Genomic DNA, 143,258 nt, shown 5'->3' with positions numbered 1-143,258 from the left:
AATAACAAAACTAACTTTTAATGATTAAATGATACTATTTAAAAGAAATTCCATGCGAAAAGTACTACAAAAGAAAATAACCATGACTTCATTTTAGACGTTGTTTGACCTTATTCAAACATACAGGCCAGTCAAGGTTAGTCCTACATGTCTTCAAACATGCTCTTTGCCATCTAACTTGTTTTCCTCACACTCTCAGTTTGCAGAAACACACCGCGCAGCCAAGTGGGTCACTAACCTTCATCCTGCAAGAAAAATGGTGTTTTACTCGGAGTCGAGGGATAGAGCTGCCCATATTCACCAAGGAGGGCAAAAGTTGGGACTCTCTTTGAAACTCTGCGCTTCTGTCACTTTGTGCACATGCTTTGGGGTGGCTAAATCCCAATTAGGGTCGGCTGACACGCTGCTCTATTCATGCGCGGCCCTGGCTGCATACATTTGCCTAGGAATGAACTCCTCAAATGGATCCGCTGCTAAATGCGCTCCGCAGCAGAGAGAATTGGCCTGAGTGACACTTTCTTTCTGAGGCGCTCGAGTGAGAAAAGGTATGAATTTATAAGGTACACCGAAACATATCAATTCACGCAACTCGGCGCGCCTTTATCCGCGTCTGCTCAAGCGAGACAAAGTGACTTTAAGTCAGGGAAATGTGGCCTGAAGAAAGAAAATAAAAAAGCTAGGCGCAAAACTTCAGAGACTTTGAATACCGACATGGTGCAGCCCCTTTCTGAAGAGGGGAGGAGAGAGAGATAGAGAGAGGGGAGGCATTTTGAATGAAATCACGCATGAACAGCGTTGAATCAGGTGCCGTTTATTCGGCTCCTCACTAATGCGATTTTGAATATTAGTCTGGGTTAAAATCCCAATCATGTCATCTGGTGGGAGTCCCATACAAGCATCATTACTATTCAAACGCGTCGCAAATGTCCCACCCGCACAAAAGCAGCTGGTCTGGCTTAGACGCAGCCTGCGTCTTTCCCGAGGTTTCTCAGGCAGTATAAGACACCTCCGATATTGACCAGGCCGGGTTTAAATACAGAAAAGGAGATGAAGAAAATGAATATCAGCGCATCATTCTGAATATTTATTTCCTTTTGTTTCTCTCTCATATATCTTATAATAAAGTCAAGTTCTTTGGCCGGATAGAGTTCAGGCTGCCCAAACGAGGATTTAGCTCTTCTTCTTCTTTCACTCCTTCATTATGAATTGAAGGAAAGTGTGACCAAATGCGTGTGAGAGGCGAGGAAGGTGTGGGCTTACACATGTGGACAAATAGATGGATGCAGACAAACACACGGTCATTTCTGAGACGTGGGAATGTGTGAGAAATAGGCCACATTGCTAAGTGGGACAATGATTTCGCGGCTTCTCTTGAAAAGAGCCAAACAAAGTTTATGGGTCGACATAAAAAATGTGTTTTCTTCGGAGCTCGGAGGGGTCCTAAATGGAGGGGCCATTGAAACCAGTCCAGGAGAGGTGGTGGTGAACCCTTGGCACCCCTGAGGTATAGTCAGGGCGCATGAATGGTGATCCCTGGTGGGGCATTGCTCTCTGTATTTACCGCGTTGCTTTGCAGACAGGTTGTTCCTCTATATTCATGGCTCATTAATGGCCAACCAGTTAAATCAGAGCCCCACCGTTTAGACAGTTGAAATCCCCCCCTCCCCTAAAAAAAAGAAAAGGAAAGAAAATAAAAGGCTGGCAAGAGTCAGGCAGAGCCGCCCATAAAAACGTCTCCTCCTCTCTCCACATGCGATTCTTCTCAGGTCGTTATTTAAGTTCATTAAGAGACGCGGAGTTCATTTAAGAGAAGCGCACTTGCAGAAATCGTGTTGATTGACTCCGCAATATTGTCCAAGAGCAAAGATCCGACCATGTAATTAATGTCTTTTCTCTTTTTAGCAGGGAGGAGGGACAATACCGCCGGTCAAGCCATTTAATTTCATTTAATTTTCCATCCCATTTGCTTCCAACACTGCTTTCACTCTGACACCGTCTTTTGACTTTACGCACAGTGGATTGGGGAGGAGGCGGCGCAGGGGGAGAGATGGGACTCACCCCCAGCGACTCCTCCGCGAACAGAAAGAAAAACGTCTTCGCCTTCGACTCCGGAGAATAATGAATTTCACTGTGGAGAAGTGTTTCTTAAAGCAGCGCAGGGGTGGATGGGAACCAGCCGCAAATGCCGAGGCGTTAATAAATAACCGCTCCGCACAGCCGGGTGCAAACCTTGCGCCTATTGATGAGATTGTTCGCGTGTCGCTCCGGCTCTTTGACTGTGGAGGAGCGTGGGGAGCGGAGAGATTCATGGATCACCTGAACCGTTCAGATGCTCTTAGTTAACGCAGCTGTAGATTGTGATTTAGTGTCTTGTCTGTTTAATGCATTCTTGAAATAAATAAATCTGATCCGCATGCAGGTACAGCCTGTCCATATTTTCACGTGAGGACATTAGGTCAGAGGTTAACATGGTTTGAACTGATCGCCCACTTGTTCTTGTTCTTCCTCTCTGTTCAGACCCCAGCAACTTGCAATAACCTGCTGCACATATAAAGGCTGAAGGCTCCACTTCCCTTAAACCAGATACTCAATATTCTGAGCAGCCACCAAAAGTCAATCAGTCCGTGAAAGATTTATTATTATATTATATGCCATGACATATAATGCCTGATAGTCTGGATGTGAAAACGTATATCTATAGTATAATTTTAGTGCTTATGTATTTTATATAGTAATGTTTTCTTAGCACGTTGAAAACCTATCGACATATTCTCTGAATTTTTCAGATTAACTGAAGCAATAAAGTTTTCTTTAGAGAAACCTTCACAAAATTACAAACACACAAAAACTCTGTTCTAAAAATCTTAGGTGATACGATTTTTTTATACAGGACACAATGTATTTTATACGTTTTTGTTACAAAATCAATCAATCAATCAAGATTCTCAAGTCAGTCAATATTTATTCCTGATATTCCTGTATTTATGTCTCCTTGATGATATAACAGTTTAACATGTGTCGAACATCACCAATTTTTTAAACATTTACATTTTTTAATAATATATATGATATTCTCTACGATAAGGGAAAAAGCGTCCTATTTTTCTAGCGTTGCGAATTTTCTTGATCATTCATTTTAATGGGAAAACATCTTTAAAAAAAAATATTTTAAATTATCATATTAATTACATTTGCTACTAAAATGATCTACCACCATTATTAAAAAAATATCATAATGGATTTATGATTTGTATTAATATTTCCCCTTTTCCTTCAATGAAACAACAGAATGAACATGTGTTGAATAAGGAGGACGAGACACGAAAACCACAAGTGTGTGTGTGTGCGCGCGCGCGTTGAAAAGATGGTACTGGTTATTTCTAGTTGTTTTTTTCTCTCTTCCTTCTTCTTCCTACTGGTGGTTCTGCCTTTTCAGTACCTGCCTGATCGCAACCCGGCACACGCCGAGAGTCAATAGGAGTTAACAAGTCCTCTAAACTTTCCTGCGCCTTTTGTCAACCTAAGGACACAAAAAGAGGAGGGAGAATAAAGACGCTTTGAAGTATATAAAACCCCAAAGAATGCCAGCCAAGTAGATTTAAAGTAGCCACTCATTTCCAAAAACCTGCCTTGAAAGGAGGGAATGGGAAGGGGTGAGGATTTATGGATAAATTATACAGTGGATTTGTCAGTGAAAATATCGGAACTGTCTGCAGGACAAAGCCACATGCTGAGGATTAATGGTCGCTCTGGACCTTTGATTGTGCACCCTCTTTTCTCTGCCCTTGACAAATTGGATTTCGGGGATGGGAAGGTCGCCTGGCCCTTTGTGTCTCTTGACCGGTTTGGAGCAATTCATTATGCGGCGGGGTGAGGGAAAGTCTCCATGTGACCGGGCCGGCCCGTTTCCCCTCTCCTCACAGCTGCAGCGAGAGCCCAACTCTCTCACACTCACACACACGCACAGACATGCGCACACACTCCATCCAGTCAAACTCTGGACCACCTCCCCCTCAAACTACCTAACATAGCACAGCATCACCTCTCTTCCCCCCCTCCCCTTTGCATCCTGGAGCTGGAGAGGTTGGGGTGAGTGTGTGTGTGTGTGTGTGTGTGTGTGTGTGTGTGTGTGTGTGTGTGTGTGTGTGTGTTGGGGGGGGGGGGTGTTGGAGGGGGTACCTTGCTTGCACCATCACTAGAAAAGCCGGGCAGCATAACGCCACCGCGTCACTTTGAGGACGGATATCGACCGGTCCTCATCCTCCTCTCTGTCTCTCTCTCCTCCTCCTCTCCCTCTCTCCTTCCCTGCAGCGCTCTCCCACTCACACTCGGTCTCCATCAGTCTTCATGGTTCTGATCTCACCCCACGCCATGCAAGCCACCCGGGCGTCCACCACCGTCAGTGTGTTTGCGGACTGCAGCATCCCGGCCGGGCTCCGGATAGGACCGGTACCGGGCATCTTCAAACTGGGGAAGTACTTGTCGGATCGTAAAGAAGTTGGACCCAAGAAGAAGGTACGTTAAAATGATACACTGACACTTTCAAGAAGTCATTCAAGTTCCTCAATATTTGTGCTGCTTTTTTGTTTTTTACTCTGTGGCCCAGTTTATGTGTCTTGCTTTTAAATATTTTTAAAGCGGCATGGTGCACTGGGTAATTGAATAGGAGCTGCATTCTCATATATTAAAATGAAAATATTAAGTACAAATTTATGCATTTTCTTATTAATAGTTTATTTAATCCAAAACTCTATATCCGAAAAGAAAATTTAAACTATTGTTAAACCATTGCATGTTCTGTTATTTTTACCTTTTTATCTGCAAAAATATACTCCATCGATTACAAAAAATATAACCCCCTGTAGGCCTATTTACTCCCTGTTGAGTACTATTATTTAAACAATTTTGTATTTTTAAAGCTGCACTGTCAAACTCCATCGGGCCTTCGGGTATTAATTGCTTTGGCCTGTCATGTTGGAAATAATTGAGCTCCATTAGTGGCAGACTTGTCAGTCTGTGCTTCTAGTTAACCGGCCTAATGGGCGACCCGGGTCTGCCGCCTCACATTTCACTGCCTGGCGGGCCTGTTATTCCGATGAGCCGTTTACTGTTAATGTAATCCGGCCACAGAAAGATGCCACTGAGGCCCCGCTGCCTGCAGCTGGGGAAATAAAATACAGAAACAATAACAACAAGGATGAAAAGTCAAAATCTAATAAATTTGTTGTTCATGTTGCCGCAGTGGGATTTGGAGTTATTGTCTTTAAAATAATATTTAGAAAGTAAAAGTCTCCAGACCTGACATTTTTTAAATACAAGATAATAAAAAATAAGTCAAACTTTCTGACAAATTATCATAGTTATTATCATTATTTTACACATAAACAAACAATAAACACAAACAATTTGATGCCATGCGCGCAGCTATAACCGCGCCCTGTTATTGTTGAGGCTGTCAGCGCTTGTGATTGATGCGTCTAAATGCGTGGCCCCCGGGCTGCAGGCGATCATCAGGTGCAATCTCTGTGTCAAATGTCACGCTTCGATCTTTAATGTCCCTGAACAGTTTAGAAACGCTCTGACACTCCTCAAATTCGTTTCCCATATCAACTCAATTAGGCCCGTGTGTCATTCTCTTTAGTAAATTATCAGCAGAGCGGATAAAGAGGCGCGTTATGCGCCCTTTGGTCAGGCGTGGCCGCGCGGCACCTCCAGGTACCTCAGAGAGCCATATTATCCGAGGCAGCGATTTAAGAGATTTAATAAAGAGATGAATTGAAGTAATGCATTAGCGGAATAACAAATAAATGATTGAGGTAAAAACAGAACGAGTTGAAGTTCTCCTTTCATATTTCCCATCACCCCTGTTCTGCTGTGGTCAGTTGCAAACCTTGCCTCATCCGTTTCCTTTCCCGGCCTCGTTTCTAGGTCCGCTTGGTGCGAGGAGAGTTCGTGGATGAGTCGAGCTGTCCTGTGCCAGACTGGATCGGATTCATCCGCGCCGCCAGGAACAGTCAAGAGCAAAACCTGGAGGCTGTGTCGGATTTACCTGGTGGACAGGTGAACTTTTTACCCGTATCATACATAAATGTGCTGGAGTTTCTCAAAATGATTCTTATTATTTTTAAATTTATTTAGACACTTGAAATTAATCCTCTTCTATTTTGTTTTTTAAAGATTTTCTACCGTGTGCTGAGAGAAATCCCTGCAGGAGAGGAGCTCAGTGTTTGGTACTCCAACGCTCTGGCCCAGTGGTACGACATCCCCACCACCGCCACTCCCACGCACGACGAGAAAGGTAAATGACACTGTTCATGCCGGAGGACCAGTTTTACCAAGCGGCTTTTGCATTGTGTGAAATAAAATGAAAAGTTATGACAGTTATAGGGAACTCAGAATTTGAATACCTTAGCTAAGGTCGATTGTTTTATTTTATAATAATAATATATATTATAATTATTATATTTATTATTATTATAATAACTCAGAGAAACTAAATTCAATGGGTCTGTTTCCGTCATGTCTACAGGCTACAGGTCTGACCGTGTCATCGACATGTTGAGGCCCCATCACTGCACAATTAAATATCTGCCAATAACCACAATGGCCGTTCTTATCGTTCAGATATAAAAATCAATTGGATGTTTATTTTTCATCCTATTCCTCCAGCATAATTTTTCCTTTATTTTGGAAGAAACACATTCCGTTTACCAGAAGCAGGAAAGAAGATTAGTAATGCACAGTGCATTATTTTGAATGAATGAATGTTACTGGCAACATGGCCTACAATATAAAGTGCAAATATAAGGCCTAATCGCAGGAGCTCCTCTTTCTCCGAGTGATTTCTTGTTGGCTGAGTTTTGTCTTCAGCCTGTGTTTGGACTGTTAATCCGTTTGTTTGGGCTGTGAAGATGTTTGGGGGATTTGGTTTTTGCGCTTGGGGATTAGTGTCTAATCTTAGCAAAACACACCAGCTCAGCAGGATCTAATCCGTTAATAGAAATTATTATCAACCGATACTTTTAACTAATTCTGTCAAGACTGTTTCAGATTTCGAGCAGGAATGGAGTCTTTACTTGCTGAATGATTAAGAGCAAACAATTAAAGCATAAAGTAAACGAAAATGTGTTTAAAAAAAGAATGTGCTTGAAACAGGGTTTTTTGAAAAGCAATTAAAGGCAAAACTGGACGTGTCTGAGCGACCGTGGAGGAGGAAGAGGAGTCTGGCGATTCAGTCAAGAGACAGATAGGTTAACAAATGCCATCGCGTCATTAATATTCATGAAGTCAAAAGGCAAATAAATTCGAGAACAAGTGCTTCACGGTGAATTAGGTGGGTGCGTTAAGGTATTGTGGCCTAATGAATGCTAACTTTTATGTGGGGTGTATATTGGTCTGATTCTCCGGCCCGACGCACCGTGCGCTCATGGACATACGCTCGCTTCCCATTATTAGGCGTCAACAGATGGGCCGGCCCCATTGTTTTGGAGACTTGCGATTTCAAGCAACAGCTGCTGTCACTTCCACGGGAAAGAGCACATGTGAGGGGAAAGTCCCGCATTCAATGCATCGGTTTCTGAGCGCCAGATTGGGCAGGGCGTTTGCCCTTTTGATGGCGATCATAAACAATGGTCCGTATGAGGATTACAAAATCATTACATCTGTATTAACCTCTGAGTGATCGACCGGGGACCATTAAGATGGCTCCCCGCTATTACCATTTGGCACCAGATCTTAGGAGCCGCATCGTATCAGGCCTAGTGTTAAGGATCAGCTGAAGTGCAACAGTAACTGATGCGAATATAAAATAACTATTATATCAAATATTAAATATACCAAAGAAAAATGTCCCAAGGAAAATCGAACAAATGTGACAATGCATCACTCGATGCACTTCGCTGCAAAAGTAAATACAATATTTTCTATTATATTTCTCTCAATTTAATCATGTTGTGTACCACACACAACATGATTAAACAGATTAAATATGGTCGCGTCTCTACAGGTTGCCAAACCTGTTATTCTTTTTTTACCTACGGGTGTGGTGTTTTTACGCATGGAAATATATATGGAAATATTCTGATAACTGACAGGCTTATTCACTTTTTTCACGCTGTGTTGTGTCAGGTAATGATCTGCGTCCGTCTCACCATCAATGTCATGCTTGTTGTCTACAGGTGAGGAGCGCTACATCTGCTGGTACTGCTGGAGAATATTCAAATACCCGAACACACTCAAGGCCCACGTCCACTTCCACTGCGCGCTGAGCAACGGGCGGGGGTTTGTTAGCAGCGAACAGGCAAGAGGCACCGAGACGTTCAGCAGGTCACCAAAGTCTGGAGACATCCCCAACACCTCCATCTCTCCGAGGAGCAGTCACAACAACTCCTCCATGTCAGACTCGGGCCGGCGGGCAGTGTCCTCCTCGTCGTTTCTAATCAAATCGGGACTGTCCAAGAAAAGCAGCACCGAGGAGCAGGACCGGGCCCTCGACATGAGCGTCACCGCAGCCAGAAACCAGGGGCAGCTGCTCAGCCTGGGCACCACATCCTCCATGCTCAGCAGCATGGGCTTCCACCCGGGCGTGCGCTCTGCCTTCAAGCCGACCGGCGTCTCCAAGGTCCCGGGCGCTGACGCCTCCAGAGAGGACCCCAGCGGGAAGCTGAGTGGTGTGGGCTTCAGCAAACTTATTGGTAACATGAAACCACTTCGGAATGTGGGCGAGACTCTGAACGGAGGAGGCAGCCATCCTCCAAAATGTGCACCTGCAATTATGGACGCCACATCCCCAATGGTGCCATGCACAAACGCTCTGCGGGCTTTCCCGCTGCTGCCTCACATGGAGGAGACCTCGGCCTTTAAGCATGTGGAGAGCCGGATGCACTCGGGCCTGTCCCCCTCCCGTTACCCCCAGGTGCCCCCTGGACTCCACTTTGAACGGTTCTCCCTCCCTCACTTTGATGGCGTTAAGACTTATGGTGGAGACTGTAACATCCCATTGATGCCCTTCACTGTCTATAACGGGGAGCTTCTGTACAGTTCGCCTTACTATCCTCTGAAGTTCCACTTCGGAAACCTGCTCAAGTACCCGGAGTCCATGTCCTACTTTGGTGCGCCGTCGTTGAGTCAAGACCTGGGCTCCATCACCAACATCGACCGGGAGATCGCCATGCACACTCAACAGCTGTCCGAAATCGCGGCGGAGAAGAACCGGACGCGGCTGGACTCGATGCCGGCCGGAGCCTCCAGCAACACCGGCTCTGGCAAACCGAAAAAGGGACACCTGTGTCTGTACTGCGGCAAACTGTACTCGAGAAAATACGGGCTGAAAATCCACATGAGAACTCACACAGGTTACAAACCGCTCAAGTGCAAGGTGTGCTTCAGGCCCTTCGGAGACCCGAGCAACCTGAACAAGCACATCCGGCTGCACGCGGAGGGAAACACCCCGTACAGGTGCGACTTCTGCGGCAAGGTGCTGGTGCGGAGGCGGGACCTGGAGCGGCACGTCAAGTCCCGGCACCCCGGGCAGACGGTGAAGAAACTGGAGGACAAACCCGGCGGCCTGTTCGAGGACGCGGAGCAGAAGAGCGACAATGACAGTGATGTGGACGTGTGCTTCACTGACGACCAGAGCGACCAGGAGTCGAGCAAAAATAATGACTGAGAGGTTTTCAGAGACTGCCCGTTGTCTTGAAATGGTGTCATTTAGTCTTGTATCGAATCATTTTGACATTAGGCTACAACATCCTCCCAAAATCATCCACATCTAATTAAAGTGGACATGTGGCCTCCAAAAATATTTTTTTGTTTTTCATCTTGTCAAATTTACAAAAAAAAAACCATATAATTTCGACCTAGAACTTTACGCATTGCTTTGCGTATATTGCCTTGCGTAACTTTACACTTTGCATGCATTTAGTTATGAGTTACAGCAAAAGGTTAACATATTCGGTATCTTGCTCAAGGGCACATCAAAAATGCTTTAAAAACAAGTTAAAAAAAAGAATTCGGACAGTGGTGTTGCAGACATTTTCGTTTGCTTTGAATGCAAATCACCAATGGATCATTTTTATACACTTTTTTAAATCTGGCACTTCTAAAACGAAACAAGAACAATGATTCAGGTAAAAAAAAAAAAAAAAAAATCAAGGCTGAATATGGAAGGGACTTCCTATAAGTTTGATATATTTTTGGAGTGTAAAAATGTACCAGATGTGTTTTTGTATGTCTCCCCCTGAGGAAGGAACTATATGAGTTTGAAAAGCCACTTCTACCCCCTCCCCTCAAATAAACATAATGACAAATATCCCATACTCCCCTCTTAACTGTTAGTTGCACTTTAAAAACAGCAATGGGCACCTCATTCCAACAAATCAGTGACAAAAACAATGCTTATAATCGAACTGATTTCCTCACTTCTGTGCAGATCTCGTGGTCCCTGCGCCTCGCTGAATAACACACTGTACTTCAATTTGCACTTTCATGGCGCAGGCATGTTGTTCTTAAAGCAGCAGCAGCCAGTTTATTTAAGGAATTATTTCTAGAGAGAGAAAATGTATTGATTGCAGTAAAGGCTATAAGACGTGTAAATATGATATTTCACATCTGAGTGGAAAAGTGTTGTATACGTATGTTTATAAGTGATAATTGTCTGTAATGAGGAGAATATTTAACTCTTGTCCAATACTTCGTTGTTTTTTTAATAAATCTATTTAAAAAATAAGAAGAAAGTATGTGTTTTTTATTGAATCATGAGATGTTCAGAATGTTTTAACCCTCACTGCTCCCATGTGATGTTGTGGTGTAGGCCTGTACGAACAATTAATTTCGTTTTTTGGTCTTAATTAGTCATTATTCAATTATTTGTGTAATCTATATCAAAATAGTAGGCTAACCTATAATTGACTGAGTCGTTTGTTCAGGCTCTGTGATCTGGCCCTGATAACGCAGAGGATAAATTAATAAATTAATACATTTCGTCCGTTTGAGATTTTTTATATATATATAATATAACAATTATAGTAATAATATAAATACTACTACTACTACTAATAATAATAATAACAACAATAATGTGACGTCTTTAGTCACAATAAACCCACCAAACCAAGTGGGGATGTAAATTGTCAAATGTATAAATATATTGAATATAAATAAAATATCATAGAACAAATTCATTGACAGTGGAAGTATTATTGACAAACTGTAGCCTGCACATTAGAGTTCAGAGCAAAACATTTGCAAGAGTGTTGAATTATCTAGTCATTAATTCATGTGCATTAATGTGAAGCATTTGATTGTTCTTCTCAATGTGGAGTTAATTTGAATGATTCACAGTTCCAGCATATATTATGAATAATTCAAAAGCTTTCAAAGAAATGTGCTGGATTTTAAAGGTTCTCTCAGAAATGTGCTGGAGCGTTTTCTGCACCGTCCAATTTAACGGTAGATTTAGATAAAAAAATATGCACTGATCAGAGGTTGCTTTAAGAAATAGAAAACACCATATTTTGACAAAAATAGTGGAAAATGGCCCAAAAAAACTTTGAGAATGTTGTGTCAGAAACCAAACCAATCTATGGTTTGGCAAGTTATTATATAAGAACTTATCTTTAAACCCATGGAAAAAGAGTTAATTTCAGTTTTCTTCATTAGCGAGTTTTGTTTAATTATGAAGGCATGGACTTTGTAAATTGGTTGGTAGTGTGATCGTGTGTGTGTGCTGCCACCTTCTATCTGGATGAGGTGAAATGCAGCAGGCTTGCTATCCTGTCATTTCAGCGGATGCTATAGCCTCACAGCTGTACCTCACCGACCTGTCACTTCACACACACCAGAGGACAGAGGTGCAGCCATTTGTTAGGCATCTCAGTCACGTGGTCCTCACTATTATAATCTGAAAACATACATTTTAAAATACTATTAGACCTCACTCTAACTTTCAGTTGCTTCTATAGTTTGTGTCATATTTTCCGATTGAAAAAGTAAACACACTGGCAGTCGTTGCAGTTTCTTTAACCCTCACCTACACTGCATCCATGTGTTATTTTGCACACAATTCCCTTTGGCTGTGTGCAACTGACAATTAAAGAGCAGACAACGACCCCACAATGACAGTTGCCGGCAATTTAAACTGGCCGCTGGTGAATGACCTCCTAAGCTCTAGGAGCTGTAAAGGCGGTTGAAATAGGTGCGACCTTGATGTGGCAGCGTAAATACATTTGTATTAATCTTAAAGACGCTATAGTGTGCCACCATATTCAATCTCCTCTGTCCCTATTACTTCTGTTTAACGCATTGTCAAGGTGGTGACACTGAAAAAACATTTAAACTCAAAGACAGGTATAGCAGGAGGCACAGGCAAACACACATACAGACACAAACACACACAGATATATGTTTTCATAGTGTGTAGGCCTTCTGATTCATACATCAACAATCTTATAAATCTGACATTTCTACACATAAATTGTGTGTCAAATGCATGGTCAAATGTCACGAGTGCATTCAGAAGTGAACAAGTCAGAACTGCTGTTGATTTCTTACCACCAAACATACATCGATTTTCTAAGACATAGAAAGACTGAAAATGGAAAGTGAATAAGATATAAAGCAAATGCACACACTTATAGAAATCAGGCCATAAAATTTGGCCTTCGAAGTTTTCAATGGACATTCCTGAATTATAATCTAGGAAATAAGTCAAAATGAGGAATACTGCCATGTTGCACAATGCTAACAAAGGTGTAAAAATTCCCGGATCTGCCCTTTTATCCTGATAAATATATTAATATATTGTGGATTCTTCCTCGGCCTACATCTCATCCTTCTATTAAGTTTTGTGGTAATCCATTTGGTAGTTTCTGTATAATCTCGCTTACATACAAACAACCAACAGAGGGGTGAGAACATAAACTCTTTGGCGTAGATAAAGATGAGGGTAATTCATTTCAATCCGAGCTTTCAGGTATAGGATGCAAAGCTGCAACACATCTGCTATAAAAGTTCGGTCACAATATGTGCATGTCAGATTTCACTAACTCAGTTGTTCCTTTATTGTGATGGGAAAACAACTGATAGACAAGCGTTAAAAACAACCTGCAGGTCCTCTGTTGTAGATCATTTTTCTCCTACAGTGTGCAACACATTCTATTCAGATCTGAATAGCATGGAGTATCTGAAGTGCAAAAAGGATGCTATCACACCCTCATCCTAGTTTCCATTAGTCATTAACAAGTGTCAAAACACACATTATCTCAAGGCCATATTTCTATATCATGTTTCAGGCTATGATTGACTGACTAAGTGTCCTACTTAAAGAGCCAGTAATCTGTTACATTACTAATTTTATTACTTTTGTTCGTCAGCTGTCAGTTACGTCAAATGGACGCAGGGCACTCAGTTTATATAACCTCCGACTTTGAGTAAGATGATTGCTGAATTGTCCTTGTTTGAACACACAACCTTTAAATCAGTATTATAATAGTTTGGTGGATACAAACTATTATATATTCACTATACTTTAGCTGCTGCAACAAGCAAACAGAAAAGCCAACTATAATACTTAAAAGTAAGCATTTTTGAAATAGTAAGTAATAGTAATTCTTTCCTGTAACATGTTTCTAAATAACGCAGTAATGTGACATCTATGTATCAAATCTGCTGGACTCAGTCATCCGATAATAGATTTTGTTTTGAATCTACACATATTACACCTCACATAGCTATTGCCTTTTGTAGCTTATTTTAGAAATGGGCCCTTTTTGATTGAGAGAATAACAAAGACAACATGTAGGAAAACTCATACTGACAGACAAGTTGGACACACGTCTAACATACTGGCAACCGCAAGCGGTACCCCAGTTCAAGCACCATCTCAATACGCCTCAATAGACCTGAGTGGAAGCTCTGACTCTATTTCAGGAGCACGTGGCCTTTTCCACCTAGTGAACACGCAGACCGGGAGGAGCAGTGCAGATACCTTGAGGTTTTTCTATTAGCAGAGAAATGGATGGTGGGGTTGAGTGTGAGTCAGGCGGCCAAGGTGGTGAAGACAGAACCAAGCAACAAAGCAGAGCTTTTGATTTGCTGGTTGATCTTTGTTCCCCTGCTGGTCACAGGCATTGGATTGTGATGGAGAGAACGTGTTCGCAGATACAAGTGACGCTATTAGATTTTTCCAAGGGGATGTTGACCCCAGTCTTCCCAACACATGAGTTTAATGCTTGCATACCCAGGTTAGTCTGGCTGCAAAGAAACATCGAAAAAAAAAAGATGCAGTGCTCTGTAGTTGAATGTGATGTAATGGATTTGTGTTTTGGATTAAATTTATTCCCTCGCTTATAGTGAGTTTAAGACAACAAGAAGAATAGGCCAGTGTGATGCACATGAAATCTGTCACAAGGATTTATACTTTACATGCATCCTCGCTATAATTGACCACAAATGCACACCATGATTCAACCCACGGGAATTATTGTAATTAACCACAGAGTGTTTTCACTCTCGGCAGGGGAGCAGCTTCAGAGGGTCGGAGCTGACTGTCCCTTTATGTGGCTGCTCCCCTGCATTACATTGTCTCCTCTGTGTACAATACTCAGGGCTCTCCATTGTGGGCCCCTGCATCAGTCTGGACGGGTTCCAGACACTGTTTGTGTTCAAAATCCCTCTTCCTTCTCTCACACTATAACACCCTGCTTGCTCATCCCCTCCCACCAGCGTTTTCAATCAATTAGTGACGTTCATTAGTGGGAACATTGGGGAAAAAAGAGTTTGATTGAGAGAGTTTGACTCCCAGCCTAGAATTTGGTCCAAAACCAGACTTCACCGGCAGGCCAGCCACCACATCCAGAACGACTTGTTTCCAGGCTACAATATAGTTTCCCATAAAGCCGGGAGCGGGTATCCTTGATCATAGGAATTCTTTTCATCCACTTGTCCTAACTGACCGGCCAATGGATGAGTCACGATAAAGATAGCGGATACTTCAGCCTCATGTCAAGGTTTTAAACTAATGAATATTCCAAGCATGCTGCATCGTCGAGGCTACCATAAGGTCATCGGAACAATTTTTAAGAAATCAATTTGAAATGGTGTTTAATCACTTCAAAAGAAAGCCTTCTTTGGAAGCCACTGTGAAATTGTTATTTCAGTGCAAAAGGCTGAATATAAAACGACATTAAACTGAGGTCCAATCATAAAACATAACCCAATAAATAGTTCTTGGCATAAGCACAAGAAAAATAAAACAATTACATTAAGGACACAAAAGCTGATATCAAAAGAGAGAAAAAGGTGTGGTTGGACTGGATATTTTGTGTTCAGGAGAAACAGGGACGAAGAATTGCAGGTCAGCTGCGTCATGCCATTTATTCTGCCCCTTTTTAGGTAAAACTTAACAGTTGCATATTGAATGCAATCCATTGTTACATGTGGATTGTGAAGGCTGGATTCTGTGAAGCTGAAAAGGAAATGTGAATGTTTCAAAGCGGAAAGTGTTCAGAAAAAGTCATGTAGAGATTAAGTTTAGAATAAAACTTAAAACTTAAATACCCTTAAATACCCTTCAAATGACAATTCAATAAGAACATATGAACAATGTGGCTGTTTTTATTGCATTTTGTAAGGAGGTTATGTTTTCACCCCTGGCGTTTGTCTGTCTGCAAGATTTACACAAAGCCTTCCACAAAAGACAGAATTCATAAACTGTTTAGAAGATCAAGCCAAAGTTTTTAACACAAATTTTGACAATGCGAAATAGGTCAAGGGCACTTTTAAAAACATTTTCTCAAATTTCTCATTGAATAAATCATTGATTTCAATAAAAAAAAAACATTTAGACGACTAATATCAGTGTTTGTGGGAAATTTTGTGCAGCTTGAATGAATTTAAAGGGACTGTTGGGCCTTGGTAGAGGTATTGTCCAACAGTAGAGAAATTAACACTCCTCCAACAAGCCTTGGTTTCTCCTCTACAACACTTTGTACCGGTCTTTGCTCGTCGGCTGGTAGGAATTTTGTAATCTGATGAGTTCTTCCTTGATTAACCGAGTGCCAATTACACAAAATTTTATTAATTTCTCAAAATTAAAATAACTTGTAACACCACATGCTATTGGGTTTATTGACTGGTTGAACATGGAGACAGAATGATTACAGGAAATGGAGAGTGACATTTTTGCAGGGGTTAGGTTAGATTTAGGTTTAGGGTTAGTCAAATGTGTGTGTGTACTTGTACAGAGATCTTTGTGAAGACCATTTTGAGCATAGCGCCTACAGAGTGGGACATTTTTGGAAAGTGAGGACATTTTGGCTGGTCCTCACTCTCTGACCCACTTTTAACTGTTTCAGGGTTAAGACCTGGTTTTAGGATTAGGTTAGGGTTAGAAAACATTAATATCCACTGCTAATATGAATGCTAACCTGCTAACTTCCAACAGTAAACACAGTAAACTAAAATAATATAAAATCAGATAATCTACCAAAGACCATGCAGAGATTTTGGTTTCTATCTGACATTCGCCTCAAAGTGTCAGATTTAAGCACAACTACAAGACGTTCTCCTAGTTTCTTGTTGTCAGTAAATATAAATAAGACATATGAGGAAAAACACTTTGAAAAGTCAACAGGTTGATACAAATGCTCTGTCAGGGTTTTAATGCTATAATATGCCAAAATATATAGAGGGAGGTAAAAGAAAAGTGAATTAGCTATTGCCACATTTGTCCCAGTTAACATGTTGAAACCACCCAGAGGATGTTGAAGAGTGCTTAAACCTTTGTCCCAAAAGAATTGTAAGGCTTCCTCTTTTATTTCGAACAGTGAAGTCAGATGGAACTTTTTTCTTTTAGTCACAAGCATGTCCTTTACTTTCTGACACACAGACGCACTCAGCCTGAATATGTTTCAGGTCAGTTGGTCATTCTGTTTTGAAATGTTTGTTTATGGGATGTCTGCTATCACCCCATTACAATGGAGACATCGCAAAGAAAAATCGCAAACATCATTTGTAACGGCATAGCTTCATAGATTTAGTGTCCTTGCTAGTTTGGATGATTCACAGTCTTCGCTGTGATCGCTGAACTACTGGCCTCCTAACTGAAGAAATAGACCCTATGTTGAAGGCACCATAGAAACTCTCACTGGAAGGACAAACAGCTGATAATTTTGCAAAATGTTATCTTTCAGTGTTGTAAACATCAATGATTACATTTCCTTCACATCCATTTTATATGACTGGAGGCAGAAATCTGATAGATGTCTTAAAACCAAGGTGAAGGAAACCAATAACACAGGTGAACCTAGGATTCAAAAAAGAAAAAGACTGTTCAGGAACAAACTTGTTTTACACTGATCAAACCCTTTCTATAGGTAAATAATGCATGGCTGTGTGTGTCTCACAGTCCAAATGTTTGGACAAAACATGTTGCATACTCAGAATGAGTACGTTTTCAACAGGATAATTAAACACAACTCACACTCCAAAGCAGAAAGATTTATGTTAGTATTTTTTAGAGAAAAGAGGCTGCCCAGAGATGCACTGCATGAATGTATGTGTATGGTTGAACTGCACAGTAAAGCGCTTTGAGTGGTCATTCAGACTAGAAAAGGGCTATTTATATCGAAACAAAATCAGACCTCCTCTTCCACAAAACTATGCCATGTATGACATTCATATTCATGTGCTCGCTCTTCTTGTTTGATGAATACACATGTGCATGGCATTTAAACCAAGTGTGGGAATTTTTCACAAAAAATGAGACTCATATTATGAATAAAAAGACAAGGTTAATATGGCTGGAAATAGAATTAAATTGAAGATTTGACTGTTCCTTTTTTGGACATGAAGTTGTGGTGAGTTTCTCCTGTCAAGCTGCCGACAGTGTTATCAGCCAGTGTTTAGCCGTGTGTGTTCCTGAAATGGGCAAACACTTGACATTGGAGCTTAGAGTATAGGAGAGGCCAACAGAAATGGCTCTAACTCCATGATGATGTAATAGAAACTGTTTGCAACAAAACATTTGCAATGTGGGGAAAGTCCAAATTTGGCGGGCCGACTAGTGGAATTTCACTCAATTGCTCATTTAATCAGCCAGTCAAAGCACGTTGGTGTGTAGATCTAGCTCTACTGTTGGTGCAGTACCAATACAAATATTCAATAGTTACAGAAGAATAAATTCCAATCACAACTACTATCAACACTGGGTGTAATCAGATGAGTCTAGCTGCTACTCATTTTAGCCGTTTATGTGGTAATTTGAGCTGTGACACCAGATGCATGCTAGTAACAAGATGGTTGGTTTCCATGAGGACTGAGCCACTTCTTTCAGTAAGCAAACAGCACGGACAAAAGGGAAAGGATGAACCAGTAAACATAATACGATGTCCTTTCGCTGTAAATCCAAGGCCACAGTGCATGTTCTGTGTTCACCAACCTGTACAGGAAAAGACACTAAATCTCTTTTTTTAGCATGCGACAAGATCTGTTTTTGCTACATGGCTGAATATTTCAGTATTTTCGGATGATGTGTGGTTGGTAAAATAAACATGCTTCAGAGAGCGAGGCAACGAGTGCTTGTCTCAGTTTCTCAGCCTGTTCCAGACCTGACAGACCTGATGACAAGTGACTGCTCTGCTGCTGGCAGTCTGCTCTCCTGGAGCAGGTAGACCAGGATATGAACACAGGTAGAGTCAACACACACAACTGGTCAGATTGAGCTGAAAGAAATGGAACAAATGGCTCCACATGCAAATACATACTCACCATCGGCAATGGCTGTACACGCAGTGACCATAAATCATGAGGAAGACACGTTATCCTCCTGGCTATGACGTGGGTTTGACAGAGTGGATGTAAAGTGACGGGGCAGCGGCTTACAGCCTGCTCTCCTGGAGCAGGTAAACCAGGTAGAGTAAACACACACAACTGGTTTCAGAGGGCAGCAGAGAAGGATGAAATACACACAAACAAGAAATAAAGCCCAAAGGAGCATGAAAGGAAACTGATACATGTTGACATGCACACAAACAACTGAAGGGAGTTATATAAGGAGGTAAAGAAAGGGACACAAGGTGTAATCTGAAAGATAGACACTACCTTTTGCTGCTTGTGAAGGTCAAAGGATCTGGGAAAATTAAGGTGGACAAGCTGCATTATGCTGGGGTGCTCCATCTACTGGAACGTGTTGTAGTTCTCACTAATAGAAGCAAACATGTCAGCAAACAGGTTGACAGAGAAGACGGTGGCGGAAGAAACAAGTTGACAACAGAAAAACCAAGCAGACACGAAGACAGTGAGGTCAGAGCGTGGGTATTGAGTCCACAGCCTTAGCTTCACTCAGAGAGAGAACATTAGTCCCTGCATGGTCGTGGCCCAGCCTGTCAGTTGTGATAGCAGCAGGTTGAGGGCTGAGACTGTGGCACACCAGCTGTGGCCCACTGGTACCCCTTCCTCCTCCGTCCCACCACCACCGCTGCAACACAAACACATGCTAAACAGGCCACTGTCTCCTCTGCCTCCCACATTCAGCTGCAAATGAGGCTGCCCTGGGCCCCAGCCCCGTTTGATGTCATGAATAATGAGGATGAATTTTCATTTGCGCAGGTTTCTTAAAACTTAAATGCCCACTGTTTAGGGCCCTCACATCAAGCAGTCAGGCATGTGGTCTCAGGAGTCTATGCATGTCAGAGTAACAACATATATATGCAAACAACAGCTCTAATGTTGAAATATGTAAATATATCACCAAGCCCAGTAAACAGCTCTTGTTGAGCTTGCAATGTTAAAGAAAGTTTAAAAAAAATCCTGGATCTATTCCATTTACTGTATTCACTCCAGAAGTTATTGAGATCTTCCTTGGCAGATAACCCACCTTTCCACCAAGTTTCATGAAAATCACGTCAATATTCTGTTTGCATAATCCTGCTGACAGACAGACAAAGAAACAGACAAACAGCAATGAAAACATAACATCCACATAACAATGTGTATCTTTAGAGGTGCTGGCCATTCGATTTTTAACCTTGGATAACTAAGCAAAGTGTTTCTAAGCTAACTGTCTCTTGGATGCACCTTATATATCGATGATCTCATACCTTTTAACAACAAACAGAAGAGGCATTTAACCCAAAATGCTGGACTGTTTTATTCAGAGATCTATAACAGCAGTTTGACTAAATCAAAGTAAGAATAATTACACATAGCAATATTTTTTGGTCATAATCTTAAAAAAAAAAAAATAGTGTTTCAATTGGATGAATAGTGTCATTAAATATACTCAAATTCTTCAGTGTAAAGATTGTGTCTATTGTGGCAAGGGGAAGCAGAGTGGGTGAAACAAGTAAGACCAGGCATCACTTTGTTAACAAAAACTATGACTAAATAAACAACCTTTCCCCCCTTTTGCTATTGGTAATGTTGACCTTGACCTCCAAATTCGTAAATGTAAAGTAAATGTTTAAATCAAAGTGATAGTTTGTGCCAGACGTAATGAAATTCCCCATGGGTGTCCCTGATGTATCAGTTCAATCGTACCAAATTTGAAAATATTCCCTCAAGGTATTTCTTAGCATTCACAAGACAAAGCATTTGTACTGTTCGGTCATAGTGACCTTGACCTTTGACCACATAACTCTAAATCCAGCTGAACGTTTGTAACAAATATTAAGAAAAAAGAGAGAGGAAAGGGAGACCAGGGACACTTGTGCAGCATCAGGTATCAGCTATGACTAGTCATAATGAAAACAATAACTGTGTAAAGATGCTTCTGATTATTAATAGCAGCAACAGTTCATATAGTTATTAAGTACTAATAGCTATTCTTTTTAATAATAAAAACAATAATAATAATAGTAATAATAAGAGTTGTTATCCAGCAGCTCTGGAGTCGGAGAACCCTGCAAAGAGAGAGAAAGAGAGAGAAAGAGACTATGGGAGGAAAAAGACACATAGTAGTGACATGTTAATAAATGTGTGGACAGAGAGACAGGGAGAAGAGGAGAAGTGCTCAGTGGGTGATGGGAGTTGCCCCAGCAGTCTATACCTATAGCAGCATAACTAAGGGATGATTTAGTCCTAACTATATGCTTTATCAAAAAGGAACATTCTAAGTTTAACCATAAATGTAGAGATTGTGTCTGCCTGCCGAACCCAGAGTGGGAGCTGCTTCCACAGGAGAGGAGCCTGGTAGCTGAAGGCTCTACCTCCCATTCTACTCTTACAGATTCTTGAAACCACAAGGAGCCTTTGTTTTCGGAGCGAAGTGATCTATTTGGACACTACTGTGTTATGAGCTCTTTGAAATATGAAGGGGCTTGATTGTTAAGGGCTTTGTATGTGAGGAGCAGGATCTTGAATTCTATTTTCTCAAATTTACAGGGAGCCAATGCAGAGAAGCAAAGACAGGAGTAATATCATCTCTCCGTCTAGTTCCTGTCAGCACTCGACAGAGTTTCGTACCAACTGAAGGCTTTTCACAGACTAACTGTGACATCCTGATAATAAATTATTACAGTAATCCAGTCTACAGGTAACAAATGTGTGGACTAGTTTCTCAGCATCCTTCTGAGCCAGGATGTTCCTAATTTTCACAATATTGTTCAGGTTGAAGAAAGCTGTCCTATAGAGACTTGTTTTATATGTGGGTCAAATGACAAACATAACACCAAGGTACCTCGCAGTGGAGCTGGTGGCCAAACTAATACCATCTAAGGTGACTACCTGCTCACACAGTGTTTCTCTGAACTGTTTAGGGCCAAGTACAATGACATCAGTTCATCAGGATTCATAGGTATATACAGCTGGGTGTCATCTGCATAAAACAATGGAATTGAACGTGGTTCTTTCTGATGATGTTGCCTAAAGGCAGCATATATAAGGATTATCGAATACGGAGACTATCAGTCCAAGGACAGAACCTTGTGGAACTCCATGACTAACTTGTGTGTGCATGGAGGAGTCATTGTTAACATTAACAAATTTAAATCGATCTGATAAATATGATTTAAACCAGTCTAGTGCTGTTCCTTTAATCCCTACATGTTGTTGCAGTTCCTATAAGATAATCTTATGATCTATGGCAGTGGTCACCAACCTTTTTCGAGCCCAAGATCACCTTTTAATTCCAAAAGTAAGCCGAGATCCACCATCCCGATATCTTCCAATATACTTATTCATACTTATTATTTGGAAATTTCTGTTAACGGCTGAATGTACAAGAAGTTAATACACACAAAGAAGGACAGTTGTGAAACTTTTTGTATTCAATGCACAATAATTAAATTAATATCAATTCATATTTACAATGCACAATATATATATATAGCTTCTCAGTTCCACAACATGTTCCGTAGAGGAGTTGCTACTGCAGCACAATGTTTTTACATATAGGCTTTGATTTGAATATGGCCACAAATATGTTTATTGCCTTGTATGAAAGAAGTCCCTTGTACTCAAACAAATACCAGTACTACACAGTATGAAGCTGTGCATCTTCTGCTCCTGCAAATATTTCACAATAAAAAAAATCTTTTAAACAAGGGAATGGCTTCCATCAACAGAACGATGGAGTGCTTTTATTTTGAAAAGGCATACAGAAACTGTTGCAACCATTTTTTTGTGACATAAATTCATCAGATAAACATTAAAAGTCAGGTGAAAGATCATCTTTCTGTTTATTCTGCTGTGAACCACAACGTGTATCTGTCTATTACACAAATTTATTTACAACCCTTTCAGAACCCGTTTCAAAGTAAAAGCACTCCAGCGTTTCACCTTCTGAATCCACTCATTTGTTGAAAGATGCGCATCTTCATACTGTAGAGTCCTGGCCCGAGTCCCGTAAACCAACTTGTTCTTGAAGGAACTGCAGTAGATAAACCTGCAACTCACACAGCACGTGTGAAACAACGGACACACAGCTGATCTGCGGCACGACTTCAACCAGTGAGTACGGACAGTTTGGGGATCGACAGTGAAGACTGCGAGATCGACCGGTAGATTGCGATCAACGGGTTGGCGACCACTGATCTATGGTGTCAAATGCTGCACTAAGATCCAAAAGGACGAGTATAGCGACAAGTCCATTATCTGAGGCCATCTGAGGCCATTTGAGGTATGTATAAAGATCCTATTGCCTTCACAAACTTTTTTAATAAAGTTCATTGTCATTCAAGTATCATATCAAATGTGAGGCAAAGACAACAAGCAATCCTGTCAGCTACTTCTGCTTATTTTTCTTCTTCTATCCTTGAATACTGTTTCAACCTCTTGCAATTGGCCCAAAGGCCACACTATACAAAATAGTGTTTTCACACTGCAAACAAGAACCATGGTTTGTTTGATCCAGACCAAGACAACCTCTTGTAGTTAGACATTTGGTTCCTCTGTCTGCACTGTTGTCCGAGGCACCTTTCACACTTGTTATATTGGTTATGTTGGACTAAACTGTCAAGTCAGAGGGTTCAGACAGAACAAGGTATGTGTGAAAACACCTTACGATTAAATAAAAAGGTACTATCACTAGAAACAAGTGAGTGGGAATGAAAATTGCAGGTCTAGCTCTCATCGACTAACTGGCGGGTTAAACGTTGGATTTAATTGAAGCCCACAGGCTGCTACAAGCTCCTATCGACAGGCTGCTTATGCCAGCTTATAACAGAGTAACAGCCAATTGGTCAACTTATTGTCGTAAGCGTGAGACCTTTCTTACTCTGTCTTAGGTTTTTCTGCCTGCCTGCTCTAAAGATGATCATAGCAGTGAGAATGAATGAACACTGCTGTAGGAAAATCCCTGAATGCTTCTCTTGTGTGTTGCTAAAGATGTGTTGAATGTACTACATTGATTTCCTCATTACCCTCAGCCTACTTAACAACCAGGCAACTGCTAATGCACTAGTCATTAACATTCAACATGCTGGGCTAGGTCTCTGAAGCCATAACTTTCTCTATATTCCCCGAGGACATCCACTGCTGTGTTACTGTATACACTATGCGTGCTGAACATTCAAATTCAATCAAATTTTATTTGTATAGCCCATATTCACAAATCACAATTCCTCTCATAGGTCTTTAACACTATGTGACTTCCTCTGTCCTTAACCCTGACATTGAAGAAGTAAAATGTTTCATTTTTCAATTTAAAGCAGAAGTTACTTGAAACAGCCTTTACGTCTGAGTTGAACACTACTCTACTTCAAGGTAGTTTTGAAGGTAATGAAAAGGTTATTTCCACTTTTGTAAGGTCTAACCTCTGGGTCAAATGACGTATAGGGAAGGAAAAACAGTAGTAGCCAGTAAGCCCCTCATCTCTTTTGTCCTTCCACTGTTTGTATGAATCACCTGTGATGGATCATGATTGCTGTTTGCTAAAATGTGAATAAAACTTTAAGACCTTACCTCCTCCATGAACGTGTTTTCACAACGTCATACAACGTATCTTCTTAATGTAAAATATGGGATCTCTACCAATCAACCCAACTATTTATCTTCCCTACTAACTTCTTGGCAAGGGTGTGTGTGCGTGAAGGGACAAAATATTTTCCCCTCCAGCCTGCCTTTCACATCCTCTTGGGACAATCATTATCAAACATTACAAAGGCTAACTATTTAAACCCTTGCTTCTATTCAAAGCCAATCCACACTGACTGAGGAAGAGAACTTAAAAAAAAAACAAAAGCCGAGATAGACTCCAAGAGAACGTGGAGGAGAGAAAGAGGACGGTAAAGACAGAGAGAGGGAGAGATGGAAAGAGCGAGACACGTATAGAGAAAGAGATTGAGAAGAGGAGGCTCTTTTGGGGTGCAGTGGGCTGTGAGACAGGTCCATTCACACTGATCTAAACACCCTGTCCCACTGCGCATCAGCGCTCTCACCCAGGCAGCCAACACTGTGGCCACAGACTCAGAGTTAACCAGTCAACTCCATTACAGTGCAGGGGGCGTGTACAGACCTGCCACACCAAAGGGCTCACACCGGCCGGCCAAGAATATTAATTGCTTTTAAATGGAGTGGAAGTCTCTTTATTGGATGTCTGGTGTTGGTTTGTTATCTGCGGGGCTGAAAAGGCCGCACTGCTCTTTGGTCTTGCCGCCTTTGAAAGAGAAACTGACTCTGGATGAGGTCATTGATCAGCAGGGGCTGTATAGTCTCAGTGGTTTTTTGTGTGTCCTGCCCCTTTAACTACCCCCATTGTACCCTGCCCATTCAATTCTCAATGCACTGTGGTCAATAAACATATTTGTTAATGATGCCTTCTCCTCCAAGTGTAGATTGAGTCGCATGTTTACATGTAATGCACTAGTGTTTTTTGTAGTTAAGGATTTAAAGAAAAGTCACCAGCTAACATTGCAAATCCCAATAATGCCCAATTGCTTTGAAAGTTTGAGGATCATCTTTTTTGCTGTCTTACCGTTTGTTTGAAGACCTAGTTTGGTCTCTCTGTGTGTTCTGGTTCATATTGGTTTGGCACAGGGGCCGGGGGTGTCGTGACATGACCACTGAGAGACTCTTGACGGACCACGAGATGCAAGGTGATTGCTGTGACAACAGGCCTTCTGCTGGGTTGCATGCAACGACCAAGGCAAACATGAAACTTGCTCCAACCTTGTCAGTTGGAAAATAACTGTAGACCTCAAGCAGACTGCTGGCAAAAATCCTAATGTTCCATTTTTAAAAATGTTTTAAATACTAAAATTGTGTTTATGAGAATACTTTGTCACTAGTTGCTTTTAATAATGAGATATTACTAATGTAATAATTTGTTCATGAAGTAATTGTTATAAGTAACTGATTACATCCTCGACTTGAACAACATTGCTGATCATCAGTTTGTGCATCAAAGCAGATATCATAACAGATATAAGCGTCCTGTACTGAATTCAAGACTTTATCATTCCATCTCCTAGGTTATTCTTTGTTGCCCGGCTGTGACTTAATGCATTTCCACCTGTAAGTTCTGATGGGACGACAATGACTGCCGTGCCTCACATCATGTACAGTGTGTCCACCTCTCTGGTCCCTGCTGAGCTCTGTGTCTGAGGCCTAGCGGGCTAGCAGAGGGATAGGATGGAGGACATTATCTATAATTCCCCACGCCATCTCTCTCTCAAAAGGACCTGGGGCACCAAACAAAGCCCTGCTGCTAGACAGCTCTGGAGATGAAGACGAAGCAGAGGTTTCACAGAACCATGAATAAGGTTAGATATTAATCCAGCGAAGAGAAGAAAAACCATGCTACAGGTTGCTTTCTAGGCTTCCTTTGTGGGAGTATTTCTTTGTGTTGCTGTCTGTCTGGCTTGTGAATAGGGTCCCCCCCCTCCCTCTCACTATGTCCATTGAAAAAATTGGCTTCTAAATACAAGCTATTAGAATATTTGTGTAGATGAGTAATAAGTTATTAGTTGCAATTACTGGTCATCTATTAGTCTGGTATAATAGACTGATTAGGCAGTGGGCCTTTTAACTTCTGAAGAAGTAATTTGCGAGACAGCCTAGCTTTGACAAGGCAAAGAAAGGCTTCTTTTATTCAGACCATATCTGGCTATTGTACTAACACACATGTTATAATGGGATTACTAGCGACTACAGTGGACTGATGAAATCAATGGCGAATGCATCATTTTGTATAATTCACAGGTACTGGAGATGAGACGAGATCTTCACTAGTGAGAGGGCACTTCAAACAGGATGAATAGGGAGTGGTGCATGCATTAAACAGCCTATATTTAATGTAATTTTCGACATATGGGAGACGTTGGTGGGAAATTTTACTCCTTTAGTGTTTATTCAAGAGGGACTTCAACACAGTTTGACATCTGGAGTTTCTGGAGCCGTGGTCACAACAAAATGTTGGATTTTGGCTGGTTTGAGGTTGGCCTGTGTTTGACCTTAGAGAAATTGGAAGCGCGTCCTCTTCTGTACAGGTAGGACCCTACTGGTCCTTTGTCAAAGATTTGACAAAACCTCTTTTCATCATCTGTCAGATTTTTCCAAGGACACCTCATTATCATATAACACATTCTAGCCAGAGATCTTTCATTACAATGAACAATGGCTGCTCTTGTGGTCACAATGCTTGGACTACCCCTGTTTTCATTCGCCTTGCTCTTGCCTTCTCCATTATCTATCATATATATACTGGTAAAATGTTGGCACTGTATTGACAACACAGTTTGCACACATTTGTGTTTGGAAAAAAGTAAATCCAAAAGTAAGGTCAGATGTGTGATGACAAACGCTCGCTTACATAAGATGCTATAGGCTCGAGCCCTTGTCCCTAAACAAAGCGAGGGAACAGACTCATCTCTTAACGGCTGTGGTGCAGCACAGACAGGAACAGAGGAGGTTCTTCATGCCTCTCCACCCTTGGCTCAAATTGTGCTTCATGCCTCCTCATTCACCAGCGGCCACAGATGGGGTGCAGGATTGTATAAGTGTATTGCTGTCTTTCCTACCCACTTGTCTCTTTATACCTCTGCCTCTACCGTGCTGTTGTTTATTCTAATGCGCTCCGGAGGAAGCAGCTGGTGGTGACATGAGGTTGATTATGCTGTTCCCACAGTGACATATTCAATGGAAGCTGAGGAAGGCGCCATTGTTGCCTCTGATCTGTCGATGACAACCCTGCCTGTTGCACCAGCTCCACACTTGCGATCTCATGGTGAGAGGGGAGCAGGACGTGTGCGTGCAGGGACGTGTACAGTGCATGCTGAGTGTGACCGATATGAGGCTTTCAAAGTGAAATGACAACACCAGGATACTTGGAATGAGTCTACTCATTACCAGTGTTTTGTTCCTGTATGAAATATTGAAATGTAAGGGATTACCTGCTGAATTGTTTGTAGGGCAACGTCTTTGAAACAGCATCAGGGTTTTATCGAGCTCTCAACTGAAACCAAGGCTGAGCAAGTTATCTTCTTTTTGGGTTTGGTTTATTGGCGGATGGAAACCAACGTCAAGGTGCATTTACCGCCATCTACTGTGATGGTGCACCGTTCCTGGAGGTACTGCATACCAGGCCGATGTGTGGAGTGGAAGGAGAAAGCCCAAGCTAGCCCACTTATTAGTCTTCTTCTTTGTTCGTTTATTGATATGTGTCCTTGACCAAATTATTTTAAGCTGTACAGCTTTTTGAAGGTGCGATGACCTAATTTACCTTTTAATTAGTAGGAAAATGTAGCCCCCCCCCCGGAATTGTAGTAACAAGAATTGGTTTTCTGTCGCAGACGTACACACAAAATATACACACAGATACAAAGTGCATTCACATACACATGTTCCTAACCACTGGCTCTACTCTGTTAAAAAGAATGTGGGACAATTGCATGCACACAAGCAAAGAAGAAGAATAGTGCAGCTAGTCACTCAGTCAGTCCACTTACTACTTCATCACAAGGCCCAGTTTGGATCATTTGGTCGGTAATTGCTGCCCACAAGTGAGCCACTCCACATGAATGGAAGTGCAGTAAAGCGTCAGCGGCCATGATCAGTGTCTGCTCCCAGGTAATAGCCCCATCCCCTCCCCTCCCCCCCATGATCCATCCCTCTCCGGGGCTTGCTTCTCCTGTTGAATGAGAGGATAAAAGTAGTGAGGGCTTTTGCAGAGAAGGGGAGGGGGCGATATAGGCAGTCCATAATTACCTTTAATGAGACTTTTGTCTTGGAGCATTATAGGGATGTTCTTGAAGTCACCCCAAAGGTGGTTTTCAGATGGAGGGAGAGCTGCGAACGCCTCAAGTCCTCTCGTTGCCCATCTCATCCATATGTGCAGTAATAAGTAATTACTGAAGACTCATTGAAGTCCATGTAGAGCATTCTCCCTCTCTCTCCTCCAGGCAGATGAATACCCGCCGCTCACCTATTACACAAAGTGACACTCCTGGAGATCCGACGTGTCATCTCAATCTTCCTCTTCAGCTCTACTCGTTCCTCTCCTCCAATCCCCCCCCCCCCACACAGTTTCAGGAAACAGCTGGCACCCTTTGATGTCTGACTGGCCTTGTACTGGGTCACCTTCACTGCTGCATCTGACAGGGTATCTATTCCATATGGCACCATCCTGTTAATACCTGCCATGAGCTTCCTGTGCTGCTTTGTGACACCTACAAAAAATCATAGCTCACCAAAACTACAGAGAAGCTTTGACTGTTTGACACAATGAACTACTTCTTCAGTTTCTGCCTGAATAATCCACTGATCCTTTATCATCATTAAAAACAGCAATGTTTTCCATTGTTGTGGAAAAATGTATTGACAAAACCAGCAGGTCACCGACTGGTACTAACTTACTGGCAGCAAACATGCCAAGAGTAAACAGTTTGATTAGAAATATCCTGAGTAGTTATATTTCAATCTTTTTTTCAATCAGTCTGCTTTCACACATGCACTGAACTTCAGATAATCTCTTGAAATGATCCAGAGGGGCTGTATGCTAGAAGACACATGTCAATTCAGTTGCTCTGGACATTATCTGGAGTTTTTCTCACCAACTCCCTTCCACAAGAGAAAGACGTTGATGAAGTTCAATATGCAATGGAAGCAAAATTGAAAAACCTAAAAGAATGCAAATATAACCAGATGAAAAAAGGGGTGAAATATGTGGAGGACACAGACAAAGATGACAACATGGAGAGGGAACGTGATTCGAGAGCTTTTGGTGGAAGGGCTGGAAATAAAATCATGATATCCGCAACAGAATTTAGGTTACGTCTTCAATGCTGCGGCACTGGTCACCTAAATGTTACGGATATTTCTTTGTTGTTGTGAATGCACCTGTGCGAAGAATCTCATGCTGCGGAGAAACTCCAGAGAACGTCTGTATCACATTGTGCGGACATTTTCTGGAGTTCATGTCTGAAAGTGGCTTGTGTGTGTTACCGTTGCACACACAACCATCACATCTGTTATAAATCACAATAGTTTGAGACTTTAGAGAGAACAATAATGTAGGATAGTACCTGAAATGTCAGTAATCTCTCTAAAACTGTGCAAGTACAACTACAGAAAGTACAGAGGGTCAAAATGGAACTGGTTGGTCTGTACACTGTGATTAAAGTGTAGGATAATTTCACCACTTGCCTCTTCTTCCAAATAAGTTTTTCCAACAAGGGCTTATCATCTGACTGCCTCTGCTTCTTGTGCTGTCTTACTTACTAGAGGGGTTTTACTATGTTTCAGATCAGGTGAGTACAAGAAATAGCAGGAATAATTAGTTATACAAATCTGAATTATTGTTTAGAGCTGTATTTAGTTTTTTCAGGGCTTTGAGAGGTAATTTTTGGTAAACAGTCATGTTTCAGATCACCGGAATTTAAGTATACCATTCACTCTTACCCTAACCCTTTTTAAGAATTTTGGTCATCACCAACACAGGATGGAGATAAAAGGCAGTTTAGCTGATAAATGCCCCATTGGGTAAATTGATCCCTCCTTCTGCCATTTGGTGCCGGATCTGTAGTAGACTGTGTTTATCAGCCGCTGTTGCAAACAAGTGAACTGAACAGAGAAGTTACCAAACCAATGAGAAGCAACTGAGATTGCTAATTATTAATAAATAATATTCAAGTAGTGCAAGTGATATGAAGAACACTAACTTGCAGCTCACTGAATCTGAATAAAAAGACATTATATTTTCATAATGAGCCCTGAAGTGAACAACATCAACTTATGAAAATGTATTGTACATGTCACTAAAAGCTACTTTCACGTCAACATGAATCTACAGCATGTATTCTCTTTCAACCTCTTTGACTTCCTTTCAAGGCCCTGTGTTCATAACATAGACCTTGGACACCGTTATTAAATCAATGTGGAGTAAAAGACAAATTAGAATATTTTGAATGCTGTGTGAAGAAAGGCTTCATTTTACGTACCTGGAAAGAGCCACACTTCTGGGGCACCGTACAGCGGGGGAGAGCCAGGACGATTCTAATTAAGGGTTAGGTGGGCCCCGGACTAGGACAGTCAGGGGCCCACAGAGAACACTGTTATTGTTATTATTATTATTATTTGTTATTGTAATCAAAGAGAGATTTTTTTACTTGGTGTTTGTTTCTCTCTCTTCACTGCATCGTTCAGTCTTACCAGTATGGTGCTACAAGCGGAACAGAAGATGAACTGTCACTGGGAACACTGGCAGTGTGGGTCATGGAGCACTGGGTGTTTCCCAGTCTCCGCAATAAGTTTTGTGGCATCAATCCTTGATGAGTCTGTGAGACTGAGAGAAGATCACAGAGAGAGAGTCTCCTGCCCATCGCCTAAAGTTGTTTACATCAACATTTAATAGCCTATATTCTGGTGTGACTAATGTATTTCATTGAATAAAAATAGTCCTATATATTCAAATAAATACCAGTACTGTACAATATGAAGCTGTGCATCACATGCAAATATTTCATAATATATATTTTCTTAAACAAATGAGTGGATGCAGTCAACAGAGAGCTTTTCTTTTGAAACGGGTACAGGAAGTGTTGTAAACATTTATGTTTGGCTTTTGAAATTTAAGTCATTGGCACAACAGCTGGGAGAAAAAAGTTAAGAAGCTGAAAATATAAACAAAAAAGCTTAACTGATCTTTAAAAGATCTATTTAAATAAATGGACTCGAAATAAAGAAATTCAGATACCTTAAATAGCAGGAAACTACCCTTTACTAATCCAGTATAATGTTCTTCGAAAAGCGCCCAAAATTTCTAGCTGCGCCTCTGCCGATATTTATATGAACTGGAAAATCAAGTTGAAGGACTAAAGATGTATTGTTTGATGCAATCAAATATATCTATCTGCATCTTAGCAATAGTGTGATGAAGTCACCGGTAGGAACTCCCTACTTCACTCGCAGGATTAAAAATGAAGTGCTTTGGTTGTATTCCTGGATGTGTGTGTGTGTGTGTGTGTGTGTGTGTGTGTGTGTGTGTGTGTGTGTGTGTGTGTGTGTGTGTGTGTGTGGTTCTATAGACTTTTAGAAGAGTTTTTGTTTTCATAGTGAAAAAAGACACTTGGTGGCTGCACATGCTCAGATACACACGCGCACCCCCCGACCCCCCCTCCCCACACACACACACACACACAAAACAGCTGTGCGCGTTGTCCTTGTCATTAGTCCTGCTTGTTTTTCTTTTGATTGAGGTAAGTTGCATTGCAGTGCAACTCTCAATGTGCGTTTCAGAGTGAGGGTGTGTGCCATGTGGATCCGTTCTCAGTGTCCACTCGGCACTGGGACTAATTTGCATTCCTTTGTGTGTGAATAAAGGACACCTATTCTGAGGACAGAGTTTACCAGCTGCCATCCAGGACTAGTCCTTATTAGAGCCCTGCTGTTCCACTGAGAACCCCAGCACATGTTCAACATGCACTTTGCTACTCACACACGGCCACACAGTCCATACACACACACACACCCTCAAGGACACGTGCACCCCCACAGTCATAACCTATTCATACACAAATGAAAACACACTAACAAAGATGCACAAAAAGAATCAGACACTTTAGACAGAGACACTTGCAGAGGGTCCAGACTGCGATTACCCACACCAGCGATAAAATTCTGTAGTTATCAATGAAAGGGCAGAGGTTATGGCTCATGCACATGTTTTTTGGATCAGTCCCATTTAATATAATAGTTATTATAGATTACAGTTTGCTAACATATGAAATACAAGGATCAGCTTTACTAATACTGCAATCTGGATTCTAATTCTGGACTCTTATTTTTTGTCTTCACTGCCTGAGCAAACTGAAACTGAAGTCCCCTCCTGGACTTACCTCTTTGTGGGTGGTGAGGTGATTTTAATCCGGCCTGTATGAAAAATTAAAAGATCCCAGCGACAATGGCTGCCACAACTCCCTAATGTGTTTTAAACACCCATGATTTAAATCCGGTCCAGAATGACATCCATGTGCTGTAGTGGAGGTGTTTCTGTGAGCTGCTTGTCTTCCGACATAATATCAACGTCACATGACCTCGCAATACCTAAATAATTGTTGGAGGGAAACAAAAATATTTCTCTTTTAATTCTACTTTTCCGTATTTGTGCATGCAGTTTACCAAGGGACAAGAACAATTATTACATTTTCAAAATGCTAAAACTGTGAAAAACCATTGTTCTGTGCAATGCTGTTGTCATCTCTTAAGGCTCCTGGTAGACATTTCACGAGATGAACTTCGAAGGAGAATATCACTTCAATTCTGTGAAGCCCACAAATATGAATGTGACAGATTGTTATATTTGATTGTGAAGTGTGTATGCTGAATGTTTAACAATCATTTAATCGATATTAATCATTAATATATATATCATTTACAATTTTATTTTAAAATACATGCATGAAAAAAGGAAAAATATGCTTGGACACAGTTCCCCTCAATGTAAATTTTGAGTATATTGCAAATTTACGGTAGAAAAATGACAAGAACCTTCTTATGTAAACTGACACATACATATGAAATTATATTGCATATATATTCAATACATTGTATTATTTTAGAATGGTGTGAATGGATAATAAAATGCACCATATAAATATAGGGATGAGTCAGAGTTTGGAAAAGCAATGATGAAAAAAGTTAGAAAAGGAAGTTTCCAGATGGAAAAGTGGAAGTACAGCATTGAAGCAGACTATTATTTATATCCAGTGGTAAACACCTTCTTTCTTGTTCGTAAAATACATTGTATTAAGTATTTTAAATTAGTGCACAGTGTATACAGTACATAATAGTTTGAGGTCTAAGAGATGAATTGGCATAAAGCTGCAGTAAACCCAGAGTGTAATGTGTTTATGGTAAACTATAAAACACTGCTGCACGTAGATCTGCTGCTGATGATGTCAGTTACTCGGAACATTCATGTTGATGAGCTTGTGTCAAGAGGAGCTGCAGCGGGAGGTGAATCAGTGTCACTTGCTGACACTGCTCTGGATACAAATGACGGTTAGATGAGGGGATGGATCAGGTTTTAAAAGGAGAAACAAATTGTTCAATTTGGGCTAATTAGAAGAAAAGAAGTAGACAGTGACCAGAGTGGCCTTGGCTTGAATACCTCATTATAGAGTGAAAAATTATCTGGCCCTCGCTCCGAAATTACAGTCAGGCTTAACAAACAGACCCTCACCCTGCTCGTCTGAGTGGACGGACTATCAATTTATATATTTGATGCTGCTGATATAAAGACCACACTTCAGTCCTGTGCTCATAAATCTATGTGTGGGTGTGTGTGTGTGAAGTGGTTCCTGATATTCAGTTCCATATAATGTGTTTCTCAGCCAATATCATACCACTTTTGTCTGTTTCCTTTCTTTCTTTCTTTTCACCAGTTCTCCTTTATCTATTTTGCATTAATTGCATCTCTCTTAATTGTTCAGCTGTTAAATAGAGCGCTAGCATGGTGCACAACGAGCGAAGCCCAACAATGGCACTTCAGACACACCGCGCACAAGCTAACACTCTAGCACACTTCAGTGCGGTGACAAAGTGCAGTTTTTAAAGCTTAATCAAAAATCATTTTACAAAGAAAAGATATGCTAATTGTGTTTGTTATTGCAAACTAAACAATCGGTGCAGACATGCTGGTCAATGAAGAGAAAACAATAGAGCAGGCGAGCAAGAGCTAATGTGAAACAAAAGAAAAAATTATATTTAAATTCTCTGTGGGCAGCAGCAGTGACAACAGTTCGGGTCACTTCAGTTCTCTGGTTTTCATATTTCAGGAGACACTTTAGATCTAAGAGGGTGTGGTGAAGGATGCATGTGAGTGAGCCACTGGAGAAAGAAAATAAAATCCTTTTCCAAACTCCTCCTGAAACCTGCAGCACCTCACACCGCAGCGGCACATCTCTGCAGGTCAGGAGATCTGCAGCTGCAGAGATGCTACTGTGCAGGACAGAGTACGAGACAAAAATAAATACATTTTTGCAATTCGTTATGACACACATAATTTAAAGAAAAATAAAGGACTTATGGGAAAACTTTACGTATTGTATTACTGAAAGATTTTTTCTTGAACTGTCTTTTTTGAAAAGGACCTCGCAGGTCAACAGATACCAGTCATCTGAAGCACATGTCTGGCTGCTTGAACCTTTAATCCTTTCATCAGTAAATTTAAGCCATTAAATATAAGGGTCACAGGATGAGTCGAGAAAGAGATTATTATTTTGTGAAGACACCAGCGCTGCAAAGGATTAATGGGCTTCCCTCAATCCAGATACATTTCATATTTATTAAAAGATGCATCTTTGAACCACCACTGAAATGAATGCAAATGATAAAGTAGACAAACTAAACCTATTCTTCTATTCACAAGCTAAAGGTGGTATTGGACTGTGAGGTAAATAGGCTGCATCCTCTGCTCAGATTTTTTTTCACCATTACTCCGATTGTGGGATACATGTAGCCGAGAGAGGGGCAATGTGATGGAGGATGACCGCTGTCACAATACCGACAACAGAAAGGCTTGGTGAAAAATGTAATTTCCCCTCTTCTGTGGAGCTGCAGCAAAGAGGGGGTGGGGGTGTGGACCCGGCAGAATTATTTGCCTGCAACTACTAGAGCTTGTGGTAATTACTATAATGATGTCTCCAAGTCAAGGCAGAGCCAGTGCCGCGATCACACTGCTGATCAGAAAATAAAATTTTCAGGGGGCACACAAGGCAGCCACAGTCATCTCATTAACGCACGCTAAATCAGGAGAAATGACAGACAGGAAGATTCTTCTGGGCCCTTTACAAATATCCAGTGAGGTGGACAGCTGTATTCTTATTGTACTCTTATGAATTATATTGATGTTTGTAGGCTGTTGTGTACTGAAAATAACAGAAAATTTACCCAACAAATGGAATCACCACAGCAGGTCCATTGAAGACACCGATGCCTTGTTCTACAGTTATGCACATTTCAAGTCGGTCAAGGTATTGACATCAATATCTGATTAAAAGAACATTAATTAAGAGAGCTTTGATTTTACATATTAGGGACCAGGAAATGTGACACAGCTTACAATTTTTTCATATCAGAAAAAATAAAAAATGAATGAATAAATATACCGAGGACGTTTTTGTTTCATGACGTCAGTATTTTTGAAATTATTTCCTACCACTTGGCCGTATGGGGATGTGGTATACCTATTAAAGTTTTTTCACACTTAAAAATAATAAATGAATACATAAATAAATAAATATTAAAAAAAGAATAAGATGAAAGAATCACTATTAAGCCAAATAAATAATAAGCCTATATATTTTTTTTTACTATGTACCACTTTTGGAAAGTTTTGAATCAGCATTTTGCAGATGGTTTTTTTTTTTATAGAAAATATTAGCGAGGGATTGAAATAATGCAAGACAATATAAACAATATATCAGAATTGGATGAAGCCAGTAGCTACATTTCCTCCTCCAAAATAAGCTCATTGGTCTGAACCACTGTGGTCTAGCTAGCTTGCATGTGGAGTCTGGTGAGATGGATTGTTGTCTGCACCAAATCCAGCTGCCAAGCACACTAATAAATACAATTTAAATTAAGTAAATGCATCACAGAATAAGGTTTTATTGACCTACAGGAATGTCTCTCCTCTAAAATGTATTTAGCTCACATTAGCTATGAGCATGTGTAGCTGGATACCACAGTGGTCATACCTAATTTTATGAACTGTTAGCTTCACACAGTGTTCTTCTGTCACTAATTTCCTCAAACGTTCAACAGCAAAACCAGTATTTTCTTTCAAAAACACATCTGCACCAATAATACATTTCCATTATCATTCTGATCACCTGTATCTGTACACTTTTGTATCATTGTTCTTTACCAAAAACCTTTTTTTCCTTAGCTGACTTTTTTAAATGATCTGTATCACCTAAATATTAAAACAAAATAAATATGATTGGAGGAGCAATGGAGGATGTAACATGTGGGTACGAGGCTTAAGGAAGATGGTTCTTGTGAACAGCAGAATTTCTTTGTGACTGTGTGACTGGCCCGAGAGGACATGGTGGACATGCAGGGACGGTCGGCTGCTGATGTGCACAGATGTTCCCCCTCATATCCACAAGCGTGTGACCACAGGCACTGGTTCGCCCTCGCCTGGCGCCTGTTTTTGCCGCTTGACTCTTAGTCCTTCCCCAATAAACACAAAGCCCTGTTTGATTCTGATGGGGTCTGAAAGCCAGGAGACATACGTGGCTGTAACAACATCAATGCGCTTCGCCAGGTTTTCAAATCAGAACATGTCTTATTATAATTACTACCTATACTATTTATTTTGCTCCAGAGAGAAAATCGTCATGGTGCTCCTCGGACAGTTTCCTCTGCTCCCTCCTTCCTGTCGTCCTTTTCAGTCCTGGCAGAGAAGAGAAAGAGAAAGATAAACATTTTGGGAAAAGGGACAGGGTGAGTGCAGGGGGAGAATGGTGGAGGCAGCAGTGATCTGCAAATCATTTATTTACGTTTGGCATCTGCATAATGAGGCAGGGAGCCAATGGCGGTGCTGGCTGGCTGAAGACAGGGTGGCATGCCTTCAGTTTTAATGGGCACACTGAGGAAACTTCCAATTCTTCTTGACATTTCTCATAGCGAAATAAACGTGCTCTGGGTCAGAGTGTCTATTAGGAAGATAAGAGACGAACAAGTCAATTATACTTCAATGACTGCATAGCCAGGGGACCTCATTAACATGATCAGAGAGGTCCATGCTGCAGCAGCCCTCTCCTGTGTGTAGCTCCTGATTAAGATGTGGAAGAATGACATGGCCCTTTTTCCCCTGCCTCATATAGAAAAAGACAGAAAAAGCACAAAGACGTAAATATGTTCAAGCATACTGTAAATAAGCAAGTTCAAAAACATGTATACACATAGGCACACTGTGGTGCACACACTCAAACACAGAGCAGACATAGCCAGGACGTGGTGTCTGGCCAGCCAGCAAGAAATTGTTGACACATTCAAAAAAGTGAGAGGCGCACTCCATCAGGGGTTGTGGGGATGTTTTATGTGCTGATGGGGTCACGGAAGTGGATGCTTTGAGAAAACATTCGTGGCAGAGGATGTTGTGAGCTGTCATGCACAGCATGGACACATGGCCTTGGGTTGCAAGTGGAGGGTGGGTGGTGGTGGTGGGGTGGGGGGTAGAGCTGGGGCTGGGTGGTGGTGGTGCGGGGGGGCGGTTGGCGTATAGCAGGCAAGCAGGCGGGGCACAGGGCTGAGGCGTGGGTTAAAAAAAGCAGAGCCTCGGGTTTGGTGGGCGGAATGGGGTTTTTTCCTGCTCTTTTCCACTGTGCTGGCTTGTTTCTCTCAGTGAGGACGCTGCGATCTGTTGACGTTGATGGGATGAGTGCAGACAGGGTACAGGGAGCACGGCTTGTCTTTTCTAGTGCTTGCATAGTGTGCATCATGTCCAGCCACTGCTCCACTAAGGCTCTAATGAATTAATTTCAGTGCTTATGTGGACCATGTGGGAATTGATCAGCAGTCAACTCATCAGCAGCAAAAGTGTTAGCTGCTACTTTCCACGAGGAGGAAAACAGTCTTGAGCAAAACATAGTCTTCCATGTTCAGCTTTTGCATTCCTCCATGCTGTTTATGAAACAGATCAAAAGCAGCAATCATTTGATAAATGAGTTTTCTAAATGTATTTGAAAGAAGGAAATACACAAATTATATTAAAAGTTGCTTGATTTTCATTAATAATTTTGTATCAATACCCAAAAGGATGATTTAGAATTGCAAACAGTGAGAGTTTAATATTCATTTGGTGATAAAAGTAGTAAAGTGTATTGCGCACTAGATTTATATGTCAGACTTACCGACAGAACTTAACAATAAAAGACAAAAGCACAACATAAAAGCGGTAAATACCATGGAGATTAAAAGGAATAAATCCACCAGGGACTATTTCCTTTGTCTAATAGCAATGATATTTTCCATTTTTAAGACCCCCCCTTCACAGCAGGACAGCTAACTATCCTCTGATCAGCAGGACAGCTAACTATCCTCTGATCAGCTGCACTTAGAAATGGATCTCATATGGATCAAATGAATATCAGCTGGCCAATCCGCATCAGAATCAAGCATGTTTGCTGTAATTTTTCACATTCCTCTCTCCTTTGCATGCTTTTCGTGTGTGTGACCATGAAGAAGAGAGAAGAAGAGACAGTAACAAGCCTTTGTCCACAGGCACACCAAGCACACACAAAGGCGTCCCACTAGGAAAGATCCTAGACATATCTGCTCACATACCTCCGTTATTGCTCTCTGAAACATGAATGATTTGATTATTTGATGACAGCTTATTTCTTAAATCTGTTTCGGCACCATATGTGTCTAACATGCAGCTCGCCTGCCATATGAATGTCTTGCCCTGGGGTCTGTGAGAGGCCAGAGCAGTTTTCAAACCTGGAGGGAGGGATGGCTTGTGAACTCAGACAGGCATACTGTGCGTTGCAAAAGCGCATCAGACTGGATTCAAGTTCAAGAAAACATCTTCCTTACTGCTGTGCACACTGTGTTATCTCTCTCTCTCTCTCTCTCTCTCTCTCTCTCTCTCTCTCTCTCTCTCTCTCTCTTTTATTATGAATCAACAATGCTGCTTGAGGCTATAAGAGCTGTTTTTGAAAATCTTGGCCTCCAAACCAACCAAATCAAGCAGAATAAAGCCACAAGAAGCCTCTCTGTTGTTATTTCCATTGCCTTCCAGAGTAGGCATTCTTGTTATCATAATTGGGTCCCCAGTCTTTTCCCCCGGCAGGAATGGTAAAACACGCTTCGCGACTCAAACGAACTTTAACCAGCTTTGCAACCTGTGTGTCGTCGCTATAATTGGCTCTTTAGCTGATCTGATGGAATGACAGTGATGGACTGACAACAAAACATGGCAGACTGTCTGTAACAACGTCCACAGACGCAAAATTACATTTCATTCAATTCCTGTTTCTTGTAGAACATATAATGATCCCAGGTTTGAAAGTTTTCTAATAGTCCTGAAGCAGTTTCACAGAAAGAAAAGGCTTTGTGTTGTGTTTTGACCTCCACCAAACAGGTTATATATTAATCTTTCCATGTGTCTGTTAGTTAGTTTGTCTGTTAGTTAGCAGGATTACAGAAAAAATACTGGACAGATTACAATGAAACTTGCTGGAAGGATATGGTATGGACCAGGAAAGAACCCATACCATATGTGTGAATCTGGATGAGGCCATATCACTTTCTATAACATTGTGATAAAGGAGAGTAATAATTTATGGATCCTAAAGAAAAAATGAGGCATGACAAGGGGACTGATAGTTTTACAATTTGGTTCAGTTCCAAACAGAAATCTGAATCTCATGAATTTAAATGTGGTTTCATAAGGGACTGTTGGGCCTTGTGGAGGTACGTGTTCTGAGTGTCATTCTAGTTTATAATATTACATTACATTACATGACATTACATTTCATTTAGCTGACGCTTTTGTCCAAAGCGACTTACAATAAGTGTATTCAACCCCGGGGGTTCAAATCCCAGAACAACAAGAATCAAGAAAGTACAATTTCTTAAAAAATAAAGCAAAACTACAAAGTGCTATAAGTAAGTGCCATTTAAGTGCTACTAAATTGTTATTTTCAAAAATTGTTAGTATTTTTTTTATTCAAGGTATAGTTGGAAGAGGTGTGTTTTTAGTTTGCGGCGGAAGATGTGTAAACTTTCTGATGTCCGGATGTCGATGGACCATGAACCATTTAGGAGCCAGAACAGCAAACAGTCGTGATTTTGATGAGTGTTTAGCTCGCAGTGAAGGAGCAACGAGCCGATTGGCCGAAGCGGAGTGAACATACTGGGGTGTAACGTTAAACCATGTCCTGGATGTAGACTGGACCTGATCCGTTCACAGCACGGTACGCAAGTAATATGTTTTTGTGTGATATTTGCATTATTGCAATAAGGGTTTTTTGTATTTATATTAATGAAGGACCATCAAAAGTCAGCAAATCTCAACAAATACTAATTGACCGATTATAATTGTTTTACATGTATTTACTATATTTTTTACACATGTGCACCAAGGTTCTTGAAGTTGTTTTATTTAATTAATAAAGATTACCACCATCTTATTATCATTCACACTGATTTTATTTCCAAACAGCATCATAAAGTCAAGTTATATTAAAAGGTAATATTATTGAAAAATATAGCAATGTGTTTGTGTGGCTTGTTAACACTTCAAAGTGAGTACAGTTTTCTGTATTGCCTCAGGGCTGCATGCTGCAGTGCAGATGAGAGGTCGCGGAGGTCACGACACCCAGGCTACAGAGCGTTGTTCACTCTAATAAGGACCCTGTCTGTCACTTTGTCCCCACTCTCATTCACACCTCATATAAGGACGAACCTGGCGGCTCACCATCAGCATTCACTTGACTGCAGGGATATCAAATGACTTGTCCAAAGAAATATAGCATCTTCCTGAACTAAAAACTGAAAGGATTGGCTCCAAGTAATGCAAATGACCTCAGGAGCAGTCAGAATCATGTAAACACATCCGTCCCTATTGAAGTGGAGGGAATTGTACAGTGGTATAGACAAATTGCTGCCAGAATTAAGAAATTGTAAGGCAAATTATTTTTCTGCTCCCTCTCAAAGAACTTTTGCAACAATTGTAAGACACTGGCCTTGCCATTTCTCCACTACTGAATAAAAATCAATTCATGAGCTGAGAATGAGGTCACACTGTGGTCTTGGGATACAAGTCTTTCTTTATCTAACTGCAAATAAAGTGCACCACCGCTTCAAGGTTTGTGTTACAACAACATTTCTAGTGGAGAAATCTGCAACAAAGGCACATTCTGATAGTTTTGACCACAGCAAAAGATTTTAGCAGTTAACCTGACAGCACTTCCAACAAATTTAGTTTTGTTGGTGTCATAAAGGTAAACAATGCCTCAGGAGATGTCACGGTTCTCAGGAAAAAGACTCGTGAGCACAACTCAGTAGGCAGATGTAAAAAGAATAGAGCATTTTCTTGGAGGAAAAGCGAGGATATAAAAATCCAAATAGGGAAACCAAGGTAGGAGGATTTCAAAGGGAGTTTTAATCCAGAAACACACAGGCAGGATCCTAAACACAAACAGGTGAGTGGGGAGGAGGAGCAGGTCATGTGATTCTACTGGAGAGGAAGGCAGGCAGGTATAAGGCCTAGTACATAGTCTTTAAAATATTATATACAGGGAGCACACAACACCATGAGCAAGGACTTTGTGAGGAAAAGCTGAGTGATCGTTTGGTTGGGTCGAGAGAAGGCGAGAAGGTTAAAGGCTTAGCCTGGATGTCTGTAAGCAGATACAGAGATGTGAAGTTATATAATAGGAATACTAATAATAATTGTAGCTGTGAGGGTTGAGCAGGATTATCAGGGGGCAGTAGCCAAAGATCCCGCTTCCAGTTCTGGAAGGAGAAATACCTGCAAACAGGAAGAGAAAGCACTAAACTAGGAGACAGAGAAGATTCCAACTCAAGGTCTGTGTGCACCAGGTCAGCATTTTAAATAGTTTTAGTAAATGTCATCCAATAAAATCGTCATGTACATAAACCTTGCACACTGAATCAGATGAGTTTTGCTATTCGCTCCAAATATTTGCAGTACAGCAGTTTTTGATTTGTTGTCTCCTCACTTCTTAAAAAACAAACAGAAAATATAGGGTCCATCCAATCTTGAGAAGCTCAGTCAGGAAGTCCGGAACAAGGAAAATGTCCTCTTCTGATCGAGGAACTTTGATATATTATTACATTAATATTTCATATAAGCAGCTTCAATACACTTCTCAAACACCACCTGTTCACTAAGGCCTTTGGCCTCAGTTAATGCTCCACCCTGCCGTTAGTTCTCATTCTATTTCTGTCCTGTTTTGTTTTACACATGTAAATCAACCTTGGGTCTCTTGAAAGGCGCTATATCAACGTACAAAAGTTTCTGATTCACCAAAAGTTATTAACACAACGTGAGGTTGTTTATTTTTAAGATTGCAACAATTTTGGACTTAAAATAAGGACTAGGTGTGTTGAGACTTTTAGTAGCATAAATAATATATGAATGCAGATATAAAGAGAGGACAAAGATGAGCTTGGTGCTCTGTCAGAAGTCGTCCAGCAGTCTAACCATATAGCAGCCTGAGTAAGGGATGATCCAGGACAAGACAAGAACTGGACTGAATGAATGAGAGGATGAAAGAACAGAGTGCAACGAAAAACCATGACAGAACAAACCCTTTAACTGTACCACCCAAAAACCTTTGAATTTAAAGGAAACTGGTAAACTGTTGTAAGTAGATTTTCAGAAGAATCTGTTGCTGAGGAGTTAACACTGTCTTACAAAAACTGATGACTCCATCTCCTCTCAGGTCTCCTCACCAAGGCGTAAGAGGAAGAAGACATCTCTTCATCTAATGTGACAGGGAGACACAGCCTTTTATCAGTCTGGTTGTTCACTAGACATGTGAGAAATAAACATGCCGGCAACGAAATGGAGAATCACCAGCAGGAATTAATACTTTGTCTTTTTTGATGCCTATTTCCACTTGGATCATCGGCCTGTCTGCGAATACTTACCATAGCTTATTACTGTGGGGAACTGAGGCATGTAATATTCATTCCTTCAATAACCTCTGAGCCATGCGAAAGCTGTTATGTTTGGAACAGAGCGCAGCACGAGCGCCACTATGCCCTCTCATGGCAGGTTGTTCTACTCTGCCTCTCCAGCAGAATAAGAAACCATTTCATGTATAAGTGATCATGTAGAGTGGAGTTTTGGTCACTGTAATGATTATTTATGATTTAAAGGTCATTCCAGCTCACAATAAATGGTTTCAGAGGCATTTGACCGATGCACTAAATTAAGATTTTGACCTGATGAATGGCGGTGGAGGAGTCGCTAAAGTTAAGACAATTGATTCTTTTCATCCTCTGGTAACCTTGAACACTTTCCCACACTCCACCTTATAGGGATCAAGCAATTTTATGTTTAAGTAATAAATTTGACCTGCTGGCGATCAAAGTAGTTTGATCCCCCAGAGACTATGGATGTCTGCACATGATTTCATGAAATCCAGTCGTTGTCAAGAAAACTAGAAGGGCACTCAGAGAGCGCATACCACTGCCAAGGCTGATTGACCATATTGCATAGACAATGTTTTGATATCAGATACAAATATATCCAAGTCTCAAAATGTAAATGGTAAATGTTTTTGTATTTATATAGCGCTTTTCTAGTCTTGATGACCACTCCAAGCTCTTTACAGTACAGTTTTCCATTCACCCATTCACCCAAACATTCATACAGTGCATCTATTAGTAGCACTTTGTTATTCTATGGGGGGCCATTCAGGGTTCAGCATCTTGCCCAAGGACACTTCGGCATGCAGATGGGTCAGACTGGGGATCAAACTGCCGACCTTCAGGTTGGAGGACGACCACTGTACCCCTCAGCCACAGCCGCCCGACAAACAACTTACTTCAAAATCTAAAACTGTACCTGGAATACGGTGCAAATGTTTCTGAGGTTCCTAGGTGTATTTGTTATCGTTCAGGTACTGAATAAAGATCAACCCACCTAAATAATACCCCCAAATCATAATCCAGATCCACACCAAATTTGAACTGTTTACAGATATTAGCACACATGGCTGATCATAAATATCTTGCGAATTTGGCAAAAATGTAGAAAGTAAAAAGTGAATGGGTTCTTCCTTGGCCCTTATGTCGACCTTCCATCAAGTTTCAATAAAATTTGTTCCACAGTTTTTGTTTAATCCTGCAGACAGACATGAAACACACAGACACCACATTGAAAACATAACCTACCTGGTGGCACAGGAGGAGAGTAAGATTTATCATATGGGGAACATGAATGTCTGCATCAAATTCAAGGCCACTAATCAGATAGATTAAGCAGCAAAAGAGTTGGACAGATAGACTCAACATATCAACATATCAAATGTTACAATGGCAATACGTATGAGTAAGAGGGATGTGATGAGGGATGTATGATCTAGTACTAATAAGGTGATAGATTTGATTAAATAATTAAAATTTAATTGGATATTTATCATTTCATTAAATGTTGTAGGGAAATAAAAACTGTTCCTTTAATGCTCATGTCTACCTGCACTTCACATGGCATGGTTATTTTACCGTATGGCCGTTGTGGTCAGTTTGAAAATGCTTTGTGACTTTTCAATAAGATGTTGTTGTAAAGATCAGTGTAGTAAAATAAATGTGTGGTATGTTTGTGAGATGGTGTGAAATGTGTCCTCACAGCACACACTGCTCCTGAACATCTGTTTTGCCCCTGCAGGCTCAAACAGGTCACAGTGTCAAAATGCTCATTTGAAAATTAGTCCTGCTAAAATTTTCACACTTGCCCATGTGCTGGCTAATTAACCATCATCAACTGGTCAGTAATTTGATTTTAATTATTCAGGTTTTCCTCTTCTCCTCCCTCTTCCCTCCGTTGTTAGATGTAAAGACATGGCCTGTTTGGACTGTCATGTTAAATAAAGGCCTGGGATGGGACCCAATTAATATCATGAGCTGAAATCAGCAACAGAGAAGAAGATCTGAAAGGGGCATATCCCCAGGATATAATTGAATGTGATTAAATCAGCTTTCATTTAACCAATGATGCCCACAGGCTTAGAGTTTGTCTTGTATAAAAAAAAAAAATCCTAAATCTCTTTACAGCTCTGATCCTTCATTGCATATCTGTAAAGGTGGTGTTCATTAAACCAGGTCACCACTTGGAGATGCAGTTGAATGTAAAAATCAACCAATAAGCTTCTCTCTTACAAAGTACTCATCTAACCAATAAACATTCTGAAATGATTGAAGATGTGCTAATTTATACCTTTTAAGTTCAAAAGGTGTTTAAAATAATTGAGACATTCTGTAGAATTTTTAACATGCAATATTTTAATGCTGTGCTCACGAGCAACATTACAATAACCTACAGTGACTTGTTGTGGAGGCGGAAGTGTCATAATAAATATCCGAAAACCTGATTAATAATAATGAAACATGTGAATAGCTGGATACCAGCGGGTGCAGTTATTCTGCAGTCCGAGGACCCTTTTCTTTACTATACTATTGTTTTTACACATTATTATATATTGTTGTGCTGATATTGTTACTAAAACTCTTTCATTTCAACCTCAGGTGAAAATATGATTATTTATAGCTGACACAAGTGGTAATAAACTCCTGTATGCTCGCGATTATTCAGTGTCATGGGGTCATCCCATCGTGAATTGGATTAAATGTAGACAAACCCTGGTGCAGATCAAGAGAATACAATAGAACCAGGTTATGGTGGTGCAGGTGTGTTTGTCACTGGGTTCTGCTGAGTTTAAAGGTTTAAGATAAATATTTTTCAGCTGTTTCCAGGCCTGAAGACTCTTCTCTTTGTTCAGAAGTCTAACCCTTTAACCTCTCTCTCTCTGTGTGTGTGTGTCTGTCACTCTGATAGACTAATGGCTCTTCTCTTCTCTTATAGTCTTACAAGGACCTCTGCGCTGTGGACCTTCAGACTGCATTACCCAAGGCCAGTCCAGACTCTCAAAATTGTAACCTTATGATCCTCCAGGCTAAACTTAATGGGACACCAGAGTCCCAACCCGCCCCAACCAGCCCAGTGGATTAGTGCTACTCGGATCCGATCACATCCAGGCCCGTCACAGCGGCTTCTCAGACCGACCAACTGCAAATTTAAGGCGGCATCCCTGGGTTCGAGACCTGCCTGAGTTTACCCATAGCCCCGGGTCACACTTGCTCACTGACCAGCCTCGCTGGCCTCAGGCAACTGAACCAGCAGCAGCAATGAGGGAGTGGAAGGCCGACCGACCCAGAAAGACCAGCATGGTCGGACACATGATGGTCAATGATGACCCCTCCCTTGTTTTCTGTGGGCAAAGATCTGGACTAGAAAACATCTGGTGGTCCTCGCCACGAGCAGCACGAGGTGTGTCACTGGCTGAAGTGGGGCACGGTCAACAAGGAGATAGTAAGACACAGAGGACGAGTCAGGCAGAGACACAATGAGAGAGATATGTGGATCCTGTATATGTTACAATTCAGGGAATCGTTCATGTAAATATTTCTACACATACGGAAACCTTGGCCTATCAAGAAATCCTCAACATTTGCAAAATTTTGTCATTCTTATGGGTTAATTTATCAATCAACCATTTGCACACATTAATCCTCTGCAATTGCTGTTGGAACCTATACACAAAATATGCTACCACAGTTAGGCAGAGGACAACCGACTTTCACAGACTTTCCTGTTTTATTTATTTATATGTTCTGTATTGAAACTCTTTTCAATTCTTTTTAAATGGTTTCTTTTTTGTATCGCAGATGTTGCTTTTACAATTTGCATGGCTTGCCTTGTCTTTATGTTCTAGAACAGTGGCTGATTCAACACTCAAATCCTTAGTAATATTGAGTGGGTCCTTGATTTCAGATAAGAGCATCTTCTCAGTTCTCGATGACAGCTGTGGATTTTGCAGATGAATTGACAGCTGTTGCAAACATATTTTGTTGTAGCTTGCTGCCTATTGCGTTATGCTCAACCATATCTCTGAATGAATCTGAAAGGTATTGTATTCTCCCCAATCTCTCTCCAGAAAAAGATACATTTTATTATCCCACACACATGCACAGACACACTTATGCAAGGGGAAATTTCACCTCTGCTTTTAACCCATCTGGTGCAGGGCACACAGAGCAGTGGGCAGCCGTGTACGGTGCCCGGGGAGCAGATGTTGGGGGAGTAAGGTGCCTTGCTCAGGGGCACTAGACAGGGTAGGGAGAATCCTCTTGGATTTTTGGACTGATCAATCCAGGTTCGTCTTTTTGTTGTTTCTCCGTGGAGTCGAACCAGAGACGAACCAGAGACCTTTTCTGCCCATAGTCCAAGTTTCTGCCCCTAGTCCACCGCCTCTCCCTCAAAAAAAGAGATTCTTAATCTGATTTCCATTCAGTTAAATAGTGAAGAATACTTTTAATGTATCTACATTAAAATGATATTTAATAGATTTCACATTTTACTTCCATTCAGTTGTGAGACATATGGGGGGGGGAGCAAATTACCCTGTCTTATGTAAAAATGGTATTCACCAATTAAAATAAAATTAGTTTAGGGACAAGTAACAACAAATTTCACACAAATGAGCTTGGTGACCTCTCATCAGTGAGTTCTGTGTATTATAATAATTATAAGGCTACAAAGAGGTTATCTATCTCATGCATAAAATACATGTTCATTTGCCAGTGTGGGAAACCTTTTTTCTTTGTTACTTTACTAGTGGGGCCTGGTACTGGTTTGGGTACAGGCCAGTTTGACCAGAAGCTAATGTATCAGCTGTAGAGTTTCGAGGTCAGATGTCAGATGGACGACTCCTCTCACACCTTCCTCACTTTATCTACAAATGAAGGCAAAATATTGCACATTTGGAGCAAGAGTCTGTAGAGCAGCGATTGGGGGATGGAGCCACTGCAGCGAGGTCCTGCCGATACATGTGTCACTCTGAGCTGTCAAATTAGCACTTGAACATACATCAGTGCAATAATAATTACCTACAACTGAAAACCATCTCTGAAAAAAAAGTAGACCTGTACTTGGGCGGCTCTGGCTGAGGGGTAGAGTGGTCGTACTCCAACCTGAAGGTCGGCAGTTCGATCCCCAGTCTGACCCATCTGCATGCCAAAGTGTCCTTGGGCAAGATGCTGAACCCTGAATGGCCCCCCATAGAATAACAAAGTGCTGCGAATAGATGAACTGTATGAATGTGTGTATGAATGTGTGTGTGAATGGTTGAATATAAAACTGTACTGTAAAGCTCTTTGAGTGGTCATCAAGACTAAAAAAGCGCTATATAAATACATAAACATCTACCAAACCATTTACTTTGAATGTTTTGTTTAGTCCATGCATCCACTAGCATGGAGGCAGGATGCATGACCTATAGCCAGCCTACAGGTGGCAATCCAGATGTTTTGGCTTCATTTTTTGAGAGCAGTGGTATTGTTCATCTTTATACAACGTCTATGGTCAGGTGTCAGAGCACAGTGTCACTGCTCAGGTCAGGACAGGAAGTAGAAGTATTTCACTGGGACTCAGTCAGGTAATAAATTAATTTATCTATGAAGAGCTGAACAACCAGTCCCTGCCTTTGAAAACAGGTTCATTGTACAAACAATGACATATCAGTACATGAATAGGAGCCACTTGGGGACGGAGAATAAAGATATTGCATATTAATGGAGTTAGAGGCCGAGAGTGAGAGAGACAGACATGGCTGAGGCTCTTTATCGCACATAAGGGTAAACAAAGGCCGATATCTGAGTCTAATCACAAAACCCACTTAAAGAACAGCGTCAGAACAATTAGGGCCATGATATCAGAGCTCAGTGTAATGGAAGCCAACAAGTTGACAGGGAACTAGTGAATCTGTGGTGGGCGCGCAGCGGCTGAAATATCTGGCAGAACTTGAATGCGAGTCGTCTTACATCTGATTGGATTACTGTTACTTAGACGGCAGAGAGTCAAGCACAAGTAACACAAAGCTCTTTTCTAAGATTGACTCCCTCTCTCTGTTGATGTGTTTAAGATCCTGGGCTGTTGAGGTGATAGATGGATGTAGACTCAGTGACCTACATGAATGACATCTCCACGTACGTCATTTAATGCACATATTGGCCTCATTTAGAGCAAACAGGACTATTGTATCTCTAATTTCAGCGCCTGCAGGGTCGTATGAGGGGCACATTTGTACCGATCAACATGAACGCTAAATGCATGAGTGAGCTGATGCACAACATTTTAAAAGCTACTCCAGCAAATCGATGCTGTGCGTTATCTGACTGTGTATTTCAACATCTAATCATGAATGTACAGCTATCCAGAGTTAGTGGTGTTGATATTATTTACATTTAGGTGCAACCAAACAATGTTTATTTTGAAAAAGTTACGAGAGCACCAGTCAAAAACTTTTTACTTAACACTTTTCCCTGCTGCAGCCTTTTTTTAAGAACACACTCCCATCTTCAACCCCTAAAGCTCACCTGTTTAAGAGCCCACCTCCTTATTCATCAACGCTGTCAATGTGAGACAACAACAAGTCTGTGTTTTCAATTAGGTCGCCTGCTGTTTACAGGTTTTGTGCTGGATGGGGGGGCAGAGTCATTGTGCCTGTTGACAATAGATGATGAGCTATCGTCCCATATGCAGCCAGCAGAAAACGTACACACCTACACACCTACACACACACAAAAATGTTTATGAGCTTCCTACTTTCAGCATTTGCGTGGAGATTTCAGTTTGGCATTCAACCCAAGGTCAAGTGTAATCAGGTGATCTCTACAGGCCTGTGGAACCTTAACCAATGGTGATATGAGGATAAAAAAGCATATTTGTAGATTATACCTGAAGAAACTTAATGTAAAGACAATATGCAGCTACAATATGATATAGTTCCTGCCTCCATTATGGAGATTTTGAAGAACAGATAATTTTTTAAGGTCCTTGAATATATTACTGTATCTAATTTCACATCCAGCAGATGCAGAGCGACAGTAGTGACAATCATTCCAGTTTTGTTCCTGGTCACCTGATAAATAAGTCTCCTATTCACTCTCCATTTCTGCCTTCACCGACTCTCTGTCTAACTAAAAGACATATATGATCAGAGCTGCTCTCTTTCTACTGTACCTTGAAATACCCACTGGTGAGACTGGTGATAGAGAACTAAAACTATAAAGTCAATGCACAAAACCAAAACAATGAGCTAAAAGAAACCAAATTTCTGCAAAGAGCTGAAGGGTCCTGCCATAATTCTGTGGGTTTGTGACCACTAGCAGCTCCTTTAACATGATCCACTCATTTATTCTACTGTCAACATAAACATTGACAATAGCAGCAATCTCCAATGATTTTACACATTTAGTTGAATGTCGAAGCTTTACACTTACAACAAATAACCCTGAGGCTGTCGATACTTCACCATGACCTTTACGATGTCTAGCTGAAAGCCTGTGTAATAAACTGGACGCTTTGTTTATTCGCCTTCATCATGTAAGGTGGACACACAGCTTCCCAGAGTTCATTATCCAATAGTAATAGCACACAACACTGTGACATACTGATGAAAAAGACATGATACAGCCTTTGTAGGTTCTTTCTTCCTTAAATTATCCATCAGGTGGACAAACTCAGATGGACCCTTGAGCAGTTAAGGAGATAACACAGCAGGCAGATTTACATGCTGCAACTGATGCAGAAAAAAGAGGCCACCTTGCTCATCACGGCCCGTTCAAAGGGAACCTGGTTATTAATGGGCAAGGAGAGCACTGGAGGCTGGATTACCATCACATACGCTGCGCTGTCCTCATTTATAATCAGCAACACACACATTGAACATACATTCAGCGGGATGGACACGCACTTTAACCACACAAGCTAAGAGGACAAACTAATTTCTACACCCATAACAACCACAAGCCGTTGTTGCTTCTCACAATTAATTAGGCAACTTGTTGAGCTCAAGATTCAATATGCATGTTAATTTAATGGGTTGTGTCTGGTTTCAGAATAAAAGAGATCATGCTTTGATGTCCACAACATTTGGCAGTAAATCCCTGGCAGTGAACAATCACAGAATTAATGAAGGTCCAGAAAACAACAGCACAGGCTATTGTTGCAGATGCATGCATGTTAATATGTGAAGGCGCATGCATGTTAAATGTGATTTCAGCCAATAGTGTGCCTCAGGCTTATCATCAGTGCTCTCTTACAGGTCCTGAGTGCATCAAGTGTGTTGGTGGGCTTACCTCTCTTTGTCAATCAGTCAGTTTCATTTATTTTGGACCATGGCCCTCACTCATTAAAGACATGATTCAAAGTTTGAAAATGTCCACTCGTCACAAAGTATACAAAGAACAATACAATTAAACAATGCATTAGTTATACACCTATTACCCCTTTACATAGCACTTTTAAGATCACACACATACACAGGTTTGTTTAGCTATCCATATTAGGGCTTAACATTGACTTCCATGAACAGTAAAGACTCATCCTTAATTCAATTCAATTCAATTTGATTTGTATAGCACAAAACCATGATATGCCTCATCTCAAGGCACTTGACATAGAAGGTCAAGACCCTTTAAATTATAGAGAAACCCAACAGTTCCCACAATGAGCAGCACTTTGGCGACTGTGGAGAGAAACAACTCCCTCATTAACTTAAAGAAACCTCTAGAACCAGACTCTGCGTGGGACGACATCTGCCTCGGTCGGTCAGGGTGAGCAGAGAATAACCATGACCAAAACCCTAACCTTAACCTTACCACAATTCATATCTGACCCCTCAACTAAACCAGGAGTTCAGAAATTAAGTTTTGCCTCAATACTATGAGGCTTTGGTCCCTGTGAGGTCTAATAGTCCTGACTAGGTCAGTATTTATGCGTGAAAATAACAATAAAATGTGGCAAACAAATTTGGATCCAAGTCGGACAGTAGATCAGTTGATTTCACAGAGAATACTTCATGGATCTTGATAAAATAAACATGTGTTTAGTTGACTTTCTTTTGGGGAGTTTGTGCAATTTGGTGCAGATCCAAATAAAAATGTAGATCTAGTGAATTTTGAGTCATTCCTGGGCTGATTGTTTTAATTCCCACATATAACACACATTTGAACTAATCAGGCAAAATGAGCTGATTTTAATGTCTCCTAAATATGGGAAAATGAATTGTGCAGTACAAATGTTCCAATCCAGGATCATTAAATAATGTCCTTTGACTTGTCGCGTTTGCATGGTGAAGCAGAAGTGAGGGATTTAGGTCACATGCAAATGTCTTGCTTGTAATATTTTCAGCATGTGTTGATCCATCTGGAGCTTGCAGCAGAATAATAAGCACAAGCCTGGCTAGCATGTGCCGACATTCAAAAGGCGGGAAAGACATGCTGAACAGCTAAAGGCAACGGGCTGCGTAGCTTAACTAAATCAGGATAGCTTAACTGAATATCTTTATTTCTCCACTCCTGAATTATTGGTAGGTGAAAAGAGTGCTTTTCAAAAGCCTGCTCCAATCACTTGTTGAAAAAATACAGGGTTGAATTCTGAAAAGATAAATCTAATTTCTCACAAAACCAACCAAGTGGCCTATTTAGTAGAACATTGGTTGGTTTTGTGAGTGCAGAGAGCTCCAGGGAATGATGTCTGTGCTCCCTGTGTTGCAACACAAATTAATTAAACACGACTATGGGTCGTGATCACACATGTCATGTTAGATTTCAGTGCAAGAATCCCCACGCTAAGTGCAAGGCCTCATCTAATTATGGAAAAGTTGTCAAGGCGTTGGCGCTCCTGCTTGGTATCTGCGCGTGGTACCCGCCTGAGAAACAACAGGCTGTCGGAAACCTGTGCCCACCACTGCCTCTCAGGATAAAACCTGTGTGACGGCCAGGCCTCACAAAGACTCTGTATAACAGAGATGTCTCTATGAATCACTCCCAGAATCCTTCACAGGAACAGCAGAGTGGTATGAGGCTGCTGACCAGAGGTGGTCCCGTAGTCCTCATTCAGTCAGAGCTGGTGTGTGGCAAATATAAGGGAGGGCTGCTGTTCTGCTCCATCTTTAGTTAGAGCCCAGTAAAGTAATTTTTTTGAACGAGGTCTCCATCCACTTTTCTTATTTCCCAAATGACATGGGGGGAAACCGTGAGGCTGACCTCCTTTGAGTGATGTTACCATTTCCATTGGTATCTCGACAGAGCACCATACATGCAGTGGCAAAGGGGTGCTGTTTTCACCACCAAGACTCACATCAGGTTATTTTATATACAGTAGGTCCTGAACTACTGAAGAATATTAAATAAAGGACTAGAATAGCACTAAGCACTCTCAAGACATTATAAAATCTAATTTAAAATCCCTAGATCCAGATTTTTATTTGGTTCTGCACCAAATTGCACACACACATACACATAAGTCCACAAAGCATGCCTGATTTCAAGATCAGTGAATTAAATCTAAATTTAATGTGTTCTTCCCAGACTCAAAGGATCCCAAAGGATACCTTATATCCTAAAGTGCAGTTTTGTGGTAATTTGTATGGTATGTTTTGTGTAATCTTGCCAGTCATGCAATAAACAAACAAACAAACAATACAACAAATGGACAAATGAGGCATATAAAAACATTTTTCAGTGTTATCGATTCCTCAGGGAGGTCAGAGGTCAGGGTTGAAGCTGATAATGGGAACAAGTCAAACAATGTCCGCACCACCCTCACAGTCTTTACAATAACATTTTAGCCTAAATGGGAAAAACTCACCTTGAGAATGCAGTATTTCACATTACCCACGACCTGTAGATGTTCAATATACGCCTGATTGGATATTAATCGACAAATTATTTCATTAAAAAAAGTAATATACAAACACAGTATTAAAAATAAAAAAAAGAATTATTTGGATAGATGTTAAAATAGTAAAACAACTAAATAAAAGATAGATCCGAATTACTGCATTAATAACAATGACAACAATGACAACAACAACAACAATAATAACTAGGGCTACGTTGTAGCACTTGCGGGCCCGAGCACCTGCACGTTGAAGTCTGTTGCGGTCGGGGGAGAGAGCGATCGATGACAAAGCGCACGTCTCCGCTTTGGATGCGTTTTCCTCTCTGTGGCAAGGATAAACGCTTCACTTCCTGTAGCCACCAGGGGGCGCTGTGATTTAAAGTCATGATTTCTGTGTAGATGTCATCAGGCCGGGACTCTAGTCTTACATGTCTAGTTTGGACTCAATTGGACAATAAACGCTTCACTTCCTGTAGCCACCAGGGGGCGCTGTGATTTAAAGTCATGATTTCTGTGTAGATGTCATCAGGCTGGGACTCTAGTCTTACATATCTAGTTTGGACTCAATTGGTCAATAAACGCTTCACTTCCTGTAGCCACCAGGGGGCGCTGTGATTTAAAGTCATGATTTCTGTGTAGATGTCATCAGGCCGGGACTCTAGTCTTACATGTCTAGTTTGGACTCAATTGGACAATAAACGCTTCACTTCCTGTAGCCACCAGGGGGCGCTGTGATTTAAAGTCATGATTTCTGTGTAGATGTCATCAGGCTGGGACTCTAGTCTTACATGTCTAGTTTGGACTTGATTGGACAATATATGTCAGAGATACAGAACCTCGTGTTTTGATGGCGTTTAATCAAACTTCAACGCCACGGTCACACGGCCTTGAAACCATATGAATATCTTCGGGGGGGGCTGTTGATACACACATGTAGTTTGAGTGAGTTAGAACCATGAACACTGAAGTAACAACATTTCGTGTTTCACGGCGAGTTGATGAACTTTGACGCCACGCCACGGTCACACGGTGTGACGAAAAAACAATCCCTAAATCATTTTTTATCTCCATCTTGTTGTGATGACTCATCTGAATTTAAAGTTTAACTGATGAAAGCCCTGGGACAAGTATGTCAAAGTAAAAATGTGGAATATGGTCAAAATGGCCACTGAATCCAAAATGGCGGGCTTCCTGTTTGGTCTAACATATCGATCCAAGAGACTTATTTGTTTGTTATGAAAAGACACATGCCATACTCAATTTTTGTACATGTCGGCCAATCGTAGTGCCGGGGCCGACCTTTAGGGGGCGCTAGTCAGTTTTTTGCCACGCCCATTTCTTAAAACCATATGAATATCTTCAGGGGGGGGATGTTAACACACACATGTAGTTTGAGTGAGATGGAACCATGAACACGGAAGTTACAGCAATTTCGTGTTTCACGGCGAGCTGATGAACTTTGATGCCACGCCATTAATACTGTGTTTGACGAAAAGTCACAGTAATCTTATATCTTCATTATCAATGTCTTGAGACCCATTTGATAGAGTTTGACATGGTTGAGGTCAGTGGATGAGGAGAAATACATCCAAGTGTAAGACATGCAAAAAAAAAGACATTTCCTGTTGCCACCAGGGGGCGCTGTGATATTAAGTCATGATTTCAGTGCAGATGTCATCAGGCCGGGACCCTTGTCTTATGTGTGTAGTTTGGAATCGATTGGTCCAAATATGTCTGAGATACAGAACCTCGTGTTTTGATGGCGTTTAATCAAACTTTGACGCCACGCCACGGTCACACGGTGTGACGAAAAGTCGATTTTTTTTTTTAAGTCAACTTTTTTCTCCATCTTGTTGTGATGACACTGATCTGAATTTGAAGTTGATCTGATGAAAGCCCTGGGACAAGTACATTAGAGTAAAAAATCGCCAAAATGGCCAAAATGGACACTAAATCCAAAATGGCGGGCTTCCTGTTGCGTTTTTCATAATGCCCCTTGAGACTTTTTTTCAGGAATAGTCACGATACACCTCTTGCCCGATTTTGGTGAAAATCAGTTATGTGGAAACCTAGGGGCTGGGTGGAAACCTAGGGGCTGGGTTCCAGGGGGCGCTGTTCAGCCATTTTGCCACGCCCATTTCAAATTACTCCAGAATACTAAAATATCCGCAGACCTTGAACTTCCTGCCAAATTTCATAACTTTTTGAGCATGTCTAGACCCTCAAAAAGCCCCCGAAAGGGAAATAAAAATAATAATAATAAAAATCCTTACAATTTCAATAGGGCCTCTCACCATTCGGTGCTCGGGCCCTAATTATTGTTAAAACAATAATTATAATCATAATAATTATAACTATAATAATAATATCAACACACTATATGCATACAGCACAATTCATGCACAGAGTGCAAAACAAAGTTCTCTACATCATACTACCAGTAACATTCATGATAAAACAACAATAAGACAAATAAAATTGAATATTAATAGTAGGTCAAACTAAAACTGGACAGCAAAGTGATTGAAAATTGTCATATATGCTGACAGTCAGACATTGAGCTTATCCTCTAATCTACTTTTTGAGCTGATGTACTGTCACTCGTGGTTTCACAAGGAGGAGCAGAACCTTCTATGTTCCATTTGACAACCTTTATTTAGATCCATATGACTGCGTCAGCTCATCACAGAGCCAACATAAACACACGGCCACTGATCACAGGTCTCTGCTGACTCCGTACAGAACCAGTAAGATGAAGAGGAATAATGGGAAGTCCAGCGCTTCTGTTCAGCTAACACCGAGCTTTAATGACAAGGTGGCTGCTGTGAAACTTCGATTTTTGCTGACAAAGGTGTGCTCTGCATCTGTTCAGTAGACAAAATCAAATGTAAAAAATTATTGAAATCTTGATGAGAAGAAGAGGCAAAGGATACAGTTTTTTATTCTTTCAGGGAGATTTTGTTTAGTGATCTTCCATTCTAACATACAGCCCGCCCTCATGAATACATTTATTTCAAAAGGGCATAGTCGCATTATATTCATATTTACAGCCTGTACTCAACACATATCAACTCCTCATGCACCCATCTTCAGTGCATGTAATATATTGCTCTTTGTGAGTGACAATGAAGAGCAGTGTAATGAAATCCTTGAAGTGTAAACTGTTGTCCAGCAGACGACCACACTGATTCATTTACAATACAAGGAGCAGATGTTAAACTGCTGGAACAAGCACTTCGTCCAAATTCTTAAGAATCTCCTCACTTGTCACAGGATCTTTTTATTTGGACTGAGAGACGAGGGCAATAGAAAAAAACAAAATGACACAGCTAGTTTGGAAAATCTGTCCTTTCTTTTTTGCAAAAGGGTACCTGCTGATTTCAGAAATATTATTAATTTACTGATGTCTATTTTTTCCTGTCGCTGCTGTAATTGCGCAAATTTCTCCGCTTATCTTATCTTATCCTATGGTTTAAGCAAACCAAATTTGTGATCGTGTTTTATTTAAGGTTGCCTTGTAAAAACTGGCTATAGGGACAGCAGATGAAAATGAGCTTATGAAGCTAACTGTCTCCTTTACAGTATTTTGTCTGTTGATTCATGATCAAATCAATAAACAAATGAAATAAAACCTATAAGAAACCTGTTATAAAATACACCAGACAACTAGGATCCCGATCAGCTGACTGAGATGAAGTGATAGACTTTGACAAATATAGCTATTCTAAAGTATTAAATATAATTTAAAATCTCTGAGAGTTTACCCTTCATTCAATTACCTCTTTTATTCAGTCTTAAGCCTGAATTTCTTTATGTGTAAAATTGCAGCTTATACTTATTGTAATTGGCCTTTTTACTAGTGAACAGACAAGCAATAGGTAATATGTGAACGTAATGTAATTTATTCTATATCCCATTTTATAGACAGAGTATAGAACAGGATATAATGCCAACCACTAGCACTGTCATACAAGAGCAGGAACAAAACATATACACTTATATGAAAATATTGCTGGTGAACTGAGCTTTGAGTTAATGAGAGGATTTATAGTTTGGGGTAATAGTGCATATATATTAGTCATTACCTTGTGTCATTATATTGATTCAGTAGAAACCAAAGCTGCATTAGACTTATATGAAAAGATGATTATATAAAATGTGCTGGAGAGGAGAGATGATAAGTGCGCACTGGAATTATTATTGTTACTCATGTTGCATTATAATGATTTTAAGCCCTTTTGTTGACATCTTCTCAGACAGTATGTTAGAGCGCCATCTGCTGGTCTTGTATTATAATGTCTTCACAAAGCTGCAAATTTCAGTCTATATCCACTGTGGCTTCAGAACAGATCATACACCAGTATATATGTGCAAAATTGACGATAGGAACATGCACGTTAAACATAGTAAAATAAATTGTGAAGCAAATAATGGCAAAAAGGACAAACTTTGGGTCCTGAGAGAAAATGAAGTGATAGTATACAAGCTGTGTGTGTGCATTGGTGGCCGACTGGCCGGGCAGATGGGTGAGGGTTTTGGGGCTTACTGTCACACAGGCGACTGGAGGATGGGTAGACAGACTCACACAGGCGACATTCCCTCGGGGGCTTTCACTGATAGACACCGATCACAAGGTCTTAACAAGGTTCCATTTAATGTGAGATTGTAAACAAGGTCAAAGGGATGTCGGGTTACAGCTGCCAGTCGCTGGCCAGTTTGTGAACCAGCAAGGTACATCAGAGGATATTAGAAAGAGTCAGAGATGAGAAAGAGATATCAACACTATTTTACACACTTTACACACATTTGCAGAGGAGCAAACTTTAAAACACTGATTTGAGACAGGGGTACTGTTACTGCAGGTTACACATCTGCAGCTGCTATACGGTAGGCAGAGAACCGTGAATCATGATTTGATTTCTATTTGAGAAAAAGCAACAAGGTAAGTCTAGACAGCTATAACTTAAAGTTATACATACATGGAGATAAGAGTTATCTATATGAGATGGACAAAAAACTGAAGTATCCAAAATTTTGTAAGTGGACAGTACAAAAATTCAAAGAATTATCAAAAGAGAGAGAACTTTGAATTAGTTGATCATTTATGTTAAAAGTTGGTACTTCTGTCCATGCGACACCTGTTTATGTTTGACTAAAAAACCCTATTTGAATATTGATGGAGCATTCACAGTCTAGACAGCTAACTGACTACTGGATGGTGTTGACATTGAGACACATTGTCATGTCAGAGTGTCGGTTGCCCTGGGCTGATTAGAGATTCAAAGTGAGGGTGGGGCAAAGAAGTGAGGAAAACAAATGTTTGTCTGAGTGTGGCCCCGGGACAGACGCTCAGTACTGCACACTGACTGGTCTGGTTGCCTTTCTATTGATTACAGACTGGGATGGGCAGTGGCCCAGCCAAGGCCTCTGGTACTGATGTCTGGCCTGTGATCGATTAATTAACATTATATCATCTGCACTTTAATTCAGACAGGACCAGACACACACAAACAACACTGTTGGTCCATAAGCCAATTACATTTTTTGATTCACCTGCTGTTGTGCTTTGCCTGAATATACCACAGACATATGTGTGTGTAATATGTTGGTTAAAGGGAAAATAATATAAATAATGGTGGAGCTCAGGGAATAAATCTGATTCTTTTGTTCACTGATCAGATCAGCAACATTACAATAAAATAGTTTTTAAGGTGCCTCATGTTCTGACGCAGACACCCGACCCTTTGCTGCACGTCTCTCTCACACTTTCTGTCATATAAAGGCCAAAGTGCCCAAAAAAACTTTGCATTTTCTATTGAATAATAATAATTTATTTATTAACATATATATATAGACAGATAGTATGTCTCTTTGTTACTGTCAGTCAAATCTTGTCAAACCCCATTGAAAAAGACAACAAAGAGTTTTCTCTAAATAAATAATGCAAACATGTGCTTAATAACTGTTGTTTCAAATGTTACACAAATGCAACGTATGTTTATATTAGGTATATATAGTCAACCATTACTTCTATCAAAATATGTCAACAATCAATAAAAATAACTCTAAATTTGCTAATTCTGTTGCAATGATAATCATTGGCCTCTGGAGGGGGCCATAATACCATATTTGCTCAATGCTGTAAATAAGAGATTCAGTTGTAAGGATTATGAACTATAAAGTGAGTGCTGCCACTGCGACCAAATAAAAATACACCAAAGATGTCAGAGAGAGGAAGTTAGGAACAGGACTTCCTGTGAGACCAACTTAATGATGGCTGCTCACATTCTATTATAAATCTTCTTTGTACTGTACACAGGCACATACTTACAGTTTAGTGCATCTTTTTCATTTGTCGGCACAGATGTAATAATCAAACATGGAAAACATTATTTCAAACCATTTTTATTTGACAAAGAGTTTGGGGGTTATATCTTACACAGTCAAAAAGTAACTGCCTGATAAAATACAATAAAAAGTTTCCTTTGAAAGATTTTCTCTAAATATATTATTGTAAAATTATTCCAATCTTTCCTCAATTTAATAAAACAGCATCTGTTTCACATTTCATCAGCTTCCATTTCATCTGTACTTAATAAATGATGGACTATTTATTACAAACCTGTGTAAACTACTATTCTACTATTGTAGGGAAGGTGCTAATAACAAGAAATAAAGCTCAATACCTCCTAAAGTAGACCCACCAGAAGTATGAAGCGTTCCAGTATTGGCTCTTGTATTGCCACCATACATTTCACAGTAATATATGAATCAGAAAATTCTGCACACATCCTCTCTCAAACGACTTGTGATGGTATTGCCCATCAGTAGTTAGATTGTCCCTGCAGGGCTCATTCTGTCTCTCTGTCCAGTGTATTAAAGTTTGCATGACTGCACGGTCATGCTGTCGGCCGGCCAGCGGTAAGAGTCCACCACGAACTCGTCATAGTCGGTGCTGTAAGTCAGCGAGCGCACGTACGCTTCTTTGTCGGAAGGCTCCGGGCGAAGTGAGGCCAAGTTGTGTTCGTAGGCATATTCCATGATCTGTAATGAACAGGAAGTTGAAGTTAAACGTAGTCATACAGATGTGGTGGGCTACATGTGCTGCTTTATATAAACTGAGCCCTCACCTTCACAGCCAGTTTGGCAGAGACGTCCCTGATGGAGCAGAGAGGCGGATACAGCCGTCCCTCTGACAGATCCTTCTCTGTCACCAGGTGAGCGAGAGTCTGTTAAACAGCAAACATAACGTTGCTGTTATCACAGAGAGAAACTATATAACATGCTACATGAGTCCCAGTTTGCGCTGCCACTTTCCATTCATATTCAGTGAACACAGTTGTGGTTAAATAAATAAACAATATGGAAAAAAAAAAAATAACTAGGATCAAATATAACATCAATTATAAGAATAACGTTTTAAATGTGATGTTATAGATCAGCCTGAGCTTTGGGATGATCTGTATCCTTCATAACCTTGAGTCAATCAAGTACTTGTTTTATTATTATTGATTTATTCATTAGTAGTTTTATACTTTCACACTTTTTTTCAGATCTCAAAAACGATATAATGAGAACAAGGGATGTTTGACAACATGGTTAATTATTAATATATTAAAATATAAAGCATTGTCATGGATTCAATTTTTACAGAAATTGGCAAACAACTTTAAAATGCTACTTACCCTTCAATAATAATGATGCAGGGATACAATATACAATATATGCTCTGAATACTTGAACTTGAGTTTCCTGTGTACTTTTACTAGATTTTAGTGTATGACTTCTAGTTGTTTTTTTCAGTCTCATTATGAAAATGATAAGTTGGGAAATTCTTTCTCCATTGTTGTATCTAAAGTTAAATGAAATTCTCAAAACATTCAGTCGATTCTCAAGATGTGGCCTGAATGAGACTTAAGGAGGTTAAGTGGAGGTTCAGTAAAGACAATTTACAAAGTTACAAAGCTGTACAATTCCAAACATTAATTTTCTGTGTGTTACCTCCGCTGCAGTAAGGAAGATTTCCTCTGTAATTTGACGGATGGCACATGCTGTGACGCCCAGGCCCACACCGGGGAAGATGTAGGCGTTGTTTCCCTGACCAGGATAGAATGTCCTCCCATCAGGCAGCGTGACAGGGTCAAAGGGACTGCCACTGGCAAAGATGGCCTGCCCCTGCAATACAGAGGAGTACGTATTCAGCCATTGTTTTATTAGAGATAAGAGACAGAAATAATTCATAGCTATATAGAGTGTGTAGAGTGAGTACCTGTGTCAGTGTGTAACACTGCTCAGCAGTGCACTCAGCTTTGCTGGTAGGGTTGCTGAGGGCAAAGATGATAGGGCGTTCATTGAAAGACGCCATGTCCATGATGATCTGTTCGGTGAACGCTCCGGGAATAGCGGCAACACCTGACACACAAAGCCATCAATGTACAACATTACATTTAGAACAGGTTTGATCAAATATGAATCATTATCAATCATAATCATCGATTTTTAAAACATAAAAAAAAACAAAAGAAATGACTTAATGATTTTTTACACCATGTTTTTTGCCTAAATATCCTCTACCGGAAGAAGCGATGCTAGCAGATGTAGCAATGCGACCGCGCACCCTGCGCATGCTCTGGGGGGGGGCTGATGTGCAGTGTGTGCATGTGAATGTGAAGGCAGCTCCAGAGGAGGAGGTCAGATGATGTTAAGGCTAAAAACATGATGTAAATGATGCCGTTTCTATTCAAATCTGAATGTTGTGGCTTAAGGACACTTGGATGACACCACAGGAACAGTATGGAGGCATTTAACGTCTTTATGTTTTTGTTTTTTTTGTTTGAAGAAAGGGTAGCCATATTCTGATTCTATATTGGATTTGACTGCAGCACTGTTTACACCTAAAACTCCACAAAAGAGTCCACAAAAGTGTTTTGTGGACTCAAGCACTTCATCCACCCCTCCATCGGCATAGTAGTTAGTAGATAATGAGTGAATTTACAACCATTCCTTTCCGGTTCACTTGAAGTCAGGGTTAGGGTTATTATTTTTATTACAATAACTGTGTTTATCGTTGGACAAGGAAGTTCTTTTGTATCTATCATGATGGTAGAGACTAGGGATGAGCGAGTACAGCATTATCTGTATCTGTATCTGTTAACCATATGAATTATCCGTATCCGTATCCGTACTCGGAGTGGGCGGGGCCTAACCCGGAAGTGGGTGTGATTTAACCCGGAAGTGGGCTGGTTCAACATAACCTCTTTTTTATCTTTGACATTTTTTTATGATTTTTTTATTTTATTTTTTTTTAAATTTATTTTCACACCAGGTGTGTGTGTGGGTGTGTGTGTGTGTGTGTGTGTGAGTGAGATGCGAGGGACGTTCACTGTCTCCCGGAGAAATGAACACTCTGTGTTTTTAGTATATAAAGACGTGAATTATATTCGTTCACAAGTCATACAGACTGGTTTTGTTATTTTCACTTTACATTAACACTTAAAGTTTAGTGCAGTGTAATTGTTTGCCGTGATAATTAAATGCCAGTGTGATAATAAATGACAATTTCAAACCATACATACTGTCATGTTGTACTGTATTTAATAGAGGTTTACTTTACTGTAAAGTAAGTGTAAATGTAAAGTGAAAATAACAAAACCAGTCATTATGACTTGTGAACAAATATAATTCACGTGTTTCTATACTAAAAACACAGAGTGTTCATTTCTCCGGGAGACAGTGAACGTCCCTCGCATCTCACTCACACACACACACACACACACACACACAGTCCGGATGCGCAATGAACCTGAGTGACTGAGAGACAGAGAGCTGTTCTGTGAGTGAGTGAGCAGAGCCGTGTGTGAAGGGGAGCGCTGTGACGCTGTGTGAGGATTTTCATTCAGTCCGAGCACAGATAATGACTCCGATTACTCGTATAATAATCGTACTCGGCAAAAGTGCTTTATCCGTACCGGATACTCGTTTCAGCCGAGTATCCGGCTCATCTCTAGTAGAGACAAACAACATGCACGTTGCTTTACCAATAATTGCTGTGGGTTTGAGTTTCCGGACTACATCCTCCAGTTTCCTCATCTGTGGGTGCTCATGAGCAAACCTCTCCTTCTCATGAGTCAGGTTGTCCCGACCCTGAGGTGAAGAGGGGGGCGTTAAAAACATAAAACCATCTGTGGAAACACTAAACACTTACAAAAAAACAAAAAAACATGGCTGAATTCAACATATTCAGCCAACAGATTTAGGTTTAATGCTCACAAAATGATGGATTTTTTGTAAATATCACAACTTTGGATCAAGAGAGTGACAGGGGAGATATAAGAAGATGCACATGAGAATGGCAGAAGGTGGAATGAAAGGCAGAGGGATGAGAAAAAACAGAGAAGAGGAGGTGAAGGTATGGGGGAGGAATAATAAATAACATGGATATTGTGGAGAAAACAGATGTATAACCCCGTGGAGAGCTCTTTTGCAGTGATTCCAAGGAAAGACCTCTGTCATAGAAATCAACAAACCAGAGGAAATGTGTTTTTCTGGATAGTGGAGGAGGCAGTGATGACAACTGCTCAGGAAGATCCACCCTCACATATTCTCAACCTGTCGTTTGATGTCAGTCTCTCATGTTTCTATTGATTTCAGAAATAATTTAAGTAAATCTTTCCATATTTCTATCTTTCATACTTCCTGGCATAGTTTTTTTTTTAAGCATCTATATACATTGAAGCAAATAGATTAATACTGGACCATTAATTCAGGTCAGCTACGGCGCTTAGATGCCTGTGTAGGTTGCATGTGTTTATATTTGTATGCTTGCTGGACAAGTCACCTTGACAATGAGACCCTTGGAATCAACCATCCAGATCTTTTTCAAGCTCTCTTCCTGTTTGAGTCCCTCCTTCTCCATGGCCATGGTGATGAGCTCAGCAATCCCCATGGCTGCCTGGTAGCAAGACACAAGGGAGAAATGATAATGAATCATAACTTTAATTAATTGTTCCACACTCAACTCAAAATGGAACACCAACATCATTACCTCTAATGAGGTTATGTTTACAACCCTGTCTGATTACTTGTTGGTTTGTTTGCATGCAAGTAAGATAACACAAAAACAACGCAACATATTTGTATTGAAACTTAATGGAAGGATGCAGAATGGGTCATGGAAGAACCCATTAAATGTTGATGTGCATCCAGATCAGAAGGTGGATCCAGGATTTTCTTTCCATTTAATTGAACATTATGAGATTTCACATGTAGAGTAAAAAAATGAATGTCCCTTTTTTTAATATGTGATATTTGGTGAAGATTGATTGAATTTTGATTCTTGGGCGTTGGCGGGGGTATGAGCTCTACTGAGTGCCATATAGTTTTGAGTATTTTTCTCTCAATAGAATAGGAGTAAAATTCCCCATATTTCACTGGGAGACATGGTTGTGTTTTTTCATTCTTAAAGTAATCATTTTGCCTTAACAGATACAGTAAAGAGCTGACAGAAAATAACACAACAGAGGGGTGAGGACATGTAGACGTTCCCTGGCAGTTCCATAGCAGACAAATACACATAGTCAGCCTAACTTAAAGCACCTACCTCCCCTGCACCTTGGAAAACAATGGTGTGGTCACCCATTTTGGTCTTGGTGATGCGGAGGGCGGCCAGGAGTCCAGCTACTGCCACAGCAGCAGTACCTGAAGGTTACACATGAGCATCACTGAAGAGTTCAACCTACAATTAATGATATTCTTCATGAGATGAGCAACATGAGGCTATTGTTTTTGACTTTTTAAACTCAAGAAAAATATGTGTATCAGTCAATAAATATGTTTTTATCAACTCTCCTAAAGATGTTTTTCGAGTGAGTCCCTGAGCCTGTGATCACACTGGCTCTTCACAGTATCGTGATCAACACTAATGGGCCAAGAAAAAGAACAAACTGCAATCAACCAAATGTTGATGTTTGAAACAATGTATTTAAAATGAGTTTGAGAATTGTTTTATGGGGAAGGAATTGCAAGAATCATGTGTGTTAGTACTGATGGATAAACACATGTGTTTTGGTGAATAACAAACGATAAAAACATGTTTATAAATACATCTTCACTGGGCACTTTGAACTATCATTTGGAAAAAGTGTAAGACTGTACTGCCCAGTTTCACCATCCAGGTTCCCAGAAAGCTAATAAAGACAATGACATTTTAACTCTCTGTAACATTCACAACACAAGCGTGTGTAAGTGTTAAAGACGAGTGTGTTTTTACAAAAAGGGGAAACTGTGGAGTCATCACTTGGATAAGCCCAGAGAGTTATACTGAGGCTTTCTCCTCAGATGTTTGTGTGGGGAGGGTTTTCGTGCTATTCTGTGAGATGAAGCTTTATAAAAGAATGTGGGTTCTATTCTAAATTGCAGTGTTACGGGATGAGACATAATTACACTCTGCAACTTTTATCTTAGCATTCATTGCATGGACTTCAGGGGAGAGGTGTCAGTGTATATCTGAAGTGAACAGTGTCATTTAAGAAAACAATTTTGGATAAATGCGAAGAATCAACAACACAGTTTTGTTGAATTATTCACATCAGGGTACAGTTAGATTAACACGACAAGCTTATATGAGTGAGGTACAGCTGTGGCATTTCTTTCCCTCTTTTTCTTTCATTGTTCCAGTGAAAAATGTGACTTAATCTAACTTGAAAAACAAAGAATATATATGCCAATAGTATTAATATTTTTTACACTGATCATGTGGTTACCTTGGATGTCGTCGTTGAATGTGCAGTACTTGTTGCGGTACTTGCTCAGTAGACGGAAAGCGTTGACATTTGCAAAGTCCTCAAACTGGATCAGACAGTCGATCCCATACCTGTGAAAAGAGAGCAGCTTTACTTTGAGTGAACCAAAAGAAGACCTACCGAAATTAACTAAAGCAAGTAATGTGAGAGGTAATTTTCTGGGAGAGGAGCCTCTGCTTTCAAGCACTATTTCAGTCCAGAGGGGGGCGCTCTTCCACTATATGACGTGGCACAGGGTGATAAATGAAGAGGGGGGATGTCGACTCCTCAATGCCACCATGTTCAAATTGTAATCACAATATTCTGAGTGACAGCTATATGAGCATGTTTCAAATGACAACAAGTGGGAATCTCTTTTGTTAGTTATGTCTAAAGTGGTGACTTTAAAGCCACAGAACTTTGTGCTGCGTTTTGTTTAATGGACATTTAACAGGCTGACACCTGCTTCCCCAGCTGTTTGACAGAACCTCACAATGAGTTTTCAGGAGAGAAGGTCAAACCCCCACAAAAGGAGCTGGATCCTATTAACATCAAATTTGAAAGAAAAGAGCAGAGCCCACCCAGTCCCCAGTAAAACAGCAGTGTTCAATTTAACACCATGCTGCTCAGACCACCTATCAAATGTAGTCAACACACACACACACACAGGAGCCTGCGTCAATAAGCCCCTACAATAACATATAACAAAATAAGCCGTAAAACCAGTGTTATGAGTCTGTAAATTAGATTTAGCAACAGCAAGATCCCAAGCCTTTCAACAGATGAAACTGAAATGTATCAAATAATTGCAGGGAGCTTGCTGCTGCTCAGGCTCAACGATTATAAACAGTTAAACATGTACCAAAAGAAAGAATAAAAAGTAGAAAAATGAACACTGATAAAAGTGCAGAAGAAAATAATGTATACATCAAAAATATGTTTAATCTGGCTCCAAATGCAATAGTCTTTTTTCCTCATTTTGTCATACTCTGTATTGATAGATGGTTTTCCTGCTTAGCTTCCAACCATTCTGCTGCTATAGCATCTCAACCGTCCTGTTCCTGCAGGATAAATATAACGCTGTCACCAGAAAACTTCGATACATTTTGCTCTCACAACTCTTGGTAATTTGACAGGTCCTTGATTTTAAGTGATAGCAAGAAAATTCATTTTTTATTTAAGTTTTTGGGGCTGGCAACTGCTCGCTTAAAAGTTAGATAACAAGCCTATAAGGCTTACTTTGCCTATATGATTTTGTCCTGTTCAAAAGGTCTGGATGCCTTTGTTAAATATCATATAAAAGTGATTATGTACTCCATCCTGATAATGCAAGCTGAAAAAATATAAATAAACAGTGTTGTTGATGAATTGTAAGGTGGCACTAGATAATCCTTGTAGTATTCAAAGGTCAGAAGTCTTTGAATCTAGCATTAACACTGTTTGGCGGTTTGGTTAATGTACTCATTTGAACAGGCTGCACAGACATGAATGTTATTCTTGTACTTTTTTCCAGTGCAGAGAAATGGCTTTAAGTATGAGGACCAACTGTTACTCATTTAGATTCAAATGGGGTCGTTTTAATGAATGGAGTCCATATGACCAGCCCCTTCTTGCGGTAGCTATTCATGACCCTGGACCTCAGGGTTTTCTGAAGACCTCAGAGTTCACAAGTCAAGATGAGCTTGCAGATGTTTTCAGAAATGGCTGAGGCCATGGAAGTCGTTAAATAAGAGTTGTAAGATAATACATTGTATTTCTTTTCTTTAACTGTATAGTAAATTTAAGGCAAAATGTGATTAGAGCTTTGCATTTCCTGCATTACATTTCCTGCCTGCTAGCTTACTACATTATGAGTCTATGTGGCAGAGTCCATGTTTTGTTCTCCAAACTTGTCCACTCAAACACAAATCATTCTGTGTACACGACATCCCATCTCACAACAATGAGCTCAAAAGTTAAATTTGAATGGAGCTATAATGCCACATCAATGGTGCCCTAGGCTCATAGTATTCAGACCTGCCCACCATGCAAAATGACAGACAGAGCATGATTTCCCGGACAGAAGTTAAAATTGTTACAAATGTGGAACATATATTAAACAAAGCTACAGGAGCATTACATTAACCAGGAGAGATGTGTTTCTGAGTTTAGAGAATATGGTTTATAAAATGTTTTTAACGAGAAGACACTTCAAACACTTCAAGAACAGGGTCCACTCCCACTTCACAACTGTACTGGCAGGAGAAGACAATTACTAGTGTTCTGTTCGAGGAAAATTCTTACACAAGCTATAATTGCAGCTCAGACTTTGCAGTACACCAAACAACTGACTATTTTTCAATACACATTTCAAAAGCAGGAAATATGGGATAACTATGTGTTGTGACTCAAATTAAAGATGAGCAGTGTAATGCTTGAGTCAATTCCACAGATAGAAACAATGGTTAGGTTGTCTTAAACCTGTTTTATAAACAACAGCACTCATGTTTCAGTCAGTGAGTGAGAGAGGAAATTAAGAACAGGCTGAGCAAACAGAGGAAACCATCTGAAACACCTGCAGCCCACTGAGCTAACTGAACAACAGGAGAGGTGACAGGGGGATGAATGTTTTTATTCTCTCCTCACACAGTCGCCTTCTGCAGTTAAGGTTTCTCACTCTGTTTTCTCTTTTCCTTCACTATCTTCTCACTTTCTCTTTCTTTCTGCTCTATTCCAGCTTCTTTATGAAACCCCACCTAACACCTACTCTGGAAAAAGTCATGTAAATCTCAAAAAAGCCGTTTCCTACTTGTTACAGTGGCTGCTAAACTGCTTATTTTCAGCTGGGGGAGGATGTTGAGCGGAAGCACACAGAGAAAGAAATGCAGCATGAGAAGCAACCTGAGTTCAGCTATAATAAAACTTAATGTCCTGATCAGAGAGTGCTATTGGAGGGTCAGTGTATGTCCTTCCCTCTGCCACACTGCAAGACACTGACGCCTAATACAGATTCTGACAGCTCTGCTGACTTACTGCCAACACGGCAGTAGCGTCAAAGAGAGAAATGTGTTTTCTATCAAGCTGAGAGCAGCACTAAAGCACAGAGAACCTGTGTGAAGAGGAGGAATAATGAGGCCAAGAAGGGAGCTATAAATGTTTTTATTGTGTTTGGGCTTAAGGAGACAGAGACAGGCAACAAGCGACAGGATAGATGTGGCCTATCCCAAATGCCAGCACAGCTCCCTCTAGGATAGCACGGTGCATGTCGCTACGTGAGAGGTCAGGTTAGTTCACATAGACCCAAGCTGCTCATGAAGTGGAGTCTAAAGAAGAGGACTTGGGGATGTATTTTATGCAGAAGTCAAACTACATGTTGAACTTCCTGTAACTATTCTCATCACACGATAAAGCCAGAGGATTATGCTGCCTGCCAAACACTGAACTCATAGATTTTTGTTCTTGTTTTATCGAGTGAAAAAAGAAACATTTGACATGGATCTGAAAATGACTGAGCTGTGAACATGTGCACTTTTATGGGCTTTCACTGACCATACAACACACAGTAGGACACAGTGTGGTTTTAGGACTTCAGAAAGAAAGAAACATCTTCCCAATGCAAAAAGAGTCATCTTTGGTTCATGGTCTGAGCCAATAAAGATAGAGGGGTTGTTTATGCTACTGTGTGTGTGTGTGTGTGTTTGTGTGTGTGCATGTGTGTGTGTTCGTGTGTGTGTGTGTGTGTGTATTTTTTTTCAGATCCTGGTGAGGATTTAAACTGAATGCTGACAAACTGATGAGGATAAAATTGAGGTCCCCATGGGTCCAGACTACATGTTGACTTACTGATTGACTGTGTAATGATCGATGGATCAACCATGTCCTGCAGACTGCAGGACAGGGTTGATCCATCGTTGATCCATCGTTGCAGTTATCAGATGTGTAATTATATTACATGTCATTTTATCCAAAGCTACTTTCAATTAGTTAGGGGTTGAGTATCTTGCCAAGGACACTTCGGCATGAAGATGGGGAACACTGAGGATTGAATCCCCAACCTTTTGGTTGGAGGACAACCACTCTACCCCTAAGCCACAATCGCAGTGTCACTATTATAATGTTGGTTGAAATGGTTGTTAATGTCATAATATTAGTTGATAGTGTTTGTCACTGTATTAACGTTGGTTGGCTGCTGATGACGTAGCAAGTGGTGTCCCAATTCCTAGGGGAAGACTTTTCAGACCTCTCCCTTGTGGCCTTACTACCAGCGAAGGGCACTTCATATCTAGGGGTGGGACCAAAGGAGAGGAATTGGTACAGGGCCTTTGTTGGGATGTTATGAGGTATGGGTAAAGGTGTAGGGAATGCAGTAAGTCAGTTAGTTTTTCCTGTGGAGATAGTGAAACAAACATGTGTGTGTGTGTGTGTGTGTAGGAGGCCATTTGTGTCCATTGCTCAATATGCTCTTTGGAAGTCTTTCCTTGACAACCCTCTGAATAACAAAAGTTCTCTGGACAAAGAAGCAGATTATGCTCTGTGTTTAAGTCTCAAGGGCAGTACCCAAGCCAGGGCACACCCAAAAAGATGAAAAACACACGCCATATTCCCGCCAGTGCTGGATCCATTAAATCAATCTATTAATCTATCAGCAGCGGAGGAGAAAGATGGAAGGCGTGGGAAAGAGATTGTATATAGAATGTACCAAAACTGCCAAAACCTGGGAAGTTCTTCGAAGGATTGTCTGCCTCACAGATGGTAAATAGAAAATTAAATTTGAATAGACTTGACCAAGGTTTACATATGGATTGGCTGAATAAGGCAAAAAACACAAGAAAAGTCAATGTTAAGTACTTATAATATAATTAACTTGTTATGCAAATGACATTTGGATGACTAATTATCACAATAACAACAAACAATTAAACTCCTGTTTGGTACAAATTATTAACAGCAATATTATTGGTATACATAATTACTGTTACCAAATCGTAACAAATTTCGACACTGCACTTACTCTGTCCCTGAACATTACACATGCCGAGACGAAAGCCAATAAAATTAACAGACAGACAGACAGAGATATGTGGAATCAATGGATAAAATACATATCTAAACATAGTGCATGCTTTTAGAATGATGGTAAACTACTTCTAAATCTATTCATATATCTGTATTACAGTTAATTTAAAGTTTGAGAAATTCCATTATATTTGCCAACTAGGACATGGTCAGTTTAATGGAGATGCTTGAACATTTCATGGCTGTTAGAAAGACTGATCACTTTACATGTCTTTCCAGTGCTTTGTCAACACCAGTCTGCTCAGTGAGCTTGGAGATTAAAAAGGAGCTTGTGGGAAAGTTCTCATATCTGTCACTGGGATGAGAGAACGGGCAAGAAAATGCCTCTCCACCCCTGCTGTGCAAGAATTTAAATTGTGACAGCAAAAACCCTTGGTTCTTAAAATGCTACTCAGGTTTCATTGGGTAGCTGATCTGGGTGCTGTTTAGGTTAGTGCATGCGAGTCTCCCTGTGAAAGCATTGGCCCACCCCAAGGTCCCATCGCCAATGATGTAAACAGAACACCTGGGAGGTCATGCTCACGGTTTCTTTTACTGCCCCTACATTCTACTCTACCCCTATAGATATTACTCAACATACTACCCTACCAATTACTTCACATACCACCCCTTATCAAGACAAAAGGTAGAGTTCAAGGGAAATCTGAGGATGAGGATGAATGTTGAGGTTGAGATCAACAGATCCTACCAATATATCCAGTGGAGGACGGATGAAAACCCTGGCCAGGGGGGCTGAAGGATGATGAGCATGTACCATGGCCTGGAGCAGGTCAATGACCCCATGCCCTCAGGATGAAGCGGGCCCTTGAGAGCGCACAGGTTCCTCTCAAGGTTGCCTCATCTCACAGGGAGTTTATTTTGCCCCAGTTGCAAATTGCATCTCTTGTGAGCAGTCAGGTCAATAGATGGAGCATCTAAACAACATGAGACTAACATGAGACTTGAGAGCGAACCCTTCCGTTGGCTGCATTGTTATATTCACCGTCTCAGTTAAAGGCAGGATTTGAGAGCTTGCTAGTCTTTGTGGCTGTGAATAAGCCATAGTATAATCTTTTAGTAACAAATAATAGTTTGGATTTTTGGATTTTAATTTTAATTGAGAGGTAGTCTCCCATACCCCGACTCCATGCCCTTTCTGGAAGGTCAGAGGCTTTACCCAAAAAGTTTACTGTTAGTATTTCTATATAAGAAATAGATGCTATCAAATTCTGTTATACAAACTATTCACATTGTTAAAATAAATCAAATAAATTAAAGGTAGAGCAGAAACAAAAAAAACAATTACTGGTGTTTAATTTTACATTCAGATTATGTATCCTAAAATTTTTTTATTGCGGTAACTGTTTGTTTAATATCTGTGAGCTACAATCAAGATTTATTTAGTCTAGTTTGACGTTCTCTGATACTTTTATTGATCAATTAAGACAATGCAAACTTCCATAAAATAAAAGAACGGCAGAAGATCCAGAAGTCCAACCTTTCCTGTCATGGGGCTGTTTAAACTATCTGAACCACACTTACAGAATAACACAGAGCTCTTTTGTTCTCAGAACCTTTGACTGTGACTTAAAACTTCCTCACAATAGTTTTGGGATTTGAGTAAAAGAAAAAAACATTTTGTCATTGTTTGTTGGAGCAGTACTTCTACGGTTTCTAGGTACTGACAATACACTCCAATATATTGAGCGTAAATGCTTGTGGCATTATTATAATGATTGATAATGTGAAAAAGAGCATGAAGCATGAGACACCCGGCGCTTGCATGTGGCAAATCATTCAGTCTTTTGGTGTTGTGTCTGGGCCAATCTGGAGGATGAGCGATTCAACAAAAGACCCAGCTCCTTTAGGAAACACAATCTGGCTTCATCCGAATCTCTTGTGAACAGGAAGTATGTGACCTACAATGTACTTCCATATACTGAGGGGGAGACTAGACGCAGAGGTAAAGGTATGAACTGATACTTTCAGTTGGAGCGCATTTATGACCAACGTAGAGGACTCTGCAAAGAGGGGCAAAGACAAGGCAGCTCTGTACAAACACAGCTGTCGAACCTGTGTGCATACATGTGTGTTCGTGTACACACACAGGCTGTCTGTTACCTTCGTCCCTCAGGGGGTTTGTGGCTGCGGTCTTAATAAATCCCTTACCCCCCCCCCCCCCGACCCCCACCTTACTCTCCAGAGAGCTAGCATCTCTCAGCACACATTATTTCTCAAATCCCCGAGCCGTCATTAATGACAAAGACGCATTCTGCATTCTTTCTCCTCTCCTCTGTTGCTCCTTTCATCCATCCATCCATCCATCCCTCCTTTGGTCTGTCTTTTCCTTATTCCCTCAGTGCCAAGAGTTTAAAATAGTTTGTGGCATTCCTGTAGTCTTTGCAGTCTACTAAGATTTGTGTGTAAAACACATATAGAGTCTATAAAACATGTGTGACAGTTTAGATATCATGGCACAAAATATTCCTGACTGAACTGCGTCTCTGCCAGTAAATTCATATCATGCTCCCTAATATATACATGTAATCATCTTATCTTGTGTCTACAAATGCACCAATTATACTTGTTCAAGCAATGTTTGCTGAAAATGATTTTGCCCTGATGTTTTAGAAAATTACTGGGTACATTTAGGAAATAATGGGCTTGGACCTTGACTGCAACAGAAAGTTTAAGAGAGAGACGAGAGTGACAGGTAGACAAAGACATTGTTGGCTTTTGGATGATTAAATAAGTAAATATAGATTACCAACCTTGCCTTTTATTGGAATAGTTTGTCATTTTAGTGAATGTGAGTCAGATAGGAAGATTGATTGTAATTTTTTGACACGTCGATACACCTTGGAAGAAGAAGGTGTGAAGATGTTCTGTCTGAATGTCTATACAAAATAGAGTCAAAGTGTTACTGCTGTGTGACTTAAGCCACTGTTTTGTTAATTACTGTGTAAAGTTTTCATTCTGAGCACATCCCTCAGCACTTTTAAACAGAAAAAGCACACACCATCAAAATCTGAGGTGTGATGAAATGTGACAAAATGGTGAGTGGTTGCCCTGGGAGAAAATACAGAGTTCATAGTTTCAAAACCACGGCTGAGCCCCTTTCATCCTCTGTAAAGTGTTTTGGGTGTGTCATGGAGCAATGAGACTATGAGATAATTTATTTCTGCCTGTAGACAAAACGAGTCAACACATAGGTGATTGTTCAACAGGAGCAGATTTCTGGAGAAGAGGTCTGTTCTGAAATCAATCACTCCTGGTTGCATCAACTGCTCACTGTGTTAAGCATTTTTTAAATCGTAGATCAAAAAAATCTATCCAGACTTTGGCTTACTGATGATGAGTCAATCTGAAGTATTTTAGTTCATGTTTAGTTTCTAAGAAGACTAAACCTGAATATTACTTAAAAGACTGCAGAGCTGTAATCATTCATTCAATGTCTGAGCCCATAATTATTCATTTTCCGCCAATCTGGCTCCTATGGGGAAAAAAAGCATCGCTGTTCCCTGTAGTTGAGAAGCCACCCGGTTATTAGTGTCATGGCTTCCTGTTGCCAGCTGGAGGGGGCCCAGACCCAAGCTTCTCCCTCTGGACTCTGGTCTCTCTGGGTTAGTACAAAGCTTATCCAGGCCCATGTGTGTGTTTGTGTGTGGCTACTGTGGCACCAAGATACAAAGCAATCGGCTACAGGAGTCTTGTTAAGGACAGGAATGCAGTAAACATATTGGGGAGAAGTTCTGAAGAGAATCACAGATACAAATGTCAGTTTAATCAATTCATATATTGGTACATGCAAACTAAATGAGTAACAATATGGAACAGCAAACACACCCCAGTCAAAGAAGTAAGAATGAACCCCTCTATGACCCACTGCTGAATGTAAACATGACTGAAAAACGTTCACATCATGTGTGGTAAGGGACGATATAACCAGATATTTTTCCCTGGACAGGATAAATGGAGTCACCATAGACAAATCAGATTGTTCCACAGACCAGATGTCAACCACTATTCATCTAAGCATCTCTGAACACATGCTCCATCATGTCCCCTAAGCATTCAGAATGATAACGATCACAAACTTGTAGACCTGGACTTTGCTGACGACCTAGCTGCTCTCTCCTAAATAACACTAAACCTGCAGGAGGAAACTGATAAGCTGAACACCTTCGCCAAACTTAAAAAATCTAAGTGATGTCCATAAATGCCAACCCAGATGCAGCCATCACAGTCAACAGTGAACCCATTGACTATGTCGAGGTCTCCACCTACCTTGGCAGCCTTGTCAACAAAGGAATTGCAGCACAAAATCATATCAGATCAAGGCTTGGAAAGCATGCAGAGCATTAGCAAGACTCCAGGGCATCTGGAAGTCAAAAAAGTAGGCTATAGTCTAGGAACAGTCTATTTTCCTTTATGGTTCAGAATGCTGGCGTGTCGTATAAGGTGACATCAACAATATAAATTAAAAACTTTAAAAGGTCACACAGAGCCAAAGTGTGGTACAAGAGATCAGATGTTGGCAGATACAATGACTACAGCATGTCCGGGCCAGCATACCAAAGACTGACACCACATAGAATACACAAAAAAGGTCTGACTTGGGGAGAAGCCCAACATGTAGTCCAAGACAGGCCTAGATGGAGGCATTTCACTGATGCCTCATAGCCCTCAAGGGATGAAGAGGATTAAGATAAGATAAGATTCAGAAGTACTGCATTTCCAAATACTACATTTTGATCAGATTATTGTGTATAATTTTTAAATGGATGTTGCCTGGTGATAGTTCAGTTGTTGTCCACAAAGCTGGTTAGCTATTCTGCATCTTGACTGGGGCAAATCATTCCAATAAAATAAATAGCTCCAACTTCTCTGATCACTTTTCAATTGGCTAATGCCATTCAGAGAGTGAGTAGACTTTTGACTGATATTGCCTAGCAACTACGACTTCAAAAGAAGCTACAGCTGAATCACTGGTGACGGAGATTCCAGACCCTTGAATCCCAAAAGGTTTGGCAGCATCTGCACACACTGACCATGCTAAACTGCTCAACATATTTCTTTTAAGAGCACCGTGCCCTGTCTGTCTTATGATGACAATTGCAGACCCGTGAGAGAAGCGGAGCAAATGAAAGGATGGTTGATATTATCATACCTGTTGGACACAGCCTTCATAAATTCATCCAGCAGGTCATCGTAGGCCTGGCCTCGAACTCTCTTATGCCTCAGCCCGATGTAGAGAGGGTCCTTCAGCAGTTCCTGCAAAAACACATGGAGGCAGAAATCGGAGCAACAGATGAGGGAATGATGAAGGTGAAGGACAGAGAAAGGACCAAATCACATACTTTACCAGAGAAACTGTTTCAAACATTGTGATATGATGCCAATAAAATACAAAATACGCTCACAAAAATAAATATATCTGTATTTGATATTTTAATTTAAGGTTATTCACAAGACTTTAAACATTACTTAAGCCACAAGCAGGGATGTTGGGACCTCACTGTCCTTGTGCCTCGTTGCTGGAGGTTGGTTGACACGGCTCGGTATTTCTTTTGCATTTGCACAGTCAATGAAGGCGTTAAATGGGATGAAATGAAATTCCTGGGTTTTATTAAAACACTAACATTTGGAACAGTAAATAAAGGAACATTAAAGAACATGTTGGACTTGACTTCAGATGAAGCTACTAAATAACCAATATGAAATGGTGTGTGTGTGTGTGTGTGTGTGTGTGTGTGTCCCACAGTCTTAATGTCCAGAGTTCAATCCATATATATACAAAGTCCATGTCAGTCTCCCCCACAAGTCCAACACAGCTCAGTTCAATCCAGTCCAAACAATGAAGAGCAGAAAAAAATCAATTATTTTCATTCATGCCTGTCTTTCACTACCCAACCTGCCTGCCTGTGCGCACCGTGCTTGAGCTCGAACAACACATGACTAGAGTCTTCACGAATTGACATTCAGTGCTGAAATGGAGGCGATAGTCAGAATTTAGCGAGCAAGTGACTGAAAAGTTGGCTTGTAGCTGTTTTCTGTCAGTGCACTTTCATGTTTTTTTGGGGGCGTAGATTTGACAAGAGGCTTCGGATGGGATGTATCGGTTCACTATATTTACTTTTGCTAGCTTTTCCAGAAATACCAACCATAGCTTTAACTGGTTACTCTTTACTGTACAGCAAAATTGAATTACGTGACAATTACATCTGGTGAATAACAAATGTATAGGTAGGTTGGCTTTTATATTTAGATGCCTTAATGTATGAAATTGAGGAGGCAGTTTGTGTGATTTTTATTATGTCTTGAAATTTGGTGGATGTGAAATTCAGAGAGAGAAGAGAGATATATCCTGCATATAATGTGAGCACATCCGCACACATGTACACACACCGGTTTCTCTGTAGACTAAGGTCTCGGCTATAACGTGAACCATGTGTGTGATCCTACATAGCACAAGCAACAGCTCCTGTCATGTTGATTCACACACAATCTGCAAATCCATCCCCAGCAAATCAAAACCTTGCAATTTTCTTCATTTGTACTGTGATATTACTCAGTCAGTGTCTGGTTGTACTATGATGAAATTACAACTCTCGTAGGGCAGGATTAAGAATGACAAGGCAGAAGTTATACAGGTGTATGAATGAAAATAATAGATGTCACTGTAGTCTCTTGACTGTAGGAAACAGGTCTGCGGGAACTATTCATTAAATTCCATTCAACTAAACAGTCCCTTGAACTAACCATTACAGCTGAAGGGGTGACCTTTGACCTTTGCACATGGTACTTCAAGGAGAGGGATGCATGACGTGTACATATTAAGAGCAGAGGTGAATATGAAGGTGTGTGTTACAGAGGGAAGAATGTAGAGAGAAAGTGATGGGGATGAATGAGGTGGATGCCACTTAGCCGTGTTAGATTGTTAACAGACTTTAAAGTATCGGCCTGTATTTCATCAGATCTCGAACATGCTGCACCTGCCTGAAATACTGTAACTTGACTTTGTGTGTCAGTGTCCAACAGGCAGATTCCCACAGAATCAGATTTTAGAGGATAGACTCATATATTTAAATGTGCCACACAACCTCAAAGAGTGGAGAAGTGATCCGGAGAGTTGTCATGCCACATTGGGACAGGCGACCTTTACTTGTGGAGATGGATAATGAGAGGCTGCCACTCGATGAGCGAGTCTTGGACAACGCAGCGGCCACCTTTCCATGGCAGGGTCATGTTTGAGAGCAGCTCAGAAAGTTTATTTTGGGCAATATTTATTTGAAGTTGACAACTCATTTCCTGGCAAGGTTTTAATGGGCTGTAATGGGCAGGGGGTTGCCAAGTTCAACTGTTACCAAAACAAGCAAAAACATTTTCATGTGATCCCACAGAGACGTGGACTGATATCAGAGCGAGATCTTGCTGGTAATTTCACAAGATGATGCAACAGCATGCAAGAAGAGGGGTTTTATGAAGAGTTGTTCCGCTCTGCAGCTTCACTTGCAGATAGAAGTGACACAGGTAGTGGGTTTCAAGAGGGCTGACCCCGTTGACAATGTGTTGAACTGCTGACACAAGTCGTCTTCGTTCTTTGTGTTATACTCCTCCTTTTCTGTCAAGAGGGATTAATCCTCATGTTTGGTTTTACAGTCTCTGCTTGTTAAAGTCATAGGAGCCCCTTATTCTCACTTTCCTAACTGTTGACTGTCAGATTTCAGTAAAGTAAAACGAGGCCAGTTTCCACATGCCTTAAAGAGAAAACAGGACTCTTGATGAGGGAGTTTAAGTTAAGCTTTCATAAAATTGTATTTTAAAGAAGAAAGCCAGACATCAAGAATAGCCTGGACCTGTGGAAGATAAAAGGACCCCCTGAATTTGGACCCTTAAAGCCCCTCCCCACATGACAACAAACAGCAGATTTACCAGGATGACATCACTGACTCTCATTTTAGACTGAGTAAGTTTGTGTTGAAGTTACTCCAGGTGACATCAGACCGGGATACGCACAGACAGTCAAGGGAGATATGGGAATGAAACTGTAAAATCTGGGCTACCAGAAAACATACACTCCTCCATGCTGTGTGTTGTGCATGCATGTGTGTGTTTCTGTGTGTCTTCACCTGCAGCTATTGCTGTAGATTTTGTATGGGTTTTTTTCTGTGAAAACAGAGATAAGAGCTGTGCAGATAGTGAGATTATGTTACTGGTTCTCACACAGCTACCTTTCCTGGACAGAAGAAAAATAACAACTCATCAGTAGCTCCCTTTCTGAATCTCTTAAGCAAAACAGACATTTACAGACACTGAGGCCCTGTCCACACTACTGGAGAAAGATGGGATATTTTCTACTCCTTGAGGAAAATTATCTTTGTCCATATAACCTTTGATTTTGAAATTTGTCCAGACGAGAGCATAAATATGACTACAAGCACTAGTTTTTTTGTTGTTATTCGAACTAGCCCTGTTAACCAATATAGAAATACTAGTATATAGGCATGTTGTTTTTTCTGATGCAGGCTCATTCACCAGCAACAGTGGGAATGCAAAGTAAGCTGGTGTTTTATTGTGGTGAGCAGGAGGACCCAAATGTAGCAGGAACATTTAGGTGGAAAAACTAAAATGTCTTTTTTCAAGCAAAGGCTCTTGCAGATGAAAAGCACAGTCCAAAAATCTAAACCCAAACAATCAATATGCCGAGAAACATCAGGAAAGGTTTAAGCACACACAACCCACATGGAACAAGGGGAACGCGAGAAGCAAGACGAACTGACAAAGATAAAGGGAAGCACAGAGACTTATAGACATAGGGGAGGCAGGGATGATGCATTGAACACAGGTTAAACACATTACAAACAGGTGAAGATGATCACAAGAGCAGGAAAACAGGACAAAGGCATGAAATCAAGTTGTAGACACACAAGGAGCATCATTTCAAAATAAAACATAACTCAGAATGAACACAAATCTAAACACAAGGAGAACCCAGGTAAATGTCCACAAACTAAGGCATCCTAAACCAGAACCAAAACAGTCTTTACGGTTTTTTTCAAAAGTTAATCGCCATAACGGCAGAATCATGACAGCTGGGACATCATTGTTTCCATAACACTCTGTTTTACATGTACACACAGGTACACAGAAACTGATTTTCCAAAGCTCCATTTAAGTACACTGGTTAAAGCACTGGTTGTGTAGACAAGAGGCCCATACGCAAAGGAAAAAGTTTGTTTTGCAAAATATCAGCATTTGATTAGAAAAGGCATAAATCTCTTCATGATCTGATAAGAGATCAATGTAATAGTGGTATTAAAATTGTCATCTAATTCATAAATCAAAACAATAAACCTGTAAAGTTCACAAATGTTGACTTCAATTTACCGAAAAAATAATAGTACAAAGACAATCTTGGTCAGGGGATTTGCCTGTATGATTGTTTGGATGTCTGCCTGCTTGCCTCTATATCTACTCCCATATCCCCTCAAGGACAAATTTAATCCCATAATAGCAGTCATTTTTATAATTAGCTGGAGCTACTGTTGCCTCATAGCCTTTCCCACCCTCATCTGCTTCCGTTGGGCATTTACAGTCTGGGCTGCAGCGTGAGGCGGAGCATCCAGGAGCAACAGGCAAGCGCAATACATGTGTACAATACAGCCGACCCATTTATCCCATTACATCTCATTTAGCTTGTCATCTCTTCAGAGTAATAGAAAAAGAGACTAAAGTAAGCAGCAAAACCATGTGTGTGTATGTGTGCTATGGCAGGCAAGTGTGCGTCTGTGTATATAGTATACAGTACCTGTTAAAGAAATATGAGGAAAATTATCTTATGTCTTTCTTTCCAAGAGTTAGGAAGATTTGGTTGTAGTAAATCTCATGTTCAGCATAATAAGTCAAAATTTCTATGATGTAATGACTTATTTAATGCATTTTTCTCATAAGGTAAAGAAAATGTGGTTAGTTGCATTCATTTGTTTTTATCATTTTTGTTACTCCAGCTCCATCACAGATGCCTTTCAACAACCACCAACCTTCCAAAACTCACATATCACATATTTAAAGCATGTTGAATAGAAAACAGTATTTTAAAGGTATTTACTGACCACCAACCTTATCATTTGCTTTGACCACACACAGCAGCACTCCTAAGTAAAGCCAGGAATTGTATACACTCTCCAGCTTTAAACATAACTAGGTGCCTAATTTTAGCAAGCCTTTCAAAAAGAGTTCAAATAAGACAATTTTGGTTTGGAAGATGTTGTAAAAACCACAATTGCTGTACATACATATGGTGCAGGTTGCCATATTTGTCAAGCAAAAACAGCAGCACATAACTTATCCTCAAACCAGAACATGATGTACATACTTGTCTGATTTTGTGCAGATTAAAGAAATTAAATACCATGTCTTCATCAATGTGTTTCCGAGGTCTTGGCAACCATTTTCGTTAACTTTGGAGTGAACCCGGCTAGCTGTGTACCCCTGCTTTCAGTCTTACCCTAGGCTAAGCTAATTTTCAAGTGGCTCCATTTCAATATATAGACATTAGAGTGGTATCAATCTTATTTACTTTCTTTCCAAAATGCTACATTATAAGTTTATGGGCTAAAATGTTTAAATATTCTGTGAAAATGTCATTGTCAAAGGCTATTTGAAGTTCCTACGGTTAAAGTCCAACAGTGCCACCTCAAGTGCAACAGATTCGTCAATAGGCAAGTGTGTCTCTTCTTCCTGCTTTGGCAGATGGTGTAAGGCAAATTGAGGACACAGGAAATTGGGGATCAAATGGCTAAAAACTTTAACCTGCAGATCGTATTATCACCCTAAATCAAATCCATTTGGAATAGTAAAGTGTCAATGTTAGAAGAGGTGCTAAAGGAACTTGGTGATCAAAAGGTAGGGCCATAACAAGTAGGCCATAAAGTTGAAGCTGTGAGGTGGATGACTTGGCAGAATGAAAATATTTAGCTCTAAATCCAGTTCCAGAGGCAAAAAACGAGTAATGTAGCTATATGTTTTATGGGTTTTCTGTTTTTTCTGTTGTCCTTAGTAGTTCAAGGGCTTTATCTTAAAGTCCTTAGAGAGATAGAGAGATCTCAGGCCATTATAGAAGCCATCACTTGCATGAGCTCAAGGTTTTTCTTTGTCTTTGTCTCTGACCAGCTCTGACTACTCCTCTATTGTGCTACTTATGTTTCTTCTTGTTTAATTTTATTCTCAAAGTCATGTACCCTGAGTCATGTCTCTCATCCCAAATCCATACGAGACATTTGCTTGAAATGAAAATGAACTCCACAGTCTTAGTCATCTGGAAACTATCAGAAAATGAAGGAAAGCTCCTGACAGGTAGAGCTCAGTTGTGCTGGGAACACAAGCAACTGAGGTGGCCGCACCCTTGGCCAAGACAGATAATTGTGTTTAGAAGTGCACACAGACTATTCTTAGTCTGTTTAAGGCTACACACACTCATGCTGCCCTGCCCAGAGCTTGAATCATCTCTCGGAGCTGCCATAGAGAACAAGGAACACTGTACAGGTGGATAACAACTACTCTGTTGGCTGCTACTCTCACAGGCTTCACAGGGGTGAGGTGCTTTCCCAGCTGGCATCCGTCAATGGAGCTGCTTACCTCACTTATGTAAAGGGTGTTTCCTGGTTGTAAAGTATTAGAATTGTTTTCTTTTTCTTGGCTATTTCTGAGGTGAGACCTAACTGGCTACGGATTCTTAAGAGCATTTCCCAGCGCTGGCATGTTATACTGTGGTATTTAAACATTTTCTTGGAGCAATATTTGGAATTTAAGGGTCTTGGGCAGTAGAGTTGAGAGTTCAGCAGGAACGGCACATGCTTATTAGGTAACTAGGTTATATAGCAAGGTGGACAAGATAGAATAGAAGAATAGCTATTTTACCTCAGTATTCAACTTAACTCTGGTTTTCATTGTTAATTAAGTGGAGGTTTAAACTGCTCTTATGATGTAAATGTTTTCAAAATCCAGATACTTCACTAGAGAAGAACAATGTTAACACATTCCATACACTTAACAGTGTACACTGTGAAAGGAAAATAGGCCTTTTGGTTTCTTGTTGATGTTCAGTTGAGGTGAACCAGTATAGCTGGTGGGAGGACACCCAGGGTAGACCCAGAACATGCTGTGTGAACTACATATCCCATCTGGACTGGTAATATCTTAAAATCCCCCAGGAGGAGCTGTAGAGGGTGGGTGAGGGGTGCCTTGAACATCCTGCTTAGCTTACTGCCTCTGCACCTCATGTTCGGATAAGCAGCCGAAAATGGATAGATTGATGGCTTCTTCTAAATAATTACAAAGCCCTACAGTGAGTATGAAGCTACATATCTGAGGTGTAAAGGTCTCCTACCATAAACTTAAAAATTTGGGGAAACATAATGATATCAACTCATTATATCCTGTATATTTAATTTGTATTTAATTTGTGTTCAGTCAAGCTAATTTGATAAATTTCATATATATTGTTGCGTTATTCATTCTGTAACAAATATTTGTTTTCTTTCCATCACTGATGGTTGTATAAGTTGTATGTATAGGCAGGCAGATTGTAGTTTTGTAAACAGTCATTTTTGAACACAATTCTTACCTCATTGTCTGTGCCCACGTCCAGCATGACGGGCAGGCACTGCTCTGGAGGCATACCCCCACAGGCTGTGTAGAGAGCCAGCTTGCCAACTGGGATGCCCATACCATGGCAGCCCAGGTCTCCCAATCCCAGAATCCTCTCTCCATCAGTCACACACACCGCCTGTCAATCAAGATAACTGTCAGCTATATTGTGCACCTTCCACACCAACTATACCATCAGCATCAAAATCTGTCAGTGAGGCTGTACAAGGTGAACTAATATTTAAAATCATACAAAGCTTAAAGAGAAGCAGCAGTTCCACTCCACTGTCTTCTAAACCTACCCAGAACCATGAGTATTTTCCTCAGTGTGAGCCAGGTCCTGCTTCACTCTCCTGGCTTTCCACTCCCTTTACCGATTAAGCAATAAATAAGTTCCTCTGGGTAGATTCCACGGTATGAAACAAATCAATTGTGTAACACTTTATATCACCAGCAGAAGTGTTTAATTTGAAATGTTCCTAACGTTCTGAGTCTTTTATTTTTCCACCATCAGTGTGACGTACAAATCTTTGGCACAAAGGACTAACAGCCGTGTTCCTCCCACATTCTGACCACTTTAAAGAGTGTCATTGCTTTTCCCTTACAAATGCTAAAAAGGAGCGAGGACCACACCCATTGTGACCTTAAATATCACGTCTTAATATCTAACTGAAGGACCTTGCCTCGGAATTAGCGTCTCTCTGTTGAAATGTTTAACGTAAGGCATATTAGATGAGTTAACGATAAGACCACCCTGACAATGAGAGGCGGCATGTCAGCCCTGAAGTAAATGTCCTGCTGTTGACAGCTGTGAACAGGTGTCTGAGGCTGCAGGAATATTTGACATGCCAGAAATGCCTGCAGGTTTCGTCATTCTAAATATGACTAAATCATGACTTGCACAATGTTGATCCATACACATTAACTGTTATTGATAACAACCTAATGCAAGTGTCTGACACTGTAGTATTTAAAAAAAAACACTATATTTTATAGTGAGAAAAAGCACAAACACCATGTTTTATTATATACTGTGAAATGTCACCATAATTATCAAATACAATTAATTAAGAGATTTTTTCTCTTGCCTCACTTTTCTTATTTAATCATAATCAGATATAACATTTTTAACCCTGTTGAATGTTGTTATGCTTTAAACATTGTTTGTTAAATTTCATGGAAAACACATTTTAAAATGGGCATGTATATACCTGCACAGTGACGTAGAGTGTCCTTTCAACCTCGATCAGTTCACAATCACATAGAGCAAATTGTATTTTCAGTATTTTCAGATAACAATATAAAAGTATTTTCTGATTATATTTTGACTGTAATACTACTTGTATATCAATAAGGACCACATTAGAGTAAGTCCATCATTCAGCATTGTTTGTCTTTAATGTTTTGTTGACAACAATTTAACAATTTGTTGACTACAACTATACTCGTAGTTATCCTTTAAGCCATTAAATATTGTATTTTACATAACCCAATAATGACAATTTTACATTTCTTATGGACTTTTTAAGATTAAGACCAGTACAGTACTATGTATTCGTCTATTTATCAAAGCCACTGTTTGAGCAGATGTCATTTACCTTGATGTCTTTTTCTGGCCAGTTCTGGAGCAGTGAAGCAATGTGTCCAGCGTCGTGAATGGTGATGAACAGCCCCCTGCAACACAGAAAAAAAAGAAGATAAAGATTCAAGACTAATATCCAAAAGGAGCCACAGGGTTATTGGCTGTTTCTCACACCGAAGGCTCCTGTCATGCTATACTCTGCCACTAACATAACCTTGTTTAAAACAATGGCAACACAAGAACTCAAATAGCTCATGAACATTTACAAACTTCTTATGAAAGATTTCATGGAAAAACAGCTTTAAGCGGTTTTAGTTCAGATACTGTTTGAACTAGAGCGGTTAAATATTTTCTGCCATTCTTATTCTAACCAAGAACTTTATTGAATACTGATGGTACCTGGGATTTTAATGCTTAGCCCTGATCCTCAGGCCTCTGTAGTTAGTTTGTTTTGGACACTTTAGGCTCTCAGCTTAGTACCCCACCCCTCTTCCAACCCTCACTCCTTCCTGTCCTTGCTCCCTGGCATCAATTTCCTTCTCTCTGTGACAATCCCAGGATAAAGAGATCATCTCGGTGCGTGGGGTCCAGGTGCAGCGTCTTTCTTACCCTGACCAATCCATCTGGTTATAGGGAGGAAACCCCTCGGTCATGTGCCAGCGACAGTTAAAACATCACTATTTGCTCATAAATGTAAAAACCCATCCCAGGTCAACACTGTTGGACGGAAAGGTTGAAGATATGTGGAAACAGTTTGAGACGTTGTTAAAAGAAAAAGAGACATCTGAAGGGACATGAAAATGTCACATAGAAATGATTTGATAAACCGGGCATGAGGTACAATAAACCCTCCGCATTGTTTCCACTTCCAGACCCAAAAAAAGAGAAAGATTCCCAAGTGGAAATCTTTCCCCTAACCTCAAACACTAAGACAATATGTGGCTTTAAAAATGTTACAACAATCTATTTTACCCGCACTGAGCTTTTTGGTATGATAGCTAATCTGTTATTGAGCAAATGACTATAGTTAAATGTTAGAGGAGCTCATGCATGGCAACAGACATCAGTGGTCCCAGGTCGGGGCATGTTTCCTCTACATTGGTAAACAAACAGTGTTCCCTGTCTATTCTGTAATCAGTAAGGCTGAGCTCACACACTGAACTGTAGGTCCTTTCACACTGACCGGTTGTTTTCAGTCATGTTTGCATTTAATATCATTCATTTTTTTGATTTATTTTTCAAGACAAAAGACAACAAGAGATAGACAATAAATAAAGTGAGTCTGTCCAGGAATCAAGAACAAAGTGATATTTGTTATCAGATGTGGTGTTTATGTGATGTATACATATGTTTTTGTGTTCTTGAACATGCATGTGTTTGTGCATACACTCGTTTGTCTGTGTCACACATTTTAAATCAGAAGAAAGCTTTTAAAGACACTCAAAACATTTTTGGTGAGCATTTTTCACTATTCGCTGACATTTTGCTGCATAGTCAATTCAATAATCGAACAGTTAGTTGCAGCTCTACGGCATTTGAAGAGAAACTTACTGCAAAGCTTTTACAAGGGACACAATCCTCTTACTGCAAAAAACTCTGCAGGTCATACAAAGGTCATAGACACAGACTTCTGGCAATGTAATTTCACACATCTGCATATCAGCACATCTACACATGAAAATGAATGTGTGCTGTTTGAATTGCACCATGGGTAGATCATCTAAAGGGTCATGTCTGTGCAGCTGTAAAGAGCTGTGGGAAGCTGGATGAGGTTTGACTTTATACAATGTATTTGAGTGAGAGAGGAATGGGAGCGGAGAAAAGGAGTGGCCTGCTGAGTGTGTGAGCCACTGCCAGCAACAGCATTATGAGGAATTCTGGGAGAAAGAGCAGCAGTGGGGCTGAAAGGTTGACCCCACAATACGACTGTTGGAAAACAACTTCACAAGATGGATCAGAGCAGACAGGCCGGCTCGACATAAATCCTAATCTGTCAACCTTAATGTCACCAAAAACATTTTGGGTTCAGCAAGCCATTATTCCTCTGCTCCTGAAATTTTCATTCTCTGCTTCTCTGTACTTTCATAGAGGTGGTGACCTAATGACCTTTTGCCCCTGATGAGTATGTTAAAGTCGAGCGGCAGGAGCATCTGCGACAGCATCCCGCAGAGCGAACAAGACATATAAACATGAACCACTTCCTTACAGAGGTGCTGCCGTGTATCAAGAGTATCAAGAGCAGATCACCAGTGCCTCATGATGTCAGAAGTCCTGCTGTTTTAAATCCGTTATCACTGCCTGTTCAGATAATGATGATCTTTTCAGGCCGAGAATTTTAAACTGGTGTCAAGTGGATGTGTTTGATAAGACAGATTTTTATCCCTAAAACCACAGGCTCTGTATGTGTCTCCGGGTAGACCGTGGGAGAGAGAAATTAAATTGGAAAAAAAAATTGTTTTATAAACTTGTGTGAGAACATAGTTGCAAAGTGAAGTCATTTTGCCTGCTAATTTAGGGTTAGAATTTCAGTTGAGAGTTCAGGGGAAATTCCACCCTCTGATATTTGTAGGGTTGTTAAGTTAACATGAAAACAAAACCAGATCATGTCCAGCATCATTTCTAGTCTACTAAAAAATCTAGTAATCTGGTAACCATCTACAACAGTGGTTACCAACCTCTTTTGATCAATGACTGCCTGCAGGCATATCAACAAACTCAACAGTCCCTGTGTTCCAACTGTCACCATCATGAATTACTTTTAGTTATCTTATCTAGTGATGTGAGAGCAGATATTAAGTATGTATAGTAGTATGTTACTTACCTTGTAAAAATCAAACAGATGCCACAAGAGGCCACGCATTCATGTCTAACAGGAAAGGATACAGCACATATGCTTTGAGAGTGCATGGTCAGCACACCACAAGTAAAGCATAGCTGCCTAAAAATGCATGACTTAAGTCAAAATGAGGCAAATTACAGACACCACCAGCCTCATAATATATGTTGTTAGATGTTATTTAATCTAATTGGTTTTTAAAAGGATGGATGTTGCTCAAAACACCATCATCTACAAACTATGTTTGTTAATGACAGATCGACGACTAACCACCATTGGCAAACTAACTGCCACACAGAATGTTGAGTTTTAAAAGCTTTGGATGTCAGCTGCCAACGACATGCAGGCCTGAACCATATCCCAGCAACAAAAACACACTGTGGAAACTTTATCAGAGTCTATCTGCAGAAATAGAGTTAAGAAAAGCAACAGATGGCAGGACGTACAAACCCTATGTAGCTCTGATGCAACTAGCACGTATTATTCTATTAACAAGAGCAAGAAAGGACAATATCATTTTATGAACAAATATTTGGAGAATCTTAAGTGTCAGCTGCTTATCGTTATCGGACACCTGTAATTTCAATTGATCTCTGTTAAATGAAAGTGCCTTGATTGTGAATTATTTCTAAACAACATATTTCTTTTTATATAGATGCTCAGAGAGTTGAATGCACTTGTGTTTGTATTGGTCCATGTATGTCAGCAGGTTGCTCCTAAAACAACCACAATGAACAGCATTCGGCTCATTTTCTAGATGAGAGGAGTGCCACAAAGCGCGGAGCTGCTATGTCTGGCTCCTCCTGTAAGAGAGTGTGGCGAGAACAGAGAGGCTAAAGAAAACAACCTGATGGCCTAAAACAGCAGCACTACTGACCTGTGGCCCAACACAAAACACACCCCGGGGACTGTGGAAAAGCTGCAGGGGGCCAGCAAGAGGAAAAGCTGCTTTCTGTGTGAGGATACCAGCCTCCAATCGTTGACCCGTGTCCACACAAAACACCACCAACCGCCAATCTTCACCCCAACGGCATGGCCTTAATCTCCCATGTGCTCGGCGGCCTCAGTTAGCGAGCCACATAATGTTCAACTGACACAATGGACACAAATCACTGAGTAAAGACTGTGAAAACATTGTCAAAGGTCACAGTCACACAGTATGAGATTTTTCAATACAATTAAGCCCAAAATCTGCCACAGCAGACACATATAGTCGGTCGGTGTTCACTGGGAAAAAATGACAGGGAATTTTTGTATTTGTTTGAAAGGGCCCTAATTGGAAGTGAACAGAGCCAACATCTTAGATTGGGACTCTGCTCAGTGGGAGGATGTAAATGTCAACTAAGTGCGGACAATTCCTGTATTGTTTCTGTGTGTAACTTGAACTTTGTCACTTTAGAAAAGCAAATGCTTGACATTTTGTAAAAGCCTATGAAATGTCAATTTGACAGAGAGCAAATGTAATTGTTGAGAGGCAAAGCCACAGTTTGAAAACAATGGGTCACATAAAACTTATATATGTCTTCAAATACCAGAATTTATGGTATCTTTCCAGGATTCAAGAAAAGAAAGAAGTCTAGCAAAGGCTTTATTTTTCTCTGAAAATCACTTGCAAAGAGTCTATACTATCACAGTGAATGAAATAACGTATTGCACAGCCATGGTCTCTATACTCTATTCGGGAATGATACAAGGGAATCGGTTACCTGGATAGAACTTTAGTAGATGCATAGCCCACTAGTGTCCTGTATCACAAAGCTGATAAAGGAATATAACCATGGTTACTGTTGGAATATGACAAAAGTATGATTTCTGTTGAGCCCCACAGTGGAGCCATCAGTATGTGGAACCTGAACCTGAGCCATAAATCCAAACCCAGTTCCAGAGTGGAAAATTTGTTCCAACTAGAAAATTGGAAAATGGAGTAGGGAAAAATGCATAAAGTTTAGTGTAGTAGAAATGTATTTTGGCTTTGAATCTGTGTGATTAACTTGTACACCTAAAAATGTAAGGGATCCTGACCCCGGCGTTGCAACCACTGCCTAGAAAAATATGCAGCAGACAAACAACGCTGACAATAGAGATACTATTTAATAATCATGACTACAAAACACATATTACGATTTCTGTGAGCAGAGTAAATAGTTGATCATGACCACATGGAATTACTCAATAAAAATATTTGAACACTTAATATAGTAAATTAAATGTCTGTTTACGGTTGATTTCCAACCCATTATAACTGACACCATGCACTGCTCCTTTTTAAAGGGAAATCAAATAAACTTTAGTGAGTCCTAGAGTTTTGTTTATCCACCTCTGTACCTGTTCCATATGTCAGCCAGCTGGAGCTGCCATTGGACCCGCAAAACTGTTACTGTTAGACCTATTACTCTCTCATTTACACCAAGCTGTTTGACATAGCTGACTTACTTTGTCTAAATGGCTATGTAACATGAAGAGTTATGCAAGTCACGCAAAGCAGCATAGAAAGTGAGAGATAATTAGACACATTTAGCGCACTGTGTGATATAAGCCTGTATATCAACTCCCGGAATGTAGTGGTGCTGCACAGAAATCCCTTGCACCCGGGATAGGGAAACTTTGTTCTCATTAAGGGCCATTTCAATTTTTATAAAATCCTTTGCTAAATTATTGATACATATATCAGATATAGCGTTTCTTATGGTTGAAACTGATTCACTTTCATGATGTATCTGATGTGTCAGATGGCAGTGATGATGATGCTACTCTGAGCTGCTTTGAGCCAAAACAACTTTGATCACACAAATTTCAAGCAAACTTTGTCTCAAACTCAGGAGTAATCCTACAAAAAAAGTCTAGTTGGTTGGTAATTGTTCTGTCTGTTGTTTCATTGCAAGCCAGAGAGAAAAACTGATGACTTCCTCAAGACAAACTGACACAGTGGAAACATTTTACTTTATCAGCATATTATTATATTCTTTTTCAGCGCCTTAGCTATTACTCAATAAACACAAAAATTGTCTGTAGAACATTGTCTCGTGAGAATGTGGTCTTGTGAAAGCTGCTTGTTGAATGCCCAAACTCTGCTGAAGATTGTTAACTTTGTCCAATCATATTTATCCTTGCAACTCATACAGTTAAGCTGAGTGTTTCCAGCAGTAATGATGCAGCCTTTTGATTCCCTTTGCTTTGACCCAAAAATTATTGTTAGTCCATTTCTCTGAGAAAATGCAACGTTGTGCATCTACTTTTTTTCATTGATAGTTGTCATGATTTGTGTCAACGATGAAACACTACACATACAGCCAGAGGAGGGGACCACCTTTTTTGCATTTATGAATTGTCTTGCAGGCCAGGTCAACCTGTCTTGCAAGCTGTATACGGTAGCAAGATTCCCCACCCCTGCTCTACATTGAGCTGTGTCCATACAAAATGGGTCTCTCCAGTGAACATGTAGTGTAGTAATCATTGAAGTGTGACCACTAGCACAGTATGACACTTGTGGTAAATAAAGGCTGAGAAATAGCCAAGGAACTGTATGCCTTTCACTGAGAAAGAAACACATTTACTACTTGGAGAACTCCCTGGTGGAGATCCATGGCTTTTCAAAACAGGTTCAAACAGGAGCGTCACTCCAAAATTAACACACTGGATCCTTCTGCCAGACCAGCTGCTGGGAAATTTGAGATATCGTTTTATTAAAGTTGGGAAGTTAAACAGGTCTCCACAGAAACAAAAACATTCCATTGCCAACGACAACAGTTTAATATGTAAATGTTCATAATAGATTCATAATAGATTCATCAACACAGCTTGGTGAGGGTTAAAATGGTCAAAAGAGTTAAATATGATAAACCACAGATTTTGATGTGCCAGCATTTATTACCAGCAATGTGTTGGGTCTATCTTTTAATAACTGGATAAAACAACAACCTAAAAGGGGACAATGACTCACTTAAAGAAACAGTAATCCTGTTTCAGTCATTGCCAGGTGATGACTTCAATTTGTCAAATTAGATCAACAATTAGACAAACTCTAATGAATAGATTGCAATACTCTGGTGGGGAGTTGTCTTTGATTGAAAAACTGGAAAATTAATAACTGTATTATATTCCATGGCAATCTGATAAATATAAATGCAGATTACCACTATAGGATTCATTCTTTGTGGACTATGAATTTATGCACAAAACATCATGGCAGGCAATCCCATAGTTCCTGAGACATTTCAGTTTGGACCAAAGATGCAGACCCACAGAGACCTACACAATGACCTTGCCCTCCATACGGATATTCCAAGCATGGATATAAAAAAATTCTAATCAAAATAAAGCTTTTATTACACCCTAGTTACAGCAGCTAAAGCAGGCACAAACAATGACACGAAAGGATTTGGCTGATTATTGGCTACAGCAGGGTCTTGGTTATGTCTCTGTCAAGGTAAACCAAACATTTCAGCCGTGGACATGATATTAGGATCAACAGTGCTGTTGATTTTGCTCCATGCTTTAATTCGCACTGAAGATCCATTTTATCCAGTCGTTATACTCACCGTGGGTTTGCCATCCATAGTTATTAGCTGAGCACAGCATCCTCTAAAGCCCAGCACACAGACATGCAGTACACTCACAAGGAGACAGGGACATTTATATGACTGGATGTGGTATCTGACCACAAGCTGCAGAATGAACTGACGGCACACTATTTAAGCAATGAGACCACCGGTTTCAACTTTCTTGCGTCCTTTCTTGAGTGGTATTTAATAAGTCAATGGTTTTCCATGGAAAGAGAAGAAGATATTTTTAAGACGGAGATTGGATCATATCTTGTGACAAATATAATTTTATTTTAGTTTTAATATTGTAGCTTCACAACTTGTTGCGTTTTTCATACTGGTAAATTCCAAAGCAACTATGGTAGTGAAGCTGTCAGCATTAAAAATAACACACTCACCCTGCAGCACATATGAAGCAGCCAAGCAACTGACTGAACCAGTAGAGGAGAAGAAGAAACTCAAAAGGGGGTCTGGCAGTGCCAAATCAATGACCACGATCATGCCGCAGCCTGGGCTGATTTAACTCTGCCCAGTTCAAAAATAACTAATTGCAATGGAAAGGATGATCGTTAAAGAAACTAAACATACAACAGGGTTATGGAAGGAGGAAAAAGTGCTCTGTAAACACAAAAAGAAGAAGACTTATATATAAAACGACAAAGGGATTCGGATAGTGGGTGAATAATTTAGGATCAGCACAACAAACACAATTAACCCGCCCATAATCCATGTCTCCATTTCTGTCTAAACACATGTTCTGTTCTCTGTGATTGTTCAATCAGTAAAATACACTGTAGGAGATCTGAAGGGAATGTTTTTATGTGTGTTCTTTCTAGGAATTTATCTAAGGAGCAAGAAAACCGTACCCAGTAATTATTGTTCAACACAGAGCTCTTATCCCTCGGAAATGAGACATGACAGGCAGGAATTCTCTTTCCAGTCTCCTCTTTTTCCTCTCCCTTCACACCTTCCTCTCTCCATACAGTAAGACTCTCCACAGACAATGCATTCTTTTTCTTCCACCTCCCACCCTCGATGGCACGCTCAGACTTTGACAGGATTCCATCACATTACAAATACTCAACGTGTTGCCTGAATCACGCTCTCTCTTTACACAAATGAGGACCAGTTCCAGTCCCTGGCCTCAGAAAACCCAAACCCACCCCCACCTCATTCCACTGCAGCCCACTAAAATCAGCCAGAGTCTCCACACAACAGCTCATCTTCCCCTATGAAGCTTTTCCAAACTAAGAGAGAAGGGGAAACTGGAGAATTTCAAGCCAAAATGAACACAGTTTAGCGAATCTGATCAGCCTTTCATCACCTTGGGTAACATGCTGAGGCCAAACAGAAAATGACTGAATCTCTGGAACGGGTCAAACTGCAGGTGATGAAAATAGCAACCAGACAGTGTGGGGTTCCGGGGTTTCAAAGGCTGTCATCTGCTATAGATATCTGGGTGAAGGAGCAGCAATCAAGTGTCCAGACAACTGCTGTGGAAGTTCAGTTTATTTTTCAGCCAACCTTACATAACTCATGGGGTAAGAAATAGCAGGAAAAGGCCCATTCCAGAACAAAGGCCCTGCTAAAGGAATTAGAGGCACAGACCTGATGAACCCAGCTGGCTATTAGATGACTTTCAACCATCTGAAACCAGGTTTTCCATTCACTCGCCTTCTCACACATGAGATTTGGGGCATGCCAATTATGTTTCGTGTGGGATGCAAAGTCACTTTCAAAAGCCATTGGTTTTGCCTCAGTCAGTAACTATCCAAGGAACAGTTGAAGCATGTTTATTTGCAAATGCTGCTTTGTGTTAGCAACAGTGGTCGAGACCAGATCACATGGTGCATATATGGGAACACCTAAATCATCCAAAATTCAAGTAGGTCATATTTTCATGGAAAACAGACACACAGTTCACTGGTGATGGGAGACAGAATACTGTTAAATCACGGAGCATGGTTGAATATGATTTATGGTCCAATGTATTCCCTTTGACATTTACAGGAAACTATGCAATCGATTTCAGGGATTGTCCACTATAAAGCAGATGGAGAAGTGCTTTAAGAGTTTCTTAATCTTCATGACTTATAGGTGAGGATATACAATGTGTAGTATATGACACTAAAAAGGAAGTTCAAATTATTTTGTTTTACAATATAGGTAGTTTGTAAATATCATTATTGACAGCTGGATTTGCAGGATCACGCTACTACCCATTCGCTGGCTGCAAATGTCTTTGGAATATAAAGCTAAATAAATAAAACATAGCCTATAGCTTGCATGATCCCCTGCCATGCTAACTGTCCAAGCAATGCTAGAGGAAAGCACATGGGAAATTAACTTCAGATGAAACAAGTACCATGTCCAGCATTTGTCTCTGCCTCCTCTTACTCATTTTCACCTCTGATGTCAGACAGGACCTGCATTTAAATTAATGCCATCTGATTGACTGAAGTGTTTGTTTAAACCCAATTTGATTGGCTGGTGCTTGCAATGAGTTACCACACACAAAGCAGGCAAGGCAAAGCAAAACAAAGGAGAGCAAAGCACTGTACCTGTAAGCAGGTTGCAAGGCAAATCATTCAAATGGGTTGTAAAATTTTGTAATTATCTGGAATCAAGTGAGTGTTGCAACAAGGGGCTAATCTGGTGTTTGCCTCTCAGACTATCTTGTCTTATAAAGGAGAGTTGTGGGGCTATATGGAGTGTGAGAGGACTACCTGCAGACACTACCGTGGGCTGAATAAAAGGTATTGCCACTATTTTTTTTAATAAATACATTTTAGAATGAATTTTTTCCTAAAAACATGCTCATCTGTCAACTATAAGATGGCACGCAGGTGAGTGCTCCCCTCATCACTTGGGTCGATGACTATCTGACGGGCAGACCGCAGTTTGTTAGATTACAGAACTGTGTGTCTGATCGTCTGATCAGTAACATCGGGGCCCCCCAGGGAACTGTACTGTCCCCCTTCCTCTTCACCACATACACTGCTGACTTTCAGCACTGCACTGAGTCGTGTCATCTACAGAAGTTCTCTGATGACACGGCCATTGTGGGGTGTGTTGAGGGCGGGGGGGAGGCTGAGTACAGGGACCTGGTTGACCGCTTCGTGAAGTGGTGTGGGGAGAACTGCATGCAGCTCAACGTGGCGAAGACGAGGGAGATGGTGGTGGACTTCAGGAGGAACAAGCCCCTGCCCTCTCCTGTCTGCATCGGTGGGACGGATGTGGAGGTGGTGTTGGCATACAAGTACCTGGGTGTCACACTGGACAATAAACTGGACTGGTCCACCAACACACAGGCCGTCTACAAGAGGGGCCTGAGCCGGCTTTACTTCCTGAGGAGGCTCAGGTTCCACGTCTGCAACAAGATGCTGCAGATGTACTATCAGTCTGTTGTGGCGAGCACCATCTTCTTTGCTGTAGTGTCCTGGGGTGCGGGCATCAAGGCAAAGGACGCCAACAGACTGAGAAAACTCATCAGGAAGGCAGAGTCTGTGGTTGGCTCTAAGCTTGTCACCCTGGAGGAGGTGGTGGAGGACAGGATGCTGGCAAAACTGCTGGAAATCATGGACAATCCCTCTCACCCCATCCCTATCATCTACCTCTGTCAGAGCCACCATCACAGAACTGCACTAAACCTGTCTCCTGCACTGTGGACCTGTACAACACTCCGCTCCATATACACTTACTTCACATCATATGTGATATGTGTTCATATACACCATATTGATATTATATATCATTTTATACAATAATATTGTCTTTTGCACACTCTGTCTACATATTCTTAGACTCATAGTATATTATATTACCTATTGTATAGTCAAATACTTATATTCATATTCATACTTCTACTATATATCATATCATACTCTCTGTATATTCTTGTTTACATAAGTCTATATACACATATTTATTTATGTGTACATGTTATAATTACTATTATTATATCACCATTACTATTATTATTATATATACTGTTGCTGCCATTATTACCATATACTGCTTTTATATTGGTATAATTACTATCATATATAAATATATATTATGTTATATTATATACTATATATACTGTACTATTCTTATATACTGTCTAACAATACCATTACCATCATATCATCAGTACTTTTACCATCATCTTGCCAATGCACCTTATCTGATTATTTTATTTTATTTTATCTTGTGCTTCTGTTTTTTATTCTTTCTACCTCAATATTTTTAATTCTATTGTATTATATTGTATTGTATTTTATTGTATTCAAATATACCGGCTGCTATGACAACTTAATTTCCCTTCGGGGATGAATAAAGTACTCTATCTATCTATCTATCTATCTTAAGCACAGTGCTCTTTGAAGTAAATTCGAAGTTATTGCTATGTAATGAGGTAACCATGATGGGACAGACATACAGACAACTCAAAAACATTGCTACAGACAGAGTTAAGCCACTTTGTAGGAATATGGAATAATAGGAATGTTGACCTACAAATGGAAACAGACAGAATTCTCCTATTTTTTTTAATAATGTCAAAATGTATTTAAGATACATGGCTGTAGTACCCATGTGTCAAATGGGGGGTCAACAATTTTGATGTAATATGATAATTTTACATAATAATTGATTCAATGCCATTAAAAGTTCAAAATTACTAATCAATGAACATCATTTGTGATCTATCTTTTGAGCAGTTTGTCACACAAGAGGAATGTGTGGTCTGTTAGCATGTAGCCCCCTGTGGGCCCTGAAGGGGATTTTTCAACACTATAACAAGAAAGCTCTGACTGATCTAATGCTCAGACCTAAATCAGATCAATTGTGCAGGGTGTCAGGGGAGAGGTCAAGTCTCATGTAATGAAAACATATCAAAGAAAGTGGAAAAGAAAAGTCACCTGGGGTCAAATCCCAGGGGTCGAACTAAGTGCTGGGGAGGTAGTCCCACAGAAAATAATCATCACACAGTGAGATCATCTGTGATCAACAGGTCAGAGTGTCAATTTTCTCACTTTCATTGAGACACTGAAACCCTTCAGTCAAATACACGTCCAGGATCAACAGTCTTCAGTAACATCTATTCTACATAACATAAACATTTTATATAAATGTGAAAGCACAACATTTGACCACAGACAGGACCACATACAAGGGAAATATGAATGGAATGAAACTGCAGGAAGCTTTTGGAGATCTGCAATTTCATTAGTTGTTCTTCGTACAGTGGGAATGCCATACAGTGTCCGGACAAAATTGATAAAAGGAGTGCTTGATTACTATATCCTTATTCTATAGCTTCTATATGATAGTCCCAGAACTTGAGGGAAAGGATAAAGGCGACATCACATTGGAGCTATTGGCAGAAATTTAATATACTAAAATAAATAAATAAATAAATTTTATTTGTAAGGCACTCTTCATCCGAGAATCTCAGAGTGCCACAAATACATAGTTAAAATCAAAGTCCTAAAACTCAACTCAAAGTAAATAGCCTTCTTGAATAAAAAGGTTTTTAGGCCAGTCTTAAAAAAAAAAAATACTAATAATCTAATAATAACCCGTGTGATGTTTTCAGTGCATAATCATCTAAATCGTTCAAATTGTTGTTTTCTTTACTTTACAATGGCCCCTTTATATTGAAATTATATTCACATCGGGAGCGGGCCCTCTCCATGGACACCTCCATGTTTTTAACAGTAGTCCAGTTCAATCTGGACAAAATAAACACCTTTTGAGTTTGGAAGGGGAGGGTGAGGTGAGGGGTATTCATCTGCAACATGCAACTTCACACTAGATATCACTAAATTCTACACACTGAAACTTAAAACGTCGATCTGTCTGGAATGACGCCACAATATCAACACTGATCTGTCTGGAATGACGCCACAATATCAACACTGATCACCACTGATCGATAGTTTTCTTAAATGATTTAAATCTTTCTTCATAGCTGCACATTCCTTCATTAATTCATTTTGTCAGACCTAAATCTATTACCACTCTACTATCAAATGTCTTATTTACTGTATGCTATAGCTGTGGAAAGTGTTTAAAGTTTGGAAGCGTTCTGATAGATGTTCAAGTTTTCAGTTTCTATCCTTGGGCCAAGCCAATGACAGGACTTCACGGGTTTGCAGCCAAAGCTCAGCATAGAGCTCATGGAGCTGTCAAAACAAAGTGAGATTAGCTTTTAGTGCCTTCTCACCACATCCATTAACAAAGCTGAGGGAATTTTTAAAAGAAAAAAATAGTTAATGTAGGTCTCATACTATAGACAAATCTATGGCCAAATCTATAGAAGCGTTGTCCTTGAATGATTAATGTGGGGTTTGTTGACTTACATTTTATCAGCAAGAGAGTGTTCCATGTCAACATGAGGCTGACCCAGTTTGATCTTCTCAGCATAAAATATGTTTCCTTGTTGTGGTTCCAGCTAAACATCTTTACACACAGACATAATACTGGCAATCCATTTTCTCATGTTTGGTAAGAAAACAAATTATATCCAGAAATTTTAAACTATTCCATTAAGTAGTTCTCTTAACCATGACGATGAGAGTGATGGGGGTGAAACGCAAATAAATCTGTGGAATACTGCTTCACTCCAGACATGAGGAAAATTGTCATTTCGCTTGGTAAATGAATCTCAAACATGTAATTCTCTGCTTGGCTCCCACACACCCATGGTAATTCTTGGTAACACAGGAACAAAAAACAAAGTTGCATGTGGAGCTGAGGCTTAAACTGCCACACCTGGAAAAACAGGCATCAGACGGGCAGCTCTGCTCATCGACCACAAACTGTCAAGCTCCATCGTCTTCACCGATCCACATGGTCCAAACACTTCCATCAGGTCATTACTGGAGTCAAAGCATCCCATTAAGACCATAATGTGAGTTTTACACCTGACTTAAAAAGGGAAAGAAAACGGAAAAGATTTCAGGTGACAAAGTGCCAATAAAGTGTTATTGTGAAATGGGGAAATTTTGTCTTACAGATTTCCTGCAATCCCTGGAGAGACCAAGCTGGTTTCAACAAACTAGTAAGGTTCTTCTCCATGCTCAGTGGCAGTGGTTTGTAAGTACAAACTTTTTAAATTTGTTGCACATTTGGGGAGGTAGGGACTGGAAAAAACTGCTTTGCAACAGTTCCAAAGTTACAGTTATAGTCGTAATAAGATCATGCCTTCAGTAACTTCTGCACCACTTCCAGCCTTTCTGTGTTGTGCTGTAAGCTTTAACATTTGCTAATCCCCATGTTCTTTTCAATGCCATTCTGGTCGGTATTTCCAGTCTAACTCTGACCATGTCTCTTTTGAGGGCCGCCTCCTAAGTTGCAGGAGCAGACTTTCAAACTTTAAAAAATAAAAAGCCGATCTCACAATTGACTGACCCTAAATATAGGATGCTCACATGCAAACACAAAGTCTCCATCTGCACATGGTAAATGAATTTGTATTTATATAGCGCTTTTCTAGTCTGATGATGACCACTCATAGCGCTTTACAGTACAGTTTCACATTCACCCATTCACACACACATTCATACAGTGCATCTACTTGCAGCACTTTGTTATTCTATGGGGGGCCATTCAGGATTCAGCATCTTGCCGAAGGACACTTCGACATGCAGATTGTTCAGACTGGGGATCGAACCGCCGACCTTCAGGTTGGAGGAAGGTCGGCGGTTCTCTACCCCCTCAGCCACAGCCGCACATGCAGTACTCTCTCTCATAGGGGATGGGGGTTAGTTGAGAGGGGTCATATTGAGTTGGCGGCATGATAACCTCACAGCAAGTGTGTTCTTGGTTCAGATCCTGGTTTGGCTGAGGTCTTTTTGTGTGGAGTTGGCATGTTCTTGACGTGTTTGCATGTTCTCATGTGGGTTTTCCCTAGGTACTCCAGCTTCCTCCAACAGTCCTAAGATATGCAGATTGGAGACTCTACATTGCCCATAGTGTAGTTGTGAATGAGGGTGTAAATGGTTGTTCGTTTCTACATGTTGGCCCAGCGATATGTTTATGACCTTTTCCAGAGTGCACCCTGCATGTTGACCAATGACAGATGGGATTGGCTCCAGCCCCGCCCCTCATCAATAATGAATTAATTGATGGATGGTTGATATATTACATGTGGCACCCATTGAACTTCTGTCGATCATGATAATAATGGCGGATCTTTATTCGTGTCGGAATCTGATAGTGCTGGTGGACCACGATCAAGGTGGCAGCTGATGGTGGATCCTGAGGCGGCAGTTGACCATGACTGTGGTGGCATCCAATCGTGATGGTGGATCCAGATCAAGGTGATTGCTGATCGGGACTTTAATTACCAAAAGACTACTTGATATGCAATATGTCTTCTCAGACACTTCCTCAATTCCTTTACCTTCCATTATTCTGCTGATGTTCTCCTTTACACTTGACATATATTGCACTTCTGTCCGTGGCATATGTGAGGGATCCCTCACATGTGGCTCTCTCTGAGGATTCTACGTTCGTTTTATCCTGTTAAAAGGCTTTTTTTGTGTACTTTTTCCTTACTCTTGTTGAGAGTTAAGGGCAGAGGATGTCACACCTTGTTAAAGCCAGACAAATTGTGATTTGTGAATATTGGCTATACACACATATCCATTAAATACACTGCATTACATCATATATATGCGACTGGCTCCTACAACTCACACAGGAACAAGGCCACAGCATGTTGGTGGTATGAAACATCTCTGCTGAGGTACGGGCAACCCTTCTTTTATAGATCCATTTCCAACAACTGCTTGGTCACCCGAATGATACACACACTCTTCAGCCTTGAAAGTGTAATAAAGAATTTGTATAGTTTTATTTGAATGTGTGTCTCACAGGGCCACAGGCAGTGACTGTGAAGAAATAAGGAAAGATAACATCATTAAAAATATACAGAGCCCATAAGTATGAAGCAGTGGAAGTGGCCAACATTTGCAAACATGAGGTTATTCCATAAGGCCTCGTATTTAACTCAACAACCTCTCCTACTGCATGTTTTATAGTTCTACCACAGAGTAGGGAAACCAAATACATACTATTTCAGATTATTACTGTAGAAGTAGCTTTTGGCAGTTGTTTCCTTTTTTCATGTTAAAGCTGAATATCCTAATGTATCAAACATAAAACACTGTCATCAAATGTCATTCCATAAATGTTGCTCTTATTTCTAATGTTCTGTGAAATTCATGTTAAATCTATTAGAGAGAAACTACCCCTGTTGTCAATCTGTTAGAAATATATATGTATATATATGAAATTTATGAAAAAGAAATTTCTACCAGCATGAAGTTTAGACACCTCAGGGTTTTCTCAGAAACAACAAACCACTCTGATAGTCCCTGATGTCTTGTTTCCGTTACCGCTGATTAGATCGGATCAGAGCAGATAAAAACCTGTGTTTACTGGAGAGTGATTTGACCCAGGTGTGAATGCAAATTGTATCCATTCCCATTGCAGACATAAGCCAATTGTTAGTGGATGTTAGTGGGGTTTTCGACCAGTGACAGGAGCTTGAGATACCCAGAGTATCAAATAAGCTTGATGACATGTTCAACAAGTCGTAACTACCAGTTTAGATTTGTAAAATATCATTACAAATTACCGAAATTTGAACAGCGTTTTTTCAGAAATTGCGTAGATAGGATCCAATGATAATGGTGGTGATGATGGAGAAGCATTTATGGATGCCTCATTCAACAGCTTGCGTAAAGTCAAACTGAAACCACATAATTAAAAAAAAGAGAAATTGACAAAGACAAATTCCTTTTTGAGTCATTCTGAAGGGTTGTGTCAGTGTGACTATTTGATTGGCTCTGAGCTAACAGGCTTAGTTCTGGCAAAAGACATTTGACAGAGCTCCCTGACCTGCAAGGCAAGGGTCACCTAACCAATGGAAATGTCTGAAGGCATCCATCGCCTAATTTTCAGTGGCCTTGCAACCTGCTCTGCTTGTACTGTTGAAGAAGGTAAACAGTGTCAGTCTGTTCTTCATTGTTCCACATCTGCCATTCCTTGGGTTTATGTAGAGGTTTGTAGAAGAGCAGATGCCTGAATTCAAAATCCAAACAAGTGACAGAAGGTCAGTTGAAGCCTGCATGGACCATGACTGGATCTAAACCAAATGGGAGATTGACCAAAAGCCGAGCATGTCTGAGGTAAAGGGAGAGATAATCACAATGACTGCCAGGCAGGCTTTTAGGCTGACAGCCTTTAGCCCAACTAAAACCCTAAATTAATATATTTGTAATGATTTTATGGCTGTTTCTTAGAGACACTGGATTTTCACCCAAAGAGCCAAATCCAAGCAACTTGCTCTCTGGGCATGCCGCTCCACTTTCAGTCATGGAAAGTTATGACTATTTGAATGAGCAGTGACCTCTGGTTCTGCAGGTCACAGATAAATCATCCGGTTCGTCTTATTTGATTAGACAGATAGTGAAAACATATTTAGTTTGATTACTTCCCATGTTTACACAGCAAACCGTAACTCTGCTGTGGATTTAAATTGGGTATTACTGATACAATAATGTATAATACTATGGGATGGGGCAAAAAAGCGGGGGTTCCAGTCTAATGTACAAGTTTCATTGTTTTCTCTGTCTTGAAAACCTCCGACACGAGCTGTGTATTATTATACAAGGTATTCAAAATCCAGGGTGGAATTAATCCCAAATGTTTGCCACGTTCCTCATGAGATCACCGTTATCTCCTCCCCACTTCTCCATTACTTCTCTCATTCTAACAATAACTACTCTGAGCTTCTCTCCTAATCTACAAATGCAGTAAACATGTACATCAGCATAAATCAGGCAATCAGTCATAATCAGGAACAAATTCTTTCTGGACACCGGTTATATGGAATGAGCAGCTATTTCTTATTCATGGTTTAAAGCGGCTCATCATGGTTCAATTATCATACGTTGTTATAATGCTCCAAAAGGGGAGGCTTGTATTGATGCTAATCAATCCAAATGAAGTAGTTTCTCTCACACAGATGCAGTGTAGCACTGTGTGTGGGCCTGAAGGGTGTGAGATTACAGCTCAAAAGCCCCTAATCTGCAAGGTTGGAACACTTCATCATCCAGCACGTGCCACTTCAGAAGTGGCCGAGGCAACTTCAGAGGATGACCTTGAAAACCCACTGATTTAACCAAGTACCAGGACCTCAAGACTCTTGACGTTTTAAACTGATATTGTGGTGTTTTACTGGATCATCATTTAATAATTATAATCTGTAAAAATCTGTCTCCCGCAGTGGGTCCATATATTGGTGAACACACTTTGTAGTCTATAACTTTTTTGTTGCCTCTTTTAACCTAGGAGGACCAGTTATGCTCTACACACCATCCCAAATCCAAATCCAGTTACGCTCCAGAAACCCAAAACCCAGCTGCTTTTCCCAGACAATACCTCTAGCCCCCATCATCACAGATTACTTTCATTATGATGAATGACCAGCTAAACTCAGTATATAGCCACTTTCAGATATCAACTCCAGAAACAATTGGGTCAAGACTTTGCCTTTCACATATGAAAATTGCAAGCGGGAGTTGTTCAGATCAGACACACATCACTGCACAGTTCATTCTCCAGACAATACAGTGCTGTATTCTCACATTGGCTCACTCAGACATTCTCCTCAGTATTTACCAGGGGGGCTGCCAGAAAAAACTCCAGAGAATGTCCGTGGCCACATACTCAGACATTTGCTGTTCTAACATATAGCCTGTGTGGATCATTTCAGATTGCTACCTGCTTTCCTCTGAGCAAGGACTGTGTTGCTCACCTAACTTTCTTCTTTGCTCCAGGCATAATTACTACGTTGCTGAAGATTGCCTAACAATAAAATGGAACACAGATGATGTTTAGGCAAATTTTTTATAGGAAAGTCTCAAATTACTTCAGGACAAGTACCTAATGTTTTGTAGCAAATCTGGTGTGTGAGTAAGTACTTACAGCATTAGGATGATATAAATGCGACTGACAAACAAACTTCATCATAATAACTTAACATGTGTCCTGGTGCGACAATGATGAATTTTTACCAATGCTACCGATCTTTTTTTTGCATGGGGGGGCTTGGCAGAGGGGTTGTTCTACAACCAGAGGTTCGGCGGTTCGATCCTCAGTCTTCCCCATCTGCATGCCGAAGTCTCCCTGGGCAAGAAACGGAACCCCTCAATTGCAACCTCATAGATGTCGAATGTACTAATTGTAAGTCGCTTTGGATAAAAGCGTCCGCCAAATGACATGTAATGTAACATGTAATGATAATCCGGAATTTTCACATTAATTCATCGTCACATTTCATATGTGAAATAATGCAGAGAATCCAAGCATTTTCAATTTCAAATGTCATTGATTCACCTGCATTAGCATTGCTGTTATTTGGATATTGTAGGTTTGTCACTTTAATAACTGCAAACAACAACATTGGTATATTTAAGATCTCAACAGTGTTATTACAGTGACATGCCCTAGGGGTAGGGCCAAGGGGTGAAATCGGATTGGGCCTTAAGGCCAATTTATGCCTCTCCGTTGTTTCTATTACGGACAGATAAGACCGCCCTATCCGTCGTGAAACGCCCTCTCCGAGGGCTTCGGACAGCTTTTCGTACACGTCTGATTTTTCTAACTATCCGTCTTCATGTTGGAGACCCGACGGACCGCTCTTGGCTGTGATTGGTCCGCGAACGACATCATTTCCGTATGACGTCATTTCCGTATTTCCGGACCTCAAACTTCCTGGTTACTTGTAGCAAAAAACACGAACACAACTATGATTCTACGATTAATGTGACGTGTGTGTTAAGCCAGCGGAGTTGTCCGGCTGACGGTGGCTCGTTAGAGCACTGAGGGCATGTGTGCACGGTCACATACGGTTATAACGAGCTTTCAAAACGGCGCTAGCAGGCTAGGCTAGCGGGCTAGGCTAGCCACCATGCTAACTGCGGTGGTAACAGTGCAAGAACCCGCCGTCACGACTTTAATTCCACTTCTATCATGACACTGTTTCTATAATACCGTCAGGTTAAAAGCAAACACTGGATAGTAGTTGTTAGTGCCGGGAGTCCCTGCTGACTGTGTGTGGAAGCTGGGGGGAGCTAGGTCCGTGTAGCTTCTAGCTACATGTAGCCTCAAGCAGATTCAAGCTGTGGAATCAGCAACACAGTTCGGAAACAAGACCGGGGAACCGCTGCGCTAAGAAACGATTACATCAGCATCTTGACACGCTGGGTGTCACTTTATTTAGTTCTGTTAGTTGCCATGGTTCAGTGTGTGGGACGCAAGCTAACATGTAAACAGAGACACGTGGACTTCTTCTTCCCAAATGGGGTAGGCTTCTCTGAGCTCGTCATCCGTTGCGCCACCTATGGGTTTGGCGGTGAATTTTTTCCGACGTAGACTGACGGAGAAGTAAAAATCAAAAAGAATCTTTGCCCCCCGCTGAGACCTCTCCGAGAAACGGACACGTAGTAGTATATAAGAGCCTTTAGTGTGAGTAAGGGTACCACTTGTTTGTATAATGAAGTCATTGCTGGTTTTGTGGTTTTTCTCACTCGGTTTAAATTTAACATGCTATGCTGCTCACTGTTATCTACTTTATACACTGTGCATATTCACAGTGCATATTCAGTAAATATACCTAAGCTTTCTGACTTATCCTGACTTATCATATAAACTTGTGAAATTTTGATAGGGTGTGCAGGGATAAGTGGAAATCCCAGTTACACCCTGTTTACAACATGGCATTGGCCGTTAATATTAAACAGATATAATGAATCTGTAGGCAGCAAAAGCTACGGTATGTCTGTATGAGTGGTGAAAGAAAAAAAACATCTGGTCTTCACCCAAAGCTAACTCTGGGGAGTTAAAGAATGTGTATGTTTTACACTTTCCAGCTCCTTACAGGTAACTGTAGTTACAACAGAGTTAATAACCCTTGACCCTAAACAAGGAATCTGTAATGGGCTGCCAATGATCATCCATCTCCATCAGTAAGATGGATTGGTTCATGTCATTTACCCTGAGAGCTCCTTGAACATGCAGTCTCTTACTTTAAATGGGCTCATTACAAGTTTATTTAAACACTTCTTGGCAGTGCACCACAGAAGCACAGTGGCACTGGAAATGGCTGAAATAGAATAAGATTATTTTCCTGCAATACTGAGGATATTTTTCTGCGATAAAACATTCTCAATTTTCACAATTGAGCACTCTCAGTTAAAAAAACAACAGACAACCCACAGTTATGGGGAAAAACAGAAACAAACTTCATGAGATGGAGACATAGAAACGTTCTCTACTTAAACACAGTGTTCGCTCATGAGCTTACAAACCATTAAAGAGTAAGCATGTCCACTAATCTTCTGATGAAGTGAATGTGTTCCTTTGTGCGGCTTGCCTTCCTGCGTCTGCCCCGTCTAAAGATCAGTGAATCAGCCGTTATTTGACACTTAATGGCGCTTGACCTTTGGCCTCAGGTACAGAGCCCGGTGTCGGAGTGTTTAGTCTTCATGAGGCAGATTAGCTGGTCAAATCAGGCAAGACAAAGCAAGGCTGCTGCTTCCTAACAGAACATCTTTATGACTAGAAGCCAGTGATTAGACACCTAATCTGCTGCTATGGTGGTCCCACTGGAAAACATGCACACACGCAGGCATTTTAGAAGAGGATAATGACTAAAAAAACTCTGCTACTTAGACATAGATAGAAACAGAATGTTTAAAAATCGCGCCCTTGAAAGATTAGAGACGTGAGACATTTGCAGCCTGGTTATCACCTCTGTGACGCTGTAACTAGGCATTTAAGGCTTTGGAATTAATAACATGACCATGCTAACACGCTCAAAGTGTCAATGCTATCATAAAGCTGTTTAGCTGACATGATATTGACTAAGTTTACAATCTTTTCGCACAATGCTGTAGAATTAAACAAGACTACGTCCTCTATTTTAATGATACAAGCTCAGGGCTGCACTTAGTCACTTTGCACCTGAAAGACTAGAGCATGTTTCAAACCAAGGTTGATGTCTTTGTTTTATTGTTTACATTTGATCCAGTTAGTTTTGGTTTCACATTGCAATTTAGGGAGCTGTATGACATGTAAGTCCTGTTGTCATCATCTATGTGTGCTGCGTCTATCTATCTACGTAAACCTTTTTGATTAAAGTGGATAGATGGCTTTTGAATTCAAAAAGAAAATGAATGAGCCAGTTCACTTTTTTAATTACGTGGCCACTGTAATATCCTTTTGGTATTAGTACGAGAAAAATATCAAAATGTCATCCACCTTGATTTAAGCAATCCTGTGAGCCACTTTTCCTTCATTTTCTCCCCTCTATTGTTTAATGCCATTGTCCAAAATGTTTCCACACCGCAAACAAACTGAAACATGGTTCATTTGATTCAGACTGAGACTACCTCTTTGCCGCAAGGCTATTTTAGATTTAACTGAAAAGTCAAAAAATTTCGACAAAATAATATAGGTGTGAAAGCCCTCGAATGATGGGTGTGTTTTGGGGAAGATAATATCATACATGCACATCATAATAAACCGCCATATGAAAGTTGCTTCTCTGCATGGAAGCAAATGATGTGGGCGTAACAAAAGGAGTGTTGTATTGGGTATTTGTGAAGTAGAGAAATTTTGAATTCGATGATGGCAAAAAGTTATGTGATGAGTTATTTCAATTAATTCAGATTGAGGAGTGGATGTTTCTACCAAATTTGGTCACAATCCAACCAATATTTGGAAAGATTAACTGAGGCCCAAAAATTGACAACCTCATATCAATCCATTCTGGAACCATGAATATCTCTACACAACTTTGTACCAATCAGGAGAGATATTTCAAGGATAAGTGAAAAGTTGAACCTGCTCATGGGGCTAGAGAAAGGGTCAGGGGATCACCTTAGTAAATTAGGATCTAACTTTCAGGACTAAATTCCATGACTTTGCAACAGCTGTTAAAATATCACACGTAAAACCAAACATATTTGTTGAGGGACGGTAAGATATTTAGCAGCCACTGTATATATATATATATATATATATATATATAAATCTATTTTCCTTTTCTTCTTCTCAGTCATGGTCAGAATAGAGAAACAGCCTGAGATTTTCAGAGACTGTCTGCTTTGTCCCCAGCGTATTCTGCTGACTGACCCCTTGATGCACATTTCACAGAGGCCCTTCTCTCAGCCTCGGGGCCCTGGCAGCAGGTCCTGGCCCACTGTGCTGGGAGACTGAGGGAGTGCATAAAATGACTCCTCCAGCCAGCTCGGTGTGAGAGGAAGGGAAGCATGCTAGGAATATTTTCCACATAGCTGTGCAGGGACAGGGAAACACAGCGCTGTTGGGTAACAGAGCAATGTGCATGGGAGAACTTGGTTTTTCAAGTATTTAAAATGTGCCCAAGGTAATAATTCATAAAAAAAACTGCTTGGACCTAATTATGAAAACATGGGTTTCACAGCTTACCAAACACATCCATGGAGGGAATAGACAAACAAATCCAATACTGAGGGAACTGTTTCTGGCAATGCTAAAGGTATGATGTACTCAGAGAAGTTATATGGTTGTTCCCTTTATCATTATGAAAGTGCAACTGACATTTCTCTTTCTGATATCCAATTATGGTCCTTTTTTGTTCTCTAAAAGGAGGCACTAATTAAAGTGGAACTGAACTTGAATGATGAATAACTGTTGACCAGGGTGGTCTTTCTCCTATCAGTCTTTTTAGAATGAAAATAAACCAGCAGTTGCAACCACATAGGTGAGAGTAAATGCAGGGAGGTGAAACAGAATGTGGCCTGGAATGCATCACTGGGAAAAAAGCACTATCACCATCTCAGTATCTATTAGGAACTGCTTAGGGAGAGTCTGTCAGATAGTGAGCGACTTGGACCTGATGAACCTACACGATGGAAAAAAGATACAAGTGCAGGTGTGTGTGTGTGTGTGTGTGTGTGTGTGATGGAGGGAGAGAGTCAAAGTGTGTTTTTATTAGCAGAAGGGAGGAAACCAATGAACATCTGCTAGAGCCAGAGCTACTTAAGGTGAACACTGAACGGATTTCAGCAGTTCTCCTCAGACTGAGCTGTCTAACCAAACTCCAGCTGCTTGAGTCACCGCAACCTCCAAAATTGGTTCAGATTTTATAGCATCTACGACCAGCTCTAACATTACATACACATTCAAGACTGCCTTTTGGTTTCGCCTGAACACGTCAAATCACAGCTTTGAGACCTACAACAGCTTTACCAATTACTGGAGCCTTGGGTGAAACAAGGACTCCAAGAAGATTTGTATCTGTTGTTTGTATGTCAATCTGTATGTCCTGTAGATGAACCCACCTCAGATGTTCAGATGAACCCACTGTATGATATTTGCCGTGTGCTGTTTAGCTAAGCCACCGTGAATACAGTGGCAGGAATAAAATGCATACATTTCCAGACGCTGATCGATTGCCACTCTTTGGGGGGACAAAAACCGTTAAGGCTATTGTCTGACCTTCGCAGTCTGGATGTAAAGGTTTTTGCAAGTAGATAAACACAACCAGCATTTTGAGGGGTTTTTTTATGCCAAAAAAGTTGAACTAGAAACACTGTACTGTGAATTTGTGTGGCACCATAACTGCAATTTCAACTTATTTTGATCCAGACTCTGGATTGACCTTTGACCCCTGAGCCCTGATCACTTATTCTATGACTCTGGTCAAATCCAAAAGATGAATCTGCGAGTCAAGTGGCATTTGTGACAAAGTCCACAGTTGTGTCAAATCTGAAAGGATAGTCTTGAGTCATTTTTAAGATATCATGGTTCCAATGCAAAAAAGAGATTGTGAGGTCCACTGACCTTGACATTTGACCAAAATCTAATCGGTTCCTATTAAAGTGGATGTTTATACAAAGTATTAAGAAATTCCCTCAAGGCATTCTTGAGATATCATGCTCTCAAGAATGGGATGCAGAATTTGCAGGAGGATCACATAGATCTGTTGATATAATTTGCCACTTATTTTCATTTTGTACATAATGATTTATTTACAGTTTCTGTTGCATTTTGTCACATTTTGCGTTCATCTATATAAACACTTTGTAAGCCAAGTAAAAAAGAAACGATTGCAGTATTTTAAGTGTATTTTTTCTGTCTCCACTCTGAGGGTTTTTTGCACAAATTAGAGACATGCTCAACTTGGTTAAGTCTTTCTTGAGTTCACAAAATACATAAAGTTCCATATTACTGGACTAAACCTGTGACCAGGAAGTTCTCAGCAGCTTGTGAAGAACCAGCCTGAGGCAGTGGAACATTGGTGCCTTTCAGCCAACATTCAACAGTAGAAGAAAGAACAAAGGAGCCAATACCATAAAAAACACGTAATAACTGAGTGGTGGAAGATTGACTGGGTGGGAATTGAGTAAGAAAACAGCATCGGCAACTTCCTGTTCCCAGCAGTGAGAAATTGGATGAGTAAAATCTCAATGTAAATTAGGTCAGTTTGCTTGGGAATGTACTGTTTCGTAGCTCAAGAGGGAGGAAAGTGTTGTGATGGTGACTCACCTCGGTCTTCTAAATATCAGGCCGTACTGCTGGCAGGCCAAGCCAACGGTGGGGGTGTAAATGACGGGCATAAACCTTTCGATGTCTGACGTTAGTGCCCGATAGAAGAGCTTCTCGCTGCGGTCCTGGAGCCCCATAAGGAACACATATCTGTGAATGACAGCGAGGAGTAGGGAGAAAAACACCTCATGTTAATCTTTACCAGCTTGAGGACTCATACCTGCTGAACTGAGAACGGGATTATTAAAGTCAGATGTTAATTCCTGCGTGTTTGTGAATGAGAAAAACCAGTAAGATTTGAGGAACTGGGAGATTTTGTGAGAGTTAGGCCACATTCATGCTAAAAAATACTGTGAAACTTTGCTCTGATGTACAGTAACTACCTCTTATGGTATTTTTGTTTATGATGAGGCTGATTGGCTAAACGCAGAAAAAAAATAATCAGCCTCTTTGATAGCCCACACAAGTCCTTTGTTCTCATTGCAGAATGACCGAGAACTGAGGGCTCGCATATGAGCCAAATTAAGCAGCGCACGCCAGAGAGGGCTCTTTTCCTAATCAGAGAAGTTTCCATAAAGCCAGGCGCACCAGGTACCTCTTGTTGAGGGGCTACAAAGCCTGCACACCCTCTCTGCTATATGTTAGGCCACAGCGGCTGCAGCATAATGCACGGTGATGACAGCTGCTCTTGAAGAAAACTGTTTAAATGAAATAAGAATCTGCCACATGTAATTTGTCAAATGAAAGGTTTCTGTATATCGTAATGTTTGGACTTGAATTATTCTTTTTTCCACAGAGTGATAATTTGCTTGATAGACTCAAGTATAGTATTTGTATCAATTTATCAGTTCATCAAATAGTTGAAGAAAATTGGAAAAGTACATTGATTAAGTATTTTTTCGAGCAAGAAGGCCAGAACTTTTTAAATTCCTGTATCGTAAATGTAAGAATACCCTGCTTGTTGTCATCTTACATGATGGTAAACTAAATATTTTAGGGTTCTCAAGAAGTCACTTTGGACCTAAGGAAAAAGTGATGAGCATTTTCTTGTTAATATTATTTATCAACACCTCATGGGCTAAATATAATAATAAATAATACAATTTGAGAAAACCAGGTTAGTTAATGATAGCAAATAATCAATAGGATTGAGGCAGTTTGACGAGATAGCTGGAATGTATTTGTAACAGGCAAACTCCCCAACTACGCAAAGAGAAAATGTGAATTCAGACAACAAAATAGTTTTCTCAGTTTAAACATTTAGTTGACTTCACTCATCAAACAAATTGTAACAAAATCACTTGGTCAAATACAAGCCACAGAGTTACTGCTTAAAACTAATGTTTGACTTCATACTGTTACATATCACTTTCTCTCTCTATTCTTAGCCTTAAAAGAAGTGAACATAACCCACATCCAGGAAACAGGAATATTATTGGTGCACACTGCTTAACAGAGGAGTAACCCTGCTGCCTTAGTGATTGCAGCGTTTCCTTTAAAGTCAACCTACTGAGGAAGCCAGGACATAATCTATCTCCATCTACTGTAGCATGAGCGATGAACCGGCTCTAGTCTGTCAGGCTCATTATTGGCCTGTTACTGCCGTCTAAGAACCTCACTGACTACAAGGTTTCCCCTTCGCTGTTGCATTTTATACACTGAACTATTTTCATTGGCAAAGCTTTTGAACATCCATTTCCTCTGTTGACACTTGTTGACACAGTCAATGTTGATACTTAACCTGCTCCATCATCTCAAATCCTAAACACAGTGCTGTTCCCCAATTTGTCACAATAATTCAAAACCACGACAAATTCCACTGAAAATGAAAAGAACGTGGGAATTAAGATAACCGGTTAAAATAGAACGGGAAGTTTTGAAAGTTCCAAATTATGGTTGTAAAGAATAAATGACAGTGTCTGGCAGTGAATACCAGTGGGGGGTTGAGAGTCAGGGAGCAGACGGCATGTAAACACAGCAGGTTATAACAACGGCAGGCAAATAACAGCGTTTAATCCACTGGATCAAAGCCCAAAGCTTGTCAGTGACATTGACGCTGCATGGGAATGGCTCATAATGAATGTTTGTAGATGCTGATGCCGTCATGTTGCTACAGCAAAAAACAGAGCGACTGTTGACCCTGTCGCACAGGCAGCTCACTCTTACATGAGGAGATGTCAGAGTCCATGATGGAGACTGGAATAAGAAGCAATTTCACGGAAAGATAATATTAAGCATTCAGCATATAATTCAAACCAGTAAACCAGGCTCTGACCGAAGTTAGAGGCCTGACCTTGTTGATCAAAGAGCCCAGTGCGGGTACACTCATTACATAATGCCAACAGGATGAAGGGGCACAGGGAGTGGATGGAGAAAAGGGGGAAAAAGGAGAGGAGAGAACAGTGCATTGATTTGCTCAGTAAAATACATGCTGTTTGGGGATGGATGAAGATCTCTAAGGGCTGATCACTAATCTGCCACTCGCGTTTTGACAGCTACCAGATGTTCGATGTCTCAGTGTGCACGCAGGGGATCAGTCTCGGGGAATCAGCAGGAATTCAACTCTGCCGATTTGGTGTTCATAGAAGATACCAAGTCAACGTAATGACACCATGAAGAGACTTTGACCCGTGGTCATCTTACCTGTCCAAGTCGTCTCTCTTCATGTCATAGTTCTTAAGAACTCTCAACAGCTGGACGTCCTGGCTGATGAAGCAGGGGGGCAGCAGGCCGTGGATCCCCAGCTGGTGACGCTCCTCAAGGGTGAAAGCCAGGCCCTATAGACACACACAGAAACCAACTTGGTTATCCTCAACTATCCTAACACAGGCTAACACAATCTCTACCTTCTTTGGATATCAAGAAGAAGAAGATACCACTTGGTCTTGAATGCCTTGCTCAGGGACACACCACTCTAAGTCATTTCAGCAGTTGTTAGACTTGAGTCATGCTGCCCAGTCCTGCCCAGTGTGTCCTTTCCTGTTAATTTTTAAGTCTCAAACAGTGGCCTTTCATTCATGATGGCTCAAGCCTGGTTCAATAATAAGGTCCCGTATGACCTTCAGACTGACGCACAACACAAAACTGAAGCTTTTTTGGAGACTTGTTCAGACAAACTCAGGTAAGTTTGAAGGTTGTTTGGATAGGATAGGTCTTTTCCCTTTAGTTTTGGTATTCATACACACATGGTGATGCATAACAGACTTATTCATACTTGATTTGTTCTGTTCTCTGTTTGGTCAGGTAATGTCATGCTGTTTGCTAAGGCGTATTATTTTACGTTAAATTCAGTTTTATTGTGTAACAACCAATCACAACATAAATTACAACAAGGCACTTTATTTAGTAAGGTCAAGATCTTACCAAATAAAAGACAACAGTTCCCACAGTGAAATTTAACAGGAAGAAACCTGAAAAGTACATTTACACAAGTTCTTATTTAAATACAGTTTCTAGGCCTAGTTAACCTAATTATTTCTATGTTATGCTACTTCTCACTTCATATTTCAGAGGTAAATGTTGTATTTTTAATACAAAACATGTGATTAGCAAATTTCGGCATTGGCCTTAAGCACTTAAACGTTTTATCTTAGAAAGAGTTAAAAATAATCAGGGGAAGTATCGCAGGGATAAAAAATATGCTTATAAGTTTCTACACTGCAGGAGGAGTTTTAAAAGATTTCAATTTAAGGAGGTTAAACTGTGAATACAGTTCTTCTACTCTACCAACCTCAACAAATGTTGCACACTTAAATGCATTTTTTTAGCTGTAAACTCAATTATATAACCGTTCTTTTACCAAATATATTAATCCTGGTTTTGAATCATCTCTATTACCAGATTAATATAGACTATAAAAAACACACCCAGTGTTTGAACCATCTTAGGCCCTACAGGGCTGATGCTTGTACTGATGCTTTCAGATGTCTCTAAACCATGACATCAATGTATATCTAAAAGCACTAAGCAATGTGTTCTAAAGGCATTATAATTTAGGAAATGCTAAAGTAAAGTTCAGTAAACCACAATAAAATAAAACTGCAAAATAATATATATAAAACTGTGTATCAATTTCTTGGTAAAAATATACATTTATTTTCTGTGTGTAAAACAATCGTAATCATGGTTATTTCTGCTCGCCTGGTATTTACGAATCTCCCTAGTTTAGCTACGCTCTGAAAACTCTGCTTGAACTTTGAACAATTGAATATTTTCCTGTGCAAACATTCCTGAGTGATGAAGGAGGTGGTCAAACGTGTCTGATCTGTCAGTGTTTGCTCTCAGAGGGGATCGATGTGTTCAGACAGGATGCCGTTAGCTCATACACTGGTGGATGTCTTCACATACACAACCTCAAACACAAACACACACGCACATGCACTCAATGAGGCCCAGACAAATAACTTGCCTTGCTTTGACCTTTACTTCAGCTTTTATCTCGCTCACCCTTGACCTCTGAAGGGGAACATTTTAAAAAACACACTGAGGAGTCTGACCTCTGATCTTTTCCACAGAGTAGACTCCCTATAGCCCTTGGAGCGGCGATTTTTCCGACACTCACTTCATACCTAGGGGTACCCAGATTGTCAAATAACTGGCAAACTGGGAGAGAGACCCTAACCCTTGGGCCTAAATGAGACGTCAAAAAGCAATAGTATGAGATTAATGTACTTCAGCTAATGCTCATCTGCCTATACAAAATGAATGGGGGTTGCCCCCAAAGCACCCTGTCCCCATCATGACTCCATATTTTAAATGAGGACAACATTCTCTTCTATTATCTGCAAGTCAGGCATGATCTGGAGGGCCTTTCTCCATCTATAAAAGACTAGCGACCCGGTGAAGCCTCAGCCTCAACACACCAGCTACTGTTGCTGACTGCTGAGACAGAAGCAGAGCTGCGCTGTGACAGTCTCTGTTTTGGATCACATCCACGGATGCTTGGCCCCGGCGCCACAGCCTACAGCCTTTCCAAGCCACCGGCACTTTCTGTGTATCTGGCTGTGTTAAAACAGTCCTGAGGTTGTAAAAATGTGCTTGATCACACGAGACGCACTATTAGAAGGAAGAAGAAAAGCACACGACACAGAATGAGGCATTGGGAAGAAACTTCAGTGGTTGTGACGTCAGACGAGCCATCAGTGCCGACCACAGACACACTTCCAAATTCTTATACGACTTAAATTATAATGAATAAAAAAGCAGGCGGATCACAAATGACTGATTTTAGATTTAAGCACAGTGACTCCTGAGGGAAAAAAATAGCTATTTCCAGTTTGTCAGAACATCTGAAAGAAACGGGCTATGTGTTTACAATCCGTCAGGATTTATAATGTATGTTATGACATAGGCTAACACAGAATAACGTGCAAAGATGAATCCTTACAAACAAAGTTTAGTTCACATTACTAAATTATCCAGGCATGATTGCAAAAAGGTCATCGGTTATTTCAGACACTGGAGCACGAGTCCCGATCCGGCTGCCGTTCGCCGAGGCCCAACACAGTCTGTACTTAACGGACCTCAAATAGGCAGAAGCAGCTCAGAATTATAACCTTCCCCAATTATCAAAAAAGATTTTCTATTTTTCAGAGAGCCAGCTGTTCACTACAGGCTCCATGTGCTCAGGACACACCAGTGTTCTGCTGTCTGCCACAGCTGACCATGAGGAGTAAATGGAGAAAAGTCTTAAAATACATGAGGCAAACTGAGCTTAATATGATGCTGTAAAAGAACTCCAGCACAGAGTCACACTGCTCTTTCATTAGCTGAGATACACTCAGAGCGGCACTTTGTAGCACATGTAGAACATTCTCTCGGACTTTCTCTGTGAGTGGAACGGCCGTTTCACAACTCACACTTGAAAGCTGAAATCCTGTAAGATTTAAAACAAGAATTTCATGAAAACTATGGTAAAATACTTGGTCAATGTTATTTTAGTCCACGACTAAGACAAGGTGGCACTATCATCATTAAACTATATCTTGCGCTATGTAAACATGGAATATAATTTCCTCCAAAAATATAAGACTAAATTGTTGATTGAAATACAAACAGTTTCTGATGATTAAAAGTGGAAATGTTGTGTGTTTCAATAAGTTCAAATTCTTTCCTGCACACACTAAATGTCGGGTCTTACCGACACTTGGAAGACACAGGACCGCTATGCAGGCATTTTTTGTTTTTTTCTGTTGTTTTTTTTCTGTTTGAAGACATGGTCACCACTTGGCACTTACTTCAATTGTATTGGATTTGGCTGCAACACTGTTTACCCCAAAAGTGTTCTGTGGACTCAAACACTTCACCCACCCCTCTATCTGCACAGTGGTGAGCAGATATCATTTTTGGTTTTGCGATTACGTCTGCATGCATAAAAGCATGTTTAAACACAGATGTTATAAGTCAAACAACTCTGAACAGTGAACAACTCTGAACAGAAAAATGTGCAGAGGAGTTGTCAGAGACGCCATGCATGGAGTAATTTCGTTCTGCAAGGGATTTGAGCCGTTCTTTACCTTTTATTTTACAAGAGAGCTTAACATTTAACAGCTTTCCTCCTCTCAGTGATACATCATTGGGAGGGACGGTAGGGGAAATGGCTGGGGAGGCTTGAGAGTCTTCTTTTCTCATGAATTAAAAATGTGTATGTTTTTTTATTTGCAGTATTTGTATGTATATGTTGCTAAAATAAAGGGATTAATTCAAACAAATAAAGTCTTCCATGTTCATATATGATGTGCTATTGTTGTCAGAAATGGGTTTGAATACAACAACTGATGAATCAATTAATTCACTTCATGTTGGGTGAATGGTCTGAAGAGGAAAAAGGAAGAGGAAGAAAACCTTTTGATTACAATACAATTGATTATTACCGCAAATCTGCAGCCAGTCAATTTTGAATGAGAGGACCCATGAATGTGCACCATGGCTCATGAAGAACGATTAGCCACACAGCACTACGGGCCCTAAAAGGCTATCATGTGAAATAGAAACCATCATGCAGTCGGGACCAACATAACCAATTAACATCCCCTACAAAGGAGGTGGCCATACATGAGGGAGGGCTGGGGCCAGTAGAGTGACTTTATGATTGAAGATACGGCTGGTTGGTGTCAGGGCTGTGCACTAAAGATTAGCAGTTTTGCACTGATTGCACGGTTCATAGAGTTTGGCTGGCAAAGCGTGGGAACCGGCGACGCCAGATCTTACATCTCTTTGTTTTTTGACATGAATATTGGCCTTTCAACGCCCCCTTGTCCTCAGCATATAAAAAGAGCTGCCAATCTTCAATCCCAAGGTTGACTGCTGGACTCAATCAACACGTCCATCAGTCAACCCTCTGAGAGATCCAATCCATCCATTGTCTCAACATCGGCCAGAGTAAATATACAGGAATGGTGATCCAAGATGGTGGGGGGGTGATGACGGCTTCACTCCAAGATTATTTAAAGCACTGCATTTAAAGTGTGGCATGTTTTCTCCGTGACAAAGTAATCCATCATATCAGCTTCCCTGGAGGCAAAAATCTCTAGCCTGCCATACGTCTGCCTTGTTGAATATATCAGCTTGTTAGGTTCTAAATATGCATGAATGTAAATGAGCCAAATATGCACACAGATGTATGTTGTCTTTTGGTTAATGTTCTTCAAAACCAAACGACAGTACATACTCACAGGTCAAAAGTGAAAAGCTCACAAAAATGCACACATATACACACATTGACTCTTGTATACACACAAGCCATCCCTGTGTTTGTTTGCCTGAATACAGGTTTTCAAATGTTTGATTGCTGTAATGCCAACTCTCTCCCTCTCTCTCCGCTGTGGCTCTAAACTAAACTGGGCAGGGCTGGATAAACCCTAGAAGGCTTCCACATGGCCCTGACCACATCTGAAGTGCCCGCACCCTGTGCCAACACATGTGATGCCCGCAACTCCATGTTCCAGAAGCCGTGGTAACAAACCAAACCTGTAATCTACCCACTGGGCAGTGCCACCCCTTAACCTCGGACTGCTGCCATGCCCACCCCAAAGCAGTCAGCGGAGAGGAAACAGCTAATTAGTTCACCAGAGGGCCAAACAAGAGAGATAAACATGCTCTTGTGAAAGCGATAAAATGCCTTTCTGTGCGTCCGAGGAGTTCAAAGGGTGGGTTTGTTGCAACTTTTCAGTTATAAGACTGAAAAAGTTAAACACGCTGCGACTTCAACCTTTTAATTTGTCTACCCCATAACCACACAGGGCTGCGTCTAACTGCAGTCGACAGCAGGGCCCCTCCCGTCATTACAGACAGCTACACCTGATCTGGAATGAGTTACATTCTGTTATGCCATTGGCTCACAATATTGACATGGTTCATAAACTTTTCTCACACATTGCTTTTCCCTGAAGTGTTTGATGACTGTACGTGTGGAACTTCCTTCAAGATGCAGACACAGGTCACACAAAAGAAAAACACCCATACAGGTTAACCATTGTGGTGTTCGGTTCTGTGGGGCCAGTTTCCAATGTTTAGATGTTTAAAATTTCAACCTCGGACTTATTGACCTTGGCTCATTTTCTGTAAATAACATATAAAAGATCACATTTTTAATGACTGCACACACCCTTACAAACAGTATGTGGTGTTCAGGTCCTTGTTTTATTTAAAGCTTAATAATTATTCTTTTTTTTTTAATCTATCACTAAAAGACAAATAGCACTTTTATTCATAAATGTCATCGAACATAGGAAAGATGCAAATATCAACCATATGCTATCTAGAGTTCTTATGATTGATGTGAAAACTCTATAATGCAGTGGGTCCAACGGACCCACAAACATTGGCTGATTAAAAAAAAACATGAGCACAACTCAGGGGTTAATGCAGTTATTCTCAAACTGGAGGGCAAGGCCCCCCTGAGGGGGCATAGAGTCACTGCAGGGTCGGTGTGGATTACCTAGGGAAGTATGGAGTGTACCTAAACTGAATATATTTGATTTGTATAGGAAAATAAACATGAGTCTGGTGATGCTCTATCATGCTTATTCTACTTTTGTATGGTAAAAATGTTTATTTTGTTTTTGTTGCTTACTTTTATCAATTGATAAATACTGAATTGTTTGGCGGTGAGGTGTAACCTTTTTTCTTCCGAAGAGTGATAGAATGAAACAGATATTTAATACTAAAGTGAATTCAACAACACATGATGCCTTTGGCCATTTCCTCTGTTATTTTTGTCTTATTTTCATCATTAAGAATTGTGTATTTGTATTTGTATAGTTTTATCTGCTGCTGTTTTAAACTCCTGCCTGTGTGTTCGCTGAGCTGCAGCTTCAATGGAAGTGCCCTCTCGTCTGGGAGAAACAGCCCCTATTGACAGAGACCTGAGCCTAACACGACAAGAGAGGCCTTTCCCCCATTGAGTCTCTCTCAACCACAGTTGCGGATAAGACACGGAGACAAAAGCCCACAGGCCTTCAACAGGGAGAGGGCTCAAATGTTTGGCACTGCGATATGGGTCTGGCAGAGATGTGTGTGGTCACAGAGCACTTCTCTATTCAACCCTGTGTGGGAGAGGGAGGGCTTTCTTTTCACAAGGGAGAGGCGAGGTTTGACAAGAGACGGCCTTCTTGTGTTACTTGTTTATCAGTAAAACCACTTGCTGAAAGTGATGTCCGGTGATAGCCATCTTAACCTTACTTTCCTCTCATTCATTACATTCATGTTGAATTAGGGTCACTGCAGCTTTTTTGAAGACAAGTCATCTGTATAAAATAAGAAAGGGCTCCAGAGTGTTTCATCGGTGCAAGAAGATCAAAGACACACTAAATGGGCTGACACATGACATTTAACACAGGTAAACCACATCAGTCAAACTGAAACGCTGTAAAAGCAATAAAGAGGTTTAAAATGTTCAAGTAGATATTAAATCTTCACATTAAAGACAGGAAATCACATCTGCGAGGCTAATACTTTACTCTTGTCAGCACTCTGGGGTGGCTTTGGTAGAGCGGTCGTCCTCCACCTAGAAGGTTGGTGGTTCAATCCTCAGTCTTCCCCATCCGCCTGCCGAGGTGACCTTGGGCAAGTTACTGAACCCCAAAAATGGCCCCTCATAGATGTTTAATGCAGTAATTGTAAGTTGCTTTAGATAAAAGCATTTGCAAATAACATGTAATTTAATGTAAAATCTACAGTTGAGTCATCACTTCGCAAATCACAATTTTGTCTAACATCTTTGCTTTGTCCCAAATCCTAAGACAAGACCAACAAGTATTTTTGATGCACTTTACTATAATGAGAGCATTTGTTTACCTCTGGCATTTATATCGGTATTGCACAAATTTACTATGGCATATTTATTTAAACACAGTGAGAGGTTCTCTACAGAGACGCATTCACAACAACAACAAAACCTCTGCATTATTCAGGCAAGAGGTGGAGCAGCCGGGTGCAGCAGACAGAGACAGATGTGGCATATTATCTCATGTGAGAGATCATGTGATTTTCTTGACAACACACTGCTTTTTCACCTGGAGATATTGGTTTTCTATTTTTCATTTATGCTACTGTACGCATGAGAGCATCTTCACCCCCCCCCCCCCCCACTTGCTTGCAGTGAATCCACCGGGGATCCCCCTGCTGTGTTCACACATCGCTTTCTCCTGGATTTCTATGGACTTTACAGGAGGCCGGGCAAAGAAAGTCAGCAAAAACTGCGGAGAATGACACTCGGACATTTGCGGTCATACATGCACCTCCTCCGGAGAAAATACGGAGGAACTGCGGAGTTCAGTTCATGTCTGGAAGCAACTATTGTGAGTGATATTATTGCCACTTGGAGGGCAGAGAGTGGAAAACTTTTGTGCTAGCAGCATAGAGAAGCATTTCTTCAATTGCTGCCAATACTAAAGTTGACTTTGAATGAACCTGAAATGAAACTGCAGGGGGACAGAAACTTGCTTAACACTAGACGTGACTGTGAGAAAGTCCTCAACAGCGGTTGACTTCGCCCACGCTGTTCTTACACCACACGCCAGTGGATCTGGATTCACTTCTGGGGGTGATGTCAGAGCTCCTCAGACCAGCAACCTCTCTGCAGCTGCCCAAACAGAGAGCAGAGGTTGTTCTCATAAATACCGCCACCAGCGCCATCTATTCTACCCCACTATTACTGCCACATATTCTCCCACAGTGCAACCTGGTCCCAAAGAAAATACTGTCTATTGCAGGAGAGGTGTAGCATACATCAGCTTCTCAGTTGATCATATTAATTTTTGCAATCACCAGAAAGAATAGTGGTCCTCCAAGGAAAAGAAAAAAACAATAAAACAGGGATTTACAGTAGGCTTGGAATTAAAGAGGTTTCCTGCCTTGAGGTCTCAGAGCTGAATACAATATGTGTCCCAGACATGCAAAGTAAGCGTATTTGGAAACCAAAGCTCATAAAGGAGACAAGCAAATAGTCACAGTCAGCAGAAACCAAAAAAATAAAATTAGAAACTTGCTATCACAGGAAGCCTCGGGATGAGTTCACTGGTTTGGTTGGCAGTGACCAGATGGGGTGGGTTTTGGCCAACAGCAGGAGGAAAGACTGAGTCACATGCCTCCCTCCTTCTCCATTCCTGCTCTTGTGTTTATAAACACACACATATATATACATGCATGCACACACGCAAAAATTGTGACATTGATGCAGATTCAAGTGATATCTTACTAAACAGACCCAGCCTTATGTTTATGTACAGGTACATAAACTGTGATGCTTCGTAAACACACACAACAAGCTTAACTTAACAAAATCCTGGTTATGATCAAAGAAGAACAGAGAGTCTATTTAATCCTGCTGCAGGAGAGCACCCACACTCCACGACGTCCACATTGTCCAGCAGCGAAATCATGGCGTCCTTTTGTTTTATCAATAGCGGCATGTGTGTCTAGACTCTGTAAAAACAGCTAGTGGGAGTAGGAGAGTGGATCGGCCAGCGGAATGACAGATTTATCCCATAGTTGTCATAGTTAGGATTAGAGGACACAGATGAGAGAAATGGTGGGTTGAAGGGAGACAAATACAAAACAAAAAAAGGAGCGGGAAAAAGAAAGAAATAAAGTGGGAGGGGTGGGTTAACTCCTTTATGAAGGTCAAAAGCAGACTGATCAGGCTGCAGGCATCTGGTTGGTGGAGTAACTGGTTCACTGGATTTAATGGAGGAGTTAGACTGACCCAGTATCCATGGCTCTTTAAGGCTCTGATCAGCCAGCCGACCACGCTTGTTATATAACAGCAAACCATCCAGACCACGCACCACCAAACAGCTCACCCTCTCGCTGGTGCTGCCACGTCGAGAAGGAAAGATCTAGCATGCAGCAGGCAGAGTGTTTCAGAGACTGTTTCATGCTCAAATGCTGCCTGAGCTGGAAGCAGAGGAATCTTTTAAAGCTGCACAGGAAAAGATTGTTTGGTAAACTTACACTGGCTTTTGCTGTGAAAGTCTCAAAGTGGGGTTTACACAGAGGAGAGCAAATATCCAATTACATATCTGCCTTCAAGTGAGGTCACCAGTAGGGAATCTCCCAAGAACACAGGAAGCTCTGAAGCAATAAAAGCACTTTGTCCACTGAAAAGTAAACTCATCCGAGTCTTTAGCATCCCCCGAAGATTTACAGTGTTTTCATAAAAACACTTGTGATTAGGGATGCACAATAAAACAATATCCATAATTACATTTCATTCGATAGCAATATAACAAAAGTTCAATATATAACTGTATATTTATTATGCATTCCGTAAGCACAGTGAGAAGTTATGCGGTTTAAATGTTTTGCTGTTTAAGTGTTTGTCATAAAGAGGAGTTAAAAACCTTCACTCAAGAGCAAAAATGTGTCATCAAACCAAATAGGAAGAATGTGTAAATAGATTCTCACCCAGTTTTTGCTTTGTAAGCACAATGTCACCACTGCACAGCCAGAATAAATCATTCAGAATACGTGGCAGTATCATGTATCTGATTAACCAGCATGACGGTGAGCATTTCCCAAATTCTCATTACAACTTACTGTGCTGTGGACAATGATGCTTATTTTGCATCTTGAATGTAGTCAGAAGCTGGATTTTTGGACTGTTTTATCTGACATCTGATTTGAAACACAGTCAAGCTGTTAACCTCAGGGAAGTGTCACATTATTCCAATCAGATGTGGATGTCTTCATCAATTAAAGAAAACAAAATTAAGGAAACACAGAACCAAGCCTTGCCCCAGGCCACCAAATCTCATTCAGTGATTTCAACAGGTCTGTGGCCAAACAGTCTGTAAAAACAGCAACAAAACCTTACTTTGAAAGTTTTCATCTGATGACCAGGCAATAAAAAATGTGAATTGGAGTCTACAACACATTTACATGAACTGTACCTTTGGCCATATCAGTATAACCAAACCAAAGCTGTCTGGAGCATTCACATGTCACCTTGGCGGAGCATTGGTAGAGCATGCAGGAGGCCGGACATCATATACTGTGTAAATGCTATTCCAGAAAGCTCAATGTTTTTGTCTCCACTGCATTGACACCTGCGTTGGCCCTCATCAACAGAAGCTCTCAAATCTAGTTGAAGTAGAAATTTGTTGACATTCCAAATCTCACGTATAGCCCCTCCAGAAAATGTCCGGTGTTCACTGTATGTCTGAAGATCAAGTTTGTTTCTTTGACAGACAATAGTTTGCACTCGGCTTAATTACTCAGCCCCAAACTGCCCCTGACGGCTGTGCCGACAGTGTAGGAGGAAGAAGAGAAGTGCGTGTGAGTGAATGGGTAGAGGGCAAATCTGTGGTGTAAAGTGCTTTGAGTGGTGATTTAGACTCAAAAAAGTGATAGAGACCCTTTACTATTTATTTATCAGTTATAATAATATAATAATAATTAATGCAATGTTTTATCCAATATCTTTTAACTTTCTTAGATATAATCGATCCCTTTTAGCTAATCATTCCAACTTATAAGACCTGTCCAGGGTGTACCCCAACTCCCACCCAATCACTCAGGCTACCCTGCGAACATCATAGGAAAAGAGGCATGGAAAGATAGATGAATGGATGGATGGATGAACATTTTCGCTAACTATTTCAACGTTTTTTCCTTCACTCTCAGCCAACCATCATTTATCTGGTACTTTTCACTTAGTATTTACGCTGTTTGAATAAGTCATTTATCAATATGCAACATGTGCGGATATACGTATTTTTTTCCTTCTACTCCACAATACTGCCATCTGCGATAATATATAATATGTACCATTTATGTAACATCCCTGGTTTGATTCTGTTCAGGGACCTTTGTTGCATGAATAATTCACTGATGCTTTTGGGAAATATTTTAGGGAAAATGTAAAAGTTTATAGGACCTGAATATGCAATTAGCAGCCTCAATCAAAAATATTAGTATTGGCCTTCAGACTGTGTCTGTGGTCATGAGGACATGGAAAGAGAAAGAATGCAGGTGTTAAACCATAGTGCGGTCTTTAGTGGTTTCCGCTGCAGAGGCAGCGAACCAAATCTAGTTCAGACATATAACGTGTTCTCATGTGCGCTCTTATATTTTTGCATTAGATTAAGTGGATAAGTGTGTGTTGGGGGAGTGATAAAAGGAAAGAGAGAAAGGGAGAGCGAAGGGAAAAATAAATACATTCATGCCAGTATGTGTGTTCGTGCTCACTCTCTATGTTTGATCTGCAAAGCATAGAGTGGATATGAATCTGAATGGAAGTGTGCACTGAACTGGTTTATGTCCAACACAAATACAGACACTCACACTCAAACTATTGACTCGTCCTTTAACACACTCCACTCTCTCCTCCTCACTCATTAATCATCTCCAGCCCTCCATCTATCCCCTCTCTCCTTCCACTTAGAAAGACATGAGAGCTTGAGAGCATCACTGCTGCCAATCATCCAGCTACTGCCCTTAATGATGGGATATCTCTCATGCATGCTGTGTCAATCATCTGCATTGTAGAGCCATATGGATCCGGCCTGCAGATGTTCTTGGATTTCACAAAGGCAAGTTCTGCAAACTTCACGGTAAACTTAAACCATGTATTTTAAAAAAAACGACATATTGGGCCCACGCTTCACAGGAATGCATTTCCTGATTTGAAGGAAGCATACCTAATGGCATCACTGCACTCATTGTTCCTGATGGCCATCACAGTCATCCTACACTATATAAATCCTACAGGCTTCAGCAATCAAGTGGAAACAGTAGGAACATAAGAAGGCCATCTATCCTGAAACAGAGTCATCCTGCTGTGGCTACACATCAGCCCACACATGTGGCCTCAGAGAAACATGACCTAAGATGTGTTTCAATACCAGATCACATAATGATGCTGACCAGGCCATAAGTAAACTGTGCAAAATAGCTCTAGGACTTCAAACTTTAATTCTAAAAGATGTGATTAATTATGCTCAACATGTAATGATCCATTGTTGTTTATATGTTTTGGTTTTAATAAATACAAACTACAGTTGTAGTGAGCCCCAGAAGCCATGTTAGGTTAATTGTCTTTTCATGGTTTTCACTGGCAAGTAACAGTATCCCAAATTATAACTATATGACTGTTGTTTTTTTAATTGCATGATGTTTTTTGGTGTTGATGGACACAATTATCCAACAATGAATTGCGTATGGCAATACGTGTTAACTCCAGTGTATTGAGGAAACCAACCCAGCATTTGATGAGCGCATATAATAAAATATTTTAATATTTTAAAGGGAAATATTTGCTATCTTCTTGTTTAAGTCAAAATTGGAAGTTCGGTGTATAATTTAAACTGGTACAAACATTTCAAGATTTGACTTTCTTTGATGTTAATGGAAGCTTACAAAGAAAACTAAGTAGTATGAACTGTAAATACATGAAATACTTGATTATTTGAATCCACCTTTCACTGTACTGAAGTCTAACATCTAACACACTGGATCTTTGATTTCACAAAGGAGAACCCCCCCTTTGCTGTTAGGTTGCACTTCCCTGGAATGAGTAGAGGTAAAATAACTTCCCATGGTTACTGTGGTTGCTCTCTCTGCTCATCGCCTGCCAATTCAATTCTCTGAATTCTCAAGCTTACAGTTCTGGTTTGTCTTAGCTAACGTTTAGTTGGGGAAAGCATGAGAAGTACAATCATATGTGTGGCTTAGCTTTGGAAAAACCTTAATCAGGGATTCCTCTGAAGGTAGAGCCAGGAGAGAAATCAGATTATTTGATGAATCAAGTAAAAGAGTTAGGCTAACACCCGGTCAACATATGTTCACTGAAAGTCTGTCAGAACAAAACAAATATAAGCACATTGCTACAAAACGCCTACTAATTTTCAAAAATGTACACAATGTGTCTGCAAAGTCCACTGGCTTAGACATTTGCTTTAATTTACCTCAGTCAAAAGCACATCTAAATACACCAAGTGTCAATGTCAACAGGACAAGAGGTGAAAGTCTGAAACAGTAACGTAAGCATGAAGGTCAAATATGTCTGCGCTCATTTCCCATGGAGGTGAAGTACTGTCACGCATCCTAAAGGCAAACGACCATCTCCACTGACATCCTTTCCCAACAGCACAGATGCCAGAGAACCATATGCAAGTTATTTGGACTCACCAGATGTAGAGTGTGGGTATAAGCCTGACACTGGGGGAATTTGTCAGACGACATTCTCCTCGTCTCCCACTACAGCCCTGTTATGTTTTTCTTAATAATAACCAACACATGAAAGGGAGAGAGATGACATCTTTGTTTCTGCCACTGCTTCAACATCTTCAACCTGCATAAGTATCTATGAACCCACCCAACATGTGCTTGTTTTCATCGAATATCACATTTCAACCACAGGCTCCTTACAGAAATCTAGCTCATACAATAAATAATGCAATAATGACCCCTAAACTGTTCCCAAACTTGAATTACTGCCTTGTGGTTAAATGGCTCCGCCAACCAGTCAAGCTGCAGTTGCATAAGTTTTTCATAATTAGAGTATGAATTCAAGAGTTATGGCCAAAACATTTTTAGGTCACAGTGAGCTTGACCTTTGACGTCTGACCACCAAATTTAAATCATTTCATCCTTGACTACAAGCCAGATGCAATGAAATTCCGTCCAAAAGTTTAGGAGATGAACATGACGGATACACATATATACAAATGTGCATTTGGATAGAAAGACAACCCAAGAGGACATAGTAACGACTATGGAGGAACTTAATATAAGGCAATTAGTTTATTTTCTCATAATTAGCTTATGATTTCTTAGGTTATACGGACATGATGTCTCAATAACCTTGACCTTTGAACATGAAAATCTAATCACTACCAAGAGACTGATTAGAATTAAGCCAGTTTAAATCTATTATTTTCGTATATAGACAAAAAAAAGCCTGACTGCAGATTCCCAAATTCATTTTGCTGTAAGAAATAACATTATTAAATTAAATGAAATATTCCTGTTTTTACCGACTTGTCATCTAAAACAACTTTTCTCAATTGATTTTCAAGTAGAGATGCATTCATATTTTAATATAACATTACATGTACTATTGGATCTTTCCATATTACCCTCTCCTTATGCGACCTTCTGTTGAACTTAACTTCTTTTTTCCATAATGATATAGCGTGTATCCTGCAATGAGTTACAAGCAATCAAAGACAGCTCATTATCTCCTGTCTTTCTCCTCCTCGTGTAAGCAGACCCTCAGTGCTTGTTGATGGACAGGACTGCAAACTCGGCCCAATAAAGCTGCCAGAGGGAGAAACATCAGACCACAGGTATGAAGTACCAAACTAATGGTTCATTCAATGCAATACGAGAGACAACAACACACAGGCACATGTTCGTCACCAAAGACGTCTGAGGATGAACACTGAAAGTAAAGTATAATGTTAAAGTCACATTTAGGTTGAACTGTGGAACATTTTATTTTTGGGGGCATATCAGATGTCTTTGACTGGTATTGTGTTAAGAAGGTTGGGTTGTATAGTTCAAGTCTATATGCTGTCTCCATGGAATGGGCTAGGCATGGAAGTCATATGAAACACACAAAGAAACTGTTAATTATTTCTAGAGTAGAACAGAAGCAGTGCCTCACTGTGTACAGAATAGATTGTACAAAGCCTCAAAAGTGGGGAAATGAGTTGAACAAATATTAGTAAAGTTTTATTTGGTCTTGACAAGACTCTGACACATTGATATCTCACCATAGTTGATCTTAATCTTGCTCTCAACAAAAGAGCAAGACAGGAGATAATGAGCTGTCTTTGATTGCTTGTAAGTCATTGCAGGATACACGCTAATACAGTATATCATTGTGGAAAAAAGAGTTCAACAGAAAGTCGCATGAGGACAGGGTAATATGGAAAGATATTATCATGGAAAGGTCACATAACACTGTTTCAATTAAGGCAAATGAAATAGAGCAGAGGAAAAGGTACGATAACACGAAATGGAATGTTACTTATCATTAAACCTAGAAGCTAAATAAATGGCCAGTGTCTTTTTTGTCAATGTAAGCTCTCATTGAAGAAAATGTTTGTATTCAGTTTGAAACCACACCTTAACATGTCGCTCTTAGGCGTCAAAATCCTATAGATCTTCTCAGTAAAGGCCAAATGGCCCCCATCTGGCCCCTGCTAAAATGGAAGTCCCCACTGGGTTCAAGAGGAATGCCCTGCAAATAACATCCTTTAAAATCCACCGCTTCCTTTCAGGAGGAAGAGGAAGAGCACACATCATCACCATCTATCTCTTCTCCAGATCCTATGACCTGACTAGGCTTTTCCCAGTGAATGCCTCCCAATAAATGTGCCGTGGAGGACCTGCCTGTGCCCTCTCTTTCCAAAACAATTCTGGTCATTAGAAGGCCAAGCACTTGAACTTTGTGCACTGGGCCAGACACATTCAGCAGAAAGATCTCTAGTGTTTTCTCTATCAACATGTTAGTCAGATAAAAGCACTGAGAAGAAGCAGGATGACAACAAAAAGAGGAGTTATCAAGGTATAGCTGAGTTCTGTGTGCTAAATTGGATTAATATGCTTGGTTTGAACTCCCATCTTACTATGTATTTGATCTAAATTACAGGTTTTAATCACACACTGGAGTGTAAGAAAATATCTTGACAGCCTTAAGAGTCCTGAGTTAACAAATACTGTCAGCTAAGTGCTGTTGCCAGGGTGTAAACAAGGTTCTACACTTGTCACCATGTGATGAGATGGTGATGAGAAGTCTGGGATGCAGCAGAGCATGCAGACTGAAGCATTTTGTTGAGAGGTAGAAGCGGATCCATGTTAAATTGCATAGTAATGAAATATGCACTATTTCAGAACACATCTGACCAATTAGCAGAGTGAATGCTCTCACGTGGTTTGTAGTGATGCATTTTGATTTGATTCATAACCATTTTGGTAAGCTGTGTTTTATATTGTCTGTTTCTTTCCTTTTGTACACATACCACATATTTATGTTGATTATGCAATTTCTTTACTGAATTCTAATCATATCTTGAGCATATTTTATCACATTTTTTTTTTTTTTTTTTAATTATTTAAAAAAACACTGCAAAAAGTACCAGGGATTAGAGTAAAAAAAGTAATCTTGGCATATCGAGAAATGCATATAGTATTTGACGTTTTTGGTATCACTTCCCCTGTCTGTGATACGATTATTATCAACGCTTTCAACGTGGACAACAACTGCACATCTCTTGTGAGGGTGTGTACTTCTCACTTTCCTGAGTCATGATCCCCACCTAGCAACACTGAGCTTCGACACTGACCAAAAGAAGCGTCTTAAATTCGTCATCTAGAGCAAATATGCAAGCGCAGTGCTTCTTAAATCAAGAGGTGTCAACTTGTGAATGTACAGACACGCTTGTTGGCCAAACAGCCTTGAAAACCGAGCCACTGTTGACTTAGGGAGGGCAGCCTCGAGTGGGCGGAGGTAGCGGACGTGTAGTGCTCTTCAAAGGCAGCCAATCCCCTTGAGGCAGCCTTTTCATGCTGAACAGTCCAGGTCCCTTAGGAGCCTGAGTGTTGCTGGGAAAGGGTCCTAGCCTAGATAGAATTCTGCAACTCTGTGAGTCCATCCAAATATTCACTTTTGGCTTGTGGTGCATTGGCATTAACTGGTCATGTTCAGGTGACAGTATGGGGCTTTGCTAGCCCTGTCTGGCTCACTGCCTGACTTATGTTTATTTCTTTAATTTGTAACTCTATTGTTGTGTGATGTAATGTAATTTGTAGAGTAATGTTTAAGCTTCAGTTATAAGACAGTGAAGTGTCCACTGGCTGATCTATCTTAATAGCACTGGAAACCCCTGATTAAACTCTTCGTGGTCTCAGAGACGGCCAATCCTATTTCACTGGCTGTCTCAAAATAACTGTCTACTATTGAAGACAAAACCAAGAAGGAACAAGGATACTTAAGCAACCCCATAGAGGGGGAATAAAGATGTTTTTGCATTGACATTCTTTCTGTTGTAGCAATTAACCACAGAAGTCTCCCACTCACCTCTGTGACAACAGTTTTGTAAGTGCAACATCAATATTCACACGTGGACATGTCAAGCTAATGTCCGGGCCCCAGTGAAAAGCATTTGCCTTGTGTCAAAGCGAGTTTCTCGAATGGCAGAAATGACCACCTACCTGGCAGCTGGTTCTTTAAATGCACTTAGACAGTCAAAACAAGGAAATGAGAGAACGTTTCTCTCCACAAAGCAACAGCATTGCTACTGTTTAAACACAGTAAAAGGCCGGAAAACACACTCACTAGTAATGCAGGAGCTCATGGTCACTGGTAAAAGGCAAGCTTTACTCGAGAAAGTAAAAGCTATACCAAGGGTTTTTTAACTGCTTTGTTTGTGTTGGAGCAGCTGGTGATGAACAAAGTTATTTGGAGTAAGGATAAGCTGGGTGGTAGTGTTAAAAACTGTAAAAGATGGATAATGAAACAACTGAATGATAAACATTACTGATTGCAATCTAAGTGCTGATCAACTGGTCTGCTAGCTTTGTGCTAATTAGTTAGATCCTTATTTCTATTTAGTTTTGTTAACTCCTGGAACTTTATTCTCAGGAGGGAACTGTTTAGTCAACAGAGTAATAGAACATGGAGTAGGTGAGCTTTCTAACTGTACATGCTCCGTTGTTAACGGTAAATAAGTTCAGTGAAGTTTTTTAATAAGGCACATTTGTACCATTGCCTCATGTTTTATAACTGTCTTTTAATTAGTCCTTTGCACATTGCTTAAAACTTCAACAGACTGCATTTCAGAATCTCCTGTTCTCTCCAAGGTCAGCACTTTTAAGTCAACTTACTATTGATCAAGGCAGAAATTGGTGGGTCAAAGTTCACAAGCCATTATCTTGACCCCAATAATGGTGCATGATGGAAGCATTTTAATTGTAATAATTAAATGCTGGTATAACTGGGACTTTAGGGCTTTAACGAACATTTTTACATTTACCTCCTCATTGTTTGTATACGGCTGCACATACACAGAAGCTGTCAATCATCACCCAATCAGTTATACTGTCAGTCTTCTCTCAGACCTTTAGAAAACCATTTGTACATAATGGTCATGCGTCCACTATGAAGCAGAATGCTGAAACAAAATACTACCTTTAAATTCTTGACTGTTACAACAGTCAGAGCCCTCCTCCACTCCTCCACTACTCTAATATAACAGACAAAAGCCGCATTGAGGAGCAGAGGTGGAAAAGACAGGAGGGATGCTTGAGATGAGCTTCATAGGAAGGTGACGAGGCTCAGACTGTCTCCACGTCTCTGTCTGGGACAAGCTAATGACTTCTCCATTGTGCTCACATGAATGAGGACCATCTTACAAAAAAACACAAAGGTGAGCTAAGGAGATAGGGGTATGTAGAGGGACCTGCTGCTGTTTAAACAGCTTCAGAGATGTGTGTGTACATGTGTGTGTGTGTGCCGACACATTTGAATTGATAGTCTGATCATATTACACAAAGTTTATTCAAGCCAATCCTGAGAAAAACACTAATCCCTTGATGTGTCGGCAGTTTAACAACATGGCAACTGTTTGTGAACTTGCCATGTATGTGTCCGTGTGTCTATGTGTGTGTGTGTGTGTGTGTGTGTGTGTGTGTGTGTGTGTGTGTGTGTGTGTGTGTGTGTGTGTGTGTGTGTGTGTGTGTGTGTGTGTGAGTGTGTGCATGCTTGCGTGCATGTAAAAAGCTAGAGTTTGCAGGTTACTGGAGGAGAATGATCATGCACTCTCTCTGTCTTGCCGATCCACTCCAGTCCATCAGAGGAATGTCTGGTCACTAGCAATGCGTGCGGTCGCCCTGAAACACCTGGCCACACCTGGGACAACCCCTCGACCCCAAACACACATACACACACACACACACACACACTCAAACAGTGTGCACACACATTCACAGAGCTCTGCAGTCCACCTAGGGAGGGGGATTGACAAGTGCAGCTGCTCTGTTTGAAGCCTGAACAGAGAACGGTTTGTCCCATTTTTTACCGCTCGGTTAAACGTAGCCTTGTAATCTGATGACCATCATCATCGTGTTCAACCTCACATAACCACTGTCATTCATTTCAAAACATCCTGTAACATATATACACACACCGTTATTCCAACATCATTTCTGCTCAGAATCAGACTCATGACTGATGCAGATCGATGTCAGAAACTTATGTGCAGTAGCGGTACACCAATATAAAATAAAACGCCAAAGCCAGTATGCAAGTAGCTACAAAACCAAAACTTACATCTTACACTTACATTACCTGAAGATAGAATGCATCCTGAATCTCTCTCCTGTGACCACTTGTGATCAGATCTCACATCCTCGCTCTTTATGCCAATAATCATCATTTTTGATAGTCTGAATTTACAGATGTGTCCAATGACAGAGTGTGTGTGTGCGTTTGTGTAGGAGTGAGACAGACAGAGAGAGAGAGAGAGAGAGAGAGAGAGAGAGAGAGAGAGAGAGAGAGAGAGAGAGAGAGAGAGAGAGAGAGAGAGAGAGATTTTATCCATTGGATCAAAAGTATTGATATTGTGGCGTTGAGTAGGTTGCCGTCATATGAGGCCCTTTGTGATCACACAGTGAAAAACATTTGGCCACATTTGTCACAGAAATAGACTTGTTTCCTACAGTTTGTGCTGTGATGAGATGCTTGGCTTGTTTTTATATTTGTACGACAGGTCGGGCTGTTCCTGCTGCCCTCGCTCCTCTGAACACTCCGCCGCGAATGCAATGCATGATGGTATATATTGCTTCGTTTTGTGACTATCAGTTGTAAACTTTTTTCATGATGCATTATGGGAAACAATGCGTGCACTACTGTATATAGGATATAAAAAACTTCAAAAAACATTTAGACACCAATACAAAATTGCTCATTATATTAGGGAGTGATCAGGGGGAACATGAATGTCCACATTTCATACTTAAGCCAACCTTTCACTATAGCCAAAAATGTCAACCACATCACCACAGGCAGTAGCCTTCACCCTCTGGGGACCATGAATGGCTAGCACCTGAAAAGCTCACCTGTACAAGAAAAAAAACAAGTTAGAACTACAAGTTGCCACATGCTTGAGCTATATTTCGGCTTCGCACAATGACTTCCAAGACTTCCTAGATGTGAGCTGACTGACTCATGCCTGGAAGTTAGCTGTCACTACTTGCAGTCTTTATGCTTAGCTACTGTAAAATAGTCACACATGGCCTCTAGCTTCTTACTGTTTATCTTTCTGACTTGATTTTGGTATCAACAATATCATCTAATCTTTTGACAGCTATCCTTATTATCATTGTTTGTTCCTAATTTTGGCAAGAAATACAATATGCTTAAAACCACTGTTCTATTTTCACAGACATCAATCACAGTATTCCCCCTGAAATATTGATAATTGGTGGATAGGTGCGCAAGACTAGAGACCGATAATTTTAGAAAGATTACCACGGTCCATGGGAACCTTGGCCAGCAGCACAAACAAAGCATTGCTGTAATACTTCGTCAACTCACACAACTGTCAGCGTCTTGACTGTGCAGAAAACTTTGGCCTCGTGTCACGCTGACATGGTGACTCACTGGGAATAAAAGTTCCAGACGCCACTGGCTTAAGTCTGTGCCAGATCATCAGGCTGCTTTCTCACAGGCACCTTTAACCAATTGAGACATAATCCTATCAGAGTGCATGGACTATTATAAAAACATTATCAGGCCTCACCAGAGATACAGACCAGCTGGAGTACATTATGTTTCACATGGAAAGCTCAGCAAATTAGTCACTGTACAGTAACAACCAAAGCACGATATATACACAAAGAAGAGAATCACGCAGAAACAGAAATATTTCCACATAAGAAAATAGAAACTCTGCATATTTATTTGCATTCATTTGACTGTTGCTAAATTTGTTTATGTGGCTCTTGGTAAGAAATGTAAACCTGGTGGAGGGATATCATTTTTGACGAGTGCATCAGCAAAACCCGAGTAAATATAACATGTGACCCTAATGGCTTCCAGTTTCAACAGAGGGTTATCAGGACTGTCGAATGTCCAATCACATACATTGTTGTTACGCTACTGCCTAGAACAGAGATTCTTAATTTGAGTCTTTCATCTGGCGGGCCATCTTGCGGTGTCATATGCGGAGCCTGTGGTTACAAATGGGGCATCCAATTGCAGCACTGTCTGTACAGGGGCCATATGTTTCACTCAGCATTCAGAGCCTCAAATTATGCATGACGTTGCGATTCAGAAAACCTCAATAAACAAATCATTGCTGTTCAATCAAGGGGATCAATTTGTGTTCTCGTAGGATTTAGTGTGACAGGTTTCTCACTCAGGGACAAAATCTATTTGAATGCAGGTCTTTGCAAGTATAGTTAATTGTTGGAACAAGTAAAACATGCCTGCCAGACAGCTGCTGTAAGACCGTAAAAAATGGTCAACAAACAGACCAAAGCTGCACGTCTTATTCTCCCCAACCTTTTTAACTGTCTGCACATGTTACTGACTTCAACCACAGTACAGAGCCAGTGAATGGGCATCTGTTGGTCGCCGACACACCGGCAGCTCAGTTCAGTGTTGGAGGTGAAACAGCATCCCTGATTGGGTGCTAAGAGCGTTTTTGAGAAGTTTGTTGTTGTTTTTCATAGCCACGGCAGTCGGAACCAGCGTCAGAGAGACGTACTGAGGGCTGGGATTCACACAGATGCCTCATTAATGTGTGATCAAGAGAGACAGAGGACGTCTGTGAAGCGTGGCCAGCGCTCTCTTCCTCGTCACAGAGAACCCTTTCTGCATCTTGCACCCCACTTCATCTCTTTATTGCATGGTGAACACACACCTATAATATCCGGTTCCACCTCTGGTGGAGGGAGGAGGGAGTAAGGAGTGTTAACCAAAGAGGAAGGTGAAGCTGTGTGAGTGTGAGTATGTGTGTGTGCCCATACATCTGCTTTGCATGTATATATGTGTATGTGTGGAGAGATTAAAAGGAAATCGAATCCTGCCGGGGTGAGTACAGGCTGCTTTCAGCGCTGCGGCCCTCAGCATCAATTAGCAGGTTGTGCTGTGACTGGCTCCTTAGAGGTGAAGTGGACCAGCTGAGGGAGGTAAACACACCTCATCCCCAGGGCTCGCTGAAATCAGAGGGAAGGCAACAATGTGCCACTGCCTGAGCCACAGAAGCTCGCCTGTGCCTGACTGCTAACGCGCTTTAGCAGTCATTTCCTACCTTCTCCTCCAATTTCCTCGCCCCGGTTCATGTACGGGACTGACAGGGAATGGTTCAACTGGCTGCTTAAGGAACCCTTTTTTGTGCTATTACTGTAACGTGTGTGTTTGGTGGAGCCTGTGTTTTGAGTTATTAAAGCCAAATGAAGAGAGGATCAAGTTTAACAATCATTCTGTATGAATAACTGTTGGGTACCTTCTTAAAACAATGAAATAAGAAGGTTCTCTGTTCAATCCGTTTGTGTGGGGTTTGCATGTTCTCCACATGTCTGTGTTGTTTTTCTCCAGGTACCCCAGGTCATCTCACAATCCAAAGACATGGAGATTGGGGTTATTTGGAGACATTAAATTGTACGTACGTGTGAATGAAAGAGGAAATAGGTGAACCGCAGCTATCGTCAAATATCAGCTGAGATTGTCTCCAGCTCCCGCAGGAACCCAAAGCAGTACAGATAATAGATGGATGGAGATTCCCCCTTTGTTTGTTTTTTCAGGTTGAACAAACTGGTTTACTCGTAAAAACTGTCTTTAAAAACTGTTTCTAAAAGTCTAAAGGCCAGGAGAACTTCAAACAACAAAATTGCACAAAATTATGGATGGACAACTTGAAAGTGAAATGAAAAGCCTTTGCGTAAAATAAAGAACAAAGGCTCCACTAACATTCACTCTTAACAAAAGAAGAGAGCAATCAGAGTAAGGGCGAGCAAGAAGGACAAACAGTACGAGAAGTGTTTGAGAGAGTTGGTGTTAAGATGATTGCTGTAAGTCTGTCAGACAAGGCTCCAGATCACAACAGAACTGTATTAGACGAAACATCCCTTGTTGTAGACCAGTCATGCTTCCACATAGATTTAGGTCAACCTTTCCAGCCCTCTTTAAGAGCCTCACTGTACACTGGGTCCATTCAGGGCCCCAAGGTGTAAATTGGGATGTAAACAAACAGTTTACTGGGCCAGCTTCTAGGCACTGAAGCTAAAGGCCTACAGATTGACCTCTCACATTTTACAAGCATCCTCGTAGTCTAAAGAGAAGGTTTTCATATCAGATCAGTAAGAAAAAGGTTCTCTTAACAAATTTAAGTTTTTTAAGAAGAATATCAAAAAGGGTTGTTGAGACAAAAATATTTCTCAGATCAGCAACAAACCACAACCTGAAACAACACCATGGTTGGCTCAAATGTTGCTGTGAACAGAGAAGCTTCACAACATGTTGATGAATTGAACACAATTTGAAAACTTGAAATTTGAAATATTGGAATCATAGTGCTCAGGTCTGTCCAGAATAGCACTACACTTCCCTTGAATGCAATCATTTATTTCACACAGGAGATGTTTTTCTAGTTTTTATTCCATTTAGTTGAAGAACCGGATCTCTGTCTATTTTCTACTATAATATAATCCAGCTCACTTCCAGCTTAAGCGTAAAATGAGGTGTACCGTTTCTAAATGACAATTTATTAAACATATTCCACTAATTAAACAAACATGATCTACACTATACACCAACATGAGATCTGCATGTTGGCGTACCACACCAGGGTTGAAAACTGTGGCCTAATTTGTTCCTATAATGTATCTCTGTGCACACATCTCACCTCACTCACCCCTGCACACCATGCACACCATGCACACTTACTCACTTTAAATCAAACAGACACAGGGTTGATGCACAGTATGTAGCGGTGTCGGAGTGGAGTCATTAAGTTGACCGACAACCGGGTCTCTGTGCAGCTACCACAACACCGCCCCTCACCCAAACACACTGGCCTCTGTGAACTCCACTGTCTCACTTATCAGCTCGGTGTTGACACCACTCCGGCTGCCGGCTCCTTCAGCCGTTATTAAACTGCCTGTGGCTGTTATCACACAGGGACTGCTGTCATACTAAAAGTGAACAGACGTGGTCTGCAACATCATATTTTGGATTTTGTATCTATGAATTCAAATTGAAATTAGCCAGAGCAGTTTCAATGTGTTCCTGTCGCTGCCAACAGGGAAACATGAGGATTTGTCCAGTGAGCGTGCAGAAGTCAGCTCAGAGGGGGGGAAATTAGACTGCACAAGTGTTCTAAAATTAGTCTGACATTGACAAAGGGCAGTCAGACTATGCTCAGTGTTCACAGTGCACACTTGACGTTAAGAGTGACCCTGAATCAAGCCAGTTGTTTTGATGGCCAGTCAGCACCATGGACAGAGACCCTGTCACCATAGTTAGCCTGACCTGTGGGGCCCCATCCCACCACACAAACCAGGAAAACACTGGAAGGACTCAAAGGCTGCCAGGGGCTCTTTTGTTAAAGATACATTTCCAGAATGGGAAAAAAGGGAATATTCAACAGTTAATGCTGGTCACTAAAATCATGTGAGAAAACTCAGCACTAAAATGAAAAGAGGTGGCTATTGTAGCTCTTGCTCGCTTGAGCTTTTTGTCTTTCAAACTGTAGTCGTTTTGATTTTATTGTTCATTTGATTGTGTTAATGTTACATATTTACTTATTTATTACTTTGACTGATCTATCTTTAACTCTTCCCTTTGCTGCTGCGACACAGCAAATGTCCCAGCCGTCTGGGACAAACAAAAGATTATCTTAAAAAGTTTGTACTTATAACTAAATGATTGACAGATATTACCATTGCAATATCAGTCACGGTGATTAATTGGATTTTAATTGAAAAAAAATATTACAATTGCTGGAGTCTGTACTTATCATGGTTCCTTACATCTGGAGAACATCGTATGATTTGTGTTTGATCATTTTTATTAGTATGACACATCTTTAAGTGGATACTGCACTTGGCTACGCTGTGATTTTGATAAAGTTCTATGTATCTTTATTTATAACTTGGTTTCTATGTCATGAGTTGCATGACTAAGCAACTTTCATTGTTTCTCTTTGAGAGAGGAAGTTAAACCAAGCCTCAATCTTAAATGTCTGTAGGAGTTTGTAGAGGCAGTGGTGACTTTCACTGACTGTGATCGATATCCGCTGTCACACTGGTCTCACACCGGTTTTAACAATGTGATGTATCACTTGTTGTTGTGGATGAAGATGGGCTGACATGGTCATGCAATACGTGACATAGCAGTAATAGCCTCTTTAAATCTAAATATAACCCTAAAGCTGAGACCTAAACCTCCTGGCTGATGCTGCGTTCATTGACTCCCTGGGAGATCCAGAAAACAAGATAAAAAGTTGTGTGATGATAAACATGATTCACATCTCAAATTTTGTTGTTGTTACTGCTTTCATATTGAGTAGAGGAGGTGCGTCAAGTGAGTATGACGCTAAATGTGACACCTCATTAAGCTAAGTGAGCATCTTTAACATTAGCACTTTAGCACCTTGTTAGCAAAGCGTTGCTACAGGTTGCTATAGGGCCTGCGTCTCAGTAGCTGTTCGCTTAGCACCACGTAAAAGTTACTAAACCTATTGGGGGTTGTGATATTGATGAGCAGCTCCATCTCTCCCCCGCCACCGTCACAGTGAAATTGGAGGCAGGTGTTATTTCCCACGGCCCCTGAAGGCAGCAGCTAGCCCGGCCGCTCCGTCTTTGACAGAAACGCGATGGAAACTCCAAGACAGCTTGTGTCCCGCTGTGTCCACGCTCACCTTGTTGAGGAGGGGGCTCCGGGTCACATCGCAGCCCCTCTTCTTGGTGTACACCAAGGTTTTCTCGCCGGACTTCTGCATCTCCGTGTCCACCGACTCCCGTCTGACCAGTCCGTGTGCCATGTCTTTTAATAGAGCGACGCCGGTGAACTATTGTGAACTCAACAAGTGCAGCCGCTCAGCCCAGGTCCCTCACAGACAGTGAGTGAGTGTCAGAGGAGTCAAGGCTTCTTTATCAGTCAGCAGCTTTTTATTGTTCCTAATCAGTCCCCGCAGATCAGTGGGCCACAGGGTTCACTCTGTCACACACGTGAACCTGGAGGGAACTTGTCCTTCTCCTTCACTTCTCCAATGTGATGATATAGTTTTACACTGTTAAACTATATGACATACATTTTTATTTTGAGGTTGATTTATGAGAACTGCAGTTATGAATGTTGAATTTAAGATTTCTGTGTACGGATTAGGCCGCAGCACAGAAAATAATATGAGCCACAGGCCTCCATTTAAAAACATTCATACTGTTTATTATTTAGTTATTATTTAATTTATTTGCGGCATAGTGGTGAGTAGGTAATGAATGTATTATAATTTCGCTGTGAACTATCCCTTTAAATATTTGACCAGAGCTCAAGCATTACATGAGAAAAGAGAAGCACCAGCATATTACTTAAGGAAGTGAGGTTGTAAAAGTAGATTCCTATTATGACTACTGTTGGTATAATATAAGGCCACAAATAGCAAAATTACAAGTATTAGGGCCACTTAAAGGGGGAAAATAATATTTCCAGAATAAAGGCGAGAAAAGTTGTACATTTCTGAACGGATTCGTAATATTACGAGAATAAAGAAAACAAATATTCCAGGGAGAAGCAGCAAGGAGAACCTGTACATTAATAACTTTCGACCAGAGTAAAAGCCTTTGAGAACAATTTGTTGTTGTGTTGTGGTGGTAACAGTAGTTTACATAATCCTATGCTATTAATAGCAGTAGGCGAAAAAATACCAAAATAGTGGTTGTAGTAGAATAAGTGTAGTAAAAGGTGTTTGCAGTTGCAGATATAATGTTAATAATTGTAATGCAGTATGCGTTACAATGGGCAGCATTCCAAGGGGTGACAGTGACTTTACAGGGTCTAACATTAACAGCGTAGCCTTCATGCTGTGATTAGTATGACTTGCACTCACCCCCTCCCCTCTCCACAGGTTTCTCCAGAGTTTTTGAGTCATGACATTTCTCACAAACACGTAACTGAGTTCACTTTACTACACCAAGCGCTGGAGGGCTGTGACAAGAGTGAGGATATTTGAAGCCAAGGTCAACCTTCACATGGTTACAGCTGAAAAGTTTTGCAACATCAGATAGCAGCGAGTTTGACAGTGACTGTGGCATTCTGGGAGCGAGATTAAGGTTGTTCAACTGTCACTCCACACACCACACAGGGAATGAATGACTGCTCCGAATTCACAAAAGTCTTACCAGG

The 143,258-nt window shown here is 40.6% G+C and overlaps 2 protein-coding genes across 3 annotated transcripts; one reads left to right on the top strand and one right to left on the bottom strand.

Annotated features, from left to right (window-relative positions):
- Positions 1–4,347: 4,347 nt before the first annotated feature.
- prdm13 (PR domain containing 13) lies at positions 4,348–9,667 on the top strand. Its single transcript, XM_061082050.1, has 4 exons — positions 4,348–4,515; positions 5,929–6,060; positions 6,178–6,298; positions 8,178–9,667. Exons 1-4 carry the CDS (start codon positions 4,348–4,350, stop codon positions 9,665–9,667), a joined length of 1,911 nt encoding a protein of 636 aa, XP_060938033.1.
- Positions 9,668–60,815: 51,148 nt separating this feature from the next.
- me1 (malic enzyme 1, NADP(+)-dependent, cytosolic) lies at positions 60,816–143,017 on the bottom strand. Of its 2 annotated transcripts, none has more exons than XM_061081108.1 (14): positions 142,963–143,017; positions 115,046–115,179; positions 112,403–112,552; positions 86,448–86,523; positions 84,827–84,988; positions 77,369–77,472; positions 67,147–67,256; positions 65,985–66,082; positions 65,223–65,336; positions 64,423–64,528; positions 62,655–62,797; positions 62,387–62,560; positions 61,516–61,614; positions 60,816–61,429 (listed from the first exon to the last, which is right to left on the bottom strand). In XM_061081108.1, the coding sequence occupies exons 1-14, from the start codon at positions 143,002–143,004 to the stop codon at positions 61,262–61,264; spliced, it is 1,680 nt and encodes a 559-aa protein (XP_060937091.1). In that variant the 5' UTR covers positions 143,005–143,017; the 3' UTR covers positions 60,816–61,261. The 2 variants fall into 2 exon arrangements, with proteins under 2 accessions (XP_060937091.1, XP_060937090.1); XM_061081107.1 differs by lacking the exon at positions 142,963–143,017 and adding an exon at positions 141,775–141,962.
- Between the last annotated feature and the right edge of the window lie 241 nt (positions 143,018–143,258).

The sequence above is a fragment of the Limanda limanda genome, chromosome 11 (genome assembly GCF_963576545.1).
Source record: "Limanda limanda chromosome 11, fLimLim1.1, whole genome shotgun sequence".
Taxonomy (NCBI): domain Eukaryota; kingdom Metazoa; phylum Chordata; class Actinopteri; order Pleuronectiformes; family Pleuronectidae; genus Limanda; species Limanda limanda.
This window is presented reverse-complemented; position numbering and strand designations above follow the sequence as displayed.

Bases quoted from the DNA above. Each gene is read 5' to 3' on its own strand.
- prdm13 (XM_061082050.1), top strand. From the start codon at position 4,348: ATGGTTCTGATCTCACCCCACGCCATGCAAGCCACCCGGGCGTCCACC. The intron at 6,061-6,177 runs GTGAACTTTTTA...TGTTTTTTAAAG, and splicing joins CGGATTTACCTGGTGGACAG to ATTTTCTACCGTGTGCTGAG. The intron at 6,299-8,177 runs GTAAATGACACT...TGTTGTCTACAG, and splicing joins TCCCACGCACGACGAGAAAG to GTGAGGAGCGCTACATCTGC.
- me1 (XM_061081107.1), bottom strand. From the start codon at position 141,897: ATGGCACACGGACTGGTCAGACGGGAGTCGGTGGACACGGAGATGCAG. The intron at 115,180-141,774 runs GTGAGCGTGGAC...GTGTGTCTATAG, and splicing joins GGAGCCCCCTCCTCAACAAG to GGCCTGGCTTTCACCCTTGA. The intron at 64,529-65,222 runs GTGACTTGTCCA...TCTTCACCTCAG, and splicing joins CCAAGGGTCTCATTGTCAAG to GGTCGGGACAACCTGACTCA.